The sequence below is a fragment of the Lepidochelys kempii genome, chromosome 9, assembly GCF_965140265.1.
Source record: "Lepidochelys kempii isolate rLepKem1 chromosome 9, rLepKem1.hap2, whole genome shotgun sequence".
In the NCBI taxonomy this organism is placed as follows: domain Eukaryota; kingdom Metazoa; phylum Chordata; order Testudines; family Cheloniidae; genus Lepidochelys; species Lepidochelys kempii.
The window spans coordinates 62,501,272-62,610,987 of record NC_133264.1 but is presented as its reverse complement, the minus strand read 5'-3'; the positions used below and the strand labels follow the sequence as shown (position 1 = coordinate 62,610,987).

The 109,716-nt window shown below is 48.0% G+C and overlaps 3 protein-coding genes and 1 non-coding gene across 7 annotated transcripts; 1 reads left to right on the top strand and 3 right to left on the bottom strand.

The window, feature by feature from the left end:
* Positions 1-28,322: 28,322 nt before the first annotated feature.
* On the bottom strand, positions 28,323-40,171 carry LOC140917576 (regulator of cell cycle RGCC-like). The gene is made up of 5 exons (XM_073360701.1): positions 40,064-40,171; positions 34,424-34,579; positions 33,521-33,601; positions 31,746-31,808; positions 28,323-29,857 (listed from the first exon to the last, which is right to left on the bottom strand). The coding sequence occupies exons 1-5, from the start codon at positions 40,095-40,097 to the stop codon at positions 29,850-29,852; spliced, it is 342 nt and encodes a 113-aa protein (XP_073216802.1). The 5' UTR covers positions 40,098-40,171; the 3' UTR covers positions 28,323-29,849.
* Positions 40,172-51,351: 11,180 nt separating this feature from the next.
* On the bottom strand, positions 51,352-51,423 carry TRNAE-UUC (transfer RNA glutamic acid (anticodon UUC)). Its single transcript has one exon. It is a non-coding gene; the product is annotated as a tRNA-Glu (tRNA).
* A 1,829-nt stretch (positions 51,424-53,252) lies between these two features.
* Positions 53,253-69,248, top strand: LOC140917575 (ras-related GTP-binding protein A). Of its 2 annotated transcripts, XM_073360698.1 has the most exons (11): positions 53,304-53,334; positions 54,191-54,224; positions 56,397-56,523; positions 56,806-56,905; positions 57,949-58,015; positions 58,852-59,074; positions 62,663-62,758; positions 64,559-64,681; positions 65,899-65,990; positions 67,178-67,293; positions 68,705-69,248. In XM_073360698.1, exons 3-11 carry the CDS (start codon positions 56,428-56,430, stop codon positions 68,800-68,802), a joined length of 1,011 nt encoding a protein of 336 aa, XP_073216799.1. In that variant the 5' UTR covers positions 53,304-53,334; positions 54,191-54,224; positions 56,397-56,427; the 3' UTR covers positions 68,803-69,248. The 2 variants fall into 2 exon arrangements, with proteins under 2 accessions (XP_073216801.1, XP_073216799.1); XM_073360700.1 differs by lacking the exon at positions 56,397-56,523 and having other exon boundaries at positions 53,253-53,334.
* A 6,299-nt stretch (positions 69,249-75,547) lies between these two features.
* On the bottom strand, positions 75,548-101,098 carry LOC140917574 (uncharacterized). Of its 3 annotated transcripts, none has more exons than XM_073360695.1 (7): positions 100,737-101,098; positions 86,133-86,295; positions 84,605-84,748; positions 83,460-83,582; positions 81,389-81,628; positions 79,830-79,955; positions 75,548-77,434 (listed from the first exon to the last, which is right to left on the bottom strand). In XM_073360695.1, the coding sequence occupies exons 1-7, from the start codon at positions 100,877-100,879 to the stop codon at positions 77,147-77,149; spliced, it is 1,227 nt and encodes a 408-aa protein (XP_073216796.1). In that variant the 5' UTR covers positions 100,880-101,098; the 3' UTR covers positions 75,548-77,146. The 3 variants fall into 3 exon arrangements, with proteins under 3 accessions (XP_073216796.1, XP_073216797.1, XP_073216798.1); XM_073360696.1 differs by having other exon boundaries at positions 100,733-100,839; XM_073360697.1 differs by lacking the exon at positions 100,737-101,098 and adding an exon at positions 86,633-86,738.
* Positions 101,099-109,716: the final 8,618 nt, after the last annotated feature.

The window sequence follows — 109,716 nt, the reverse complement described above, 5'->3', positions numbered from 1 at the left end:
AAAAAGAAAAGGAGTACTTGTGGCACCTTAGAGACTAACCAATTTATTTGAGCATAAGCTTTCGTGAGCTACAGCTCACTTCATCGGATAAATTGGTTAGTCTCTAAGGTGCCACAAGTACTCCTTTTCTTTTTTCTTTTCTCTCTGTGCAATCAGACCCAGCTTGTTGCAGTCTTTTTGGAGACCCGCATTGGTCCCCCAGGTCACCTCAATAGCATAATTGCTCCTGCGAGAGAATGACATGCTGGTCCTAGGGTTCAACGGTTTCTGCTCCAATGCCATGTGACTTTGAAAAGCCCCAAGGTTCAGAATGTAAGGGTCTTAACCTACTGCTCATTACCATAGCATCTGAGCACCTTTCATGTATGATAAATAGCAATAAGTCCCTAGTGGATTTCATGGAGTCTCTGGCTCAGTTCTCTTTAGAGGGTCAGAACTCTGCTTGTGCTAGGGTTTAGGTGGTTGGGATTTGGGGGCAGAAGGGGGTGTCAATGCTGTGGAAAGGCCTTTTCAAAGAGGAGAGTTTTGCCACATTTACTAAATATAGTCACACTCTGGATTTGCCTCTTCTCCACTGGAAGTTCATTCCCTAGCTGGATCCCCCTGAATGGGGAGGAATGGTGAGTGTCAGAAAATAAACAACACCTGTTCTTCGCTTCCACTCCAGAACACTTTTCTTAGAAACAGCCAGCCTGACACCAACTTGCTGGTTTCCAGTGCACATTACTTGCATTCCCCCCTGCATGATCTTGGGCTGCCATGTAATAATGCAACAGAGTGTACAACCCCCTGTTCTGATCTCTCTCTGTTGAGCTGATTCAACTTCTGGTGTGAATTCCCCCCAGATAGATGCTACGTACTAACGCAGTCATTCCGGCAAAACTGATTGACAGTGAATCTGTGTGGGCAAGAGATGCCGGACTGATAGCCCTGGCAGACTGATGGGGGTGAGTCATCTCCACAACAGCTACCCCCTAAACAGCAGCAAGGCACGCTCAGCCCTGAGCTAGAAGGCCCACGCTTAAGAGGGAGAGAGGACTCAGTAGCCACCATAACCCATTCAGCCCTTGGCCTGTGTGCTGCTATCAATGACACTCAGCTGGAACAGTGATGTTTGTAATGGGGACACCTATCCACCAGGAAATAGACAGACATGCACACTCACCCCACTCATTTCACAGAGACTGCCAGGCAGTCAGCTGGTAACAACTGGGCCTACTAAACTGAGCTGGGTTTGATCTGGTGCCCTAAGGGTGAAAGATTTAGGGTTGCATCTGTCCAGGTTTTACCCTGATAGTCCGGTTTTTGGCTTCTGTGTCCAGGTGCCATAGGGTTGCCAGGTGCCTCTTTTTTTTTTTTACCAGAAAGTCTGGTTGAAAAGGGGATCTGGCAACCCTAAATGGCACCCAAACCAAAAGTCTCATTACCATGGGGTGTGGGGAGGCACCAGGTCATTAACACGTACAACCCCTGCCTAAGCAGGACCACCTCCTATCTGCAGGCAGGCTCCTTGAGATAATCCAGCAAGTGACGGGCGGAAGGAGGGAGAGGAATGAATGACAGGGGGCAGCACCTTGAGGGAAGAGGCAGAGCAGGGGTGGGGCCTCTCGGAAAAAGGCGGAGCAGGGACAGCGTCTTAGGGGTCCAGTTACCAGCAATTAGAAAGGTTCCATAGCCCTTCCCAGGCCCCGTGTACAACTGGTTTCCATGCCATCTATCCTAGCAGTCCCTGTTTTGTGCTAGCCAGGAATTCCTTTCAAGTTGCACAGGTACCCAGCTAGGGACCTGGGAGTATGAGGAATGCTGGGTGAGGAGGCTAACATGGACTGTTTCTGTAACCTTGTACTGTCACAAAAGGGCCATTCTTCTGTCTAGGAAATCCCTGTCTTCAACTCATTAGGGCTAATTCCTGACCTAGAAGGACTGACAACTAACCTCCCTGCAACCCTGCCTGAAACAATAGCTCAGAGATGTAAACTGCCCCAATCCCTGGAGTGGAGTGTTAACCCTGAAACCTAATGATGATCATTTAAATACTTGTGAGCTATTTGACTGCCAATGATTTTAGCAGAAACATTCAGTTTTTCTGGAATTTGCTGAGAGCTTGAACTTGTGAGTAGAGCACCACTTTTTCACACAACACTTAATTCAACTCTGGAGTTTATGGCCACAGGAAATTGTCGAGGCAAAACACTTGGCAAAATTCAAGATGGAATTGAACACTTATGCACATACAATATGCAAAATTATAATAGTTCTTGCCAACTATTTTGGAAGGGATACTAAACCTCATGCTGCGGGGCTTAAACCAACCTCCGGCAATCAGAGATTAGGAGGTGAACTAATGCAGGGGCAGATGATCCCATATCTACCTGTCATAGCATTCTTACATCTTCTGCTAAAACCTTCAGTGCTGGCCACTGTCAGAGACAGGATACTGGGTTAAATGGGCCACCATGGTTATTCCCATCTGCCATCATGGTCCCTCCAGGCTGTTGGCAACTGGCACAAGTTAGAGTAGCCCTCCAGCTTGCCCTGCAGGACCAAAGACTCAAGAGCACAGAAGGATGGCTTAAAGACCCTCCCAAAATGTGGTGCATGCAGCTTGGCTGCAGGAGAGACAGGCATCCCAGGATCTGTGGGGGACAAAGAACACCAAGGAATTCACACCCAGGATGAATTTGGCCCAAACAATCAAGCTCTGGTTAGAATCAGTGGGTCTCTTCTGCTCTGGTTTCCATTTCAGTAACCAAGTGACCCGCAGGCCCATTCAGTTTCTTTACTTACCCTAGTTGTTGTCTCCCCTCAGTGGAAATTCCAGGCGCTTTGTGGGAGGAACATGTAGAGAAGTGAGACACGCTGCAGACTTCTGCTGAGATCCTGTTTTGTAACTTCCCACAGTGCAGCCCTGATGCCGCTGACACTCATTACAGGGAAGCAGGTGACTTCTCCCAGGCACTGGGGGCAGAACTGGATTACTTCATAACAATGTGATTCTCAGAAGCTGCTTGGTTAGTTCTGGCCTGAATAACACTTTGGATCCCAGCCCACTTCTGAACCATGAGCTTAAGGGACTCAGTGTCAACACCCTCCCTTCAAAACTTACTTTTGCTGCACAGAAATGATTGGCGAGCTATCGCTGGGATGAGGGATCCGGACAGTGGGTGGTGGGAGGGGGTCCATTCTCTCCCCCAAATCCATTCTCTCCCCCAAACTGACTTTAACAAGCTTCCTGTTACAGGGCCACTAGCCCTTTAAGAGCCTTGTCCCACCTGGGAGGCCAGGGATCAGTCAAAGCCTTTGATTTCAATGGGAGTGAAGCACCTAAATACCTTTGAGGACCTAGGTCCTGGTTCTTAGATGAAAGGCCAAAAAGCAACCCCATTGAGACAGGCCTTCAGGAGTCCCTGGGTCCCGGGAAAGGAGCTGTTGTGGTGTCTGAGAAATAAACCCATCCCTGAAGAAAGAGATTGAAGTTCAGCCTCCTTTGGGAGCTTTATCTGTTGCACTGGTGGGTGAGTCAGCCCATCAGCTTTCACCAGGTTCACCACTGGAGAAGGAGGAAATAGACATAGTAGTGTACTGTTGCAGTAGAAGAGGGAGTAGGGATATCACTGGGGAGAAATGAGGTGTAAGATGGCATCATGCAGCCTATATCAACGTGCCAGCCCTCTGTTCTAAGGGCCTGATCCTGCCATGCAGTGAGCATCCTCAACTCCCATGGTCTCCCGTGCCCCTCATATCAGGCCCCACTCTTAAAATGCAATGCTAAAATAAAGTTGCCTTTTGAGAGGTCTTTCGTCTCTTGCCCCAGCAGCTACCGGGGGGGATTTGCCGTTACCTTGGAGGGTGCAGTGAGCAACGCTGCCCCCCGAACTGGTTGGAAAAATTCCAATGAAACGGTTTTGTTGGAATTGAAAGGTTCTGCAGGGAGGGTTTGATTTTGACAACATTCCTCCAGAAACCAGACAGGGATCCAGTGGAACCCTGCCTGTCAGGCAGCTTTCAAAACCTGCCTGGTTTCCTGCCAGCTTGCCCGGCTCTTCACCAGTCCTGATTTTCCAGGGTTTGGAGCAAGCCATATGGAGTGGGCTGCGGACCCCAAGGAAGCTCCTCCATGTAGACTGCCACTGAGTCTGGGACCCCTTGGGCTGTCCCTCTGGTGGAAAATTTTGAATTTCTTCTGAAACCAATGTCAAAATATCTAAATCCTCCACAAACCGGAAGTACCTTTGTCTGCACAGCTCTGTTGCTGACAGCCCACACCCAGCATTCACTTCTGAGATCTGGCAGCTCTACTGAATCCATCCAGCTCCTCTGGAGTCTGCCTAGAATAGACATCCTCAATGGTGCAGCATACGCTGGGTTTCCTGCAATTGTTTGGGAGACATTTCTATTTGATGGTTTTGAAGTCTTCATCAGGAACATGGAGAGGATCTTCCTAGAATATTGAAGTCATCATTGCAGCCAGCGTGGACATGCCAGTGGAGAATGTTACACGAGCCAGAGTTTCCTAGCTCAAGACCGTATCACCACCACAACATTCTTAATCTCCAGCGAAAGGCAATATGTCAGAGGTCAGTCCTGGCCTCCACCCACCTCCATAGCACACAAAATTAGTTTTGCATTCACCAACGCCCTGAATAACACATTCACAAGTGGCAGCATGACAAGGCCTTACCTCATCAGAGGTAACGCCCTGCTGCTGCCTCAGTTGCCTCACTGTCAGAGCCAAACAAAACCACCACAGCTGGTACTTTGTCATTACTCTCCCCTTCTGGGGACTAATTTACTAACATGCAAAAAGTTTAACTCAGTAGACATGCCCAGTCTTCTTCTCCAGGCTCACCAGTCTCCTAATGCCCTCTTAAGGGATTTCCTCCAACCCCTCCCTCCAGGTAGCTCTAGCCTAGCCTTTACCTTTCTGTGATAAGAAGAGCTTCTGCCCTGGGATAATTTGAACTTGCATCTCCTCTAGGTCTCTCCCCTCTTTACCCTTGAATCAGGTCCCGTCTCACTCTCAGATCTAAGCAGATGCATTCTACCAGCTCCACCAGAAGACTCTCAAGCTAGACCTTCCCTAGTGTTGGATCTCCCCTTTTCTTCTCCTCATATAGGAAGCCCCACTTTGGGGCTACCATCACATGATGCCTGGTCACCTGACCCAACCCCCAGCCCAGTCCCAAACCCATCACCTGGGAGGCAGACACCTAGGCACAGGTGAGGATGAGCCCAACTTCCCTTAAAGGGCAAGGCCATGCTGTGACAGGCATCCACTCCCAAAAGCTGTCGGGGCAGTGGTCAGATCATCTGAAGCAAATAACCGGCAGTGTGTGTGAGCATTAATACCGTTCACCCTTAAACAGGGGGCAGCTCTTCGTCATTTGCTTTTCACGAACAATAGGCACCCAGAGAAAAAGGCATGGAAATGGACAATGATCAGTGTCAATATTTGTCATGCAACTGTGTTCTGTGTGCATGGTGGGGGGAGCTGGAATTGTTGGGGCTGGCTGGACATTTGCTGCTAATTTGTTTTTTAAATGGAAATGTGTGGAAAGTGCCTGATTGCCCCCCAAAATTTGGATTTCATTGAAAACCCCAAACCTGGCAATCGGAAATGTTTGAAATTTCAGCCAAACATTTTGGATTGTTGGGTTTTCAGTTTTCCAACAAAATGTCCAAAATTTCAATGAAACCACACAAAAAAGTTTCATTTTCATTGAAATTTTCCCTGGGAGGAAAAAACTGCCATTTTCCAAACAGCTCCAGGAATTACACTAGTTCCATCCCTCCCTACTCGGATGAGATATACATTTCACCAAAGGTCTTATACAGCTACATGTGGGAGCTTTAACAGAAGCCCTGGGTCTCCTTGCCTCATCCCTGTGGTCTGTGGACAGTGAGGCTATATTGAGGATGGGAAGTCAAAGGCAACTTTCTCACTGCGTTTTCCTATCCAAGGACTGGGCATTGTTTTAAGAGAAAAATTCCCCTGGCTCAACATTAAAGATAGAACTAAATCATGTGACAGCAACCTCTGCCCGACTGCCACCCCTTCTGCCTCCAGTGTGCTAGGAAATGGCTTATTGTAAAAGGGAAGCACTGAAATAGCAGGAGACCGGAAGTGTGCGGCTCGATGCTGGTGTGCAGAGAGAAGAGCTACTGTGGATGCTGTGCCCATTGTGGATGCTGTGGATGCTGTGCCCTGTGTGGATGCTGTGCCCATTGATTACAGACCCAGCCCCACGCACTCATAGTAAGCGCTTGGCCTTGTCACACTGATGTCACCGCTTTGCAAACTTGTCAAAAACCCTGCAAATCTCCCCTCCCCCATGGCGTTTGCACTGTAGAACATTCTGCCCAGCTGAGTTGTCCATCCATGGTGCTGGGGGCTCTGCGGCTACTCCCCTCCATTCTGAGCCAAATCTGAGTCAAGAATCTAAATCACTAATCCGCCAGCAGAGGTTGGGACTGATGAAACAGCACCCCGAGCTATAGGCAATGGAGAGCCTCCTGTTGCTGCTGGCTGGTATAGGTTGGCATTGCCGATCCAGCCCCCTGTCTGGCCGAAGGGAATTCCCTGTGATTCACAACCTTGATGGGAAGTTTAAGTGTGTGCTGGGGGGAGGGTAAACTGGAATATTCTCCGTGGAGGACCCTGGAAAAAGAAATAACCAGTCCCCTGTGCTCCACAAGGTCACTATTTATGGACAGAAAGTATGGGTGGCACGTGACTCCTCCTTTTGCAGGCTGTGGCCCCGCCCCAAGGCCAGCCCCCACTCCGACCCCCCAACTGCCCTTTTCCCTGAGGTTCCCCTCACCTGCCTCTCACACCTCTTCCCCCGAGGCCCTCCACCCCACCCGCCTGCCTGCTGACTGGGCAGCCAGCCGGCCCCTCACTGCTTACACAATGCTCTTCACCCCCTCCCCAAGACCCCCATGTGGGAAGAGCGGGGACCAGGAGAGGTGAAGCAAGGGCAGGGCCTCTGGGGGAAGAGGCCGAGTGGGAGTGGGGCCTTGGGGCGGAGCGTGGGCAGGGCCATGGCCCTGGCACCCTTTCAGCAGCAGTGCGCACCAAACGTAGTGGGCCGGCTGTTTAGGGAGGCTTAGCCTCCCCTGGCCTCTTATACCCAGCACCATGACAGAGAGCTCTGATGTGTACCTAGGAATGTACAAGAAGTAGTAAAGCAGAGCTGAGTTTGGGTCCAATCTAAGAGGGCGTTGGACAGTCAAGGAAGAGCTCACGTTCATTAGCGTCACAGGAGCAGGTCTTCTTCTTTTCTCCTGGATGAGCATGGGAGCCCGAGAACAAGGCAGCAAAGAGGATGTAGAACCTACTGCCTCTTTATCTACCTTACGCTTTCATACAGCACCTATCGCTGCGGTAGTGCAGTGTCAACCTCTCCGTCACTGATCTCAGTCCAGCCTAGATCAGCAGAGGACAAAAGCTGTTCCTAGCTCATGGCTGTTCAGTGGCCAATAGGAAATGAGCTGGGCTCCCAGCGCACATCATCCAAACTGGCACTGACTGGTCCCTTCAAGGCAGTCTCAGCAGAGAGGCTCAGGGCGGAATGGGAATTGACCTCCCTCCCTGTGAGGGCCGCTTGCACCACTGCTGCCCTTTCTGCCCACGTGCTGTGACTGCAGAAGTCCAGTCCCAGGGTGGCCAAGCCGGCAGCTTTCGCCAGCACTACAACCCAGCCCCTCAGTGGTATTTAGGCTCCTCAATCAGTGCGAGTTAGGCACCCGCACACCTTGGAGGATCTGGGCCTAAGGTCCCTTGAAGCAGGAAAAGGTAGGAGTAAAAGTGGCAGCGGAAAGCCAGGTGGGAAAGAGACCAGGAGTGGCTGAACGGCCTTTCCACTCTATTGTCCTAGGCTCCGGGGTAAGCAGCGCGCGCCGAGTCTGAGTGAACTACCGTCATACCATGCAGTGTGCATCACGCATCACCACAGTTCCCAGGGGGGACTCACGACATCCGGGCCCCGCAGAATCAAAGTAAAACAATCTGTGGAAATGACCCAGCAAGGAGAGGGGACAGGATACCGCTCAGCAGCACCGCAGGCTGCATTGTGCCTTTGGATTCCTCACGGATGAAGTCAGACTCCAGCCTTGCTAGTAAGAGGGGAGCTGAAGGGGGAAGGGAGAAGGCCGGAAGGATCAAGGGCCACAAATACCCCTTCCTCTGCTGTGATCATGGGAAATCATTTATATAGGATACTCCCCCTAACGGATGATCCATGCCCCGTGCTCCAAAATCAAGTAATCCTCTCCCCCTGCCCACAATCCACTCCAGCACACCCCAGTGGGAAATGCATTCGCCCCTGAGCTGTGGTGATTGGGTGAGCCCTGTGCACTGAGCAAACTCCTGTCACTTGGGAAGCTCTGGAGCTAGAGCACCCACCGGGGAAAAAGAGTGGGTGCTCAGCACCCACCAGCCACAGCTGTTTGGCATCTGGTGGGAGGCACTTGGGGGAAGGGGCAGAGCGGGGGCGGGAAGAGACAGAGTGAGGGCGGGGCCTTGGGAAGAAGCAGGGGTAGAGCGCCCACCAAGGAAAATAAAAGTCAGCACATGTGTTCCTGTGTCTTTTTGGTGGGATGCGATGAAGGTGCAATACCACACCTGTTTGGGAGAACTCCCAGCCCCACCTGGGAGCTCAGAGGAATGGTGTGAAATGTGGATCCTCCTGGCCAGGCAGGGCAGCTTCATATCAAACCCACTCTGCTCAGAGGCCATTTGCCTGAAGTACCCTTTGAAAACCCTTCATCCTCTTCCTCTAGTACACCGAGGCTTACTATAGACCCCTTCCTATTGCAATCCTAGGCTCTCCGGAGGATGGCATGGGATGGGGAGATAGGGCTGCATCTACTTTTACCTTAGGGCCTGGTGACTGAAATCAGCGTGCGTGACGTAACACAGCAGCAATACCTGGACTGTGGGAGTCGGTCTGTGATACCAGTGGCCCAGTGTTCAGCATCTTCCCTACTATTTAAGGCATTGTTTATCTCTAGGCTGTGTAAACCAGCTGCCGTGCCATAGCTGAGCCCAAATCCAGGCTGTTGGCATCACATCTCTCCAGAAAGGAAAGAGGGTGCCTGGGGACTGGCACCGAGGAGAAGGGGTGAGATGCCAGAGGAAGATGCTGTTATGTGACTGAAGGGCGTGGCTTTGGGGAAGGGATGGGATAGGAGGGGTAGATTAGCAGCTGGGATGTGTACGTGTGAGATGTAACCATCTCCACCCCACCCCGCAGCAACCTCTCTTTACATCCTCTGCCCCAACCCCTCCTCCGTTAAAGTGGCTCGCTGTAAGCGCCGGAAAGTGGGGAGAAGGGGTGGCCACACCCAGCTTACAACTCATCTCTCCCCATTAGCAATAGAAACATTGAGTCCAAGTGACAGCTGTGACTCGCCTGGCTGAGCAATGTTCCTCCTCTCTCCTGATCAGGGGACTGCTCAGCACAGCAGGGTCACAGCCAAGCTGTGGGGAGAGCACGGCTCCGTCCAAACCCCCTCCGGCTGGAGAGAGCGCCAGGGAGGAGGCTATGGCAAGTGAGTCAGCAGCAGCAGTGACTGTCACAGGATCATCTGGGGGATCAGGACACTGAGACACATTGCAGGAGAGTGTGGCACATTCGGGACAGCCAAAGGAACTGCCGTGGGACAGAGCCGAGGGTGGAGCAAGTGGCCGTGACCACTTCTCTTTCTGGAGCAGAGTATAGCTCACACCCACTCACGCCCTCTTTCCAGTGCTCTCCTTCTGGGTGCTGCACCATACAGTCTTGGTTCCAGTCCCAAACACTCCCACGCACTGTGGGGTTACCGCAGGCTTCAGAGCCCCTGCTGTAGTTTATAACCAGTCCCTGCACAGCCGCATTAAAGCTCCCACAGGCCGGGCTGTCTCGGGCACAGCCTCACACCAAAGGGCAAGGTTGTTCTGGGTACCTGCTCAGTTTGGGGATGGAGCTGGTGCAGATGCAGAGAGGTCCCAGGTTTCAGTCCCTCCTGGCGGTCCCAGCACTGTTTGCTCGAGTGCCTCGTGATCACAACTCCCATGGGATGCCATGAGGAGAAACCATCCAGCCTGCCACTTCCCTCCTGGGCACTGCAGAATTGTTCCCTTCGGTATATCCCCAGCTAATATGCCAGGCCGAAACGTCCCAAGCAATGGAGCTAACATCATTTCCTTTGGCAGATGATTCCACAGAGGTTTCCTCTGCTCAGTTTCATCCCATTGCTCCCAGTTACCCTCACTCCCTGGACCGCCCTAAACAATCCAGCTCCAGCCATAAAGGGTCACCCTCTTCAGATGCTTGTGGATGGTTAGCACATCCCCAGCCAAACTGCACATATCTAGGGCCTGACTCATCACTGCGGTCCCGAATCAGCTGTTCAGTCCATGTGACCCTTCCTCATGAAACTCATGTTTTCCTGCCCTCTTCTTCCATGGTACGCCCACACCTTGAACACTCGGTGCAGATCTGCTCGCCCCAGCTTCAAAGGGATATGTTAGCATTGGAAAAGGTGCAGAGAAGGGCAGGAAAAATGATGAGGGGCACAAAACAGCTTCCATAGGAGAGATTAAAAAGCCTGGGACTGTTCAGCTTGGAAAAGAGACGACTAAGGAGGGAATACGATGGAGGTCTATAAAATCATGACTGGTCTGGAGAAAGTGAACAAGGAAGTGTTATTTACCCCTTCACATAGCACACGAACCAGGGGTCACCCAGTGAAATTAATAGGCAGCAGAATTAAAACAAACATAAGGAAAAAGAAAAGGAGTACTTGTGGCACCTTAGAGACTAACCAATTTATTTGAGCATAAGCTTTCGTGAGCTACAGCTCACTTCATCGGATGCATACTGTGGAAAGTATAGAAGATCTTTTTATACACACAAAGCATGAAAAAACGGGTGTTTACCATGACAAAAGGTTTTCTCTCCCCCACCCCTCTCCTGCTGGTAATAGCTTATCTAAAGTGATCACTCTCCTTACAATGTGTATGATAATCAAGTTGGGCCATTTCCAGCACAAATCCAGGTTTTCTTCTCCCCCCTCCACCCCCCCCCCCACACACAAACCCACTCTCCTGTTGGTAATAGCTTATCTAAAGTGATCACTCTCCTTGCAATGTGTATGATAATCCAGGATTTGTGCTGGAAATGGCCCACCTTGATTATCACATACATTGCAAGGAGAGTGATCACTTTAGATAAGCTATTACCAACAGGAGAGTGGGTTTGTGTGTGGGGGAGTGGAGGGGGGAGAAGAAAACCTGGATTTGTGCTGGAAATGGCCCAACTTGATTATCATACACATTGTAAGGAGAGTGATCACTTTAGATAAGCTATTACCAGCAGAAGAGTGGGTGGGGGAGAGAAAACCTTTTGTCATGGTAAACACCCATTTTTTCATGCTTTGTGTGTATAAAAAGATCTTCTATACTTTCCACAGTATGCATCCGATGAAGTGAGCTGTAGCTCACGAAAGTTTATGCTCAAATAAATTGGTTAGTCTCTAAGGTGCCACAAGTACTCATTTTCTTTTTGCGAATACAGACTAACACGGCTGTTACTCTGAAACCAAACATAAGGAAGTACTTCTTACACAACGCACAGTTGACCAGTGGAACTCATTGCCAGGGGATGTTGTGAAGGCCAAGACAATAACAGGGTTCAAAAAAGAATTAGATAAGTTCATGGAGGATAGGTCCATCCATGGCTACTAGTTAAGATGGTCAGGAATGCAACCCCTGCTCTGGGTGTCCCTAGCCTCTGACTGCCAGAAGCTGGGACTAGATGTTAGGGGATGGATCATTTGATAAATTGCCTTGTTCTGTTCATTCCCTCTGAAGCATCTGGCCCTGGCCACTGTCGGAAGACAGGCTATTGGGCTAGATGGACCATTGGTCTGACCCAGAATAACCATTCTTCTCTGAATTGCTTCCATTTTTTGTGACATCTTTCCGGTCCTGAGGAATCCAGAACTGAACTCAGTGTTCCAGAGAACGAGGCATCACAGCCCTATAGATAGGGACCGTTATCACCCAGCTCCATGGTTCCAGGTCGCTGTTCCATATGTAGCCTTCAAATCACACTGCCTTTTCCTCTCTCTTTGCTGTCCTCTCTTTTGGCCTTAGTGTCCAAGTGTCTCTCTCCGTCCCCTTCTCCCACTGCTGCTCGCCTCTGGCTAGAGCAGATTTCCATGCAGCCCCACCCAAGAAGCCTGACCCCAGGCCCTGCTAGAATGACACCCTCTGAAGATCTGCGCCATTCACAAGTGGCCCCTGAGGGCCCCCTTCCCTGACAAGCCATGCCCTAATGGCTGAATCTATGCACTGTCTAGCCAGTCTCAGACATGCCAGCATCAGAACATAAGAACATAAGAATGGCTATACTGGGTCAGACTAAAGGTCCATCCAGCCAAGTATCCTGTCTACCGACAGTGGTCAATGCCAGGTGCTCCAGAGGAAGAGAACTTAACAGGTAATGATCTAGTGATCTCTCTCCTGCCATCCATCTCCACCCTCTGACAAACAGAGGCTAGGGACACCATTCCTTACCCATCCTGGCTAATAGCCATTAATGGACTTAACCTCCATGAATTTATCCAGTTCTCTTTTAAACCCTGTTATAGTCCTAGCTTTCACAACCTCCTCAGGTAAGGAGTTCCACAGGTTCACTGTGCGCTGAGTGAAGAAGAACTTCCTTTTCTTTGTTTTAAACCTGCTACCCATTCATTTCATTTGGTGGCCCCTAGTTCTTATATTATGGGAACAAGTAAATAACTTTTCCTTGTTCACTTTCTCCACACCACTCATGATTTTATATACCTCTACCATATCCCCCCTTAGTCTCCTCTTTTCCAAGCTGAAAAGTCCTAGCCTCTTTAATCTCCCCTCATATGGGACCCGTTCCAAACCCCTAATCATTTTAGTCGCCCTTTTCTGAACCTTTTCTAATGCCAGTATATCTTTTTTGAGATGAGGGGACCACATCTGTATGCAGTATTCAAGATGTGGGCGTACCATGGATTTATATAAGGGCAATAAGATATTTTCCTTCTTATTCTCTATCCCTTTTTTAATGATTCCTAACATCCCGTTTGCTTTTTTGACTGCCGCTGCACACTGCGTGGACAGACGTCTGCAGAGAACTATCCACGATCGCTCCAAGATCTTTCTCCTGATTAGCTGTAGCTAAATTAGCCCTCATTATATTGTATGTATAGTTGATTCTCAGTGAATGCTGTCTCCCCATGTGAATTACAAGATCACCCAGACTGCTGCATGCTTAATAGGACAAATCATACTGTGTACTACTTTCCATATAAAATCTCAACACCCCTAAAAGCTCATTCCCGCAGGGGCTTCGCTTCGCTTCCCTTCCCTTCCCGTTGGGGGGGAGGGATAGCTCAGTGGTTTGAGCATTGGCCTGCTAAACCCAGGGTTGTGAGTTCAATCCTTGAGGGGGCCATTTAGGGATCTAGGGCAAAAATTGGGGATTTGAGCAGGGGGTTGGACTAGATGACCTCCCAAGGTCCCTTCCAACCCTGGTAGTCTATGAGTCTATGATTCTTCCCTGGATGCTGCTGAGGTCTGCCACTTCCACCGAGGAAAGCTGTGATGGTGACATAGTGAAAGCACAGAGCTGGAGGACGTGTGGCCATACGAGCACTTTGCTTTCCCAGCTCCACACAGGAAATTACTCACACTGGGTAGTTTCAGGATGAAGTACCCACTCCAGTCTCCAGCATGTTCTCATTTCTCTCACTGTATGCCAAGTGAGACTCTCTTGAGGCGCAACAAAGACGCTTTCCTTGAGCCCATACACTCTAGCGTAGGTGTTGGTGCATGCAGCACTGATGAAAGGTGCCAGTTCGATAATGCTGGAGACTCAAGTCCCTAGAACAAGTGCTGCACTGGCCATGGTAGTACAAAAGTCCACTACCCTGGCCTACCAATGAAGGGACCACCCCTCGGGGTGAGAGTGCCGTTTGGTGTTCACACCCCCAAAACCCCACCATAACCGATTCTCTCAGCAGAGAGGTCAAGGGCTGAATAGATTGTGGAGACCAGTCTCTAGAAACTAGCCTGACACCCAACACTGCACTTCACAAAGGCTCCCAAACAGCCAGCTTTCAGTTACCATCTACCTGCAGTGGGACCAATGATCTAGAGGAGATAGGCTCTGTACCTCAGCTCCTGTTTTATTCTGGCCCTGTTCCCTGTGTCAAGAATGCAGGACTGGTTTCCAATCTGCCCTGGTGCTTCAGCTAAATCTTTCAGGGACACTTTGACTTAAATTCTCCAACTCATCAAGAATTAAACTATTTCGATGTCTACGGGGCTTGTTCTGCATTACTAGACATTTAATAACACACTAGTGTTTGGAGGGAGCTGTCCAGGGAATCGCGGGGTGAAATCACTGGCCTGTGTTACACAGGAGATCAGACTAAATGATCATAGAGGTCTCACTATCTAAGAATCTCTGGCTGCCCTAGACTCCACAGAGCAGGTCTGCTGTCTGCCTGCCACCCTGCCCTTAAACTGTTCAGCTTAACCGTGGAACCAAATGAAACTGGGACCAAAGTAACAAAACCATCTCCAGATAGAATTGGATCTTGAGAGGTAGGAACAGATTCAACACTCTTTGGGGCATGTGTGGGGGGGGGGAATAAATGCAGTACAAATCGATCCACTCCCTGCACTCAAACGCTTCCTCACTCTCTGCCAGAGTACGTTCTAGAAAACATGCTCTTCAAATAGAAACAAAGTAGTGCACAGAGGCTAGTGCCTCCTCTGCAGCCCCCATTAATCCTGGAACTTCCCCCACAAACCACATGGGAGCGTTTGTCGCACAGGAAAACAAACTTTCTGCAGAGGCAGGGGACACATTCACTGCTGTGGTTCCACTCAGATAACATCAGCATCTTCCATTCCTATGGTCACCCTCAGCTTCTGGGTGCCCAGCAAACAGTTAGTACAGAAGCTACATGGTTGTGCAATTGTATGTGTAATAACATCCCTGCTAGAGGATTGAACCCAGGACTTTTGGCTCTGAAGATATGAGCCTCTCCTGCCTGAACTAAAGGCAAAGCTCCTCATCTTGGATGCAACAGTAGACTCATCAACCTCTATTCTTGTTCCAACCACTAAAGGGAGACAAAGAACCACAGTGCTTTAGTATGGGGTACATAAGGACCAGGGATAAATCCTGGTCAGGCTGTCTCTCTCAGAAGCTTTCTCTTCCCACCCTTTCTATGCGCTCTTGATTAGATAATGAATCTCTTCTGCCCTGATTAATTCACATCCAGCAAAGAAACCAACTGCTTTGCCTCAGCGTCAGAGAGGATGACTCCTGCTCACCTGCTCTTCAGGAGCTCAACTCCAAGGGCCCACCAGACTCAATGAAGGTCTGAAGTATGGAAATGCAGCTGATGATCCCACAGTTTCTTTGGGGGCTGAGGGTAGCAATCATATCCTTAGCCTGCCTCTGGTGGCCTGAAGCTGCCCCTATATCCACATCTGAGTCAGTGAGATTTCCACCACTACTTCAACAACCACCACTGATCCATTAAACTCTCTCTGGAACACTGCCACATCAGCATCAACTTCCTGGACACCAGGATCAGCTTCAACAATGGAACCCAGCAGACAACTATATACAGGAAACCCACAGATCACACCTACCTTCACAGATCCAGTAACCACCAAGAAATCTGTTTTCAATAGCCAGGCGCTCAGATACCACAGAATATGCTCCAAGGAGAACGTCCAGGATATACACATTAACACACTCAAAACTGCCTTCACCAAACAAAGAGACTCCACCAGAGAAGTAGATCACATCATGGAATTGGCACCCAAATACCCTGAGATAACTTGCTTCAATACAGAAGTAAAATCCCCTCTGATTACACACTCTTAGCAGTCACCCACCCTCCCACACTGGGACACATACAAGGTATCAACAGCTACAACAAATACTCGATGGGGAGCCCACCCTGAAAGAAATCTTTCCTGAACCCCCTCTTCTGCGCTTCAAACAACCCTCCAACCTCTCCAATGGCATCATGAGAAGCAAGATCCCCACAGACCAGAACCCACCAACTCAAAGCAGCACCAGACCCTGCCAGAACAACAGATGCAAAACCCGCAGACATATCTCCATTCCTACAATGATCAACACCCTCCACAACAAACTTTTCAAGATCCATGGGTCCTACGCATACCTATCACAATAAGTGGTATACCTCATCCAGTGCGCTAAATGCCCCAATAACAACTATGTGGGTGAAACCAGGCAATCACTGCACTCTCAAATGAGCTCACATAGGAAAACGATAAAAGACAAAAACACCACGTCACCTGTGGGTGAACACTTTTCACAAAGTGATCACTCTATATCTGACCTCTCGGTACTTATCCTCGAAGGAAACCTGTACAACAATTTCAAAAGATGAGCTTGGGAGTTTAAATTCATAACTTTGCTGGAAACTAAAAATCATGGACTGATCAGAGACACTGGATTTATGGCTTATTACAGCAATCTGAAACCCACTAACAATCTCTCCCCCTTCCCCCCCCCAGCTGCTTCCCTGCCACACACACACACTTCCTTTCCCCCCATATGACTAGAGGAAAGTTAATGGGCCACTTCACCTTGAATAGTCCCTTGAAGTATGCATTAACTACTTATGCTAAACAATCTGTTGTACCTTGAATGTAGCTGTGACTCTCAGAGGGCAGCTAAACAGCTGCACTGCTGAAGCACTTTAATGAAGATGCTCTATGTGTACAGGAGAGAGCTCTCCTGTCAGCGCAGTTAATCATGAGAGGTGCTGTCTATGCTGACAGGAAAAGCTCTCCCACCAACTTAGCACTGTCTACCCTAGGGTTTAGGTTGGTATAACTATGTCGCTCAGGAGTGTGGATTTTTCATACCCCTGGGTGATGTAGTGATACCGATGTAAGTCTGTAGAGTAGAGTAGACCAGACCTGAGGAAGAGCTCTGTGTAAGCTTGAAAGCTCGTCTCTCTCACCACCAGAAATTGGCCCTATAACATATATTACATCCCCCACCTTGTCTCACTAATATCTTGGGATCTACATGGCTACAACAACACCACATGCCAGGGGGGGCAGTTTTAGAAGAGAACTAGGTTAATTGTCCAAAAAGTGTTTCCTTCTACAACAGCTAGAAGTCTAAATATAAATGGGAGCCTGAGTGATGTGGCAAATTTAGGCTCCAATGCTACTGGAGTCAGTGGAGCCCCCTGCTAGCAACACCAGGACAAGGAACAGTCCCTTAGAGCACATAAAAAGAAGAGGAGGACTTGTGGCACCTTAGAGACTAACCAATTTATTTGAGCATAAGCTTTCGTGAGCTACAGCCCACTAGTTCCATTTAAATGAAGAGCAGGATAAGCGTGAGGGAATATGGCCCCAGTCTCTGGAGATCTGTGGTTAACAGCTTCACGGCTTTGTAAGCATCATGTGCTTTGGGCGCGCCTTTCCCCAGGGCACTGCCTTTGCCATGGTGCTTTCGCTTAGTGGCCAAAGCATTCACACTGTGAGTAGCAGCACCCTTATCGCAAAGGATGACTGTGCGCTGTGGGTGTTTTATGGGGGAGGGGCGACCCAGCCGCTGCTGAAGGTGCTACTTCACCGAGCCACGAATTCCATCTCTCAAGGGTTCTGACAGACCTCAGTGCTGTGCCCAATAGCAATGTCACGGGAGTTTCCTATGTGGGTGTGGACTGGGGAGATTCTGAAATGTGAGAGAGGAGGTCAGTCCCTATGTCTTAGTGGGAATGCTTTCCCCACACCTCTTAAGAGAGGCCGCCAGCACCAACGGAGCATTGCACCTGTGCTCCTGCATAGGAGGAAACATTCGGTCAATGTGACCACAGGAGCTCTGGCCTGAAAAAAACTCAGACGTTTGTGGTACATATGAGCTCAGCAGGTCTGGCCAGCTGGAACTGTGCTACCAATGGGGACTGGGGATGAACCTCACCCAATTCCCAACATGGAGACTTGTCTATTGGACAAGCAGGGGATCTGGCTCATGGTGTCAGTTCCCCAGGGCCCGTGGGCAGTGGCAGAGCAGATCCCCTATGGCCATAAATAATATTACAGACCCTGGCTCCCGGCCGGGTGCAGATGGGGCATCTCTCTGTAATGAGCACAGGTTTACAGCGGAGCTCCCAAGGCAGGTGTTGTTCTGGGTCGGTGTGATTTGCTGCCAGGCTCTTGGTTAGCCACTTCCTGCCTCAAGGCAGCCCCGTGTGTGACGTATGGCTTATAAGAAAAGCAGATGGCAGCAAGACAACAAGAGTTGCTAGGCAACCTGCCCTGTGGTGTAAAGAAACAGGCAGCCTCAAAGGCGTGCCAGGGGACTCATGAGTAGGGTGACCAGATAGCAACTGTGAAAAAAGGGGACAAGGGGTGGGGGGTAATAGGTGCCTATATAAGAAAAAGTCCTCAAAAACGGGACTGTCCCTTTAAAAATGGGACATCTGGTCACCCTACTCATGAGTCCCACTTGCCTGCTCTGGTCTGACAGGTGGTTTCCATCACTTCTGTCTCCTCTGCAGGAGCTCACGGGGCTACAAGCAACCTGTCCTGTTGTCCGTTACCGTCAAACGGCCCATTCAGCACTGGTGGGAGGCGCTGGGCTGACAGCCCTGGGGAGTAAAGGTCTCTGCAGAGCCGGTGGGTCCAGGGCGATACTACTGCCACTCAGCATGCCCTGCCAAGGATGTGTCTGTGCCCCTCAGTTCTCACTCAGAGGGCCCTCCATGGCATCAGAAGGTCTCTGTGCCCTGTTCAATCCTCAGCCTCTCTGCTGAGACTGCCGACGAACTGCTACAGGTGGTGGTTCTTCGCTAGAGTCCAGAGAAGGGAATGAGCTCCTGCAAACTGACCGGATCCTGCGGTCACGGAGAGGATTGCTGACCACAGGCTGCAATGCCCCCATATCCCTATCACTTAGGAAACTGACTTGGGTGATAGGGATATGGGGGCATTGCAGCCTGTGGTCAGCAATCCTCATGACCGCAGGATCCAGATGAGGCCCCAGGGGGCGACACTGCCCAACAAAGCTGTGTGCCCTAGTCTGCAAGGGGACAGGCAGGGAGCCAGGGGGTCTGTGTGTGGGTGCAACACCCCAACTACAGGATACCTGGTGGGTTTACTGCATCTTACTGCATCTTTACTCTTCTCTATCCCAAGGGACACCATATTGGGCTGGATTTGACCTGGCCCCCTAGTGATGAAATGACACAAGTTTCTAATATTGTGAATACTCGAGGATGGGACCAGAGACCCTCCAGACTGAAGATCTCAGGACAAGATAGAAACACCCTGGATCAACAATCGCCCTGCCCTGAACAGCAGATCACACCTAGCCCCTTGTGCCCTGGACCTAAACAAGAGCGGGTGTTGCTCAGGTCATTTGGGTTTCCAGGGGAACTTCAACTTATGTCCATTCAGCCATCCCAGGAAGAACAGATATAGAGACCCAAGTGATGTCACCTGCAGCATGGCACCTCCACCCCACTGCACGAGTGCTTGTGTAGACCTGGGAGCTGGAACATTCAGGCTCAGAGACAAGAGTGGAACCAAGCAAGGGCTGCTGATCTGTGGGGCCAGGCTGATCCCTGGTGTAACTCCCCTACATCACGATGAGCTGGTCCAAGGATATTTTGTGGGAACGGAAGGGAGCAGGGAGCTCCTTCCCTTTTAGTGCTTTACAGAAGACGACCTTTGCTTCACCCTCTTCTGCAGGAAGGTGTGCAAGACAACACACCCTGCTGCACGGCAGCATTTCAAGGTGCTAGGAAACAGCTCTGTCTCTTTGTGAAATGTCTGGGCAGGACAGTGGGTAACTACCTCCTCCCACCTCGCAATGTGGAAAAAGACAGGTTTCAGAGTAGCAGCCGTGTTAGTCTGTATTCGCAAAAAGAAAAGGAGCACTTGTGGCACCTTAGAGACTAAATAAATTGGTTAGTCTCTAAGGGCCACAAGTACTCCTTTTCTTAATGTGGAAAAAGAGAACCACAACTGTGGGGATTTCTTCCCTGGCTTGTTCACAAAGGGGTAATGGGGATTTTGATCACAAGGGTCATGAGATGGTTAGGAAAGACTCCTAATTCCAAAGAAGAAGTGAAATTAAAAGTGATCTTAGTGCACCATTAGCAACAGCAGCCGGCTAGTAACAATACCTAGCCCATCTAGAACATTTTAATCTATAGTTTTTGAAGCCGTTGATGTCTGGCACTGCCTCTGATAATCAGGCCTAGTGGTTGGAGCGTGGGTCACAGGTAGGTGTAGGGTTAGATCTTGGCTAAAGGTGGTTCAGGAATTGAGATCCAGGGGCAGGTTGGGGTCAAAACTGAGATCTCAGAGGCCTTGTGGAGTTTTAAACAAAGTCTGAATAGCTCTGTTCTCTCTGCAGAGCTGTTTGGTTGTTGGGAGTGTCCCACAAGCTGTCCCCCACCCTCCAGCAAAGAACCAGGTTGGTGAGGGAAACTATGTTGCTTGCAGGGAGTAGCAAACACCCAGCCTGTCACATGCTGCTTTCAAGCGGATGCAATCAGGGCTGATAAACTTTGCACCACGTCCACCACAGACATGTGAGAGGGATACTCTTTTCTCACTCTCCATTCTGCATATTCAAAACCACATTTTCTCTGGCCTGTGAAATTAAATGGAAGCTATCATCATGCTTGGGTACACCCTGCTCCTCCACAGCTCTTCACTTACCACGGGTGAAGAATTCTTGCAGGATAAGGGGCATCCTTTCCACACAGCAGGTGTTGCATATCTCGGAGATCAATGGGTCTGCTCGGTAGCTGAAAGTTAAGCATGTGCTTCTGGGCTTTGCTGGATCAGGGCCTAAATTGTAGGCAATAAACGCCTGTCCAAACCCTATTGAAGTTAAGAAATGAGAGTCGTTCTGTTGACTTCAGTAGACAAGACATTGGACCATGCCCTAAAGAAAGAGGGTGCAAAGGACCCAATAGCAAAGAGGATGTCACACTTGCTGCTGGTGCCCTACATTGGGAGGACAGCGCAGGTTTTAACACCTTATGTTAGAGATGCTAAAGGAAGGGAGAGCTGGTTCATTGGCTTTTTCTTTTATTTTATTTGAAGTTTTGGCTGTTTTCTCTGAAATTTTAAGGAGAATTTTCATCCAAATTTGAAAAACGTCAACCAGTTGGTTGGGACAAATGGCAAAAAAAAGACTTTTCCCAAAAAATTTGTTCCATCTTTTTTTCTTTTCTTTTTTTTTTTTTGCCAATTTTTTGTGGATATTTTGCATCAAATTATTGAAATGTGAGAAATTTCGACCAGCTCTAAAGGAAGGTACAGCAAACACCTGCTAAGTGGGATGTCCCGCGGGACAGCCACGCACGACAGTGAAGAGCACTTCCCATTTAAGAGCAAACACCTGTTTGTACCCCTAGATTGTGATCACAGGAAGCTGTAAAAATGTCCCTCCTGCCTGCGTGGATTCAGGGTTAGATCTGCTGGTGTTAATGGCAAATGTCAGTTTTCCTACATCTTGCACCTGGCTAGCCTGGGATAGCCAACACAGCCAGGGAAGAAAAGATCTCCATTTCTTCTGGCTCATGCACCAGCAACAGAATGGTGACTGGATCCTCCTTGCGGGGTCTTTATCACTACAGAACATGCGGGAGCCAGCATTGCCCACAGGTCCTAGGGTGAGTTTGCTCAGCTTTTATGTTTTAACGGACGGCTTTCGGCACTGACTCAAGGGTTTGTGCTGCCAAAGGCCCTGCGCAAAAACAGCCACCCCTCCCAGCAACTCACCCACTAAACAATCACTAACACATTTTGCTGCCCCTACTATTTTGCTGCTTAGAAAGAACCTTTGGGGCTTGCGTATATTTATAGAAGCGGTTGCTTGGCAACTCCTCGAGTCACGTTGCGCTGTGAGTTTAGCAGATGTCTTCTGGGAATCTTGACATCATGCGTGGCTCCGATGCGAGGAAGTGGCTAACCTCACCGGCTCTGCATAGCATGCATAGCCAGGCAAGCCCAGTAGGGAGAGGTCTGGTTTCCAACCCTTGCTGGAGATGAATTTTTAAATACTTTCCCACATGCTGCTAACTGCAGACACAGGACTAAGGGGGCAGGGGATGTGGGTGGGGTATGCAGAGACAGTGTTGGTGGTGATGCTGCTACATAGAATGACTCATAGAAGTGGTGAAACCTACTAGGTGACAGTTGGCCCATCCCACCCAGCCCTCCCCAGTTCAGGGTGAGTCCCTATAACACACTCTCTAGTGCTCTGTCCTGTCCCAGCTGATATAGCCTAAGTGTTGAGTCTTTTACCACTCTGTGGTTCCCAATCCACTTTGCTCTCCCAATTGCGTGGCACCGCATGGCAAACTTCTGAGCAGCTCTGAATATGGCATCTTCCCACAGTATGCTGAGCAGCTCTGAATATGGCATCTTCTGACCTTTCATAGAAGCTGCTGCAGCCTTTTCAGTGTGTCTCACTGACCACCTCTAAGTTGCCTTTTTGTCCTTTAAGTGGCTGCTGAAAGGCACTAGAGCAGCAGCAGTGGGGACAGATTCATCCTCAGATCAGGTACAGCATGGCCAGGGGCAGCACAAGCTTCCCCTGTACACATGGCCCTTTGCCAGTAGTGATCTTTGACATGGATCTAGGCCAAGATTTCAGGGGTGGCTAGGGATTTGGGATGCCTGAGCTGGGATACCATAAAGGGGATACCATAAAGGGGCCTGATCTCCAGGAGGACCGAGCACCCGCCCGCTGAAAGGTCATCCCCTTTAACAAACCACCCAGAAACTCACCACTTCAGGAAAGTCTTGGCCAGAATGGGCCTGACTGTCATCTACATCCAGACCCATCCACACCACTCTGGCAGTCTTGTAGGTCCTCCACTCCCACTTTAAGACCCCTTTACACAACTGGAATGGTATAAATGGGCCTTTCTGGAAATGAGAATCAAGCGCAATAAATTCCATCTCATATGGGTATATGTGAAAGGATGAATTTGAAATAATAATGTAATACCTTTTTCTTGTACAGCACTTTTCATTGGTAGATCTCAAAGCACTTTATAAAAGAAGTCAGTATCGTTACACCCATTTCAGAGTTGGGGGAGAGGAGGGAAAACTGAGACACAGAGGTGACATGACTTGCCCAAGATCAACCAATGGCAAATCAGTGAGTAGAAGCCAGGTCTTAAGAGTCCCAGACCAGTGCTCTGGCCACTAGGCTACACTTCCTCCAGGGAAATAGGATAGGGCCATAGCAATTGTTGTTCTTTCAGGTTCAATGATCTCATTTTGTGGGAGTTTTCTGTAATGGATGGTCATCTTTGCAATAGTGATGGTGGCAGATGCCTAAGGGTCACTTGGAGGCCTGCAAACTGGTATAAATCCACTGCAACACCCAGCATACATTTGGCCCACTGCTTGCTACAGGGCTCAGAACTAGACTGCTTTGTAGCTGGGCTGCCTGCATGACTCCAGGTTAGAGTCCCTGGCACAGGAAGTACCATCTGTGCTTGCAGCTGAGCTGCCCTAGCCCCTGCACCTGGACACACAGCTCATGCTGGCTGCAGCCCCCTCATGTCCCAGGAAGCCATGAAAAAAACAGATGTTTCCATGTTATAGAGGCAGGGCTTGTGCAATCAGAGGAGGAACTAGGTAGTCTAAAGGTCTCCTTCCCCTGCCAGCGCATCACAAAGCTCACGTTCCCATCTGCAGCTGAGTGCTGGTCAGTCCCTTTTTAAAGACACCATAGATCCCTTTTTTCTAAAAGAGCAGTTGACTGCTGGATATTTATAAATCTTGCCCCAGCTGCGGAAGGCCTCAGCAGGTAACCTTAATTGGGGCATTTCCTAACTTCTGAGTGCGTAACTTTGCAACCTTAAGGTTCTTTTAGTGTAGATTTTGGGGATGTTGTTAGAAATGGATCTATCAGATCATGTGACATCATAATTAGAGGCTTTAAATAACATTAATGCCATCAATTAACTGCTGATAGCAAATGTACTCTAAACATGTTCTTGCTCTCCTGTTCTGATGGCATCTCCTTATCAAACATAATTGTGCATCGTTTCACTTTATCAGCAGGAAATCATGAGGAACAGGGCATCATGACATATAGCTAGAAGGGGACAGAAATAGTTTGAGGGGAAAGTGATGCTGATATTTATTTACAAGGGAAACTCTTAGCTATAGTTTGTGGTTATACTTTGACAAGTGACTGTGTCAGACTGCTTACTCACCAGATCTGCTCCCAGGGTCGGCTCAGCTCCATGCAGAGGACATCACCAGCCTACGCATCCCTGAAGTGCAGTGGAAACCCTCAAACTGGAGCTTGAGGGGTGCACAGTCTTGCACAGGGGTCATTAGACCTGCTGGGTGCATTCTGAGCACTAGCTCCTGACGAATAACTAAGGGCTGTTGTTAATAGCTTTGATCCCTGTAAAGTCCTGAAGAAGCAGTACAGCTCAGCAGAGCTCTGATCTCCATTGTACAGCCTCAATGGGATCATTGATTAAATTCCCATTACAGGGCCAATCAGTTGCATGTGTGCAAATGCACTGAGGGCAAGGGAGCTGCCAGCTGCCACTGAGGTTATCGTTGGCAGGCAGTGAGATTGCACAGGCGTAATCAAGGGCACAGTGCTCCCTGTGAGAACACAGAGGCAGCAAGTTTATAGAAGTCCTGGTATCTTCTGGCAAATCAGGCTACCCCTGCAAGCAAGAAAGGAGGGAAATTCCAGGTCCATTCTTAAGCACAAGCAACTCGATGGGACTCATTCAGAAAAAAAGCAATCTGGGACCAATAGATGGTAGGATGGAAATTGTTGAATCATAGAATATCAGGGTTGAAAGGGACCTCAGGAGGTCATCTAGTCTAATCCCCTGCTCAAAGCAGGACTAATCCCCAACCAAATCATAGAATCATAGAATCATAGAATATCAGGGTTGGAAGGGACCCCAGAAGGTCATCTAGTCCAACCCCCTGCTCAAAGCAGGACCAATTCCCAGTTAAATCATCCCAGCCAGGGCTTTGTTAAGCCTGACCTTAAAAATATCTAAGGAAGGAGATTCCAATACACCCGTATTTCCAAGCACAGTCAAACTAAAATCCATAGGCAGAAAGATGGGTTCCAGGGCTGGGGGTCTGATTCTTCTCCAGTTTATCCCACTGCCAATTGGGAGTATCTCCATTTAAGTCAATGGGTTACTCTGAGTGGGAGGAGCAGTGAGAAAAGAATCAGGCCCCCGGATTCTCACTGTAGGCCATTTTAAATGAGAGACAAGCCCCTTTCATTCAGGCTGTTGTGCAATGGAATAAAGAGAAGCAGGAGTTTAATTTGAACATGTTTATTCACGGAGGGAGGGATAGCTCAGTGGTTTGAGCTTTGGCCTGCTAAACCCAGGGTTGTGAGTTCAATCCTTGAGGGGGGACCTGGGGCAAAAATTGGGGATTGGTCCTGCTTTGAGCAAGGGGCTGGACTAGATGAGTCTCCTGAGGTTCCTTTCCAATCCTGATATTCTATGATTCAGAGTCAGTCTGTGTCCTGGCCATGTGGATATGGATGTATTCAGCGCCCAAAGTCTGAACAAGTTGTTCTATAAAACCATGCTGTGACCAAAATGGCCTATAGCTGCCCACCCAGCCTCACTGAGCATCCCACAGTGGACTGGAGATGCCCTCAGTGCCCTGCAGAATGTCTTGGAGATCAGGCTAGGGCCTGCTTGCTTCTCTGTCTCCTCCTCCTCCCCACATCTCAATGAGCGGCCCGCAGGGCAAAGCCCCATATCTCCCATCACCAGTGCAGTACCCCAAGCACCAGGGAGCCTCACTGAGCCATGCCAGCAGTGCCCTACCTGCCCACCGCTCTGGGGTCCTTGCCGCTTTCCCTGCACGGTACTTATGCAGGTGGATGCACCTTTGCCCAGGCATCTGTTGCTATGGCAATAGGCACTGTACATCTACACTGCCCAACAATGCCCCTGGCCGGGAGTTGCAGCGCCCAGGTCAGTTGACTCTGGCTCGTGGGGCTCATGATCCAGGTCTAAAAATGGCAGTGTGGCCATTTCTGCTCAGGCTACAGCCCAGGCTCTGAAAGTCGGGTGATGGGGCTGGGTCTCAGAACGGGGGCTCCACCCGTAGCAGGAGCAGCTACACAACTATTTTTAGCCCTGCAGCGTGAGCCCAATTCAGTGGAGCCAGGCTCTGAACTGGCCTGCCTGAGGGGGAGCGTAGCTGTGCTCTTAGGTGGTCAGCTTTGGGGGCAGAGCTCATCGGTGTGTTCTGTGTTTGTACAGCACCTAATGCCGTGGGGCCCTGGGCCATGCCTGGGGCTCCTGTAGGCTACAGTAGTACAAATAAATAATGATTTGCCAGGAGACACACGGTTCTGTGAGCCAATGGATACCAAGCTTGGATCCAGTTTCAACCTCCCACCCAGCTCAAGGGCCAGAGCCACAGCTGATGTAAATCAGTAACACTCCACTGACATCAGGGAAGCAAGTGCCACCAATGTACACCTTTAGGGCAGCTCAGGGTCTGAGGTTTTGGTTTGGGCTCATCCTCCTTTTAACAAAGACAAAGGTGGCAAGAAGCGAAGGAAGGGGACTCAATCCTCTTGAGTGAGGTTTAAATTTGTGGGGGGTTAAAAAGGGAAGAACTAGAAAAAGACTGAAACAGAGAATTGAAATGTGAGAAGTGGTCAGATACCTTCCCCAGCCCCTGAGAGAAAACGCTGTTGTTCCCACACCCAGTCTCTTTGCTTTTCCCATCTACCCTCAGTACCAGCACTCATCCTCATTTCTTCTAGTACCCAATCCTAGTTCAGCTCCCTTCAGAGTCCCCATGTTCCTAATATTTGATGAATAATATCAGTTTGGTGCCCTATAAACTGGTGCTGGCATTCTGCCCTTCCACTGATGATCTCTTCTGATCATGTCAAGGGTTAATGTCCTGTTCTGTACACAACATTTGTTTAAAACACACACAGAGCTAGACAGCTTCAGCCCAAGCACTGCCTGCTTCCGCTCTCTGTGAAACTCAGCTGGTCCATGCTGCAGAACTCCCACCAGCTCAGTTGTGAGATCAGAGCCACCCACTCCAAGGCACCAGCTGTAGGAGGCCTGACTTAAGCTGGCCAGTCCCCTGACAGAGTTCACACCTCCCCCCCCACACACGCCCCTTCTCAGACACATTGACTCAAAAACATACACCCAGACATTCACCTACACATCCAGACATTCATCTGTGCACAGCCTGTCACACTCACACCTCATCCTGTCCCTTGCAGTCTTACACTCCTGTTCTCCAGTTTGATTCTCCACCCCACCCCACGTGGCCTGTCTCCCTAGGAAAGTTTCTTGGCTTGTAAACCAGCAGTGAAGTTCCTGAAGTAGTCCTAGAGAACATATGCAGAGAGCAACTCAGGTGCACAAACACATGTTTTACAAAGCTGACAAGGGCAATGCTCAGACTTGCAGTAGCATAGGTGCCGTTTGGGTTTAATGGCCATCGCATGCTAAGGTCAGGCTGCTCATGAACACTTGGACTTGCCTTCAACGCCCTGTCCTGCTGCGGCCATGCAAGTGCCTTCCTCTGGCTCATCAACACAAACAACTCTAAACAGTGTTTCCTCAAAGAGGCAGTGGTTTGCCAGACAGTAGCTGAGAACAATCCCCAGCAGGTAACAGCAGTTTGGGGAGGATCAGAGACATAGTTTGAACCCTACATGTGAGAAAATTTTATCAGAACCATAACATTGGGATATCATTGGATTTATTATTTAGGGGGATGTAGCTCAAGAAGCCTTTGGTGAAATGGACTCGGATTTGGACTGCTGACACTCCCCTGAAGCACAGTCATGTTCAAGACCATCTGACTCAGCATGTTGTTTTTGGAGACTGTAGATAAAAAAAACAAGTCTCAGCCTCAACTATCACAGAGTCACCTCTCTGCTGTAATAAGGGCTCCAGGGGTCAGAGGACGCAGTCATTGCATATGAGCCACCATGCCCATTGAAGTCTTTTTCAAGCATCCTCGTTGCTTGGCTACTTCTGTCTGAATGCTGTGATATTTCTCAGGGTGACCCAAGGGTCAAACATATCCCTTTTGGGAGAATCACTTAGCCCCAGCTCCCATCACAGATCCTTTGTCCATGGAGTTCGGTGCAACCCTATAACTACAAGATTACTTGAGTGCACAGCTCTGAAACTCCAGGAATGGGAAAGCCTTGGAGACAGCATTCACAGAGCAAATCCACACAAAGCAAAAATTCCACAAAATCCTTTTATTCATAAAATACATGCATGTCTGTATAAAAAATTTAGAATCGTCCTTATTTTACAATATTTACAACAGAATACAAGCATTCAAGACAGAGGCACTTAGGGTCTGGTCTGAAGACATCCAGTAAACAGCTGGGGACTTATGAAAAACCATTAAGAACCATTATCTGTTTATTTAGGCCAGGGGTTTTCAACTTTTTCTTCATTTGCAGACCCCTAAAAAATTTCAAATAGAGATGTGGACCCCTTTGGAAATCATAGTTCATGGACCCCCAAGGGTTCATGGGCCACAGGTTGAAAGCCACTAATTTAGGCAATAGCTATCTTCCTGAACCTGAAGAGAGACACCTCATTGCACAGATCCTCAGCTGGTGGTACTTTGGCATTGCTCCATGGACGTCAACGGAGATACGTCAATTTATGGCAGCTGAAGATCTGGCTTGGAATCATTATTAAAGGCCGTTTGTTAGGATTCAACAGCCTCCTTTGGTCAATATGGATCAACACAAAATTTGGTGTTATCAGCTGTAAAGCTGTGACCCAAATCCAAAGCTGAGGGATGTTCAGCTCTGGTGGTTTGCACAGTCCCATTATACCTCTAATGGAGGTCCAGAGGGTTAGTATGGGTCTCTCTCTACTCAAACTACGATAAATGGCAATCCATTGCTAGCCTAACCCATCTGAAACCCGTATGGAAGGTGCCTAGAGCATGAGCAGACATTTAGCCAACTTTAAAATGGAGATGCCCCTCAATTGCTGCAGGTGGTATTTGCCAGAAGAGCTACCACTGATGCCAAAGAGCCCTGCAGTGTTAAAGTACTGCAGGAGCCAGGAGGTTCATTAAGAGCAAAACCATTGTCCACAGGCCCAGGAAATACTGTACAATGTCTCAGAGAGGACCCTGATGGAGCTGGGAAATAAAGAGGCTTCACCCTGCTTTCCTTCTCATTACAGATGGGACTCTGGACTCTAGGGGTAGCTTACCTTGGCTTACAATTCCAGCACTTGCAATTCTGCTCAGAGTAAAGAGGTCTCCTCAGAACACTCTACCCTACCCTCAGAGATGGGGAGACAATACATTGGGAAGAGGAGGGTGGAGGAGTGCTATGGGTAACAACTGGAGAAATTTTGCCTTGAAAGTGGAAAGTTTGTGGTTAGTAGCCCACCAAATGCAGAAGGAAACATGCCAAGGCCAGTACCTAAATAAATCCCAACTCGCAGGTCTCCCCACCCTGAGATGAATCAGTATTTGCCATGTATGCTGATTGTCTGAAGAGGGACCATCAGATGACAGAAGGAAACCTGCCAGGATTCTCAGGCATGATGGATTTGCACTTGAGGTCTGTTGTTGCTGGACAGTTGCTCTGCAGATGGAAAGCGTGCCTGTATTATCCTTGCCCCACGGGGTATGAATTTTAGACCCTGCTCTTCCAGAGCAGAACATGAAAGGATGGGGTGGAACATCTCAGTTCTGCCATAACCTCTTCTCAGAGCTCCTGGCCAGAGACAGCATCTCACATCTCTGCAGGGCGAAGAAGAAAATGTATTGTTAGGCCATTGAACTCAGCCAATGCAAAGGAAACCCAAACCCTGTTTTGCCAGGCTGTGTGTGTGTAGTGGTTAAAGCAGGAGATTGGGAATCAGGCCTCCTGGATCCGGCTCCTGGCTCTGCTTGGGGTTAACACCCAACGTTTCAACAATGACCAGCTGAACTTCTGACTTCTGTGGGGGGACATTCAGGGGTGCTGAGTAACAAAGGAACTCCAGGGGAGCTGCTCAACACATCTGAAAACAGTCAGACCCTAACTGCCTTAAGCTGGGCACCAAAAAATGACTTTAGAAAGTTGGACCTTAATTGTGTCTCAGTTTCCCCATCTGTAAAGATGGAGACCAGCCATCCTGCAAAGAGCGTGGAGATGCCTGGGTGCCAAGTGCTGGAGGGGAGCAGCGTTTTGTTATCACCGCTTCTCTTCCAAGTGAGCCATAAGGAATGGGAGAGGATTCCATTTACAGCTTTTTACTCATTCTAGAGAAGTGGGCCAGAGGTTGCAGTCAGTATCCCTGCATATGGATAGCAGAAGAGAGCAAGGATTTCCCTTAGACAAAACTGAAGCTAGAAACCCTCTCGCACCTGCATATGTAAAACTCCCCTAGGTTTCATTAGCAGGGAGCAATGCAGCAGGCAAAGAGTTGCAGGAAAGATCTCTCGCCCTGCTCAGTAAAGGCCAGTGTTACAGGCCTTGGTCAGTGTTCGTCCAATAGCAGCCCAGCCCCAGCCCGCTATCCTGAGCTCCTGCTGTCACCACAGATGATCCTATATGCTGGACATCCACACTGATTTGATTTTTTTTCATTGCAGCCGGCTGCTTGAGTGAGGGGAAATCCAACCTGGGCCAGCTCTCTCTGGGGGGTTTCCTGCCAGCACCAGCACAGCGCAAGACAAATGTAATCAGGAAGTGCTGTCATTTCCCCTCTCCCCTCAGACTAGAGGGGGGCTGCAAGGAAGCAGCAGGGGTGCAGAGCTTGGGTGGCAGCATGCTAGGGCTGCCCTGAACACTCTGGGCCAATGTAGCCCTGAATGATGGAGACTGTAGAATTTAGTGCGGCATGCCCAGCACTTCACCAATAACTGTCAGGCCCCCCCCAGCCACCTCCCTCAGGGCTGGACAGTATCATCACCCCCCCCTTGACAGATGGGAAAGGGTGGTGCGAGAGGGGAAAGGAGAGACTCACCCAAGGTCACCCCAGCAACTGGGTGGAAAAGACTAGACTGGAATCCCAGGGTGAAATCCTGGCTCCATTGAGGTCAGGGGAAGTTTTGCGATGGACTTCAATGGGGCCAGGATTTCACCCAAGATCTCCAGATTCCACTAGTGTTTAATGCTGGTGTTTCTAACAAGCCTGAGGGACTTAGAAGCCCAGGTTTATTGATTCCATGGGAGCTGAGTGGTGCTCTAGGGGATTCAGGCCCTTAACTCCCATTGAAAACCCCACCCTTAAACACTAGATTACATTCCCCGCCATGGCTGCCTTGTGCCAGACTAACCCAGGAGGACACACTGTAGCCTAGACACCACCTTCCAGCCCAGGGGCTGTACAGCCCTGGAGGCAGCAGGCCAGAATTCACACCTGCCAGATTCCCATGCTGTCTGTCAAGGTACAATTCCTAACGTTAAAGGAGAGCAGGATGCAGCCGCCACAGGACAGGCGGAGCTCCTGCAAGGGACTGCACTGGGTGGAGAACAGGGAGAGGCGTGGTCAGACACAGTCATGCCTAGGGACGAATCGTCAGCCTGGGTCCGTTGCCGTAGTTCTATTGACTTCAGGGGAGCTGCACTGATGGCCACCAGTGGAGGATCTAGCTTTCAGCAGTCACCAAAACATGGCAGAGATCAAGGCTCCATACATACCCTCTAGCACTTTATCCAGATCCGCAATGAACTCCTCCAGCTCCTGTGTGTCCCCGAGTTTAGCTAACAGAGAGAAAGATCCATGGTCAGATGCTCGGCATGCCACACCCATCCCAGTGCAGGTCACAAAAGGGATTCTCCTCAGCTTCTTCTGCCCATGGCTGCTCAGGCCATGCTACTATTACTGCTTTCATAACATCACCCATTGGGGCATCTTGTCACAAGGATTTGGAACATCTGGGATGTCGTTTATAGACTAGCCTCAGGCTAGGTCTACACCGTGAACTAGGGGTGGGATTCCCCTGCTTGTGCACACACACTGGAGCTCATTCCATGCAGCTGCAACAGCGGAGGCCCGGTATTCACGGGTGGCTGCAGCAGAGGTGGCTGAGCCCTGCCAAGCACGTACCCGCTGTTTTAAGGCGGTCTGCACTCAGCACAGCTCAGGCGTGCCTCCTCAGTCACGACCTGGGCTACCACAACGACACCGCTCTTTATACTCATACGAGTGCTCACTGAGCTGGCGTGAGCACGTGTACATGAGCCGGGGAATCGCATCCCTAGCTCGTAGCCTTAATGTGAAAGCTAACTGGGCTGTGGGGTATTTCTGATGGCCAGTCTGGAGTAAAAATGATTGTTCTGCCTGGCATTACGGCCCAGGTCCTTGGGAACGCCTTAAACCAACGCACGGAGACTTGACAGTAAGATGCATATACTGTGATCTTTACTGATCACATCAGCCCTGCATGAGCACTTATTAATCTCTCAAGGCCCTGCACTGTACACTCTCGTTTTAGGGCAAAATGTGGGATGGATTTTCCTGGGGATAGCCTTTCCAAAGTCCTGACTAGGAATTGAAGAGCCTGAGGGATGATGGTGGTGTCCCCAGGAGACGCCTGGGAGAGCATCAGACACGTAAGCCATGGTTCCTTTATTGTGGCATGGAAGTGTGTGTAGGGGACTCTCCCTAATCTCTGAATCCTCATACAGATTCCAGTCTCATTTCTACAGGGGACACAGGATGTCACCCCAGAACAAACCTCCTTAGAGGTCCTTGTGCAACCACCAGCCTGTATCCCCATTAGCACAACCAGTTCAGCCCAGCCAACATGCTCCTGGGGTTTGGAGTGGCCCAAAGGGGTGTCACCTGGACTGATGGGCTGAATTTAAGCGAAGGAAAATTCGGGTTGAATATTAGGAGGAACTGACAGCTTGGAGGCAAGGGCCCCCTTCTCCTCTCACATTCACTGGGGTGAGTCAGGAGTGACTCCAAGCAAATCAGTGGCGTTCTGATGTAGAAGGAAAATCAGGGCTACAGACCCAAGTATTGCTTTTGTTCCTGTGCAAGGCACTGCTTCTGAGATCACCCTCTGCTAGGCCCTCTGTCAGTGCCAGGGCTGGGTGACCCTTTCAGTATCAAGGTTCTGGGCTGGGATCCATGAGCTCTGAATGGACCCATCAGATTGGATTCCAGCCTGGATCAGAAACATAGCTCGGTAACATCATGCATGTTCTGCAATCCAGAGGGAGTCGACTCTCCTCTCCATTCCTCACAGAACACACCCCTCTAGAGAGGATTCCCACATAAAAACGTGGATACGCTGCAGTTACTGAACTGAATGCACCTTACCTTTAATGCATTCAATTTCTCTAGGGCCATTGCTGAGGAAATGGGCTCAGATCCTGCATACTTCTACCCTGAGGACACTTTAAATAGGATTCCCCATGGTACCCCTTGAAGGGGACTTTTTGATGGAGAGGTGTCCTGGTCTTACCTTTGGAGTTAGCAGTGCTGGCCGACGTGTTGAGATCTTCTTCACTGGAGTTTAAACTGCTCCCAGGAGACGTGCTGGTACCTGCATACAGAACAAGATCAGTCACTGCACCGAGGCATCATCTAGCTCCAAGAACCACAGGGGCATTATAAAGATGCCAGCAGGGGACAGGGGCCAACATGGTGCAACATGGATTCCCAAATCTAGCTGCTGGGTCCCACTTTCTGCCAGCTGAGTTGCTGAACTGCATCACTCTTGCTACAAATCTCAGCTACAAAAGGGAACAACGCTCTTTTACCAGCCCAGCAGAGGCCAAATTCAATCTAACGGCATCTTCTGTAGTCTGGGTGTGATGGTGGAACAGAGTGATCTGGAACTTCAGTGGGATTATCACAGGCACATGAGGGCAGTGAAAGATCAGAGAGGTGGGTTTTGGCCCAAGACCCTGGCATGTTATGCAGCAGTGAAGCCATTAAATCCCTTCTCGCATGGGGGATACAATGTAGAGGCTGACAAACCCTTGACTTTAAAGATGCACCTGTCAGGCACACAAATACCACAGCCCCTCAAAGTAAGCACAGATGCTACTTAAAGCCCTAGAGGGAAGAGACCCATGAATGTGTGGCCAACATGGGGATGCTCAAAGATGGAATGACCTGGAAGTTTAATCACTGAACAAACCAGAGGTGCAGCTACAGACTGTTGAGGAAGTAAAATTGCAGGAGCCCTGCAGCCACGTTCAAGGGCTCTCCAGCAAGATAGTAAGCAGTTGGGTGGGGATGGAAGAGGCAGACAAGTTCCCCTTGTCCCTCCCAGTGGGATTTTCCCCAGTGATGAAACATCCCCGCCCCAGGTGAACACCATGACTCCTTTTATTCTGCACCGACAGCCCCCAAAACTCACTTTCTAGCTCATCGATGCCACTGTCATAGACACTGGGGTGGGTCCTTCTCTTCAGCTCCTCCAGATGCTGCTCATACTGACAAACTTCACCCTTGTCAAAGTCTTCGATCACCTCGTCAAACTCCCTCAGGAGGTCATGGAGGTCGTCTGGCAGCACTGAAGAGTCAATAGATCAGCCCGGTGAGTCATTCGGAGGCAAAGGCAAACACACACACACAGAACCCAGGAGTACTCTGGGCAGGGTGGGAAAGGGGATCAGGATATCAGAAGGAGAGGGAAATTATGGGGAAAAGGAGGAAAGAGGTTTGCTGTGAAGCTTGAAAATCAGATGACATGGGGAAAAGACAGTAGTTGTCCTGGGTGGTGGGAGCTGCATGGGAGAAGGCTCTCGCATCAACAGTGGCCAGATTTTGGGGGAGAACTGGGAATTCAGTGCCCTGAGTAGAGCAGACAGACTAGGAGCCAGAGGTCAGTGATGTTACCCCAGTGTCGAGCCCATGTGAGAGTGATCAGAGTCAGACCCTGGATCTGAGTAAGGGGGAGGGACTAGAAAAGCAACTTTGAAGTGATCTGTAGAACAGAAGAGCATTCCCGTAGGATGGTCACCTTTAGCCATGTACAAAATGGAACACAGGAGGAGCTGCTGCCTGGGCGTGCCTTTATCCACCCCCAGCATTCCCCGCCATGTACACCCCAGCAGCCAATCCCAGTTATGCTCTCAGCATTATGGACTAGTGGGTCAGATATGAATATCAACCCCTTGCTCTCAGTTATCCATGTGATTGACTGGCCAACATGTCCTAATCAGCCAATGACTGTGCAGCCACCCATTTGCAGTGGTGCTCATGAGTGTGACCTGAGAACACCAGGGCTCTGTCTACAGAATGATTGAAACTGTGCCAGCAACAGCACGGATGCAGTTGTGCAGCAGAGAATCTGAGACAGATGCTGGGCCTGATTCTGATCTCACTTACTGCCTTACCGGAGAGTAATGTCACCAGTTTCAATAGTTACTCCCAGTTTCCACCAACGTGAGATCAGAATCAGATCATGCCAGTTCACTGGATTCCTCCCAGTGGTTTTTAAATGGGCATGGGAGGGGGAAAACCAAGGGATGTAAATTTGTAGAGGAAACTTTGTCAGGATTTTAAAGGAGCCCTGTATTTACTCCTTGGGAGCTGAGTGAGTTTCCAGGACCAGCCCTCCAGCTACGTGCAAATCAAGCAATATAAATACAATTGGCAGAGTCTCCTCTATAATTTGACTTCCTTGTTGCGAAGCTATGAGCTGGGACTGTAAGCTTAGGGGTTTTTTTTCCTCCTACAGAATTGCCAATCTGAAATGCAGCAGGGAGTGCTGGGAAAGCCGCGCAGTCATTCAGCCTGGGGTAGAGCAGCAGATGTACTCCAGGATGCATCTGAGCCGACCCCAGACCACCAGCTTCAGCAACTGGACAGACAACTCTTCCTCACCCCCCTCAGAACTTTTTCAGCCTCACTCCACCCAACTGCTATGGCACCAGCTTTCTGGCTAATGAGGGCTGTAAGAGAGCCAGCAATTCTAGCCAGCTAAGGAGCAGCAGGGTTGCTGATGGATGGTGCACGGTTCTTCTTCCCCCCTGAGGAGTGAGCATGTCCCTTCTGCAGCTCCACCAGCAAGAATGTGCCAAATGCAGCTGGGAGCAAATAAAAGCTATTTCCTTTGACTTCAATGGACATCCCACCAGCTGGTGCATCAGCACTTTGTGGCTTGTAGCCAAACTAATTGTCACAACCAGTCACATCACCGACTTTGACCCATTGAGCCAAAGTCTTCCCTGGTTTAACTCCATTGCCCTCAGGAGAATTACAGCAGGGAAGACACTAACCCACTGCCATTTTCCCCCCACACAGCTGGCCTTGAGAAACTTACAGAGTAGCCTAGGAGTGTAATAAAGAAACATTACAAACTTGCAGAAAGAAGAGCTGAGCTGATGCACCACAGGACCGCAAGAGAGTCTTCAGCACATTTACAAACCACCACTCTACACTACACAGAGCCAGATTCTGCTCTCCCTCAGAGTGGGGTAAGTCAGGAGTCCCTCCACTGGGAAGCTGGTGTGTGAGCAGAAACAGGCCTGTCAGCTGGGTCTCTCTAGCCACCTATATATAGGCCCATCACCATAGTAGATGGCTGGCTCACAAACATTAAGAGGCCAGATCCTCAACTGCTGGAAACCTGTGTAGCTAATTGCCCAATGGATTTGTCCTCACAGCATCCCCATGACAGCACTGACACCCCCATTTTACATATGGAGAACTAAGGCACGGAGAGACCAAGTGACTTCTCATAGGTCCCACAGGAAGCTTGTGGCAGAGTCTGGAATAGGACTCAGATCTCCCAAATCCCAGGTCCATGTCTTGACCCCCAAAACTACCTTGCCTCATCATTTCCCTCCAGAAGAGGCTAATTATCTCCAGAAAGCATGTAATGTTCTTGGGATCACATCAGCACACACTGGGCACTTTGCAGAGAGAGCTTAAAATAAGATCTTAGCTTCAAAGAGTTTACAATATCAACATTTGCTCTGATCTCTGAAAGACTATTGAAAGCTTTTTCTGTTCACACGCACTCCCTCCTCAACTCACAATAGAATGTGTTTATGAGACCCAAAGGTTTTGATGCAAGCCAACTTGAGCAAGGAAAAGCTTGTTATGATTAGATTTTGTATGGAATACACTCTCCTCTGTGAGTTGGAGACCCCCTGCAATACTCATGAAGATTAGGGCAAGTTTAAAATGGAAAGCCATCCTGCTCCTTTACCCATCAGCCTCCTTGCCTTGCTGGCTTCAAGTTCAATCATAATCACATACAAGAGCCTATTGTCTATGTGCTCATTTCCACTGAGGTTTTCTTGACAGTAGACTTTAAAAAAAAAAAACAAAACACACAATCAAAAAACCCTTCCGACCTGTATGAGAACTGATATACTCAAAACTGAAATGGATCCTGGTGAGCTACTGGGAGATCCACAAGCTGGATTCCGATTTCATCTATGCTGGTATAAATCAGGTTTAAATCCACTGAGTTACTCTGGATTTAGCTTAGCTGCGATCCAGCTCTATCTTTGTAAATTCATGGCTATTTATTGAGAGTACCACTCTCAGAGGAAGATCTCATCGGTCACCCATGCATAACAGCTTTCAGAAAGATCAGAAAATTCTCCTGCTGCATTTACAGCTTATAATTAAAACCACTTACAAACACAAGCACAGACAAGATAATCGAAAATGTGATGAAGCCCGACTTCTGTGTGGGTGTGCCCGGGCACGTGCGGGTGTGTGCATATGAGTGAGAGATAACGGTTACTGCCCCGATCCTTGTGCCATTTCAAGAATGAGGCTAACGGTACACAGGGTATCTGCAGATGGCAGGAAACATACACAATGCAACTTCTATCCACCAGCAACTGTTTTTAGTTAGAGTATGGCAAGAGGAGGTAGAATTGTGCTGCAAGAGCGCCTTCTGAGTGACATATCTTGGCTCTCTGAAAGTCCCTAATAAATAACTTGTTTTGTGGTTCTTACCACAGTTTAGAGGGGAAAACCCTTAGAATATTTCCCTAATCTTCAGTAAAGCAGTCTACCTTTTTTCCCTTCCATTGTACAACATGCATTTGCTCTTTTCGGCAGAAACACAATGCAGATAGGCTTCATGGGGAGAAAGCTGCCGAAGAGAAGGTGCTGCTTGGAATAATTAATGGCTAGTAAACAGTTTACAGGAGCGTGATTCCAGGATGGGTTTTTTTCCCCCCACAGCCTTGGAAGGAATCAGGGTTAACACTGGAGACAGCTGACTTGCCTGCCCATGAGAGAGGCGTTACAGGCTTTGAGGTTCAATGCTGCAGCCACTGCTCTGTACCCTTTAAGTCTGGCAGCTGGAGCTGCCTCTCATGGTCAGTGCCTATCAGTACACGATCAAGAAAAAAAATTGGGGCAGGGGGGATTTTTATCAAAATGTGGCTATGTACGGATACTGCTCCCTGCATGCAGGGACACAAATCCACAAGAGCGTGGGTTATAGCTCACGAAAGCTTGTGCCCAAATAAATTTGTTAGTCTCTAAGGTGCCACAAGGACTCCCCATTGTTTTTACCCATCCTTTAACATTCATGAGAAGAAGGAAGAAATATAACAACAGTACGATCCTGGAACACTTAATCCATTGAAGCCAGTGCAATGAGCTGAGGATCAGACCACAAAATTCTATCCAAAGGGTGAAAACACAGTTCCACATGGAAGTTTACTCTTTAGAAATGTTAAACAACTCACACTAGCTTTGTGGAACAGCATAATGGGTTGGAGAAAGCGAGGAAAGCTTGCCGGGCTTTGGGGTTGTTGGTTTTATTTATTTATTATGATCCCACAAAAAAAAAATGTTAATTGAACCCAAGTTGCAGTTATCTGTAAACATAATAAAGCACTATAAGATTTGTGACATTTTGGATGGCTGGTTACTGATGGCTTTTTGAAACGAGGCAGAGTTTTATTATTAATGCCAGTTGGTTTTTTGTTCACATTATTATTATTTCAATAAAAGGAATGTCTCTTCATGACACAAACCTGTGACCTGGACTTTTAGGAACACATCTATTTCTTTCTTCTTTTCTTTTGAAATTTGGTCTGAAGTACATTTGTTTTCTGGGGCTGAGAGATGCTGGGAGGATACTGTTGCAAGATCATAAAGATCAGAGATATATATTTTAGTTGCTGTGTGATGATTTATGTTAATTATTGGGGAAAGAGTCTATTTGTGTAACTTTATTTTTAAAATATGGCAAGGATTACTTAAGGCAAAGGGAAAGGAGTACTTGTGGCACCTTAGAGACTAACCAATTTATTTGAGCATAAGCTTTTGTGAGCTACAGCTCACTTCATCGGATGTATACTGTCCTTTTTCATGGACGGTGTACACAAACAAAGTAAATACACATACAAAATGTATATCTAAGAGAACACCTTTCCCTCTTTAGTATGAGTGAAGAGATGAAAGAGCAAGCTCACTGTACTTGGTTTAAAAATAAAGAAACAAGTCTGGCATTTTTCCTCTGATCAGGTTTTAGGTTAAGGGCAAATAATCAAAAATACACACCGCATATTGGATTCTTTAAAATAGCATGTGGAAATAATTTTTGTGATATGAATTGTTTTCAATAAAACCTTTTTTCAGTTATTTAACACCATTTATGATGATGCTTTATTGTGATTTTAATCTAGAGCAACAAATTATATTGAATAGAGAGAAGTTCTATAAGTGAGGGTGAAGAGAGATCTTTTGAAAAATACCAACGCACTGAACAATTACTTCTCCCCCCTAAGAAGATCAGAGGTAGTGATGCAGCTAATTCATACTATAGCATTCAAACCGATACACCAACCTCTTCGATATTATCCCTTTTTAGAAATTGGATTTTCCAAGGATGACAGGCAAGATTAAACATATAAAGCGCTACGAGGTTTTTAACAAAACAGCCAGAAAAGGTCAATAAGAGTTTTCAAATACATTAATGAATAGAAACTCATTTGCATTTCAATGATCAAATATACTTGTAATAACTCACAGGAGAAGGGGGAAAGTTAATACAGAAGGAGGCAGCACTAACCTGCATTGTTCATGTTCTCTGTGGGGCTGGCCATGATCAGCGAGGGAAACGCTCTTCTCTTCTGCACAGGAAGACAATAGGTCACAATGTGAAAATGACTAAATTCTAAGAGCTATTTTCACCCAGGCGCGGCAAGTTTTGTGCTTTCGGCCCTGCCCCCTCCTTCGCGCTAAGCCAATCAGAGGGCCGCTCGCGGGGCTCCGCCTAGCAAACCCCAGCAGCCTGTCAAGGAGCGGCGGCTGAAAAAAGGGGGTTTTCTGTGAATGGAATGGAACGTGCGTCCCGGAAAGAATGCCGTATGTCTGGCCAAAAAACGATACATGCCGCGGCACCGAACGATCGCTCAGGATCCTGCCGACGGGGCCAGTGCAGGGCACCGTGGGGCTTATAGACCGGAGGCGTAGGAGTATTTAACCCGTGGGGTGTGGAGCAATTTGCAGGAGAGAATAAAGTCCTGGAGGGCGTGGCGGAAAGGATGAAAACCTTGATGACTCTATAGTGGAGGTGTTTGCAGAGAGGACTGAAATCGGGGGGGTGGGAGGTGCCTGGGTGTAATAATGCCTTGGTGAGGCAGTGATGTGTCTGGGGGGTATTAGGAGAAGGCAGAGCCGCTGTTGGCGGTGATTCGCAGGGTATCTAGACAGAGCGAGGATGAAACATATACGGGAGGGAGGGAAAGAAAGGTGTCCAGGACTGTTTGCAAGGGATGGTAGACTAAAACGTGTGTATGCACGAGGAAGAGTGCTCAGTCCGGGTGCTAGCAGAGGGGATGGATACATCCCTTAGTGGTATGTGGAGGCATCTGAGAGCAGGAGCTGGGGAACGGGCCCTTTTCAGCATTACACAGCGTGGATGAGTCTTGTAAAGTACCCAAAATGTGTTACATAATTTATGGACGGACCCATAACACCCTCCTACAGTTGAGAGCTCATGAAAAGAGGGCTTCAAATGTTCCGGGCAGAAATGCTTTAGCACTATTCAGACAGGTGAGGGGGTGGGGGACTTCACCAGTCAGTAAAATCACCCTTTTCTCAGTGCCTTCTTTGGTCCCAAGTCTCCAATTAACAATGTCAAAAGCAAACTAAAAAGCAAAATCACTTGTCAAAGAGCTGAGTTTAACATGCTTACTTTGGTAGGTTGCATGTTTCCCGTAGTTCTTGTTTCTACCAGTAAATCCCAAATTGTTCTGTTTGAAAACACTGGCTTCCTTCTGTGTCTGTTCATTGAGGGTGCTAGTTCACAATTAAGACACAGATCTGAGTATTTAGGATAAATTCATAATCTGATTACATGAGCTGTAACTACTGCTGGTACAATGCTATGCATTTCCTTGTAATTAAATCAAACTCAAAAATTCAGGACTTGGGGGAAGGTGCAAAGAAAAACAATTCACTCAGTTTCTAAGTGGAAACTTGCCATTAATGTCACTGAGGACGAAGGGTCTGGCTTGGTCTGGAAAAAAAGGAGCCTGCATTTTAAAATGACTCATGCTTGGTGTGCCTTGATTTTACGGAGTCCAGTCTCCGTACTATAAATGATTCTGATTTTCAGAAGATGAGTGCCCAGCTCTGTCTGAAAATCAGGCTCTTTAAAGTCCCTCCAATTGGGCACCCAAAAAATCACTTGTGATTTTTGAAAATATAACCCCTGGTTCGTATTTAGCAAAGACAAGAAAGTCTGAAAGCCACACACAATGGGCTTTTCTATATGGGGAAGCTATTGCGAAATAAGCAAGGGTGTGAATTTAAAGAGCGATAACTTTTCCACATTAGCTGTTCCAGGCTATTTCCCTGTGTAGACAAGCCCTTAGCATAAATGGTGGAACATGTCCTGAAATCTACCCTGCTCCTGCAATCAGTTACAAGTGAGCAGATGTTTGTGCCCACACAGAGCTCTATGCATGCGCAAGTGATTGCAACCCAGATCTGAATTCAGGATTGAGGTGTTAACCATATGGGTGCTGAGTGAGTGACCTCAACACCCCTGGTGCTCAGCACTAAGCAGAACTGAGTCCTAAGAACACACCAGCTGGTTCAAAGAATTTAAAAACTCCGTTGGCGAAGCAGAGAAAGCCTGTAAGTTCTGCAAGTCAAGTAGAGCTCTAAATTAAAGAATTTACAAGTTCTGCTAATAAAACCAATGAATTTGTTAGCTCCATCAGCTGAACAGCTATAGAGATGGGAGTCCATATGTGCCGCAAGACTGGGAGCTCCATATTTTTCTTCTTTAAAGAAACAAAAAACCTAATAAATCAAGCCAGCATTTATGCAGCATTAGGTTACAGAGTTAAAATCACACACAATGAAGGCATCTGATTCTCCAGTGCTTCAGGTTTATGCTGACATAACTCCATTACTTTCAATGCAGTACCACTGGCAATGTTGCCAGCTGTGATGATTTGATCTCAAGTCTCGTGATACCTAGTGTTTTGCTTCAGACACCAGCAGCTGGAGTCATGTGATGGTAGGAGAATCTCAGCTTCCATTTAAAAAGCTCTGCTTGTGGAGAAAAGTTTAAAAATGTGACCTGAATGCACTCTGAAGACTCAGAAGCCAGAAGGCAAAGAAAAAGAACCAAAAAGTTAAGTTTTTATTTAAGAAATCTTGTGATTTTTTAAGCCAGTTTTACGATTTGGGGGGGGCTGACTCTTCACTTTTTGAATATTTGGGACTGGCCATCTGCTCTGGTGTAATGTAGAGCAGCATGATGAGATGCCAGAGATGGAAAATGCAAGCTCCCAATATGCAGGTGTTTCACATATGCTATTTTCTATTCCTGCTGACTACTCTTGCTGCTGCAGAATGCACAGAACATGTGCAATACAGGTGAGCTCCTGGTGCTGCTGGCTTAGGGCTTTTGTAGTTCCTGGCTATCTGTAATTCTGCTGTGCAGCCTCACAGCTGCCTTCACACAGCTCTTTGGTTCCCATCTGGAGAGACGAGGCCATGCTGACCTCACCAGGAGAGGGAGAAGATGAGCTCGAGTTAGTCCTAGGCTCAGTCAGAAGAGCTGTTGTAGCAATTCAATCCCCTGCAGCTTGTGTGCAGGTCCCGCCCACTTCCACATTTGCTGCTGAGGCCCTTGCCCACCAACCTTACAGTGGGAAGAGACACATGAACAGACAAAAGAGGTGGGAATGAGATACAACATATAGCAGCGGTTCATGGGGATAATTGGCATGAGTGGTGACTGGCACAGGGGTCTGGGGCCAGCCGAGTGACATGTGTGGTGGCTGGCACGTGGGCCTGGGGCCAGCTGAATGACACCAATGGTGACTGGCACAGGGGTCTAGGGCCTGTGCCCCCTCACTGGATACTTGGCACATTAAATCCTGACTGTAGAGGCTGAGTTTTATGAAGACCCAGGAAAGAAGTGAAAGGGGTCGTTTGCACCCTTTGCAAGCCTATTAATTGCAATATTTATAGAGCACCTTTCATTTGGAAGGATCCCAAAGTAATGTACATGCTGCATATGTAGGGATCACTCACTAAGCTCTTAAGTGCAGGACCCTCTGGGGTGGAATGCAGCAGCTGACTAACTCCATTATTTTCAATGCAATGCCACTGGCAGTGTTTCCAACTGCGATGATTTGCCAGAAGCACTATGCAACAGGTTTCAGGAGGGGGAGTGAAGAATTTGGACGTTAGGAAAAACTTCCTAGCCATCAGAGTGGTTAAGCACTGGAATACACTGCTGAGGGAGGCTGTGGAATCTCCATCACTGGGGATTTTTAAGAGCAGGTTGGACAAACACCTGTCAGGGATGGTCTAGATCAGTGCTTCTCAAGCTATCTGATGTGGGGGACCGGCAATTTTTTTTCCAATGTGCGCGCAGACCGGCAGCCGATGGCTCGCGGACCGGCCCCGGTCCGCGGACCACCACTTTGAGTAGCACTGGTCTAGATAATACTTAGTCCTGCCTTGAGTGCAGGGGACTGGACTAGATGATCTCTCAAGGTCCCTTCCAGTTCCATGATTCTGTGATTCGATCTCTGATTGAAATGACATGGGGATGTCCACATGGACATGTTCCCCAAGACAGAATTGCGGTTGATGCCCCCATTAAATGGTTCCTGGGCTTTTTAACTTTCACGATGTCAGAGCCTTGGTTTTATATCTCATCTGAGAGACAGATGTGAGTTATCACTCTTTTGCCAGATTGGATCTATCCCTTGGAATACTAGCAGCTCAGCTGTTATTTCTGAAGGAAGCAGCCTTTCCTTCAAGGCAGGACAAGCTGTCCAGAGCATTAGCATGCTCAGAAGCAAGGCCTATGTACACAGATTGCTTCATTAAATCCTTTGGTTCCCACCCGTCCTGAGTATTGCTGAATGCTCCAGATGTTCGCTGCTCTCTCCTGTGCCAGAGGCAAAAACAAAACATCCTGGATTGTGGAAAACCCGCTACCTGCAGTATGACCTGACAACACAGAGGCCCTAACACAAGGTGACAATGTGACAATATCCCTTTCCTTTGAAATGAAACTCAACTCCCTGACTCCTGAGCTGCCTAGCCCAATTCTGTCCAACTCTGACACCCTGTGGCAGGAGGAGTGTATGACTCCTCTTTGCGACAGTTTTCTCTGAGGCTCTAAAGCAGCCTGTGGTTGAGAAAAATCAAGAGAGCAGGTGCCATCCTGCCGCAAACACAAGAGTTCCCAGTTCAACGTGTGAAGTATCACTAAACAACTCCTGTCTCATCCAGTGTTGCCTGCAGTATCCATATTTCACCTCTGTGCATTGGGATATTAAAGCACCACAATAGAAGCCACTGAGCTAAATTCTCTGTTGGAGTGGAGTCAGCACCGTTGATCCCAATGGAGTTTAGCAGAGAATTTGGCCCCCTATATTTAGGGGAGAGTTGTTCATCTCATTTCCAATCCATATTTTCAGCTGGACTGGTGGCTTTAACTATGGGCTGGATGGGCCAAGGCTAAAGACAAACAGAAATGAGGGGGGAAAGAGAGGAAAAGGTGTCCATTTCATTTGGTTTTCTCATGGCTGGAGTGTATGGAGGATATTTTTAGTCTTGTCCCTCAGTGACAAAAAGGGTTCATTCATCACTGCTAAGAGTACATGTGGTGGGCTCTTAGAGGCACCATCTCTCAGAGCAGACATTGCATCATGATCCTTTATGGTGTCAATTAAAGTCCCCAGGGCTCTGAGAAGAGAAAAGGAGTTAACCTTAGTGTCCCGGATTCTCTCACTAACAAGGATTCAAGGTCGAAGGCCACGTGGGAGCCGTGGCTGAGCCTGGGCTGGTGGCAATGTTTGTCTGAACCATGATTGCGCTCTCAGCATTTAGCTCATCACTGTATTAAGAGCTTTCGGGAGACCATGGGTATGAAACGCAAAACCTATTATAGGAGCCGAACACAGAACTCCCATTAAGAAATGGGATTAGCACAGGCTCAGAGGCGGACCATGAAATCAGTTCTAGATGCTCAAAGCACATGCCCTTAACCCACTTTTGTGTCAGCTGTCCCAGGGGATTATGGGACCACAATGATCTCCCTTCCACGCCACAGACCAGGACTTTAAAATAACCAAAGAAGAATGAAGAATCCAGCCTGGGTTTTACACCAGACCCAGTGCATGCTAGGACAGGACACTCTGGAAGGGATTGGTTAATTTCACATAGATAATTGGCCGTGCTTTGTCCGATCCATATCCTAATGAGCTGTAGCTCAGGAAAGCTTATGCTCAAATAAATTGGTTAGTCTCTAAGGTGCCACAAGTCCTCCTTTTCTTTTTGCGAATACAGACTAACACGGCTGTTACTCTGAAACCTGTATGAAAGAAAGGCTCCCAGTGCCTTTGAGAGCTTAGCACCACACAATCCAGCCTTAGGATGGTTTCATTTTTAGTAGACTGCTTCAGGGTCTATACATGAAACTGTATGAGACTGTACCCTAACATTTCCCACTGCAAGCAAAGGTCTCTAACCTCTCTGCCCCAAGCACAGCCTTAGTCTTAGCTTGTTGGCTGGTTGCTATACTAGCTATCAACATGCATCTAGACTCCAGCCAGGGATCTGAAAAATCAGGTTGCTGGAAGGTAGAGGGGGGTGAGGGTTTCCCCAGGCCATCCTGGTAAGTTTTGAAGAGCCCCGGGACATGAGGAGCAGAGGTGAATGGAGCGCCATTATTCCTACCCACTTACTTTAGTGGATTGCGAGCTGCAGGCCAGAACAGGAACTGGCCCAGACTGGATGTGCCTCACGGGAGATGTAACTGCCCAGCCTCCAGCTAACACTCTCCTCACAAATGTGTTTGTGTGTCTTCAGGCAGAAACTGACCTTAGTCAGGAGGAGATTTTTAATGTTTTAACAACACTGAGCTTTTCACTCCCAAATAACCTGAATTTTGAGTAAACTCCCATCTAACGTTGTTGGTTTGTTTCCCCCAGCCCAGGAAGGATCAACTCCATGTTCAGGTTTCTTTCAGGCCCTTCCCTCAGGGCACGGTTTACTGGACTCCAGGACCCAGAGGTCTTTCCCTTTGGAATGCTCTCTGCTCCAGGGATGAGGCACAGGACACAGCCTCCCTTCCAGCTTTAAAGGCATCACCTGATCCCTTCCCAGATGGGTCTCATCATTGAACAAGTTTGGCTGGCCCCAAGCACCCTGACCCTTAAAAGGGCAGACCGCCCTGTTACACTCCCTCGAACGCTGACTTTCTGGAGATGAAATCAGATCATTTTGATGAAATCACAATGAAATGCCAACACCTCCAATTCAGAGGGGTTCAGATTTTGGGGTGACTATTTCACACAACCCTACATCAGTCAAACAAAACACAAACATTGTTGCATATAAGAGAACATGGATGCAGAGACCATTCAAATATTTCAAATCTAATAGAGTGTAGTCTTTAGAAAGGACTTGTCTAGATTAGGGTTTGAAGGTATGATGGTAGAACCTTAGCTAACACATTCTAACTAACACATTTGAAAGATCTGATGTAGATTGCCTTTACCATGTGCTAAACTGGTCAAACTGAAGCCAAGGAAGGAGCCCAGGCTTTCACTGGATCAGTTTAACATGTGTTAAAGGCTACACTGCTTTGTCTACACTAGACTTTTCAAATGTTAGAACATGTTCTGACATCCCTTCTTTAAATCTTAGCCTAGACTAGGCCTACGGGCCCAGTCCTGCAAACTTTCCGGACATGGAACTCCCCTGTTGACAATGGGAGTTGTAAACAGAGGGATTTTGCCTGGATGTGTGGCCCCAGGCTAACCACCCTGCTTGAAAGAAGTTGTGACAACCCCATGTCCAGCAGCAGGGAGGAGAGAAGAAAATAACAACAGCCACTCCTCTAATTCAGATCTAGCCAGAAGGTGAAATTTATGGGGGCTCTTCAGCCATAACTCACAATGCCAGAAATTAGTTAAATTAACAACCTCCTCTTCCATGTCTCTCTTTCTCATATACTTTGTGCTGCTGTAAGACTTGAAGACACAGAGCACAACCCCCTAGTGTAGGTACAGCTATACGGATATTAAGACGTAACTGTCACTTTTCAAAGATATACAAGAGGCACTTGCCATTGACTGACCAGCACAAGACCAGTCTGCACTGTGTTACCAACCGTCCCCACAGTGGATGCGGCCACACTGTGGCAAGCAGAATGGGAACCAGCAGTTCCCTCTGTAAGAAATTCCTTCCTCATCACTCAGCCTGATGAGAGACTGCCTGGTTTTGAGCTGCCATGCTACCTCTGGTGCAAGCTCAACCATGTCAGAGGTGTGGTGGTCAGGCTAGTTTATCATGAGGACTTCCTAGATGCCACACTGCTGACCCCAATGCTTTTGAACAGTGACAATGCCTGTGATTCTTATTTAAGTCCTTTTGACACTTTTGATATTTTCTTTTTGACTTATACACTTGTTTTAGTTTCCTACTTTATACTTTATTGTTTGAACTTTTGTCCATCTTTATTATACCACTTGTGCATTTGAAAAATAATAAGGTGCTTATACTGGCATAGCACTTTACAGTCATGGTGAGACAAAGTGCAAATTTTTTGTAATATTCTTAAGAAGCCTGTGTGTGCCTCAGTTTCCCCTGTGTGCTGCATTATTACCTGGCAGGTAGGAAAGGACACAGCTAAGAGACATAGATATGGGTGTCACCTAGCTATCTGGGCCTTAATTCCCATATCACTGGAGCATCTGAGAAGACAATGGCAAATCCAATTGCCCAGACACTGATACCTAGCAACCAGTGACCCAGAGAGATATGGACTTCCCTGCCTGGGGTGGGGGGGCTGAGCCACATCTCCCCAGCTCAGGAACAAAGGACTGGAGAGAGGTGAGGTTCAGGATAAGTGTTGGCTGCTGGAGGCAGTTGGGAGGCTCTGACCTGGGGTTCAGCCCAAGGAGATCAAACTGACAGACACACAGAGCTTGCACAATGGGGTACAGCTTGGCTGGGTGCTGGGCTCCCCAGACTGGACTTTGCTTTAACCTACATTCCTCTATGCTAACCTAAGGAGTTCCTATGCTCTATTACAGATGACTAATAAACCCCACTGGTTTGACAACGCTGTGTAAGTGTCACTGCAAATGCTTGGCGAGGTGCATTAGCCTCTGAAGAGTGAACAAGTCTCCATCAGGGGTCTGTCTCAGCTGGACTTCCTGACTGGCACTCGCAGTGTGAAGCAAGAGTGCTGCAGGCCCAGAGCTCCAGTCAAAGGAGGCAGTGAAGATGCATGGCTTACCTTGGAGGAAGTGTGAGACCCCACTGGGGACCTGGCCCATGGAAGAGGTTCCCCCTAGAGACTGTTCCAAAGCCGAGGCCATAGCACCAACGGCCTCGGTGATGGGACACTAGATGGAGATGGCTCTGAGTTACTATAGAGAGTTCTTTCCCTAGTGTCTTGCTCAGGGCCGGCTCTAGGCAGCAGCTAAGCAAGCTGGTGCCTGGGGCGGCGCTGCTAAAGGGGTGGCACTCCGGCTGTTCTTGGGGTGGCACTCTGGCAGCAGCCCCGGTGGCAATTCGGCTGCAGCTCCTCTCCATTGTTTCCCGTGGCAGCAATTCAGCGGCGACTCTTGTGGCTCAGGTCTCGCCGTCTGCGGCAATTCAGCGGCAGCTCCCTCTGACGTTCCTGTTCTCTCCGGCGGTGGCATATTCAGCAGGTTTTTTGTTTTTGTTTTTGCTGCTTGGGGTGGCAAAAAACGTAGAGCCGGCCCTGGTCTTGCTGGCTGGGGGGTCTTGTCCACATGTTCAGGGGCTAACTGACTGCCATATTTGGGGTTGAGAAGAAATTTTCCGCCAGGTCAGATTGGCAGAGAAACGTAGGGGGTTTTAGCTTTCCTCTGCAACATTCAGCATGGGTCAGTTGCAAGTTTAAACTAATGTAAATGGTGGATTCTCTGTAACTTGAAGTCTTTAAATCATGATTTCCAGACTTCAGTAACTCAGCCAGTGGTTATGGGTCTATTACAGGAGTGGGTGGGTGAAGTTCAATGGCCTACAATTACAGGAGGTCAGACTGATCACGATGGTCCCTACTGGCTTTACAGCCTCTGAGTCTGAGCACCGATCCTGTGGTTCTGTGACACATGGCTACCCTCAAAAGTGGTACCAGTATAGTTAAAGTGGTACAACCGTGTAGTGTAGACACAGTTATACCGGTATAAAGATGCTAATGCCAGTCTAGCTTTTTCCCACAAATTTCTATTAGGTACCTTTACACCAGTATACCAGCAGCCACACTAGGGCCAGGCCTACATTACTAGCTTTGCTGGCAGAGTTTTGTCAGTCAGAGGTGTGATTTGTGCCCACTGCCAGCAGCAGCCCTAGTGGAGATGCAGTTATACAGGCGCGTTTCCTGGCATTGTTCATTTTGCTAGCGGGGTCTGGAATAAGCTGCTGTATATGACCAAAAGTGCAGTTTTGCCAGTACAAGTTGTGTCCACACTAGGAGCCCTCTGCTGGTGTGGCAAAGCAGCATAGCTATGCTGGCAAAACTCTCCTCGAGTAGACCAGGTCTCCAGGTTATAATGATTAACTATTTTGGTAGAAAATCACGCCCTTCATTGAAATAATTAAGTAGGTACAAAAACTGTGTCTGGACCAGGCCTTCTTACCATAAATTTACAGTATCAGACACCTTTCTCTCAGTCTAACTGTATCCACACTAGGGGTTGTACTAGTATAACTCTACTGGTATAAAATCACACCCCGAGCCTACACCAATAAATCAGTACAAAACCTGTGTGTAGACCAGACCTAAGTGTCTGTGAAGCACTCAACAAATGTAAAGAAGTGCTAAGTATTGTTGCATTTAAAAGTCAAGAAATACAAAGGGCTGAAATGCTCTCTCTCCATTGTCAGTGATGCAGGAGCTCAGGCAGTAGAGCAGTGTTCACAGCTCGGAAGGACATCTGCCCTGTGGATGGCCAAGATTCTTCCTTTTTATTTATGTATGTATTTTACTATGGATTCTTCTTTATGTATGTAGATTTTAAACCCTTGGCGGGGGCGAGAGAAACCGCCTTTTGGTTCTGTATCTGTACAGCGCCTAGCACACTGAGGTTCTCTTCCTTGACTTTGGCTCCTCCTGGGCACTACTGCAAGGAGCTATAGTGGAGGTTCTGCATGGATCCAAAGAAGACAGGGATGAAAAACTGTTTCTGCTTTCAAACACAATCTGTGCCGGAGGTCAGGTGAAAGCAGCCAGTATTTCCAGATGCAGCACCTCGACCTGGGATGGATTTCTGCAGCTGGGGAAAAGTTGGGAACTGGTCTCCCGATCCCTGCCAATATCCCTCCTGGGGCAGCTGTACCAAGGAGGAGGAAAGCACCCCAAATCTACCCGAGTTGGTTTCCTTAAATCCAGTATGGGCGGTTTGCCAAATAAACTAAAATAATTTATCCCAAATCCACCGGTACTAAGAGGAAATCAGCGAAGGTACTTGGTATTACCTGCATCTCAGGTTGCAAAGCCAGAGCGCTGAAGAGTCCCTTCCTATTCCAGCAAATAAGAAACAGCAGGGAGCGGTAACACAGCCTGTGCCCAGCTGCGCTCCGGAAGGTCCCGGGCGAGGCTCGGGCTACGCAGCTAGCCTCCGGCATGGACCGAGGCGCCATCTAGTGGCCACGTGCCGCCAGCGTCTCAGCTATGCGCCTTGTTTCCAAGCCCATGTTGCGCGGGTTTTACCTGTTTAAAGCACCGTGGTTCGCCCTTTAAAAAGCGGAGTATTTGTTGGCGGGGTTTAGTGTACCCGACTAGACATAATTTAATTTGTAAACTATGTAATTATGAGGGGGAAAAAGTGAAACTTCCCATACCGGGAGTCGAACCCGGGCCGCCTGGGTGAAAACCAGGAATCCTAACCGCTAGACCATATGGGAGGCGCTGAATAAATGCCTCTGTCCGCTTCTCTCATAGTTGTTCTCTGCTGTTTCATTTGTCCTACTTACTGATCTGTTCGGTCCTTTTCTACTTGCCTTTGGCTCTAGCAAACAAGCCTATGATATGACTGTAGCACTCCCTTATAGTGGCGATAGGCATTAGGACTAATCATATCATCCCAGGTAAAATTGTCCTCTGTATCTAAACTGAGGAAAAGTGATCAGATGGGGAAAATAGATGCCTCTTGAATAATACTGAGTTTTTGGTAAATGCAAACCTGCAACATTCCTGCAGTGTGCATGCACAAACCATGTCTAACCAGTTTGACTTGCCCTAATGCACACCATCTAGACATGCCCATATGGGATTATAACAAGCATGGTTCTACATAGGCCTGTATTCACCCCAGCCATAGGTTACATTGCATTATCTGTGGTATTGGATGGAATAATCAATATGCTCCCAGGTTGGGTGTGAACTAAAGTCCTGGAGTGAGACACCCATAAACTTGGATCCAAATTTTGCAACCGGACTGGTCCAGTCTCTATCATGGGCCAAATCAAAATCTTGGAGCCAAATACCCCCAAATGGTGCTAATGTTTGGAAATGTTTGTTTAATGGCTGAGACAAATCCTGTATCCAAACAAAATCTTGGGAAAATTTGGATCCAAACTTTGCAGCTAAGGCCCATCTCTAATATGTATACTTGGGCCCTGATTCTGCAATGCTCCCCTCTCCCACAACGATCCTACACCTGAGGCCTGATGTCCCATATGTGCAAATCCTACACTCTGAGCCTAATTCTGCACTTTGTACATGTGCCAATCATAGGTGTGGGACTTGCTTCTATGCCCTAAGCAGGTGTCAGTCATGAACATGGAACTGGATCCTGCACATCACACACTATGCCCCCACAAATGCACCAATCATACCCCTGGGAACTGATCATACAGCACCAGGTGCATGCACCAATCATACACACAGTGCCCAACCCTTCACTCCATGCGCTATTTATTCCATGCATGTTCCAATCATTCCCACGGGGCCCAATCCTGTACCCCATCAGCTACAACCCATACATGCTAATCATACATGTGACCTGATGCTGCACCCCATACATGAATCCCTCAGGACACAATATCCACTGCATATGCCACACCCCAGATTCCCCAATCAAACATTGGGGCCCAATCCTGCACCCTATACACAGTCATATAGATGGGGCTTGACTCTGCATCCTACACACAGGTACCCCAGTCAGGCAGACAGGGCCCAAGTCTGTATCCTACATGCACCCCAGGCTCTCTGCAGTCATACACTTGAGCCCAGACTTGCAAGGTGCTGAGCACCCATGACCCCCATTGACAACAGCGGGCTTGGTGGTGCCCCCCAATCCCCCGGGCCAGGCTGCCAGTGATCATGCCGGCTACAGAAGCAGTGCCTCACTTATGGGCAATTTGCCCCTACGCAAGATGGCCGCCCTGGCTTCACCCACCCTTCGCGGCCCTGCGGCAGTTCTCGCCTTTCCGCCTTCAGTCACCTGACGGGCGGGGGAGGAGAGGGCTGGGCGGCTGTTCACGTGACCGGCTGAGGCAGCCTAGTCCCGAGTCTCGTGAGCCAGGGGCGCAGGGGGTGTCCCGGGGGCCGCATCCGAAGGAGGAGAGACCCCGCCGGGCGGCTGGCTCAGGCAAGGCCGAGGCCTCGGGGCCTAGCGGGGGGATTGTCTCTCTCTGCGCGCCGAGCCCTGCCCCCAGGACCCCCCGCTGGGCGCGGGCTGGGAGAGACCCCCCCCCCCGACCCGCTGCGCTCGCACAGCCCCCGCTCGCCAGGGAGGCGGCCTGGGGCGCAGAGCAGGGACCCCCCGCCCCACCGCGGGGTCGGCCCAGGCGGCGCCGCGCTCAGAGCCAGAGGTAACGGGGGCGAGGGGCCGGGGCAGCAGGGTCTGGGGTTGCTGTGGGGATGCAGTGACTGTGAGGGGGTCAGTGTGGCTGGCTGGGGTGAGGGGGGTATGAGTATCTGGGTTTAAAAGGCACGGGGTAGAGCAGGATCACTGACATGAAGGGGGAGTTGCGATGGGCAGGGCTCAGTATGTGAATGGCTGTGTAATAACCTGGGGTGCGGGGAACGCTGTGTAGGGTGTAACTAGGGGGTTTGTATAGGGCTAAAGATTAATTTGTTTCGGGTGTAATGTCAGAGGTTGTGGGGTGGTTAGAGGATAATGGGGGATATTAGGGTATGTGGGAGCATGTGACTAGTTTGCCTTGGGGTGGTTAGTGTGTACATGAGTGACCAATGGTGAACGGGAAGGGTCATGGGGATTTGTGCGTTTGGTTGGAATTACTTACTGTTGGGGTTTAGAGAATGGGTACTATGTGGAACAGTAATGTGGGGGTTAATTTAAATGTGGGAATAGAAGTGTTGCTAATTGACAGTGCTGCGGGGGAATGGAGAGAGAGAGAGTGTGGGGGTATTAGGAGTTTGACATGCTGGTGGAGGGTGTCCTGTCATTTTCCACCACACACTGAATTTCTCTTATGTCTAATTTAACTACATAGTTAAGAGAGGTGTAAGCATGGGTGTTTTAAGGATCTCTTTATGATAGGATGTTTTTGCTAAAGATTCCTTCAGCTCTTTTGCCTGAGACAAAAGTTGTAAAGTGCCTTCTGTAACTCTCCCTGTTATCTGGGTTGTGATGAAGTTGTTAACTGGAGCAGAGGAAAGTACAGCAGTGTAACAGGGATGCTTGTCTTTGTCTTAAATCTGTAGGTGGGTGATGCCAAGCACAGCCATGAAGAAAAAGGTAAGAATTGGATTACACACTCTCTGTTTTTGCTACCTACGTTGGCAAATGCTGATCAAGTTTCCCTTTGAACCTAGCAAAATACCTTTGAGATCCCAAAGGGCTCATCAGATACCTTCTGGTGTGGAAGCCCATTTGGTGTGAGTGCTTGCACTAGTCTCATGGTATGATCTTCATGATTGTCAAGTGACCATTAATACTCAAAGACCTCTTTCGCATCCTGCGGTAGTGATACCTGCTGTGTCCTTCACTTAACATGATAGGACTTGAAAATTAGTATTTCTCAAATATTTTGATAATCAGAGCAGCTGGGCTTGTGCAAAGTGGAACCTGCCATAGTAACCACTAATTGAATACACCTCACTCATGGCAAATACTTAAGTAAAAATTTAGTGTTAAGGGGAGAAAATGTGTTATGCTCTAGTTTATATGTATGTATGTAATGAAACACTCCTGATCTCTGTCATAGAAATGTGCTTTGGAAGGTTATATTTGCATTGAGGGGTTCAAGTGATATCTTATCTGGAGAGGGAAGTTTGGTTGTCTTCAATAGTGATTGGAAGCCAATGATGGAAATATAGCTCCTCTACTCAGAATTAGGAGTGTAGATATTACAGTGATAACTGTATTAGAAATGCCTAAGATTGCTAACTAAAGAATGTGACTACTCTTGTATGTTTTACTTGGATCAGATTTCTCCTCTTCCCCCATATTGGGGTCTAGTCCCTTTGAAAAGCCACCAGAGGAATTGGTGGTGGAATCTCACACCTTTGAATTTAGATTTGATTTTAAATTGGATAGCGCTATGTCTAACTATTACAACAGGCTGACGCTCATGCAGACATTTCTTCACCAATTTTGTTGTGAAGCAAGATCAGATATCTCTCCTTCTTTTGGCCTCTTATATGCAATCACCAGAGAACACTATACTTGGGGGTTAGCTTCAAAGAGTCTGAGACACATTACAGGGCCTGTCTGCATCTTTGAAGAAGAGTATGTTGCCATTCTTCTGCTGCAAAGTCCACCAAAACCTGTTATCCTGAACTCTGTTATGCTGTGGGAGCACTTCAACTAGTCTGTACCTTAATGATGTGGTGAGCTGCTTTTGGAAGGGAACTAGTTAGCCTATAAATGTGATTCTTCTCAGAAAAGTGACTAAAAATAGCAAGGTGGGATTCCATGTCAATTGGTTAAGTCTGAAATTTGTTTTCTAGTTGTAAACCATGCTCTGAGATCTGTAAACTCTGGGACCTGAGAATCAAGCGGGTATCTTCCTGACTCATACTCTATTGCCAGTCAAAGGTTCTGTAGGACAGCTTCAGCGTAGCGTTGCATCTTTTTTTTTTTTTTTTTAAACCCTGCTGTCTATAATAGGATTTCAGAGGTGTTTCCAAAGGCAGAACTTTTGTTTTGGGACTGGAACTTGGCTAATGATTCTTTTGATAGTGTGAGCCAATCCCTGCTGCTATAAAATCATTTAGGGTTGCTACTGAGCCATTCAAATTATATCTCACACAAAAAACCAAAAACCTAATCACAATGTCTCCTGCTCTTTCATGGCCTGCTGACCTGGGAAGCAAGAGATTGGGATTGCATCTGTGCCTCCTGTGTAGCAGTACTGGGTAGTCAAATTATACTGGTCCGTCTGCTTTTAAACTTCTTTCTGCCTTCCAGCATGTTCACATCTAAAAGCCAGATGTGGATTTCATTTCACAGTCAGGGAGGAGAATCTGATTCTTGTATTGTGAGGTGGACTGTACAAAACATAAGAAGAGTGGTGAGGGGAGGGCAGAGGACATGGAATGGTCAAGTGCTTTTTTTAAAATGTTTGGGATTAAATGTTTTTGGCTCATCAAATCCTTGTTCTCTGATGAATCAGGAAGAGCAAGCTTTCATCTTAAGTGCCAGTGTGTTTGGAGAACATGTGTGGAGGCTGGGGAAGTGAAAGATTAAAAACTACTTCAAAAATAAATGTAGCTCTTCACTGGATGTCTGAAATCCAGCTGTGAACTCTGCAGAGTGCCTTCTCAATGTATGTAGCAGAAATGATCTCAGGTTGACTTTCTCTGTGACACATTCATGCATTGTGATTGTTTTTTATTGGCATGGGGGTCAAGATGAGAAGAATGAATAAGCTTCAAGAACCACAGTAACTTTTCTTCTGGATTTTAGGAAACTATACAATCAATACTAGGGACAGGGTATGCAGCTCCCTGAGAGTGATCTGACTATGGGGAAGGAAGAAAGCAAAAGCCAAGGAGAAGAGGAATGGTCCTTCTGTGTGTTGAGTAAATGGAAGGCATGTAAAGTGACAGTGAGAGTTTTATAGTGTGTAATGCTTGTTAATTGACCATGGATATCAAGGAATTAAGAACACGTCTTCCAGTCATTCAGGTGTAAGACTTTTGTTTGCTAGCCTTTTTTGAGGCGTCCAAATCACGATATGCACAGGTCAAGTCCTCTGTGCATGGGGCTACTAAAACCTTTTGTCTTTACACCATTAGTATTTAGGCATTAAAGAGCCATGGAGAAGCCAGTGTTCACTGTAGTTGAACTCTTCTCTCTTGCCTTTCCTTACCAGGTGCTGTTGATGGGTAAAAGTGGGTCTGGAAAGACCAGCATGAGATCCATTATCTTTGCAAACTACATCGCCAGAGACACACGGCGCCTTGGTGCCACAAGTAAGATCTTGGTCTCTTATTGACTCCTTATTGATGCCTGTGCTCTTGAACTTGAGTTAACATTTAAGACCATCTGCACAGAGATGCAAGGCAGTTACCCACTGAGACTCTCCCCTTTCCTCTGTGGATGGAGTAATAGGGTGTCTCTTTTGTCTGCTGGGCCCCTCCATGAGGGGTCTGGCTGAAAATCTGAGCCAAAGTACCTTGGATGTGGGTGAGGTGGACTGATCCCTCTCCTTTAAGCTGTGGGCCAGAGGGTAACTTTAAATGTTGATGCAAATAGAGTTCTGATGCTAATGCTTTTCCACTGACCCTGCCTTCCCACGAAGAAGTGTTCAGAATTGCTGATGAACCCTCCAGAGAAGACCTGACTTCTCTATGCCAACACAATGATTTTGGGCAGTAATAAACTTGCTAGAGAGTGGGGCTCAGTGGTCTTAGCAGAAAGACCTCTGCATAGATGATTCTGCAATACGCAATACTCCATATCCATTGAAGGTAGGACATGGGGTCTTAATCTGCAGCAAGGGAGATTTAGGACAGATATTAGGAAAAGGTTTCTAAATATAAGGGTAGTTAAGCTCTGGAATAGGTTTCCAAGGGAGACCCCATAATTGGACGTTTTTAAAAACATGTTGGATAAACATCTATCAGGGATGGTCTAAGTTTACTTAGTCCTGCCACAGCACAGCGGGCTGGACTTAATGACATCATGAGATCCCTTCCAGCCCTACATTTCTATGATTCTATATTCATCCATGGCAGAATATACCTAGTAAAGCTGAGTAGCTGGAATTCCACACTTACAGCTCTGGGCTTCAAAGAGTCACCGTAAATCACATTTTCAACTGTGTTGGATGGTAACTTTCCAGTAGTTCCCCTTTTCAGTTGATCTGTGTTTCATGTACATGTGGTATCAGATTACGGAGCCTGAGTGTTGGTCTCTGTGTTAAGGTGTTCGCCCCACACTGGGGTTACCAGATGTCCCAATTTTACAGGGACAACATAAGAACAGTTATTAGACTTCTCTTGTCTCTTTCCAGTTGACGTGGAGCACTCCCATGTTCGATTTCTGGGAAACCTGGTGCTGAACCTGTGGGACTGTGGAGGGTAGGTGTTGTCTGTTCTTTTGCTTGTGAAACCCATGGAGGTGGCTGTGGCAACTAGGATGGTGATCTGATACATTAGGAGGCTGTCCTTTTAGCTAAAGTGGGATAGGAATGCTTTCTGTGTATTAAGTGAACTGTTGATGAAGGCTTATAGAACTGTAGATGGACCCATATAATTAATAAACCACATCATAAACTCAGACTTGGGGGCGGGGTGAAAGGTGCTGACTTGATGATCATGGAGCCCAAAGTAACCTCTCCATGGGATGGGGAGTAAACTGCCTCTCCCTTTCCTCACTGCTTCTTTATCCTGTCAAAACAATGTCTCTGAGCCTTGCAAAATAGATGAGCTACCTCTAGGGCTGCAGAATTGTTGCTGGAAATGGATTCTAGTACTTTTTGTTTTGGGGTCATTGCTTCAGATAGGACCAGACTGGTAGTGTTGGCCCACTAGCTTTTGTTAAATGAATTGGGGGTGGCACTGTGGTTCCTGATGGGTAGCTGTCCATAGAAGAAGCCCTCTCGTTGGCACTCAGCAGAGATGGGAAAGGCATAAAGGCTGAACAGCCTTCTGATGAATGGACTTGGTTTCCTATAAAAAGTTGATATACTCAAGTGGGGCAAGGATGGGGCTCACTTGAAAGAGTAAGCTTACACCGCCCATACTGTACCTGTTCTGTGCCTAAGTAGAGGACTTCAGTTTCTACAGTTGCTGTATTGATAGCTCAGTCCTCATACATAATAGACTTTCTTGGCAATGCAGACAAATGGGTAAACGAAGCTGGTCTGATTGATCTAACTGGAGTCCCTTTGCCTTGCTGCTATGCCCCTTCTCAGACAAGACACCTTCATGGAGAACTACTTCACCAGCCAGCGGGACAACATCTTCCGCAATGTGGAAGTCCTGATCTATGTCTTCGACGTGGAGAGTCGCGAGCTGGAGAAGGACATGCACTACTACCAGTCGTGTCTGGAGGCTATCCTGCAGAACTCTCCTGATGCCAAGATCTTCTGCCTAGTGCACAAGATGGATCTAGTGCAGGAGGACCAGCGTGATCTGGTAAGGAGCTAAGCATTGCCTTATCAGTGTGGACTCTGTAACAGAGAGCACGCATAATGTTTCCATCTTTCACTTTAAACGTAGTCACACCCGCACTTTCTCCAGAAAGGTTTTTTCAGGTTTGTGTGTGGGGAAAATCTCTGAAAAGTTGAGTTGCTCCCAACCTCCAAACCTGTAGTCTCCATGCTACTGCTGGCCCATTTTGTATAATGCCTGTCTAATGACCTACACAGAGAAGAGACTCTCCATGCCAAATTACCTGTAATCTTCTCCTTTATGGTGTCAGTTTTAGCATCGTTACCAATTTTTGGGATAGGTGGCACAAAGAAAAACTCAAAAGGTGTAACCTCCCTGTTGTACGTCAAAGGTTTAGGTGATCAACTCTATTACCATTATGCTGCTGGTTCAAATCCAGCTCAGCTGCGTATTGAATAAAAATAGTTACCACGTGTCAGCTGTTTAGCCTGTGTTGTAAATTGGGGAAGTCTCAATCTCAATCCTAGTGGACAGATGTCCACATCACAGTTGGCACTAGCCAACACAGAGACTGACAGTTGTAAGCAAAGGGGCCATGGACTATGAACTGGCATTGAGTCTGACCTGCCTTCTTGCTCAGATGTATGCGCTGGCTGAAGTACAGCCAAGTATTTCCAGCACTCGGCGCAAAACCTGCGGAGACACTTAAGGATGGAGTTCCAAAGTGCCCAGCAGCTCCTGTTATTCCTAGGACAGGAGTGAGATTCCCCATTGTTCTCAGTGGCAGCTGTTGCATGCTGCACTCTGTCTTCAATCTGGGCCATGGTAATCTTTCAGTGAGAAAGCTATACCCAACTCCTGGTGTTAGATGAGAAATTTAACTTTTTGGGTTAGATACATTTCTTTATGACACATGCACACCCCTAGCTCTGCGGTTGATCATCAACCTGGTTCAGACCTGGAGATCACTTCTTTGGTCTAGTGCAGCGGTTCTCAAACTTTAGTAACCTGAGGACCCCCACTTTGGTTTAAAATTTTTGCCACTGACCCCTAAGCCTGCAGCTCAGCCCCAGGCCCCATCCCCACCCCATCCCACCTCTTCCTGCCCCCACTCTACCCTTGCCCCTCCTCTTCTATGCCTCTTTCTGCCACCTCCCCCAAGTGCCCCCATTCCCCTCCTCACCCTCCCTCCCAGCACCTCCTGCACGCTGGGGAGGAGCAGGAGGAGTTTAGGGAGGGAGGGGGAGGAGTTGATCAGTGGGGTCAGTAGCCCCGGACATGATTCCTCCCACTCCCCTCCCAATGCCTCCTGCACGCCGGGAACAGTTGTTCCCTGGTGTACAGGAAGCACTGGGATGGGAGGAGGAGGAGTTGGTCAGCAGGGTCCGTGGACCCCCTGGCAGACGCCAGTTTGAGAAACGCTGGTCTAGCGTACTCAACGCACTGAACTCTTCGTCACTTCCAGCTTGATACATCTCTGTCCGGATGTGCAACGAAGGGCTCGGAGAAGAGCAAGTTGGCCACGTGGGTGAAGCCGCAGGCTGGTCTTCCCTGGGTAGACAAACTTCTTCAATGAAACAAATTGGCTCACAAATCAGCAGATACTAGCTAGTGTTCTGAGTCTCATTTTGTCACTCTAGCTCGACCTGGCTGTAACTTAAAGCATTTTCCTTCTGGAGCTTGTTTGAATGTTACCTTCCATCCTCCCCAGCAAGGGGTCAGGAATGTCCTGGACTCTGCATAAGTTAAATGAAAGCTGGTTCCATAGGGCTGTGATGCTTGATATTTCAGTTTGCTGTCCAGTAATTATTAACATCGGTATCCACACCAACCAACTGCATATGAATTCTAACCATTCTCTGAAATAAGGAAAGGCATGGGGGGTGAAATAGTGCAGTGACACAACTTGCAAGCATTGCAGCCCCTCTAGTAGGAACTGCTTTGAGGTATCTACTTGTCTCCTTTGAGTCAGGGATTCTGTCTGTTTGCTTGGGCCTAACTGTTGACCTGACTTGAAAGTAGTGCCAAATTGTGGACCTTGATGTCTTGTGTGTATTGGGTTACGTAGTCGATCAGGAGGTTTCTGGATGTTCCCTGCTTTCACGTTCCTGAAAACAGATTAAAAATAGCTTGTGGAAATCAGGAATATAAACCCTGTGACGTGGGTCAGCTTTCAGGTTGGGGCCTTCTTAAGCATACGAATCTCAAATGTCTTAAGGTTGGGGTCTCTTGTGGATTGGAATATCAGAGAAAAAGAGGAGAAACCTCAAAGAAATCAAAATGCTGTTGATCTTCAGCATGTTGTTAACACACTGGGCTGGGATAGAAATGATTTTTTCCCTATCCCTGTTCATTCCTAATGTCCACTTCTGAGGCTTCCTGCCTCATAGATGTGGGTGGAACAGATAGTCTGGATTTTGCCAGTGAATTTACTATGAATAATTTACTTTTTCCACACCAGGGGGCTCACTGCTAGCTGTTTACCTTGCTTTTGTAATGATTTCTTAAGTTCTGATATCTTGGAAAGTCTTATTTTGACCCATCTCAGCTATTTTTAAACCATAACCTGTAAGAGCAGAGTAAGGTGTGGGACAGTGGGGTTATGCAGTGACTACTTAACCCATGGCAGCTTAGTTAATGCAGCACACTTCATTGTAAGGGTTTTCTCCCATTCTCTTTTAACCTGAATGCCTATTAAGTCCTTGTTCACATTTGTAAGTCTATGAGTAGGGCTCTACCAAATTCACGGTCCATTTTCACAAATTTCACAGTCATAGCATTTTTAAAACCTTGAATTTCACAGTTTCAGATATTTAAACCTTAAATTTCACAGTGTTTTTCACAGTAGGGTAGGGCCCTATCTATGAGTAAACTTGGAACTCATGAAATATAACATGACTAATGATTATTATCGGAGCCAGGCATGTACAAGCAGCAATTGTGCACACTTCTCCTGCGCAGCTCTGCCAATTCACCTGGTTCCTAACCTGTAGCACGCACAATTTTCCAGTCCTGAGGTCCCACCCAGCTCTGCTGATGTAACTCAGTTTTGATCTGCAGCCCCCTGTTCTTCCAGTCATGGATCCCTCAGACAGCTCTACTAGTGCACCTCTATTCTGGCCTGCAGCATCCTCAGCTGCTCTGGCACTGGAAAATATTGTGCGCCCTTGAGTTCTGTTTTGAAATGCAAAGTTCTTACTATAAATGTGGTAAAATAACCACAGCAGAAGCATTCACCAAAAAACAGGAATGTATGTGTTCATCTAGGACAGTGGTGCTCAGACTGAGGCTCGGGAGCTGCAAGTGGCTCTTCAATGTGTCTTTTGTGGCTCTTTGCAGCATATAATATTAAAACACAGTGTGATATTAATTATTAACCAATGTAAGCTATTAACCAATCAGGATGCTTTCACTATGTTATTAACCAATTGTTGATAAAATAATACTTAGTCAAAATAATCAAGAAAAAAATTATGTATATAAAAATAGTAAATGAAACCATGAATTAACACTACTGTTGCTCTTTTGGGTAATGTTAATTGCTGATTTGGCTCCTGAACCACTGAGGTCTGAGTATCACTAATCTAAAAATATCAAACTTCTGTCTTCCAGATTTTTAAAGAGAGGGAGGAAGACCTGAGACGACTGTCCCGCCCCCTGGAGTGTGCATGCTTTAGAACGTCCATCTGGGATGAAACACTTTATAAGGTTTGAATGGCTGCTTCTCTTCATGGGTGGGATTTCCCTTCATCTTCCTCCTGCTCTACTGTTGTGTAAGCTGCATTGTCAGTTGCTGCAGAGTTCCATAGCTTGACTGGACTCCCCTAACCCTTTAACTTCTAAATGTTTTCTGAAACAAGTGGTTCCATTCTGGCTGTTCAAGTGGTAGGGCTGATCGCAGTTAAATTGCTGGCTTCATAAAATAAATCCACCTTTCCTTTCTCCCATCAGTATTCTGGTTCATAGTCCTGTATCTTCCTGTTAATACTGCCCACATACTCTCTGCCCAATTCATTTAGAAGGACCCTCCACCCCACTTAACACAATAATGTGTTCAGCCAGTGCAGAATTGTTTCCATGTTCTATTTTCTAGGACATTGTCAAGTAGTCAATGACTCAAGTGTTTGGGCTTCCACACATCTGCCTGGGAGACTACTTCATAGTCTGGAAGCTTATCTTGATATCTAGCCTAAACTTTCCTTACCTTCATGCTTCTCAGTTACCTATTAAGATCTCCCTCCAGATATTGGGGTCATGGATGTTACATGGATCAGATTGAGAGAAAATTATGGTTCTACAAATGTGCCACAACCATCTCAATGGGCAAAGGTAGTGAGAGCCCATTAGCCTTCTTGATAGACTGACGTTCATAGGAGTTGATCTTCTGGCAGTCCCTTTGACTTCAGTGGGAGGTGAAGCTGGGCACCTTCTAAAATCTATCCATGAGTACAAAGAATGCCCCAGCCTACAGTATGTGGGATCAGCCTGAATGAAGCTGATCCAGGCTGCACCCTCCTGAAATTAGTTTTTCTGTGTCTTTAGTGTGTACACTGGTCCCATACTGAATGCATTTAGCACATTTCCCTTTTGAGAGCCAACTAGATGCAGATTGGCTAACCTTTCTTCTTAAATGGATCCCTGCAGCCAGCCGGTCAGTCATTGTGGATGCTCTTGTTTATGCTTCATATTGAAGTGCCCAGAGGCAGAACTGCATCATTCTAGGTACAGTCCCATAAGAGCTCTGTATTGAAAATGAATATTTTGGACTTTCTGCCTTCAGACAAGGTGAAACCTCAATTGTTCCCTTGAGCACCAGAGAAATGCCAATTAAATATAAAAAAGCTTTGGTTTTGCCCAATTTGCTTGTATGTTGGAATTCTAATACACAAGCAAATCACTGTCTGTATACTATGCTTGGCATAGGCAGTGAGGTGAAGCCCTTACAGACTGAGGGCCTGATCCTGAGATGTGCTGAGCACCTGTAACTCCACTGGAGCCAACTGTAATTGAGCGCTTGTCATCTCTGGGGATCGGTCCCTGAGTTAATGCAGTGGTTCAGAGCCTTCTGCTGTTACTTCTATGGGTACACAGCAGAGATCTGCTTATTTCCAAGCAAGAAAACAGAAACCTGTGAGGCGTTAGCTGGGAGCAGTAAACAAATGCTTCTCCTCTGGAAACATGGGTTCAAATTCAGCCCAGACATCACCTGGCAAATAGATGGTATCAGACTAGTCCCTGCAAGATTTTTGCATGTATCACGATTTGACGTGGCTGGTAGATTGATCAAGAAAAAGTGTGGGACTGGAACACCAGTGGGGGCCATAACCATAATTGAAGTGTGTGGGCACAGAGAGATGGGAGAAGCTTGCATAACTCCTGTCTCTGCTATCATTGACTGTAGCCTGAATTCGCTGACTCTTACAAGCACTTTGCATAACAAGAGAGGGAGGATGGGGACACCCTTATGCAATCCTCATAGCACTCACTGTACTTTTTGTCTTCTGACAGGCTTGGTCCAGTATAGTCTATCAGCTGATTCCTAATGTCCAGCAACTAGAAATGAACCTGAGGAACTTTGCTCAGATTATAGAAGCAGATGAAGTTCTTTTGTTTGAGAGAGCCACTTTCCTGGTGAGAACTGCCGTCCCTGCTCTTTGCTGTGTCCATTTGCTCCTTGGCCCTGTCCCTTAAGGAGGCAGATTCATGATTATAAAATGCACAGGGTCCTTGTATGAAAAGCACTGTAGAGTGCAAAGGACTCAGGTGGGGTTGATGACCATAACACATGCTAGGTGGAAGTTCCAGGTTGCAGAACTTTTCATTCAGTGCCTTTATGACAGAGGGAGTAAGGGCTTGCCTAGGCAGGGAAGCTATTCTGAAATAAGGTAGGATGTGAATTTAATGCACAAGAGCTATTTATGTGGATTAAGCCAAACTAAACAAAGGCACACTCAGTGTGGAATAAACGTGTCCACGTGGAGAGTTATGGTGCAGATTTTCACTTCCTCCCAGGTGGTACTTAAACCGTTCAGGGTCCCTCTGTTGCTGAGTACCTGATCCAATATAAACCTAATCCTGAGAGCTGGTTGAAAACTTTCCTCAAAACTTTCTTCCTGACACAATGTCGTGCTTTCTAAATGAAAACTTTTGTAGAAAGTTATTTTGTTTGGAACTTTCCACTTAAACAAACAAAATTTTTGGTTTTGTTTTTTAATGGAAAATTTAGGGAACCACATCTTTCTTGAAATTGCCATCTTTCAATATGCTCTACTAGTTTCTGAGGGGTTTTGTAAATTAGTATGACATTAATGATCAATGTGATTGACAGCATTGTAATAAACCCCTATTTTCACATAACTCTTGAAAACAGCTATTTTGGGGACAGAAGCTTCTCATGCTCACAGCTTAAAAGTGACTGTTTTACAAAAAATATAAATTTCTGGATTTTTCTGCACTCTCATATCTTTGTAACTTCGCCATGGACTTAGTCCTCCTCGAGGAGAAATCTGTTTGACACACTTGAAGAAACTCTGTTGAAAAACATCATTATGCGTATTTGGTAATCGTACTGGACATGCATGCAGTGTGAGGATTAGCTGGGTCCAGATACATGCACGTTTGTTTGAATATGCAATCAGATTTTTTTAAAAATTAAATTTAAAACTATTTAGTGCATTCTTGACAGCTTTCTAAAAGACATTCTGCTTGTTCTTGTCTCAGTGTGGGGGCAAGATGAAGCATGGGCAATTGCAGGGCAAGGAAGAGGAGATCCTCAGGACTCATTAGGAGATGTGCTGGTGGATGGGAACTTCTGCTTTGATTGCTGAGTTAGTGATTTTTCCTTGCAGGTTATTTCCCATTATCAGTGCAAAGAACAGCGCGATATCCACAGATTTGAGAAAATCAGCAATATTATTAAACAGTTCAAGCTGAGCTGCAGGTGAGATGAATTATCTGTGTATTTACGTTACTAAGAACTGGAAATCTTTAGACTCTGGGTGAGTGCCATCAGCCCGACTTGGCTGTGTTGATGTCCATCTACCCTGGCTAGGCAGAAATGATAACTTTGTCAACCAGACACGCCTTGTAAATTCTCTGTAGCACATCCTGGCCTTGAATTGAGTTATGGTTCTATGGATAATAGGCCACTAGAGAAGTTCTTATTCAGAAAGGTATTAGAATGTATCCTGTTTAATCATGACTCAGTTTTTCATGCCTTTCATCTTTTTTTGGGGGGGTGAGTGGGGTGTTCATTGAAAGAGGTTCTGAAACAGTTTTGCTCCCATCCTTTTTTCTTCTGGGTTCTGCAGAGAAGTTATAGTACTGAGCTTGTGACCTAATGACAGTTACTGATGACACTTAGAGGCACTGCAAATCTAAGAAAAGCACTTAGTTATGGGCGCAAGAACCAAAAAGCTGGTTTGAGAGAGGAAGCACTTGCTCAAACAAATTTAGCAACAGTCACAAAAGGAAAGCAGAAGACTTAAGACAAAGTTAAACTTTGAAATAGGTTTTTGTTTTTTTTTCCCAAAATTGCTCCACTTTTGCCCTTCCATCCCTAATACTTGAAAAGATTTAGAACACTAATAGGGTAGGAGCAGATGAATAGCTACATGTGTGCTTTAGTAGGCTGTTTCCAGAGTCTTCAGTTTACTACTCTCTTCTCTTGCTGGTCCACAGAGTCATTCTGCTATTGTTGACTTTCAGTCTGTGCTGAATGGTTCCAGCATGCACTGGTCAGGAGACACTGACTGTTGGGGGTGTAGCAAACTCAAACAGGTGTCGGTCACTATTGTGCAGTGCAAAAGCTGTTTTTTATTAAGTGTAAAAAGAGAACACTAACCCACCATGGCTAGTCAGTACTGAACAGAGAGCCTTGCTTAAATTGTGTTCAAGTTTTGTAACCATGAAGTAAATAAAAAATATAGCCACAGATTTTGTATCTGTCAAAAACAAAAACCTAGTGTCACCTACTGGCTCAGTTCTTATTTTACAAAGAAAGCTGTGCAGTTATGAATACATGATGTGACTAAAGTGATCTCTAGGTATGAGGTGCTTTGTAAATACAGTGATTGCTTTTGAAATGGTCACATAACAGGAGTTAACTCTTTTCTTTCCTCCTCACAGTAAGCTGGCTGCTTCTTTCCAGAGCATGGAAGTCAGGAACTCTAACTTTGCTGCTTTCATTGACATCTTCACATCGAATACATATGTGATGGTGGTCATGTCTGATCCTTCCATACGTAAGTTTAATAGAGCATAGGCATCTATTGTGTCGCTTTTACAGGGACCAAGAGCTAGTTAAACTTACATTTGGCTCTTGATACCATAAATGAGTACCCACCTACACTGTACAATCAGTGAAGCCCCTAAGACAGTTAAAACAGTTTAATTCTGGAATTGTGGATAGGACTTACACATGTTAAGTGTGCTTCACCATGGTTTGGGAACATTGGTTAAAAGATGGCTTGATCATGCAGTGCAAACAGCACCAGACTTTGCAAATCAAGTTCTTCTCTGCTGTTTCTCAGCATGGTGATTAATACAGGTGGGAGTTTATTCAGGCAATGTCAGTTAACATGTCTATTCTAGTAAAGCTGCGCATAGTAAATATTCTTTGCCAGATCTAATCTGGCAGCTGGGCTGTGAGTTTTAGGCCTAAACTTGAATGTGGGCATTTTCTAGGTGAATTGTTGTGCTTTGTTAGTTAGATCCAATTATGGATGCATTTTCCTTTTTAACTCAAGAAGAAATTGATAGATAAAATTACCATTGCTTACAGCCAAAGGGTGCAGGCCCTTGTATGTTCTTTGGTAACATGTTTTCCTATTGCGCACTATGAAACTGCTTTTTGTATTACGCTATTTGAGGATTTTAAGTGAGATAGCCATACGGCACATGGGCCTAGTGCTGTGATTCCCTGAGAGCAGAAAATACCTTTTAAAAACTACTTTACTGTATTTGGTTAGCCCCATGCATTTAATCCTACCAGTCTGGGGGCTTGCTACCAGCTGTGACATTATCCTTTGGAAGCTCACAAATGGGAAGCTAAGAAAAAGCTGAAGGACCTTCCTTCCATAATCACAATTCCTGTTAACAAACCTTGCATCAATACAGTATACCTTCACTAGGTGCTCCCTTTGGGTCTCAGACAGCACCACTCAGGGATCATCCAGCAGGGCAACCCAATCTTGCCTGCTCTGCCCCTTATATTACATCCTCAGTGGCCTGGGAGTAGCAAAACAGACCTGGTAGAACTCACTTTTTAGATTAGTGGTACTTTTTCATAAGCACTAGACCCTTTAGGAAGAGAGGTCCTGTTTCCGTATGTTAGTTTTCCTCTCGAGAGTTTGATCAGTGAAATCTGACATTGGTCAATGTAAAATATTCCCTTTTCAGTGCTAAACAAGGTGGCAACTTGCCTTGTTTGTTTCACTCCTGGTGAAACCTGTAGCTATGGAGCTTTAGGGGAAACATGAACCAAAACCACACAGAGCTTTGTGGCTTCAGTCCTGCTGCTGTGAACCAAAACTCCTGCGATTTACACTACAGGGAGCCTTCCTAGCTAACCTTTCCAGGCAGCTTTTAACTCCTGGTGAGCTAATTACTCACATCCTTTCTGGTTTTTCCTCTCTTGCCCCTTCTTCCCACTAGCTTCTGCAGCTACACTGATCAACATCCGCAACGCTAGGAAACACTTTGAGAAGCTGGAGAGAGTGGATGGACCAAAGCACAGTCTGCTCATGCGCTGAACACTGGCCAAGCCACATGGTCTTTGGGGGAGAAAAGTTGGAACTGCAGTTTTTTTAGGAGAATCTAACAATGTGGGTGTCTTTGTGGGCTTTGAAATGAGTGTGCTGCTTACCACCGCAATCTTCTTTATTTTTTTCTCCTTTTAACATTGGACACTAGTCATTTGGATGATGTCTGGATACACAGTGGAACTTTAAGAGAGACTTCCTGGCACACTAGGGGTTGGGGAAGATGCAAGGGCAGGTGATTTGCACTTGGCCTGATAAGCCTAGTTGCCATAGTCACGCACACTGAAGCCTTTATGGATGTTTTCCTGTATTCCAGGTGATCATATAAATCACAAGGATGGAATATTACTATTTTATCAGCAAGTTGCTAGGATACATTTATAAATTTCTCCTTGTCTTCAGTCATGAAAATAAATTTTTGCTACCAGGGACTTTGATTCCCAGAGCTCTGGAAGTGATTATTTTTCCTTTTAAAATGTTGTTTTGAAGCTTTGCCATTGGACAGGCAAACAGGTACATAGCTGCATTTCTCCTTTCTTATTACCTGGGCCTTTTTTAACCAGATCCTCATTTGAGAGAGAGTTTCTACTGTGTCAAAATTCATTTAATCCAGAAGAGTCATAGTCAGAATGACCATTTATTTGTCATCTTAATCTTTTTGTTTGTTTTGTTTTGCTATGATTTTAGGCATGCCAGAATGAAGATCATCCTTGTTATATGAAAGGAGCTGAAAGTAATACTCCCACTTAACAAGATAGTAGTCCTGGCATTCAGGTTTTCTTCCTCCTGAGCAGAGAGATGCTGAGAAGGGCAAGGGACAAGTGTACAGAAGTCAGATGAGATAACAGATCTCATTGCCCTGCTGAAAATGTTGCAGTCGGTCATCTGTGATCTCAAAAAGGCAGTCTGACAATATTAGACACCAATGTGACTCTACATTATGGTCTAATTTGTTTTACTGGACTTGTGCTTGATTCTCCATTAAACGCAGGAAAACTAAAGCACTGTCAATTAGGGAAACCTATAACCTGTAAGAGTTGTTGAATGAGCTGATGTTCCTTTGAGCAATTATTTCTGCATACACAGTGATGTTACTCTAGGAAAAAGAGGACATATTGAATCTAAAACAGGTGTGGCACTTGTTTTATATAATCCCTCACTCTATCATGTTGCCTCAAAGTCAAGCTAGTAAACGGTAAGTTTTTCACGATGTGAGCACTGAAATGTGAAGTGCGTATCTTAGCTTGACACAAGCTAATAAGATGCCCCCAAATGTTTATCATCTCTAAATCTTTGCATTATTTTATACTAGTGCCCCAAACAGCCTACTCAACAGGCATGTTTACATAAAGATTCTGTATGACTAGCACGATCTTCAATCAAATAGCTGTCAAACCAGCATCCCAGCAAGCGTGGAATTCTCTATTGTCCATGTGTATATTGAAGAGTCAGACATTTGAGTACCTGGGAGACTTATGACTGGACTATAAAAGTACAAGAAGCTTTAGTAGTATGTAGTGCTTCCAGGAAGAAGGATATGGAGGACAGAGGCAGAACGTGGAATGTGAAGTGTTGGTGTGGGATATACCAGCCACTAGCAGCTTAATCTGGTCCCTACTTTTAGTAGCAAGCAGTGAAATTGCCACGCCTTTTTTCATTTTATTGACTACTATCTCTGTTCTAAGTTCAATCAGTGGAGTTCTTCCTGCTTTTCTTTTTTTCCACCCAAGAACTATCCTCAGTGCTCTTCTGACAAAGGAGGTGGACTCAGTCCTTATCTGCTATGCTAACATGCTGGCTGAGTTCAGGGAACTTCAACTCATGAAACCTCCAAACAATTAGCAAGAAGGGTTCTGAGCCTGTACTTGAGAGCCTTCCTCCTGCAAACTTCAAACGTTGCTGAGGAAGCAGAAAATGGCCTGTAGGTACAAATTCTGAACATTCTCCTCTGAAGGCTGAGACCTCTGTTGTTTTGCCTTAGATTTAATCTCACCATCCCCTGACGCAGCTAAACAGTACTCTTTTCTGGTTAGAGCAGGTTGGAGTTGTGTGTTGGGGGAAATGTTTGAATGCTGGACCTCTGAGGATGAAATATGATGAGTTGGCTGCGGGAATAGAAAGCCCCACAGTTACTTTCCCATGATTACTAAAATGAATGCTAAAAAAATGGAAAAGTAGCTCTGAGTTTGAAAACTGTTTATCTCTGATTCCCTCGCAGGAAAGTTTAATGGGGCTGTGGCTAGCATGTGAAAGCAGAACAATATTGAAAATGTTATCTGCCCTGGAAGGGTCCTCTTCCTCATTCCACATACCTGTTTACTGTACAGATCAATGTGAGCCTGAAGTGAAGCCTAATGCTCAGCTTTGCATTCTGTAAACTTCTCAGGGCAAGTGTTATGATAGAAACCCACAGTGGTGTTAGCTGGGGCACTGTAAGTCATCTGAGGTGTATTTGTGCTTAGTAAGGGTCCTTTCAAGCAGGCCCCTGGCTGCTGTCCTGTGGCTGACACATGCACTTTTCGTACTGGTATGCCAAAGCAGCAGCATCTGGACATGGATCCTTCAGCTGGAAGGGCTTTTATGTCAGTTTAACAGGTGCAAGTTACACACTAAACTGTGGTGAAAGTGGACTAAATTGGTGGTTTTTCCTTACTTTTCTGAATGTTGTCATCCCCCAGCTGCTCCAAAGGCTGAATTGCTACTGGATTACTCTACCTATCTGTCAGTACATTGGATGGTATTTATTTCTGCATTTAGTCCAGTAGCAACCATTAGTTTAAAATCTGTTGGCACCCTTATAGTCAGAGGTAGAAGTGCTGCTGGCAGGGGGCAGTGTTTAGCTTTGCCATCTGTGAGGCCCTGCAACATGATGGCTGAAATTCCGAAACAGCAGCTATTACAGAAGCAGTGTTTCACAGACCCGGATCGGCTCCTCACACAGAGTTGTTCTAACAGCATTTAAATCACCATTTCAGTACCTCTGTGGCTAGCCTGGCTCAACCTCGTGAATGGAACGGAAGTCTTGGTGAAAGATGTAAATGCAACTCGTATGTTGCAGGAACTAAATTTTACAGGGCTCTCTGCTGCCTTTTGTGTGTCTCAGGTAGATGCAGGATTTAACATTACTCTGTGTTGCCTGCATGCTAAGGGAACAGGTTAAAGACGAATACCATGCTACATTGGGTTAACCACTCAGATACCGGCTATATAAAAACACTCTTAATCCTTACTGTAAAACCCCAGTGTACCTGGGTAGCTAATAACTTTTTCCTTCTAAGCTGCTCCTCCTCCTGACCCTTTCTTCCCACGATCTCATCTCATCTCTATTGCTCCTGTGCAACCTGTCTTTAATCTACATAGTTTTGCCAGGGCTGAGGCTGGGGCAGGTGTTGTAGGCTCAGCTGTTCCCTTCTAAATTTAAAAGTACAGGTTATAATAGTCTTTTGGTACAATTCTTAGTGCTGCCACTCTTTTTGTGTTTGTACTGTAGCCACTTGCTTCCCCCTGCTGTCTGAATTAGGCTACAGCATAGAGGAAAAGACTTATTATCCAAAGTAGAACTCTTACCCTTCTTTAAATGTGGCTTATAAAAATGAATCTTTACTTCCTATCAGAATTTTGCAAGATCAACTGATGTGATGATCATGAAGGTGTCTATGGTGATTCTCAGAGAACCCCTTTTATTTTATAAAGCTGTTCCTGCAGCCCCTTATCCTTGTATGGCATGAGGCTCTGGGCATTTAATGGATGTCGAAGGCTGGGCATTGTCCTTGAAATGCGACAAACACAGTTTGCAACTTTTTTTCCCATTCGTGGGTAAGGTGCTTAAAATTCTCGCTTGGTTTTTGTTCCCTGCCTCCTCTGATGATCAGAAGTACAAAACACTGAAAGCAGCATCTCTGGTTGGGTGATAGTGCCTTGTTTTTGATTCAAGGCACCCTTGCCACAGTCTTGTTGAAAAGTTGTCATCTCCTCCTCTTCCCCACTGAGTGTACGTGGAGATTGGCAAGTCCTGTATGGGTTGGCCTCTCACTGTGCCATTAGAACTGGCATCGAGTTTGCTGATGATTGTGGATGTGGGCCATCCAAAGACTTACTGGCCCAGGACACGCTCTCTGCTGAACTATCAAATGGTCACTATCGTAGCAATAAACCACATTCAGACTTTCACTAGCAACTGTTAGGCCTAAACTAGTACCTGGCTAGACATCTTACTGCAGGGAATTACATGCAGTACACTCTGGGTGTATAGAAAAGAACAAGCTACTATTCAGTGGTGCCACAGAAGGGCAAATGAACTAATAGATGTTTGATGTAAAAAGTTTTAGGACTCAAAGAACCTGCAAGTACTCTATGTAAAGAACAACGTTATCATTATCAGCAGCATTGATTCAGCCCTTATCCTTCCTGGAGTTCCATGTTGTATGTGGTTTGTGACTTTAACCGAGGACTCATCTATTTAACTGAAGTTTCCTGCAGTATCCTTGCCCCAAATTCCTCCCATGTCCCTCTGTTGTACAGTGTGCTCTGTGTTGATGGATTACTGCGCTCTATCCCAGAGGTGCCTGCATTTCTGTCTGTGTATGAAGTTTGTGAAGCACATTTGTTTGAAAGATCTTGTATAATTAGTGTAAGGAGGAAATTTACAACCTCCTTGAAAGTCAAATCAGGATTTCCATGTAGGGAACAACCCCATAGCAAACTAAGAGGCTTTCAGTAAAATGGGGCAGGAGGTGGGGAATCCTAGTGAACGTATGGCCGTGACTTTTGTACCTGGGATGGTTATGCAAATAGTGGGGTGCTGTCTCCAACAGAACTGAAGGGTTGCATATAAGCAGTGTTATCAGGAAGGCTGTAATTTGTGCTGATTTTATGACTTGCGTACTTGCTCAGCACACCAAGAGTTATTAGCAACGTACTGCATTTGGCTGGGCTACAAGGGTCTCTGACCTGCAGAATGATCCAGTTGGAGGGGCTGAGTGGCTGTACTATAAACTGAGATTCAAGTGGCCAAAAGTGATGGCCAAATCACAACTTCAATCCACAGGTTTGGGGGTGGGGGAGAGTAATTTATGGCTAATGTGCCGATCCTCCCCCCATCCTGGTCATTGCCTGGTCTCCTTTTGCAATCCTGTGTGGTGGCTTGCTGAGTTGTCCTTTGCTGTATGTTCAGTGATGATCAGATCTGTGGTTGATGTTGAAGCTGGAGGCATAGCAAATGGACATGAGGCTAGAACTAACTTGACTTAGGGGGATTAGATCAGTGAGGGCTGCAGGTAATGAGGGAGGTTTGGCCCTATTAAGTCTGAAGCTCTATGCCACAGGAGCGGCCATTAGCAGGTGCTCCCATTGCGGGGTGACTTGATTGTATTCACTTACACAGCAAAGAGGAATAATTCTCTCCACTGCAGCAAATATAAGGGGGAATTCTCTGGCCTGTGTACTGCAGAGGGTCACAGTGATGCCTTCATGGTCTTTTCAGACTGAGCTCTTTTAATACCCTCACAGTGTTACTACCTCATATAACAATGCACTCTTTTCCCCAACAATAGTGTGCGATCCGAGCTGTGGAAAGGAGTCGTCCAGTGGAGCACAGTTGTAAAAGTTGGACATTTTGGTTTAGGAATTGGGAGACCTGAGTTCCATTCCCAGCTCTGACACTGCCTCTCTGTGTGACCTTGGGCAGGTCACATTGTCTCTTCATGCCTCAGTTTCGCCATCTGTAACATCAGATAAGGACAGCTCTCTCCCAGCAGTTTTGTGAATGTGAATGAATTTCTGTGAACCACTGTGCCCTCCTCTGTCCTTCTGCAGGAGGATCGCAAAGTGTTGCTGGGTTTGGCATAAAATAGAGTGAGGGAAGTGGGTTGAGATGGCCCCTGAAGGAGAGGCTTAGCTGTAACTATGAATCTTTCTTTTGGGTTTGTGTTGCCGCCATATGTGGCATTTGAACAAACTTATTTGGGAAAATACATCTTTCTAAAAGGCTACAGGAACTATGCCAAGAGGCAGGGTGGTAGTACGGGTGTGGGCTGGGAAGGAGGGGACATATGCTCTTCTACTTAATAAAGCTTTTCTACTTAATAAGCAATACTGAGGTACTTGTCATGCTGGTATTCAATTGCCAAGATACAATTTTGGGGGCAAAAAATCATTTAGGAAAGGCTCATCTAGTTATTAATTAAAAAAAAACCACATTAGGAAGCAACCATGCTGACGCCACCTTTATGCACCTTTATCCAAGGCAGATGGGCAGAGTGGAGTATTGAGGTGTCAGTGCAAACTGATATATGCTCTGCAGAGATGGGAATTGGAGAATAGGTGGCTCTGCTCTGGGACCAAAAAAAAAAAAAAATCAAGCTCAACCCAGTTTGGTGGTGCTAGTTCCATCAATGGCTATTAGTCAGGATTGGCAGGAATGTAAAACTATGCTCTGAAGTGTCCCTAGCCTCTGTTGCCAGAAGCTGGGAATGGGCAACAGGGTAAGGATTGCTTGATGATTACCTGTTCTGTTCATTTGCTCTGGGGCACCTGGCAGTGGCTACAGTCAGAAAACAGGATACTGGGCTAGATGGACCATTGGTCTGACCCAGTATGGCTGTTCTTATGTTGCTGACTAGCAAAGGAAGATGGCATTCAGGAAAACTGAACCTTTCCAGCCGTTAACAGAAGGTGCTAGGCTATGATGCAACTCTGGGTTGAGATTCACACTTGACACTAAGGTCAATGATGCTTTATTTGGTGACTTCCCTACACAAGCCCAAAGGTTTGCCCATAGGACCTTCCCCCTCTGTCTGGTAAACAGAACTTTAGACAGTTTTTAACAAGCGTGGTCCTAGTTTGCTGAACCAGAATAACCCATACATCACTATTTGGATGTTTTCCACACAGCTAGAACTTCTTGATGCACAAGCTGGATTTTCTGAAGTGCTTGTCACCCTGATACAATGGCTCTGATCCTACTATCTGCACTCTAAGTAGTTATACCACCTTTATCACTGAGGTATCTGAGCAGAGATCTATGTTCATCTCATAAGCACATGCGTATCTGGTGTGTCACAAATAACATTGCATAAAATTCTCCTGGTATTGCTTTGGAAAGCAGGTAACCTGGCCCAGTCAGTGGTTGCCATTCAAAGTTAACTGGTTCAGCTGTTAGCAGTACCTAGGATCATGAGAGCCTGATCTGCCTCAAAAAGGATTTTAAATCCCTTAGTGGAATTTGGGGCTTTTAGGTTAGTGGTCTGGACCTAGCCAACCAGAGTCTGTTAGTTGTTCAGTCCAGTTCCTAATGGACAACAGTCTACTTCACAAACAGCCTAGTGTGGCCACAATCAGCTGGCTGCTGACCACTTCTTTAGGAGGCAGAGAGAGGCTACCCAGACAGAATTCTCCCCTAGCAGGGGACTGTTCAGGACAGGCTTGGGGAAGTTTGCCCTGCTGCTGGCCATGCTTTGCTTCCATTGTACGTAAATAGCGTCCATCTCCAGTGCTGTGGAGCTGGTTCCTAAATCCACAGCTGTCAGCTTTTAATGAAGGGAAGAAAATGTCTTTGCTCTTGAGTCTTATAAGCATATAGAAAGCAGAAGAAACAAGGGCATTTGTATTTATTTCATTTTTAATCACTTGTATAAAGTACCAACTCTGTGGGATCTAGGAGATTGGTTAAAATAAATAAAGGTAACAATTGTCCCCAGTCCTCGCTGGCTGAGTTTGAGGCTGGAGTGGGGAGCTGCTGAAATCCCTTTGTTGGAGCAGCAGCTGCACTGGGAGGCATTGCTAGAATATAGGATGACTTACAGCTAAGGACTCAAGGGCGGGGAGATGAGCCCTTTCCAGACACTAGCATCACCCCACAATGTCCAAGGGCCTTTTGTTATCGACACTCTTCTTGATGTGGGGGGCAACGTACGTGCTTCTTGTCAAGCGTTCCCTGCCCCAGAATTACTTGCAAGGTGGATTTAAGCTGGTGATGCCCCAGAACAAGGTGAAGGTGCTTGGATGGCTCTAAGAGATGAGCTCCAATCCAGGCACAAACCTTCCATTCTTATTTCAGTAGCTTGGAGAAAAATAGGGAGGAAGCAAGTAAATTAACTTGGGCTTCTGCTCTACGGGGCTGCCAAAACCTCAAGCCCTGATTGGTCTGAGCTATAACCAATGGAAGATGTGGCTGCTGAAAGCATCTACGGTGTTGAAAGAATGTCCTGATGGCCTCTGCAGGAGAGCAGTGCTGGTTCCTGTGGCTGGAGACATGCATCCAGCAGCAGGTGACTGCTGGAGAGACCGTGAGTGTTAGCTTAAGAAGTGCTACCTGGAAGATCCATGACTCTCCTTCCTAGTAGTCTCTGCTAAATGGGGATGCCTGTGCCTCAGCATCCCGCGAATGGTGTTTGGCACACTCCCCCTGCTTGGGGCTGTGCTTCTCACAGTGCTTGCTGCAGTTGCCTCTCTTGGATGTGGTGGCAGTGGAGTGCGCAGGCGAGGCGGGTACCACTGGCCTCTCCTGGCTGTTGCAGCGATGAACCAGGATGGGCTCCTTGGGGCTGGCCTTGCTCTTCAGGAGGCGCTGAAGCAGCTGCTTGTCCGACCGCTCCTTCCTGAAGTCATCCTCAAAGATCTTAAGCTGCAGGGAAGACAAAGGAAAAACAAAACTGAGCAGGGAGAGGCAGGTGAGCCCAGAGGTGGCTCTGGCCAGCTCTGTGCAACTTGAGGCACTAGCTATTGTGCAGCTAAAACCATGAACCACTTTTGAAGACACTTTAAATTCAGTCCACACTGATTTGGGGAGGGAATAATTCCCATCTCCTATTTTCTGATCTGCTTTTCCCAAGTGGCTAGCACTTTCCAAAGATCAGAATAACAATTCCAGCTATTCAGCTACTTAGCACTTGGCATGGTGATTGGGTACTATATAAATACATAGGCCAGACCTGACCCTAGCTCATTCCCCTGTAGTTGTGTTAGCCCACAAAACTGGGTGACTGGGCACCCAAATCGTAGATGAAATTCAGTGTTGATAAATGCAAAGTAATGCACATTGAAAAATGTAGTCCAGACTATACATACAAAATGATGGGGTCTAAATTAGCTGTTACCACTCAAGAAAGATCTTGGAATCGTGGAGCAGATGTTCTCAGAGAACTATCCATGATATGCAGCGGAAGTCAAAAAAGCTAACAATGTTAGGAACCATTAAGAAAGGAATAAATAGTAAGATAGAAAATATCCTAATTCCATTATGTAAATCTGTGGTACACCAATGCCTGGAATACTGTGTACAGTTCTGGTCGCCCCATCTCAAAAAAGATATATTGGAAATGGAAAAGGCACAGAGAAGGACAAGGCAACAAAAATGACTCCAACTATGGAACAGCTTCCACAGGAGGAGAGATTAAAAAGCCTGGGACTTTTCAGTTTGGAAAAGAGACGACTGAGGGGGGAATGTGATTGAGGGCTATAAAATCAGGAATGGTGTGGAGAAGGGGAATAAGGAAGTGTTATTTACTCTGTCACATAACACAAGAACTAGGGGTCACCCAATGAAATTAATAGGTGGCAGGTTTAAAACAAACAAAAGGAAGTACTACTTCACACAACACCCAGTCAGCCTGTGGAACTCATTGCCAGGGATGTTGTGAAGGCTGAAGCTATGACTGGATTAGAAAAAGAACTAAAGTTCATGGAGAATAGGTCCATCAGTGGCTATTAGCCAAGATGATCAGGGATGCAACCCCATGCTCTGGGTGTCCCTAAACCTCTGACTACCAGATGCTGGGACTGGGCGACAGGGAATGGGTCACTTGATAATTGCACTGTTCTGTTTATTCCCTTTGAAGCATTTGGCATTGGCTGCTGTCGAAAGACAGGATACTGGGCTAGATGGACTACTGGTCTAACCCAGGATGACCGTTCTTATGTACTAGATATCTAGACCATCCGGGATTAGGAAATAGTCCCCTTGTATCATCTGCATCCCTGACTAGTGAGAATCCTTCAGCTTCAAGAGAGTGTTTCGGGACAAGCAGCCTTGTGCCATTAAACTGCATGGAGCCTGGCAGTGCACTGCAGCGATGGACGGTTGGTACAGACTCCCTAAGCCCTGAAGATCGGGGAAAGTTGCAGATGGTAAGGAGAGACTGGCTGGAATGGGTTTCTTACGTCGCTTTCAAAAAGCAACCCTCTTCATTTTTTAAGTAGCCCATGGCTGAAAGGACACTGGGACTGTGGCTGCTTCCTCCATTTGACTGCTCACAAGGAAAGGGATGTCTTTCTAACTGCCAGTTCAGCCTCCTGCTGGGATTGGAAAGTCAAGCAGCGTTCTCCTCTGCACCTGTTGTGTTTACTGGGAATATTCAGCTCTAAACTGAGGGCAGAGCATGTCACTTTAGAGGGACCTTCGCTAACAAAGTTGGTGATCCATAAGCCAGACCCGACCCCAGCTCGTTTCCCAGTAGCTGTGTTGGCTCCACAGAGCCAGCAGTCAAGTTTTGTTATTAAAAGCAGCAGATCTAATCTCTCAGCATTTCTACAGCATCAATCACCATAATATCTCAGTGCTGGCTCTAAATGCCCATCAGGAACAGATCTGTTGAGTGGTAAGGTGCTCTTCGATCTTCACCGCATTATAAGAAAATGGGACCTGCTAACAGTTGTAACTTGCAGACCAAGAGACAATACGGCGAATCACATCTTATGCTTAGGGTGGGCCCTTCAGGGTTCAGAAGGGATTCCCCTGCACATACAGCTACATTAACTAGAGGCAGAAAAACTTGCAAGGTAGATCAGGAAGGGTCTTAACATTTTCTCACGCTTCAGGTACTGGTCAATGCCAGAGCCAGGGGGCTAAATCAGCAGGATCAGTGATCTGATTCAGTATGGCAAGCCCCATGTTCCTAAATCCATTCTGCCCTCATTGGGAAAGCCTCAAATACAGCCTAGTTGCTGGCTGTTGCTGTTCCTTCCCTGCAGCTGAGTTGCATTAACAGGCTGACCAGTGCACTTGGTGGGGGGGGACTCACCTGCTCTCTCAGAAGTACCATCTGCTGCCTCATCTCCTCCTCCTTCTTCCGTAGCTTCTCGTTCTCTGCTTTGATTCGCTCCCGGTCTTTGTGTTCTGTCCTGTAATCCGCCTCATAAATTTCTGTCTGTGAAAGCAGGAAGAGATGCCTGTCAGTAGGGGCTTGGAAGCCCTGTCACTGCCGGGTAACTGGCCAGTACACTAGGGAGGGATGATCATTCTACAGCAGGGGTGAGCAAGCTTTTTGGCCTGAGGGCCAGATGGGGGTTATGAAACTGTATGGAGGGCCAGGTAGGGAAGGCTGTGCCTTCCCAAACAGCCTGGCCCCCTGCCCCCTATCTGCCCCTTCCCACTCCCTGACCCATCCATCCCCCCCCTGCTCCTTGTCTCTTGACTGCCCCCTCCTGGGACCCCCGCCCCTAACCACCCCTCGGGACCCTGCTCCCTGTCCCCAGAGTGCCCCGACCCCTATCCACACCCATGCCCCCTGACAGCCCCTCCCCCCCCCGGCACTCCCATGCCCATCCAACCACCCCCTGCTCCCTATCCCCTGACTGCCTCCTAGGACCCCCTACTCCTTATCCAACCCTCCCCCCTGCCCGCCCCCTTACCATGCTGCTAAGAGCAGCAGGGGCTAGCAGCCCCACCGGAGCCAGCCATGCCACCCACACTGCCCAGTAGGAGCAGTGGGCCAGGCAGTGGTGCTGTGGGGGAGGGGCTGGGGACTAGCCTCCCCATCTGGGAGCTCAGGGGCTAGGCAGGACAGTCCCATGGGCCGGATGTGGCCCACGGGCCATAGTTTGCCCACCTCTGTTCTACAGTCTTATGCCCATTGTCATGCAAAGGTCACTGCCACCTTTTGGGGACTGGTTATGCCAATGTCTTCCCCTTGCTACTCCAATAATACTACCTAGTTCTTATGTAGTCATCTCAAAGCACTTAGGGATCATTATCCCCAATTTACAAATGCGGAAAGTGAGGCAGAGAGACACAGTGACATGCCCAAGGTTACCCAGAAGCCCAGTGGCAGAACTGGGACTAAAACCCAGATCTCACAAGTCCTGGTCCAGTACGCTAGCAACTAAGCAACACTGTTTGAACTCTAACAAGGTGGTGCTGGAAGAATGCTTCCAGGGTCGCTCCAAGCTGGGAGGATGGGGGATTAAATAGATACAGAGGGGTGGTGTGAGCTGGTGAAGGAGCAAAGCACAGAGCCAATACTCAGTCCTTCCTGCGAAAGGTTGGAGAGGAGTACTGCCCCGCTCTTGGACGTTCGCCTGAGATTAGCTCCCTCTCCCACCTGCCTTACCAAACATTTCAGTGAGGTTCTCTTTTCTTCCCCCCGCAGAAGTCCCTTTCCCCATGAGCACCCATCCTTCATGACTGATGCTGAGTTACCTGCAGGGGTCGGCACCACCATGTTGCGTGACGGACACTTGACAAAATTATCGTACTTAGTGACGGATGTTGGGGGTGGGGGAGTTAGGTCATTCAGTCATTTGAAAAATTACCACAGACCTCAACATTTTTACCACAAACACGTTGCTGAGCCCTGGTTACCTGGCATTTCAAGGCCTCCAGCTGGTCCTTCAAGTCAGTCACCTCTTTCACAGGATCCGAGCTATTATTCACGTGGACCAAGTGCTTGCACTTCCTGGGCTTGTAGGTCTCACCCCCTTGCACTTTCTGACTGGCCTCTTCATGCTTTTTGGATGAATTCTCCTTCAAGCTCTTCCTGGGAAGCAGGAACTGAGCATCTACAAATTCCTCCCAGGGCACAGATGCCAATACCTCGGAGCCCTAAGGAAGGAAAGGCTTAAAGGTCAGTTGTTGGCATCATCCAGCGCATTGGTGACCAGCTTCTTAGAAATGCTAAATGATCACATGTAGGTTGAGCCCTGGGTGTTTCATTCTCTTCCTGGTCACAATACATTAGGATAAGGGACAGCAGTTTGGTCTCTAGGTGACAATAGGGGGAGGGGCTGGGTGGGGCTGTGTTTGACACTGAATTTGTTGCTTCTTGCAAAGTCATTCTTGGGGTAGCAGACCCTCGCATTGAGCCAGCCTACAGCCTTCAGGGAGCCAGCAAGAGAGGCCAGTTCAGAGTGGCTGCATGTGGCATCGCAATATGGAAACAGCTGAGAAGCCCTAAATCAGGTCATGTCCATGGTAGGAGAAGGAACCATGCATGAGTCAGAAAAGCATGAAGGTAAAGCTAAGGTCTCCTGGTGCCCAGCCTAACAAAGGGGTTCTGTGCTACCAGAGAAGCTTGCTCCTGAAGACGTGCATTTACTGTCAGTCTCTCCGGGGAGATTTGAATCTCCTCTGCATTTTTTGGTTTGTTTCAGATATAATTTTGGATCATGAGCCGTTCCAACAAGAGAGCAACTAAACTGTTCAAGACCACATCTCTCTGCTACCAGCAACTCCATCGAAGAGCCACCTGAAACAATGGGCTTAGCAAAATAAGACTATTGTATGATATAGGGAAACAGGTGGTCCAGTGGATAGGTGTGGCCTGGAAGTTGGGAGAAGTAGATTCTAGTCTCGGTTCTGCCACTGACCTGCTGTGTGACCATGGGCAAGTCACTTCCTCACTGTGCCTCAGTTTCCCCTCCTGTTCAGAATGTAAAATCTGTTGTGTATGGCCAGGGCTTAGCAGAACAGGGACACAACATGGGGCCTGTAGACATTACTTTAATACAAATAACAAAGTAAGATGTCTGCACTGGCTTTCAAGCGGTGTTTGAAAGCTTCAGCATGGCTGTAGCTGAAATAATCTAGTACAGTTTGGCTGGCCAGTGTGTATGGGGCCAAGCTATAGGGGAGCCTTGATCTAGCCTTGATTCCTAGCCAGGTTTGTTGTTTTAACACAGTTGGATCCCCATCCATGCTCGCCAGCCAAATTCTGGAGCGCATTTGGGTGCAATTGTACTTCAAAGCCAGGATAGATGGAACCGGAGTCCTTTGGAAAGTCAAGGGAAGAAAGAGAAATTATAGGTGCTGACTGGCTGGTGGGGTCACATAATGAGGCATATACATTGTCAATAATTCTCCCACTCTTGTTCTAGCCCCACCCAGAGAATGCTGGTGCCGACTGGGTGTGCTGATCTCCCTGTCCTCTAAACCCGTTCCGAGCACCAGGCCATCCCCAGCTGTTAGAGGACAGGGTTGTGGTGGGAGATGGACTCTTTGTGCTGCTGAGAATATTTCTTTGCTTCTTTCATTCTGATTTTTGCATCCTGAACCTCAGTAATTATAGCTGAGTCAAACTTGCTTAATGCATTTTTGTTAATAGAGTTGGCTACATGCTCTGGCAACTTGCACGGCCCTGGGACATTGTCAAAGCCATGGCTGTACATCAGCACTGACCTAGTGTCTTTCACTCCTACCAGTATGACAAATGCCAAGCACAGGGGGCCTTTGAGTCTACAGCTAGGAGCTGGTCTAAAGACTGTGGGGTTCCTTGCCCTCCCTGAGTGAAAATGGAGGTGGTGGCTGTTTTCAGTGCAATAACAAAGCTGGATTCTCCCAATCCAATGAGTCACTGTCAGTTGTGTTTGTAATACTGCAGCTTTGGTACAGTCCCCGTTCTTTATGGGAGGAGGAGGAGGGTTTACAATGAACTTACAGCCGAGGTCCTCTTCTCCCTGCCGTGGTGCTGTCTGCCTTCTAGCTGCCTCACGTACTCCTGTAAATGCTGGTTCTTCTTGAGCTCCTGGATGAGGGTTTGTTCGTAGTACTCCCTCTTGTTCTGCAATGGGGATGGACACAGTCAGAACAGCATCTAACAGTCAAAGGAAGCAGATAGGCCCTGGATGCTACTTGCAGCATCCTAAACTCACATGTGGTAGGAGAGGGGTTTCTGTTCTGACCTTTCTCCACCCAGCCTTATTGCGCCACTTCCTGGAAATCTATGCAAAGAAGGGAGCTGCACTGTGTCTTTTGCAAGCAGCAAACCTATGTCCTTTACCTCCCCAGCTCCCTCACAGTCAGCTAAACCATTGGTGTCTTCAGTGTCACCGCAGGGATAGTACACCGGATGAGGCTCTAGCAGTGGCCAGCTTGGTGACCTTAGGCAAGTTGCTCTGCTTCTCTGTGCCTCAGTTTCCCTAACAAGGAGATAATGATACTGACTTCCTTTGTAAAGTGCTAAATAAAGAGTGTCTTCAGTGAGCTCTGAATCAGGCTCGCTGGGCTTTGCTCTGTCCCCGTACAGTTCCTCTAGATGGTATGACTCCCTGATGAATTTGGTATTAGAGATGAGGAGAGTAGGTTTGGAAAACGAGCTGGGTATTATGTATCCCTTCCTCCTGCCACCAGTATTTTTAGGACTAGGCAAAGGCCCATCAGATTCACGTCTCTTGTCATCTAAGACAGATTTGAATCAGAGCTTTTCCCAGTGCAAGTAACCTAGGGGCTCACCTACCACTGTAGCTCTGACTGCAGGGGAGGCTGGTGCCTCTGCCCCTGGTGCTTCATTTCTACCCCACGCAGTCTCTCTGGATGAACACAGCATGGCAGTGCTCTGCCTTTGGGGGGAGAAGGGAAGAGCCCCTGAGGGAGGCAAGAGAATGTTGCTACACAACTGAAAAACTGACCTGCCAAATAAGACTCGAGGGGAGGAGATTGGCTGACCTGGAACTCTACACAGAACCACCGTCTCAGGATTTGCTGCCTTAGTCCCTCCCCTGTGCTGTCATGTGCTCTCAACACAAGCCTAGCCCTAGGCGCTCTGCTGCATGCCCAGAAAGTAGCAGGGGCTCCTTTGCTCACCTGTTCATGCTCAAGCTTCATGGAGAGCCTCTCCGTCTGCTGCTTGAGGATGACCACCTCCTCCTGCAGGGCCCCCATCTTCTGCTGCAGCCCCAGGGTAGTGGTGTGGTAAATTTGGTCCCACTCCTGATTTAGCTTCATGAGCTGCAAGAGTGGGGCAGAAAAGCCACTGGTGAGTTTAATTGCCCTTCTTCTTTCCACACAGGGAGTGAGTGTTCTCTGCGCCGGACTAACCCCCAACAGGTTATGTGCCCATTCACCCATCACAGGTGAACGTCACTCAGCCATTCTAGGCCGAATGAGAAATAGCTTCTCCTGTTGGAGTTTCTAGGGAGATGATGGGGACAGAAGGGATTGGGGAAAGGACCTGCCCAGGACACTTGTCTTAATAACTCTGCTCTGGCTATGGGCTATTTAATTATTATAGATTCTAGCCCCAGGGCACTTCCTAGGCATGTAACAATGGAAGGTCCTGGCTCTAAGGGGCTTCTGTGGTAGCAGGACTGAGTCGGGGAGGGGGGGGGTAAGTCTAGGGTCTTGTCTTCACTAGAACATTGGCTCCTGTTGGTACATGACGTTGGGGAGTCATGGTAGCAAACACAATGGTACCCAGTGTAGACTAGGGCGAGCTGTGCTCAGCATTAATTCTGGGGGTTGTGGTTAAACTCGTGTGATTGTAACCTACACACCTCCTGGGTGTGGTGCTCTGTCCCCTCTAGTGGCTCTGAGACCACTTAGAGACTAATGAGTCTGCTACAGCCTTAGCTAAGAGCCATGTGGCTTTTAATTCATGCAGTAGAGGCTCATGCATTTAGCTCTAGAGGTCCCAGGTTGGATCCCGCCCGCCGACGACGACAATGACCCAGCTGGCAGACAAGATCCAGCAGGATCACAGCCTGATTTGATACACAGGAGCTCACCCTCTGCTGGTGCTGCTGCCTTGGACTCTGTACCCTAAGTCCAGTATGCGGCTGCATAGTCAGCTGCATGGTCCCATGGGAGGGAAGAGACTAAAGATGAAGACCTGGCTTCTATGGGGATGTAACTGCACTCACTACTGTGATATGCGAGGGCAGGACTTGGAGAACAGAGCACAGCCGGACCCACACAGTGCTATTGGGAAGAGGGGCAGATCTGGAAGGGCTCTTAGTGCATGAGGAGGACTGTACATCTGCATGCAGGAACTATTCTGCCCCCTACCCACCACCCCACCCCTGCTAGCCAAGGAGATAATGAGGGAGCTGTTCATTGGACTGGAAGGGACCTTTTGAGTCAACGAGTCTGGCCCTCGCTATCATGGGCAAACCCTGGAAGGACCACCAGTTTCCCCTTGGCTGGCCCTGATTGACGTAGCATAGCTCAGTACAGGGCGCTGGAGAGGAGGGTGTGAGGGCTGAGCATACTGCAGGGACAGATGGGGTGTGCGGGTGCACCAGCCACAGAGAGGCGGCTCAAGGCACGCCTGTAGCTTGCGTGAGGCGGTCTATGGCCCAGGGAGCTGAGACGGGGGTGCCTGTGCTTTGTTCACCTCCTTGTTGATGCGCCGCAGCTCCGTGTTCTTGTTGAGCAGCAGCAGCTTCTCCTCGTCAGCCGAGGTCACCGTCATGCTCTCCGAGATGTAGGTGACGATCTCCTCTGAGTCGTGCTGGTTGGAGATGGCAGACTCGCTGAGCACTTGGGGTGCACCCTCCCTGCCAGCATCACCAAGAGAGGAGGAAAGTCAACGAGGGGAAAAGGAAGGAAGGGGCATAACTCCCATTCTTCACTGAGGTGTCTGGCTCCAGGATAGGGGCCCCAGCATCAGCACCCACTCCTCTCTGGGGCCCTCACCCCAGGGTGCCTCTCCGCACCCATTCTCTGTGCAGGCACCCTGCCAGCACTGCCCTGATGCTCACATCAGCGTCCTCTCCAGGGAGTGACATGAGGGCCCCAGCTTATGCCCTGCTCTTCCCCCACCCTGGCTTCCCAGGAGCAGCACCCAAGAAACACAACGGGGCTAGATCTGTGCACAGAAAGCTCTCCCCTTACCCGGGTGTCAACATAGGGGGCTGTGACCCAGCCTAGCTTAGCAGGCTCCTCAAAGCCTCCAGCTGGAGAACAAGTTCTCTCTGATGCATTCCCTGTCCACTACAAGCACAGTCACATACTGAGGAGGGCTCAGAGGAGTAGAGTTACACTGATCTCACACAGAAATTGGGGAAGTTCTTGGTAAGTGGTATTTGCATACCCTAGATTTGCATAATCAGCTTCATTGAAAAGGGGTTTTGAAGGGGAATTCAGCTAGAGAGAAGTGTGTGTGACACTGAGGCACTGTGAGCCTAGGTTCGTTCCTACCGGCCTCATTCTTCAAACTGCTGAGCCCTCACATCTCCCAGGGCCGCCCCTCGGCGCCTCACCCAGGCAGGCCCTCGCACACAACAGTGAACAGTGTGTCACCAGAAACTGTCCCTTGGAAGGTTTGTGAGTGGAGTCGTGAGCAAGATCCAACAAATCACCTCTAATGAGTATGCCCTGCCCACTGTCATCCCGTACAGTAATTCTCAGTGTGTTAACCTGCAAACCCAGCGTGACATTATCTGATTAAACTATGACTATGTAGATCATTGTTGCTACCACTGTTATCTAATTGAAACACATCTTGTACAAAATGTGGCATGTAAGATGTCTATGGACAGGCTATAGATTGCTGAATATGATTGTGCCATTTGTATGCATGTATCAGTTTTGTAGTTGAAGTTAGGAATATTAACTATGTACCTGTATTTTTAAGGTGTTTGCTTCTGGGTGTTTAGCCAACAAAGTGTTTAGCCAGCACATTATGAAGGAACTATTCAAGTAGAATGGCCCATTAAAGAACACTTAACTTACAATGGAAGATACCTATCTACTCTTAATGGACTTTCCTGCTATGACTAAGCCAAGTTATGCTTGGACATGTAACTTGCCTATGTGACTCCAAACTCCATCTTTTACCTGTTTCAGAGTAACAGCCGTGTTAGTCTGTATTCGCAAAAAGAAAAGGAGTACTTGTGGCACCTTAGAGACTAACCAATTTATTTGAGCATGAGCTTTCATGAGCTACAGCTCACTTCATCGGATGCATACCGTGGAAACTGCAGAAGACCTGTAATTTTACTTTTTTCTTTTACCTGTAACTTTCCACAGTAAGAACAATAGGATTCCCTTCCCTGGAGAGAAGCTATAAAAGGCGCTGGAAACATTTCCATCAAACCTCTGGACTTATATTAATGGGAGCATTGTAACCAAAGGACTGAGGACCTTCCAATGAGTTGGAAGCAACCAGAGACTTGTCAAGCCAGCAGTTTATTCCATCACTGCTAAAAGCTTGATCCAAGAACTTTGCATTTATTGTATGTATTTGATTCCTTTAACCAATTTTAACTCTCACCTTTCTTTCTTTTTATAAATAAACCTTTCAATTTTAGATACTAAAGGATTGGTAACGGCATCATTTTTGGGTAAGATCTGACTTATATATTGACCTGGGTGTGTGGCTGGTGCTTTGGGATCAGAAGAATTTTTTATTTGATTAAATTGTTTTAAAGAACCACTCATCTATAAGTCTAGTGTTTTTGGTGGTGATACAAAGACTGGATTACCGAAGGAAACTGCTTTTCTGACTTCTGGTTAGCAAGTGTGGTGAAACAGAAAGTTGCTGATTTGGTATATCTCATGGAAGAATAACGACCAGTTTTGGAGAGTGTCTGCCCTATTTTTTCGGCAGTTTGTCCTGAATTTGGTATTCTTAGTTGTGACCCACTGAGGCACGGTTACACGCAGCCTACCTGCCCCATGGCCCAGCACAGTGCTATACTGAAATGTCCTCTCACTGATCCATGTGACTTTCGTAACCTAGACAGCACTACCGTGCCTTTGCTGTTATGCTATGGGGGCACTGTAAACAACCATAGGTAGGGTGCACCTGTTAAATTAAGTGACCCTTGTTTATTTGTCAGGCTACATCTGGGGGTCAATGGGTCTTAGTGAGGTATTGTTCAAATCTTTATTAGCAGATCTATGGTGTTAAAAACTAAGCCCAGAAGGTCAGAAATCCACACACACACACACACACACACCCCTTAACATTTCAAAGGCTCCTAAACACTTTTACTTGTAGCCTTCCAAAAAAAAACCCATCTGCTTATGAGTAAGTAAGTGGTTCTGACCAAGAAGTGTTGTCATGTCTAACAAAGGGATTTAAACCTCTCTGTCACTGAGCACAAACCTTAACAAAGGATCCATGACCAATGCCTCCAGAATAGCTGTCTCCTTTCCCCACGTGCTTCCAAAAGCAGAACTAAGAGCGGATCTGTCTGCAATTTTACCTCTCAGTGGGGAGGGGAATGGTCACAAAGTCATGAATCAAAGCCAAATCCCTTCTCAGTGCCAGCAGGGCAGCCCCATAGAGTCCTTACCATGAGCTAAGCTAGGGGACCATCAGCAATGGGAGAAAACTGCCCAGTGGAAATCACAGTGTGACCTCTTTTTTCCACTTTATTGAGTTATTTGAGATCCCCTTGATGATTGAAACTGGAACTGCTTAGGACAGCAGCAGCAGCTGCCTCGTGGGACTCAAACAGCCCCTTGCAGTTCACTGGAAGGGGGAATTGGAGCAGAAGTACAAATATTAACATATATTTGCATTTTGTGGAAACACCGAGAGGTCTGAATTTCAGTAATGGGCCCGGGCTTGAGATCACGGCACTAAAACCAGGTCTGAGGGGGAAAGTGAGATGGGAATCAGAAGAATTTTATGGGCTTCTATCTCTTGGTTTGCCAGGTCTGGAAAGGATTGCTTTGTACCAGCAGGGAGCTGGAAATCCCAACAGCTTGCCAGGCAGATTCACCAATTTTTCCACCCCAGTCCTTCTGGTGTATGTATTGTGGGACCTTGCAACCTTTATTTGTCCCTTGGACTACTGGCCAAATATAGCAAGTGCTAGACCATATTTCAGTGTAATCCTTTTGGGATTCATTCAGGTGTTGATGGAAGAATCCCTTAAATTGCAACAGTGTTTTCACTAGGCACAGCTTCCCTGATGATCACTAATGTTGGATGCTCTCTCAAATGAAACACAACTACTAATATCCAGCACAGTGTGTCATCCCAATTTGCCCGTTGGGTCCCAAAGGGTGCAAACTGATCTGATGAATGCCCAGACCTTGGGGCACTGCCAAGCTTGTGTGTCTTCCCAGGGAGAAAACTCAGCTCTTGCATTTCTAAGATGTGTTGTGCCTAGCAAAACTGTCTTAGCACCAAAGCAGTATTTCCACCATTGATGCCCATGCTACAGACAGGAATCTCTACTGTAGGCTTTTGCCTTCCAGAGGTAGGTGCATTGTGGGCTTGCCAAAGGCAATAGCCCATTGGTGCAGTGAGCCCATGACTCTACTATTGTTTCTGGGCTTGTTTCTCACATGTACTGATACAAATCCTCCCTCCTTTGCTTGCAGCCCAGTGAAACCGACATTGCTTCCTTGACCTAAGCACCATTGCCATGCAAACAGGCCAGGCGTGTTGCAAGTGGACAGCATTGTGACTCTTTCCCTTCATGCCCCTGGGACGGGGATGTCTTGAAACTTCTGTGTTCCATTCCCAACTACCCTTCAAACCAGCCCAGTCTTACCCAGGTATCCTCACTGGAATAAATCAGGAGCATGGATGAAGTCTCTCCCCCTCCAGGTGCCAGATGCACTTGTGTATTGGATGCCAGATCCGTCCACGTAACCAAGCTCCGGGGCATGAAACCCACCTTACCCATCCCTGAGTTTCTGCATGTGCTACGAGGCCACTTGGCTGGACAGGATGGGCTATGTGTGTGTTGCATCTAAACACAGATGTGCAGGCTCAACTCCAGGATCTTTACCACCTTGTTTATGTTGAATCTCAGGTCCAAAGTCTCACTACCCAATTCTTCATTGGATCGACCATGGGGATGCTTTGCCGGATCTTTCTCAAGCATTTCTGGTACTGTCTTTTCCATCGAGGAGGTGCTCAGTGCAAGCAGCATTTGTCTCATACACTTGGCAACTCTTAGAAGTGAGCCAGGCCTTTCACTTCTTTCCAGGATGGTCCTTACGACCACACACCAGCCAGTCATTAGAGCCTGGGCCAGATCTACCAGAAGACTGGGAAGCTGGGTTTTGGAACTGGAGCAGATCATAACTGTGATCCTGCAGGTGTGCTGAGGGGTAGCACTGAAGCAGGTTCCCCCACACACACACACACCCTGTTCTCAAAATCAGCAGGCCCTCTGCAAGCAGGTACTCGGATACCTCTCGGACTCCCCCGCATGCCCTGTGCCTCCAGCCACCCCTAAAACTCAGAGGTTCCACTGGGGTGGCACAGCTTCCTCTGCGCAAGAATCTGTTTCTGAGGCAGCAGCTTCACCAGGCCAGTCTCATGGCGGAAGGAAGTGGTGATGCTGATACAGGATGCACGGGCCCCGGTGACAGGAAACTCTGACACGAGACAGGACTTGAAAAACCCACCCTGCTCCCAGTTACTTGAGCAACGATGGGGTTCCCCCTGCTGGGTGGAAAGCCCCCCTACCCATCACACTTCCAGTAAGGTGCACTCACGACAAATCTTGCCAACGAGCCCAGTAAATGGGCTGGAAAAGTCCACTGGGGTGGAAAGGTTCCTGTGTAAGGGGCCAACCTTAGCCAATGCAGCCTTTACCCTCTGGCTTCTAAGGTAACTTAGTGCTGGAGGAAGAGATCCTTTTATCTCCATGGGGACTGCAGACCTCTCCTTATCTGCACAGCAACTTTCTCCCATGCTGCCCTGCCATGACGCCTGCGCCCTGGGATGCTGTCACCTGGTGTGACAATACTGAAATAACAGTGCTGTTAAGAAAAAGCAGCCTGTTTGCTGTTAACAGCATGGGACTGCAAACACAGGGCAGCCCCTGGGTTTGGATCACTTGCCAGATTATCCCTTGGTGTCACCAACTTTGGCCAGTCCGTGGCCTGCGTGGAGTCCTGCATGGGGAGAGTCCTTAGCATTAATGATCGGAGGAGATCTTCCAGCAGGGGATCTCAAAGCATTTTACAGAGGAAAGCTTGATATCGTGACTTCAGTGGGAAACAGAAAGGCACAGAGAGTGGCAGGGCCTGACCTCATGCAGGGAGCTGCGGATAGAAGCTGTGATGCCCAGCCCTCTGCCCTGCCCACAGTAGCATCAGCAGAGTCGGTTCTCATGCAGGAATGGAGACATTCCAGGAGGCAGAAGAACAGAGCTGTGTTTTGGTTTATTTTGGAGCTGGTGGGCGCTGTCTGTTTTCTCACCCCACTCACTGATGTGAGGACCCTGTCATCAGCTGGTACGTTCTCATACTCAGGCTTTCAAACCATGGCAATAGGAGAGCCTGGGAGTCTGGGTTCCCAGCAGGTGTAGCAGGCAGAGTCCAGGCAGTTGGGCACTGATATCCTGTGCTGGTTTTCCAAGTCCTTATTCCCAGTGGCTGAACCCCGTCCTTCCTTTGTCACTTATGCAGCGTGAGCTGCCGTGCCAGCATGGCTGGCTGGAGGGAGGCAGTTCAAGGGAAGAAGCAGAAAATGGGGGAGGGGGGGGCGGGCAAGGGGAATACAGCAAGAAAGGCCAGCAGGGGTACTCCAGAGACAGGGGAAGGGGGCCAGTAATACAAGAAAAGACACTTTGTTTTCAGAAACATGGAATGTGAAATCCAGGCCCCATTTCCACCTTTTTACCAAAACTCAAAGGCTCGGCCCTGGTTCTCATGTCGTCCAGACCAGCTCTCCCATCCCTACTAATAGCCTCTCTACTTGAGTCCATGGGGGGAGTATCATGGTAACAGTGTAAGTGACAATACTTTGACTGGGTATCTGACTGTGTTGTGCTACAACAACCTGTTGTGCGAGGGAGCTCCAAAGTGCATCTATATTGATCTCCAGCACCCAGGGCATTGTGAAGCCAGTATGTACATAAGTTAGAGCTCGATCTTCATTGTGTGACTTGTTCTCATGCAGCCTGCTGCCAGTTCCCTGTCAGTGGAATAATCAGTGGCATACCTGGTGGGAGGAGGTGCGTTACTAACAGGGAACTGGCTATATATATATATGTAGCTTGGTGATCCTACTATCAAACCTGATTGACCAGGGGAATTTCACTCTCTCACTAGCTCTGCATTGTTCCTGGCTGTCTCGCTCCAGATACAATGAGGTTGAGTGCTTGCCTAAGAAAATCTATTTAAAATTTGAGCCAGTTAAATGTGTACAAACCCCCAATACAGACACACACAAACTGGTTTAACCCTTGCTTATATCGATTTTAACTTAAATAGGTAATTTACTGGTGCAGGAGTGAAACTGATTTATGCACCTACATTAGGGGGCTGCCCTAGTTTGTCTAGATCGAATTTTAAATCCTACATATCTCACTGTCCTGGTACAGACAAGGCCGCCCGGTTTGTTTCCACTCAAGGCTGACTGTTGTCACTCCTGGCATGTGTGTTCTGGGCCTGTTAGTTCAGATGTTTAGAGGGCTGGCAGATTTAGCCCATCTCTAGCCAGGAGCTGTCATGAGACTGCTGTGTATAAGGAGATGTAACCATGTGTAGCTATCTCCCTTTCCTAGGAGTTGCACATGAGCATTCAAGGTGGGCATGATGGGATAATATGATTTTGGCAATTAATTGATCTTTAAATATTCATGGTAAATAGGACCAATGGCCTGTGATGGGATGTTAGATGGGGTGGGAACTGAGTTACTACAGAAAATTCTTTCCTGGGTATCTGGCTGGTGAATCTTGCCCATATGCTCAGGGTTCAGCTGATCGCCACATATGGGGTCAGGAAGGAATTTTCCTCCAGGGCAGATTGGAAGAGGCCCTGGAGGTTTTTCGCCTTCCTCTGAAGCATGGAGCACAGGTCACTTGCTGGAGGATTCTCTGCTCCTTGAAGTCTTTAAACCATGATTTGAGGACTTCAATAGCTCAGACATAGGTGAGAGGTTTATCGCAGGAGAGGGTAGGTGAGATTCTGTGGCCTGCATTGTGCAGGAGGTCAGACTAGATGATCATAATGGTCCCTTCTGACCTTAATATCTATGAATCTAGGGCTAGGGCGAGCTAGGTGCTGGCTCTGAACTGAAGGGCAGATAGAGGCCTAGTCAGTTAGTGACTTTCAATGGGAGTTAGGTGCCGCACCTGTTATCTGCACCTTGAGGCCCCTAAATCGCTTTGGAAATCTGTCTCTTAGGCCCCATCAGCACTACTGTAAGCAACCACACTTTAAAAGGATTTAAACTCCAATGTCATCAAGTGGGGTTGTAAATGGAGATGGGCCTGAGCCAAAACCCACACCCAAATATGCCCAAACATAGGGGTATAATGGAATCTGGGTGCAGCTTCGGCCCATCTCCCACTCTAATGACAATTTGGCTAGTGTATTACAGACAGAGAGGCACCATCTGTAGGCTTGGGATGAGATAACCAGAGGAAATGAGGAGTAGGTACAGTTTAGCAGTATCCATGCTGTCTGACCCGATTGTATGTCCCCTTCTAGTGACTGGCTTAATAGAGGATAGTGGCCTACTCCTGTTACTAACTAGTGGAGTTATTCCTTTAGCGCAAGTGTTAGAAGCTTGTGCTTTTGGCAATGAAGATCACTGAGGATGATCCATAGTGGTGGAGCATAGTTGCAGCCGATGAAGTGAGCTGTAGCTCACGAAAGCTTATGCTCAAATAAATTGGTTAGTCGCTAAGGTGCCACAAGTACTCCTTTTCTTTTTGCGAATACAGACTAACACGGCTGTTACTCTGAAACCTGTCATAGTGGTGGGGTTCTTATATGTATTAGACACACAAGGCTTCAACCTGAGGGAGGGTTTAGGATTCTTGAATGATATTCACATAGGGTTAGCCCTTCTCACACTACTCCGCCAACCTGTGTTCAAGTCCCATTGAGCCACAACTGTATTTAAATTGGGCTTCAACTCAGGCTTGTAGTTTGAGAAACCCTGGGCTTAATGTTCAACAGTGCAGAGCATCTTCAGCCCCCACTGACATTAGGTAGAGTTATGTGTGCTCAGCACTTCTTTGGATCGGGCCACACTGTCTCATGTTGAGCACCCAAAATCATGGGCTCCATTTTTTAAAATTTGGACTTAATTCTGTCTGCCCTGTAAAAGCAGCCTGGGTCTCTGCTTGGAAATAGCACACAGTATTTGCCCCATCAGTTCCTTAAATATCAGCTACTACTAGCATGATGTAATGGGACCAGTCCTGCACACCCTGATTCTTGTGAGTAACTCACTCACACAAATAGACCCACTAAAATAATGCCAACTCATATGTATGAGAGTTTGCAGGATATGTTTGTCTGTCTGTCTGTCGGTCTCTCTCTCTCTCTCTCTCTCTGTGTAAGTGAAACAGGATGCTAATCAGAATGATGTGATTTTATCATCTGGCATCTTGTGATCTACTAGGATCAGAGTCACCTTGGTGCTTTGAAAATGTGCAGTAAAGCACGGTGTCAGTGCTGAGCAGTGTTAATACTACCCATGATTTCAGGAACAGTCAAGTCCTTCAAGTATCAGCCCTGGAACCTGTGATCGGAAAGAACTAAATAATTGCTGGTTGCAGGTAAGATTTCACCTGTGCAAATGAATCTCTGTTGTTGTTCATGAGCAAATAGCCTTGGAGACCAGAGCTGGGAAATCCCCCTGGACAGGTGCCAGAGCTTTAATTGCAATGATGTCACCACGGTGTCGTCGATTTGTAACTCTGCATATTCTCAGAGGTGCTCCAGCTAGCTAGCTCCTCCCAGAATACCCTGCATAGGAGTAGCATGGACTACATTTCTAACTAGATCAGCATCACTGTGGGTTATTTGCCCAGGCATAAACCAGTCCAATCTGAGAACTAGGACCCACGTGAGGGCCTTTGATTTTTGGATTGGGCTGTGAGGTTCAGTCTCTGCTATGGGCAGGAGGCTTAGACAATGACTCCCATGTCCACAGGGTTCAGCAAAAAGCTAGAAGGTAAGAAATGTCAATGCGTATTAAACAGATCAGTGAGTGCTTCTGCAGTGAGCCCTATGATTATGCACTGTCAGAGGAGAGGCCTAGATGTAGGTTGTTTTTGGGGGGGAGAAGGTGGGATCTCACCACAGTTAGCACTGACCCTCTCACACACACACCACATACATGCCTTATAAGTAGTCCCAGCAAGGAGAACAAAGATCGAACTGTCTATGAAGACAGAATTCCCCTGTCATTCTCAAAGGGTCTGTCCACATCAGGATAAAAGGTGTTTTTAAAATGAGTAAGCTGTTGGCAATAGGGAAAGAACCTAGCACCTCTGGATGTACAGGCATGAGCCTCTACTTGCCTGAGCTAAAAGGCCTTGCTGGGCAAGTCAGGGTGTAGCAGGAGATCACCCTCTATGTGACACAGCCACCACTAGGGGGTGACACACACAGTGCCACCTTGAGTGGGAGTGGTTTACACTAATACTAGCTCTTGTGTTCAAATCCCAGTGTAGACAGGGACGTAGCAGTTTAGCAGGGTCACAATCTGGGTGTCCCCTAAATCCCTTTGCCTTGCCTGGGCACCAACTACCCACTAGGATTTTATGATGTGTTAGCTATCAGGTTTGACAAACACACCTAGTGTGGAGATACCTAATGGTGCCATTAGGGCAGGAATGATGCACACTAGTGGGGAATCTTAGACACGGTCTGCCTTTGTTGCCTCTGTTCTTGGGATCAATAGGACATCAGTCTCCAGGTCTGTCCAATCGTGCAGCACCTTTTACGAGCATTGCAGTCATCTCTTCCAGACAAGGGGCCATTTTTTGTTATGTGTTTGCACAGCACCCAGTACAGTGGGGCGGGGGCCTCCAGCCATGGCCACGGCACAAGCAGTAACAATAAATACAAATAGGGCATGCGTTAGGCAGCCCTGTCACACATTCCTGCATCTCAGCTGACACCTCTCACATTCTTCTGGGAGTATTTTTCTGCAGTTGCATCTTTTGGCCGCTATAGGCTGCTGTAGCACCCACCAAGCAGTCCGCCCATCCCTCCTCCTTCACTGGTAGCTTTGCTGCCCCCCAGACCTCTCTAGCCCCCACAACCCCAGTAGCAACCCATCCAGCTCCTCAGTCGGATTCCCACTCCCCTACAAACTCAAGCCCCTACCCCAGCCACTGCTCAGGGCAGAGCGTGTTGACCATAAAAGCTTACACATATTCAAATTCTTTTCAACTACACACGTGGCATGATCTTGTTAAACCATTTGCATGAAATGTCACAGGTGGAGCAGAACAAAACTTGGCAGGCAGGCTGGCTGGAGACTGAGCACCTTGGAACTAGGAACATGTCACCACGCCAGCCTGAGACAAGAACCAGCCTTCCTTCCCAACCCAAGCTGCTTTCCAGTTCCCAGGGCCTCCTTGAAACTGTAGAGTGGTGAGGAGCCAGCCACTCCATTTCCTCTCACCTTCCGTAACAGCTCCCACTGGCATCCCAGACTGGAGGGGTTGTGGGAGAAATCCTGGCAGTGGAATCAATGGGAAACTTCCCATAGAAGTCAATGGAGCCAGGATTTCACCCCATATTTTCTTTTTTGTTCTCCCATGACCTCAGCCTCTTCTAAATTTCTTCTTAATGTCTGCCTTTGCTGATCCCTACAAATCATGCGCAGCTGGCACTGCTTAGGCTAGTGGTCACTTGTGATTACTGAGACCTCCCTGACTACTAGCTTATACAGACTCACCTGTCTCTAGTGGAATCTTATTCTCCCAACCTGCCCTCCATGACTGCCCATTTACCTGTTACCTTCTGTCTAAATCCCAGATTGTGAGCTGCCTGGGGCAGAGGCTGCTTTTGTGTTATTTGTCTGTCCGGTGCAATTGTGATTTGTATTGTGATAGCGCCAAGGAATCCCAAGCATGGCCCAGGACCCCATCGTGTCAGGTGCTGTACACACACAGAGTTCTATTGAGGCCCTTGTCCTGCTTTCGTCACCGCAGTATCTGCCCTTCCAGCAGGGCTGGCTCTAGGCACCAGCAAAACAAGCAGGTGCTTGGGGCAGCGCATTTCTAGGGGTGGCATTCCGGTGCCTGCCATGCTGCCCCTAGAAATGTGCCCCCTCCACCTGCTCCCCTGAGCGTGCCGCCGCCGCTCGGCTTCTCCCCCCTCCCTCCTAGGCTTGCCACGTGCAAAACAGCTGTTTTGCGCGGCAAGCCTGGGAGGGAGCGGGGAGAAGCCAAGTGGCAGTGCGCTTGGGGGAGGGGGAGGTGGCGGTGGTGGAGCGGAGGTGAGCTGGGGCGGGGAGCGGTTCCTCTACCCCCTATTACTTCCTGCGCTCTCCCCCCCATGCTCACCTCCGCTCCGCCTGCTCCCCTGAACGCGCTGCTGCTCCCTCGCCTGAGAGGGAGGGGGAAGAAGCGGAGCGGCGTGTTCAGGGGAGCAGGCGGAGTGGAGGTGAGCTAGAGCAGGAGGGTGTGGGGGGGAGCCACAGGAAGCAATGGGGGTGGGAAATGTGGCACACCCAGGGGAGGAGGCGGGGCCAGGGATTTAGGGAAGGGGTTGGGAAGGCACGAAAAAAAAGCGGGGCGACCAAAAATTTTTTTGCTTGGGGTGGCAAAAATCCTAGAGCTGGCCTTGCCTTCCAGTCATGCATTAAGCATGTGGTTCATTCTCTCTCTCATCCTCTCCCCAGGGGGAGAACTGTGGGTGCAGTGGAATGGTTGGTTTTGGGAGGGTTTGATTTGGGTTTTATTTTTTTAAATGCTGATGCTGCTCTGTGGGTGTCAGAGAGGGCAGGCAGGAGTAGTCCAAGTCCCAACTCCGCCTGGCACTTGGAGTGGAAGGTAGCTTGTGATGGCCCTTAGTTAGACCAGCCTCTGAGAAAAGCCAGTCTCCTGCATAGACAAGATGGTCCCTGCCCACTGGGGTCCTGATCCCTGCCTGGGAGCTTTAAGTGCTATTGCAATCAAAATAATGATAATGTAAATCTCTGGTGATTGTGTGGTATCTTGTCTATTAAAGAAAACAGGGCAATGTGTGAATACGGGGCCTGCCAGAGTCTATGAGAACAATGGGCCACCTAAACAATGCTTGGAGGTGACCACACTCACCAATCATTGGCTCTGTATACTTCACAGAGGGCTTATGCAAATTACTTGCTCATTGATATGCAGAATGTACAGGCTCCATCTGCCCAGAGGCGTGTAGCTGGTCAATTTTGTTTGAGTTTCAGGTCAGTAACAAACATTGCATGTGGCAGAAAGCTGCTATTTACTACCTTCAAATATCTGAACAAAAGCATGTGTGTGTGAGAGAGAGAGAAAGAGTAAAATTTTATGGGCCAAATCCTTAGCTGCTGTAAATTGACACAGTTCCATTGGAGTAATTGAAATGACATCCATATATAGCAAATTAGGAACTGGCTCTATCAATCTATCTAGTGGTGCCTGTTGTAAAGTAAACTAAAAGGTGAATCTTGGTATATCTAGTGCAGTATAATGGCCATCCCAGGTTATTCCAATGCATTGTGATGCGCTGCTTGTTATAGGGCCAGATTCTCAAGCTGTCAGTTCCCATTCTGGCTCCTAAATAAGGATCAGTTCAGAGCCAGCAACTCCCAGTGTGACTCTAAGTCCAGATTTTCAGACTGAGATTTTCAGCACTCAATGTCCACCCAACATGCTGAGCTCTTGAAAAATCTGGCTCTAACTGTGGCCCTAAAATTCCAGCTATAGTGGTTTTGACCTAGATTCTCAAAGGTATTTAGGTGCCTCATTCCCATGTAAATCACTGGGCACCTAAATTCCTTTGGGGATCTGAGTCATTGTGCTCAGAGTGAAGCTGTTCATCAAAAAGAATTTACTTCCCTGAAATTGTATCCCAATTTCCAGCAAGCTCCTGTCCATGCTGCATTTGAAGCTATGCTAGGTAGAAGAGTGTTTGATGGGTAGTTATGAGCAGGAAAATGACTGTATAGAAAAGTTTCCCTCTGATCCCACAGCACTATCCCTTGTGTGTACTGAGAATCAGATCTGAGTACAGTAATAAATACCTAGATAGATGCCTTTCCTGCAACTGACAGCCTCTGCTCCTGTCAGCTCAGCCAAGCCACCACAGTGATGGGAAGCTGAGCTAGGTTCTAGTCTGGCTCATCTGTCGCTATTGTTATTAATAACTAAGTTTCGCTCCAGGAATCCTTATTACGGGTTATGATGATGCACAATTTAGAAAGAGCCCAGGGTGATTCCCAGGTTTGTAAGACTGACAAACAGAAAGTCATCTCTTGACTGGGAGACCAAGCCTATTGAGACAAACAGGGAAGCATGCAGATCCACTGGTTCAGTCACTGGTTCAGAGTTGGGCTGCCCTTTAAAAATGGTTGCTGGAAACAGTGACCTAGCACAGTCTTCCTGATATATTCATAGGACTGATTTTCCTTCACTCTGCTGGTCTCCAGCCTACCCCAGCAACGTGGGTTTATATTGTGATTCTTGGAGAGGTGTGTGTGTTGGGGGCACAGGAACCACTGGGTTCAGCAGTGAGCCAGGAAGCTGCCAAGCCATCCAGAATTGGATTCGGGCTCCCACAGAACAGAACTCCCAGTCCACACCTGTTTCGTAGCAGCACTGATGTCACAGCTTTGGCCACAACCACCAACCGGTGCCTGTTGGCCTGGTTACATGCCAGTGTGTATCTATGTACACACACACACACACCCTTCTGCTCTTTATATACGTCCTGGCAGCCTAACTCCTATGTCTCCCCTTCACACACAGCCACCAGCTTCAGCCCTTCTCTCAAACTTCCTGCTGCTCTCAAGGCACCACGAAGCACTCCTTTAAACAGCCCCCTGGAGGGGCTCTCTGGCCCCCCGCGCAGAAGAACAGGGCAGGGCGTTAAGAGGTGGTATAGGTAGCTCCTGGGGCTTGTTTCACTTCCCAGCTCCCTTGCCCGCTCCCAGCTCCCCGCTCCAGCACCTGGAGGGGGGGGGGGTCACAGCTGATGCCTCTCGCTCCCTGACAGCTAAAGCTCTGATGGGACCTAAGACCCCCAGGCCCCGCTCGCCACACGCCCCCTCCCAATAGCCCCCGGCCCTGCCGGAGCTTTACCTACCTGTTGAGAGACAGATCATCCTGGGGTCTGGCCAGCCGGGGGCCCTGCTCTAGGCAGAAATCCAGCGTGGGGGCCCCTCTCTGCAGCTCAGGCAGGAGCTCTGCTTTATCGTGCGGCAGGGCGAGGAGGGGGCCCGTCTCCATGCTCGGGGCTGGGGCTGGGGCTGGGGCTGGGCTGTCCGGCACGCTGGAGGGGCGATGCCGAGTGCCGGGCAAGGAGCCGCCGCCGCGGGGCACGCCCCTGATGTCACGCCCCTAGCGCCCCGGTCTCTCCGTGTCGGTGGTGTCACACATGGGTCCCGCTGTGGATCGCAACCAGGAAGCGGCGCTGCTCGTCATCGTCAGCTGTTGGGTGAGCAGAGAAAGTTACTCACGCCCGCAGCGCCGCTGAATTTCTCAATGGCCTGTTCCATTCCCTTCCCCACCCCCCCCACACACACCCCCGTGCACACACAAAGGGCAGAGGGTGCCTGCCCACGCGCTCAGTGTCGCAACAGTGGGAAGTTTGCAAAGAAACTTAAGGTCCCCGAGAGGCACGCACATCCCACCTTTGGCCTTTCCAGGGGTCTGCGAGGGGGGACCCTTGTTACAGTTTCCAGGGACGTCACTTCTGGGCTATATTTGCACCCTGAATATTTTCATTGAGAATTTCCAGACACAACAGTTCACACAGGATGCAGACATATTCGCCCAGTGCAGACGTACACATGTGCGGTAACACACATGTTCAAAAACACAAGTCGCACACACACGCGTTCATACAACACATACCCACACACAGAGTGACACAATTCATACACACATACAGTAGTACGTACAACACCCAAAGAGTGACGCACAGTGCCCACAAACACACACACAGACACAATTCATGCAGAGGTGCAATGGCACAAGTGCACACACAGTTGATTACACAAATTATACTTGCACACTGTAGACCCCACACAATTCATACACCAGATGCAGACACACAACTTATCCTCATTTCATATGACAGCTGGGCAACAGTTTTTAGCTGACACTTGCCAATCTGCAAAAAAATGCAAATTTGGTGACACAGGTTGTGAATTTTTGTTGATTCCACCAAATAGTTGATTTCTGAAAATAAATGCTTCCCAAAATCTGAAATGATTGAAGTGTTTCATGCGGGCGTCTTCAAAATAAAGCTTTCATTTTTCAATTTTTCATTTGGAACTGATTTTAGTTTCAAATTCTCCTTTAATTTTATTTTTTTAAAGTAAAAAATGTTGAAAATTGGTCACAATTGAGGTGAAATGCTTCATTCAACTTGAAACTATTTTGTTTCCTTTTTGATTCAATGACCTTTTTTTAAAAAAAAAAACAACACATTTGTTTTCAATCCAACCTGAAACAATTTTTTTTGACATTTTGAAAAATCAGTTAGTTGCCCAGCTCCAGTCACAGACACAGAAGAGCACATGCAATTCCTGTCATACATGTGGACACAATCGGTGCTTAAAGAGGAGAGAGTTGTAAGGAGTCCAAGGCCTGAAAAAAACACCAATCAAGCCGGGCCACTGAAGGATGCACCGTAAGCCCTGTCGTACCAACCGCATGAAAATTGATTTCAGCTGAGGTATGCTAGACCCTCTGCTTTTCTCACATAGTTTATCCGCTGCATACTGTAACAAGCAAGCAAACAACTGAAACCAATGATGATTGAAAGAGTTCTGAGTGGAGAAAGCAGCCCAGTTACCCAGTGATAATAATCTCGGTGTGGGTAAGAGTGAAATCAACCACAAAGAACAAAGGGCGTCAGTGGGTGGCCGAAGAGTGTATATTGACAAGACATAAAGGTTCAGTGGCCACAAAGGACAATCGTATCAACCCCAAGCGATACGACTGCTCGGGATTTTGGTATGAGAAGAAACTCCAGTAAATGACGCATTTTCAGTAGGTTTGGCTGCTCCACACCCTCGGCAATCCGTGTGATCCAGGCCATCCCCAGTACCATCTGTATAGCACTCTCCCTGCTCCACAGCAGGGGCCACTTAGCGGAAGGAGCACACGCTGAGACCAGGGTGGTCCAGTCCAAGGGCAGCTGGAAGCTGTCAAGTATGCTGGTAAAATCTAGAGATGGGTTCTAGCAGCTGATCCTGGGTCCAAAGTCTGTCTGCCTCAGGGGTGGGCAAATTTTTTGGCCCAAGGGCCACATCAGGGTTGTGAAACTGTATGGAGGGCTGAGTAGGAAAGGCTGGCCCCTGCCCCCATCCACCCCCTCCTACTTCCCGCCCCCTGACTGCCCCCCTCAGAGCCCCTGACCCATCCAATCCCCCCCCCCGCTTCTTATCCCCTGACCATCCCCTCCCGGGACCCCCACCCCTAACCGCCCCCCAGGATCCCACCCCCCAGGATCCCACCCACCATCCAACCCCCCCTGCTCCCTGTCCCCTGACTGCCCTGACCCCTATCCACACCCCCACCCCCTGACAGGTCCCCCAGGACTCCCATGCCTATCCAACACCCCCGTTCCCCATCCCCTGACCATCCCCCCCAGAACCTCCACTCCATCTAACTGCCCCCTGCTCCCTGTCCTCTGACTGCCCCCCAGAATCCCCTGCCCCTTATCCAACCCCCCTCCCCACTCCCATCCCCCTTACCATGCCGATCAGAGCAGCAAGAGCTCGCCGCCCGGCGCTGCCTGGCAGGAGCGGTGGGCCAGAGTGCTGGCGGTGTGGCAAGCTGAGGCTGCAGGAGAGGGGGGACAGCAGGGGAGGGGCCAGGGACTAGCCTCCCTGGCCTGGAGCTCAAGGGCCAGGCAGGACAATCTGAGGTTGTGGCTCAGGCCCTCCCTAGGCACTTCCCACCCCCACCTCCAGTGTGGGCATTTTCCAGCACTGCCTAGAAGGGATTAAGGGAAGGAGTGGGGGTTTAGAGGGAGGGAGCTCTCCCTGTACTCACTGTGGAGGGGTATCCTTGTGCTCACCCCACCAGGTGGGGCAGGCTGAGAGGGAAACTGTGCCCCCTCTGTCCCCTCCCTCCCACACAATTTAACTGCTGCTGCTTATAGCTTTTGCAGAGACATTGCTCGCCTGTGAGGGGTCTTCCATGTCGTGGGCACCTGGTACCAATAAAGCTTCCTTTAACAGAAACCTGGAACTGCTTAAACACTGAGGGTACGTCCACACTGTACACTAAGCCCAGGCTATGACCCAGGTTTCAGCTCAAGTCCCTTTTTGGTCCACATACAGATCAGTCTGACTCTGCTCAGCAAGCACTCAAAACCCCTACAATCCTGCTGGAGGGAATGTGGGGGGGTCAGAGCATAAATCTTGCTGTGACTTGGGTCCAAGCCCTGTCATTTACAGCCTGAACCAGGAACAGTGGAAACCCCCTAAAAGTGGGATCCACCAGGACCCGAACTGTGGCCCCACCCCCATTGCTGCCCCTTCCCCTGAGACCCCGCCCCCACGCTGTCTCTTCCCCTGAGGCCCTGCCCCCACACCACCTCTTCCCCCAAGACCCTGCTCTCACACTGCCTTTTCCATCCATGACCCCACCCCCTGCTTGCTCCTCTCTGCCCCCTTTCCTCCCATTGCTAACCCTTACAGCAGGTAAAAAGGGGGGGCAGTGCCCTCCACTTTTAAAAGTGATGGGGGCCATGGCCCGCTGGCCCCACCATTCCGGCGCCCCTGGTGTGGACACAGCTCAAGCCGCAGACCCAAGAAGGTCTGCGTGGTACAATATGGACATATTAGCACGGTTGTGAGACGTGGGTCCAGCAATTGGAAACCCAGGTTTATAATGCAGTGTGGACACTCAAGCCCAGACTTGGAAACACTGAGTCCGCAAGTGCAGGTCTCACGGACCCGGGTTTTCAGTGCAGTGTGGACATACTGAGAGAGAGAAGAGTTACAGTGAGGGGCCTGTCTCTATCTTCCTATAGAAGGGGCACTTGCAGGGGCTGAATGGCTCAGGGTACTGGTGGCTTTACCCTGCCCAGGGACACTGCCTCCATCTCCAGTGATTCTGTGGCTGATAGGGGCTCCTAGCAGTCTTTTAATAGGAGAGAGGCAGGTTACCTCCCCACAGCACTGGAGGGCTGAGTCTGGTCTTCAGAAAAACAGGTCTGATGGTAATTAATAATCCTTGCCTCTCACTCTTTCCTGAATTAGATTGTAAGATTCTTCTTCGCAAGGACTCAGCTGGCCCCCTCACCATAGTACCTGATTTCCCCCACCCCCGCATCTTTACAGCTCTGCCCCCGCCCCCAACAGCTGTGTGAGGTAGGGCTCCCTGAGGCTCCATGGTCCCTATTGTACAGGTGGGAAACTAAGGCACAGGGTGGCGAAGGGACTTGCTGGTGGTAGAGCAGAGAACTGAACCCAGGTCCTCTAATTCCCACCCTACTACCCTAACCACTGGATCATCCTACTTCAGGACAGGAGCTACCAATCACTCACTGTGTCACTGTATAGTGCCTGGCACAATGGGACCCTGATCCGGGTCAGGCCTCGAGGTGCTACTGGAACGTGAATACTACCAGCACTGTCTAGGCAGCCACTAGCCAGGCCATCCATGATGTGGGTCAGTGGTTGTTGGCTTTGCTGTCTTTTGTTCCACTCCTGGCACATGATATCCATGCAGACAGACAGACAGCTACCAATTTCTGCTTTTGGGTTCTGCTTTCCTCCCATGTCCAAGTCACACAGGAGCAACTCAGGGGTTTTGCATCTGATGAGTGGCCGCAGCTGGGAATTTCCAACTCAGCAGCCTCCGAGGTGAGAGCGCGCAGCCGAAATGCAGAAGCACCCGCACCATTTCCTGGAGCCCTGCGCTCTGTGACGGCCCTTATTGGTAAATAACTCTTCACACTGGAGCGGCTGTGGAATCAATGGGGGAGGGAGAGGAAACAAGGTCTTCACAACCCACAAACCCTCCAGGCTTTGGGGGAGTATCAAGGTGAATGAGGCAATTCCCACCATCCACCCACACATGTGCAACTTATAAACAGATCAGTGTGGCTTCTTCCGCTGAGCTGGGGAATCACCCCCCTCTCCTGTCTTCTAGCAATGCCACAAGGGGAGGGAGGGAGGGGCTGGAAGAGTCTTGGCCTTGTTTTTTAAGTATGTATAGATCTATATAAACACAGACACTCTGTATTCACATTTAACCCTTTCTGTCCTGTTCCTCCAGCTGTGTTTGGGCCCCGCCTCTTAAAGGGGAATGCCATTATTTCTTCTTGGGACCGGATGGACATTCAGGGCACTGCATTCTCTAGGGCTGATTCTCAATTACTCCAGTCCTGCTTGGGACAGGGAAGCCACCCTGTATTCTGGGCCGTGCAGGAGCCTGCTCAGCCCTGGTGCAAATTAGAGCAGCCTCAAGGCCGCACTAACTTACACTCCCTTTTCATGGTCCCTCTAAGCCCTGGAGAGCTGGGAAAAGCCATAGTGCAGTGCATCCTGCCATGTCCCCAATCCCCCCACCCCACCATACCAGGGGCTGGTGCAGAGCCTTAATGCCAACTCTGTGCTGGCTGGGGACCTGCACCAGGGGATCCTTAGGGAGCTATCTCTGCCTACCTTACATTCCCTTTACACTGCTGGAGTGGTGTAAAGGTGCTTTGTATAACTGAGAATCAGTCCCTAGGCTTGTGGGCCCAGATCTGCAAAGGTATTTAGGCACCTAATACCCTTTGATTTCAATGGGAGGTAGGCGCCTAAATATCTCTGAGTATCTGAGCTGTGCTCCTTAGCACGATGCCCCTAGGACCATCTCAGCTGCTATTCAGAGCACAGTTCAAATTTCCATGGATCTGTCCCACCTGCTGGGATCCAAGCTTCCCAGAATCCCAAGTGGGTGTTGCAAGGCTGTGTTGTGACAGTGATCATATGAGGGTGGCATGCCCATAGGTGACCAGGCATAGTCTGTATCATAAGATTCCAGGAGTGTTGCTGTGTGTGTCACTCTGAAGCCTAGAATGTCTGTTGAGTCAGTGTGAATCGATGGAAACAGCTAGCAGCATGGCTGAGAGCTCTCTTTGTTCTGAAAATCACCAAGTTCAGTCGTCGCTGGGATCACGGTCTGGGCTTTCGGCTACAATATGGCATGAGTCTATGCCATGCCCAGAGTCCTAGAGCATTGTGATATCACAGGTGACACCACCAGCTGATGTGATCCCAGACTGCAGCAAAGAGGGGTGAAGACCTCTTGGAATCAGGAATTTCCCAGGAAGATCTAGCTCTGTGCTGAAGACCAACCACAGTTCCTCACACACAGATCCAAACAGGGAAGTGGGTAGCTCACCTTGGAGCTGACACGAAATGTCTGTTGCATGCCAGAGCTCACAGAAGCCATGCTTTGCCAAAGCAAACCAGTGCCAAGTTTCCCCCATGGCATGTGATCCAGCCTCAGTCTGAACAGAAACCAGGCAGGTATTTCCAAAGGCAGTGACACAGAAGGGTGATTGTTAGCTGGTGTCGAGATGTTAACGAATAATTAATGGGGGGACCCACACTTCATAGCCTGTATAGGCCAAGATCGTGGCACACTCTTTGCATCCCTCCGTTCCATATGCAAAATCTCCCCGTGTGCGATCCTGCGGTCCCCCTCTATTTCAGGGACTTCCTGCAACTTCCCTACCCTATCCCCCATGCCTGGGACTTTGTGTCCCATCCCTCCCCCCATCCCCCCATCTCCCCTTCTGTGTGCACCTCCACCACATGCCAGGGACTCTGTTTTCCCCATGTACTCCTCCCCCATTCTCCTCCCCTGTGAGGGATTCTGTGTGCCCCCCATTTCCCCTTCCTCCCTGTGCCAAGGACTCAGCATTCCTCCTCTTCCCCCCTGCCATTAAGTCTTGTCTCTGCATGGAATTATTCCAGAATAGTCACTCCTGATTAACTCCCTGTGTGGACACTCTTATTCCAGAATAATGGTGCTTTGTTCCTATTCACTTTAGCCTGGCTCTGCGGGGGGGAGGGCATTCCTCAGTGCTTATTACTTTGGAGTATAGTCAGTGCTAACTCAGAAGAGAGAGCCCCATTTTCTGGATGATCTGCCAGCCATCATCTGGCACAGGATTTCCCCTGGAGGTCTCCCATTCCCATCCAAGGCCTGGCTGCGTACAGGGAGAACCTTAAGTGAAGGCGCTGAGACCTGCCTGGAATTAGCATCCTGGATTAGACCAATAGTTCATCTTGACCAGGGGCCTGAGTCTGACAGCAGACAGGCCCAGCTGTATCAGAGGAAGGTGCAAGAAAGACCCCAGAAGGTGAGAAGGGAGTTATGGGATAACCTGTCCCAGGGAAAGTTTCTTGCCAACCCCTCTTAGTCAGAAGTTGGGGCTTATGCCTTGAAGCAGGAGAGTTTATATCCCTTCCAAAACAATTGCTTTGTTAATCCTTCCTGTTATAACTCTGGATGTTCCTATTAGCCATATAAAAACCCATTCATTTTTAGGCAGGATTCTGCTAAGCTTTTGGCCTCCAGGAGATCTTGTGGCAATGAGCTCCACTGGCTAATTATGCACTGTGTTTAAACATCCATCCTTTGATCAGCTGCTGATTTGTTAGGAGCTTTACTGATCACATGCACTGCCTGGGGTAGCCATGCAGGATGGATTGCTCTCCCCAAATCCTGGCTCAGTGAGCAGCAGGCTCAGTATAAACCTAGAGGTAGATTCTTTGAGGGCTGGTAAACTCCCAATCAAGATTCTGGAAAGGACGCTCACCAGCTATTGGGTAGGAAGCATGGTCTAGTAGGTAGGGCACTTAGCCAAGACTCAAGAGACCTAGGTTTTTTTCCCAGCTTAGCCACATGTTCTCTGTGTGACCTTGGACAAGTCAATTAAACCACATGGTGGCCTTAGTTTCCTCATCTGTAATATGGGGATAATACTTTCCTACCTCATGGGGCTGCTGAAAGGCTATACTCCCCTGATAGCCATACAGTGCTCAGCTGGTGATGGGGACTGACTATGTGTGATGGGTTTGGTCACAGAGACCCCCTTGGGACTGTCACCTGACATGCTGAGATTACCTCTGAGCCCATTTTCCCTGTCAGCTTGGGATTCCAGAACCCTGTCTTGTTAAGCCAGACACGTTAGCCTGCTGCAACACAGACCCAGGTCTGGTCCATGCCCCCAAAGCTGCAGACTTTAACCAAAAACTGCTCAGCAGGTCACCTATCTCCAGCACCCAGACACCCAGCTCCCAGTGGGATCAAACCCCAAATAAATCCGTTTTACTCTGTATAAAGCTTATACAGGGTAAACTCATAAATTGGCTGCCCTCTGTAACACAGCTGCAGCAGCACAGGAGCTAGCAAACAGAGCTGTAAACAGGGGAGTTTGAGTGGGAGTTCTGTTGGAGGAGAAGGTATTTGTGATTGTTTGGCTTTGTATTGGTAGTATTTGTATGTGTAGAGGCTTGTAGGGGCTTTGTGCTGGAAGAGAAGCTGAGCCCTGATTAGGGGGCGGGGCTTCACTGACTAGGGGTCCTATAAAGGTAGCAGCCAGTCAGGCAGCAGCACAGACAGCTGCAGCAGCACAGGAGCTAGCAAACAGAGCTGTAAACAGGGGAGTTTGAGTGGGAGTTCTGTTGGAGGAGAAGGTATTTGTGATTGTTTGGCTTTGTATTGGTAGTATTTGTATGTGTAGAGGCTTGTAGGGGCTTTGTGCTGGAAGAGAAGCTGAGCCCTGATTAGGGGGCGGGGCTTCACTGACTAGGGGTCCTATAAAGGTAGCAGCCAGTCAGGCAGCAGCACAGACAGCTGCAGCAGCACAGGAGCTAGCAAACAGAGCTGTAAACAGAGCTGTAAACAGGGGAGTTTGAGTGGGAGTTGAAAGCGGAGTTTGTCTTGTGGTGCTTGTGTGGGGTTTGGTTTTGCTGTGGGTGGTGGTGTTTTGGTGTGGTTTGTGTTTCCCAGATTAACAGGATTTAGGTGGGAAGGCTATGACAGATTCAGAGGTGGCAGTGGGAGTGACCCATGCAGCAGATGACACAATGAAGATGACT

Excerpts from the sequence above, each read along its gene's own strand:
- LOC140917574 (XM_073360695.1), bottom strand. The coding sequence starts at position 100,879 with ATGGAGACGGGCCCCCTCCTCGCCCTGCCGCACGATAAAGCAGAGCTC. Across the intron at positions 81,629-83,459 it reads GGGAGAAGAGGACCTCGGCT|GGCTCCGAGGTATTGGCATC; the intron begins GTAAGTTCATTG and ends TTCCTTCCTTAG. Across the intron at positions 77,435-79,829 it reads TGGTACTTCTGAGAGAGCAG|CTTAAGATCTTTGAGGATGA; the intron begins GTGAGTCCCCCC and ends TCTTCCCTGCAG.
- LOC140917575 (XM_073360698.1), top strand. The coding sequence starts at position 56,428 with ATGCAGCTCCCTGAGAGTGATCTGACTATGGGGAAGGAAGAAAGCAAA. Across the intron at positions 56,906-57,948 it reads ACGGCGCCTTGGTGCCACAA|TTGACGTGGAGCACTCCCAT; the intron begins GTAAGATCTTGG and ends GTCTCTTTCCAG. Across the intron at positions 59,075-62,662 it reads AGGAGGACCAGCGTGATCTG|ATTTTTAAAGAGAGGGAGGA; the intron begins GTAAGGAGCTAA and ends TCTGTCTTCCAG.
- LOC140917576 (XM_073360701.1), bottom strand. The coding sequence starts at position 40,097 with ATGGCCAGCCCCACAGAGAACATGAACAATGCAG. Across the intron at positions 34,580-40,063 it reads AGAGAACATGAACAATGCAG|TGCTGCCAGACGACCTCCAT; the intron begins GTTAGTGCTGCC and ends TTGACTCTTCAG. Across the intron at positions 31,809-33,520 it reads CAGCACTGCTAACTCCAAAG|CTAAACTCGGGGACACACAG; the intron begins GTAAGACCAGGA and ends TCTCTCTGTTAG.